This window comes from Neoarius graeffei, chromosome 4 (assembly GCF_027579695.1).
Source record: "Neoarius graeffei isolate fNeoGra1 chromosome 4, fNeoGra1.pri, whole genome shotgun sequence".
NCBI classification, from domain to species: Eukaryota; Metazoa; Chordata; class Actinopteri; order Siluriformes; family Ariidae; genus Neoarius; species Neoarius graeffei.
The window spans coordinates 67,692,056-67,803,612 of NC_083572.1; the positions used below are offsets into that span (position 1 = coordinate 67,692,056).

General features: G+C 41.8%; 1 protein-coding gene across 1 annotated transcript; it reads left to right on the plus strand.

The window, feature by feature from the left end:
- Positions 1–3,782: 3,782 nt before the first annotated feature.
- LOC132885172 (potassium voltage-gated channel subfamily B member 1-like) lies at positions 3,783–98,343 on the plus strand. Its single transcript, XM_060919527.1, has 2 exons — positions 3,783–4,337; positions 96,442–98,343. Exons 1-2 carry the CDS (start codon positions 3,783–3,785, stop codon positions 98,341–98,343), a joined length of 2,457 nt encoding a protein of 818 aa, XP_060775510.1.
- Positions 98,344–111,557: the final 13,214 nt, after the last annotated feature.

A 111,557-nucleotide genomic window follows, 5' to 3' on the forward strand; every position in this document is an offset into this window, starting at 1 on the left:
TTGAACCCAAAACCTACTTCCTGGAAGACAATATTGCTAAGCACTGCACCACAGTGCAACCATGTACACTGTCAGAATAGGGGTACAGTAGGAGTCCATTTGTGCCCTGCAAGGTACAATCTACACTAATGTACCCCCAAGGGCTCTTTATTGGACCTCAAGGTAACTACCGTATGTGTACCTTTTTAGGGCTAAAAAGGTACATATGTGTTCCCTCGCAGTATATAAAGGGTAAAAATAAGTACCTTATAGGGTACTGCCCCAGTGACATGCCGTTGTTCCCCCAAAGATACAATAATGTACTTTACTTTCTGAGAGTGTATGTTATATTGTTTTTAAAAATAAACAGATACTTATGAAGAAATACCATTGATGGTACCACCCTTGCAACAAGAATAGCAGCAAGTATAGTTTGGCTCCTTTATTTCAAAGTGTACTTTCAAGCACCACTGTGTGTGTGTGTGTGTGTGTGTCTGTCTGTCTATCTATCTATCTATCTATCTATCTATATAAAATGCACATACACACACACATACAGTGGTGCTTGAAAGTTTGTGAATCCTTTAGAATTTTCTATATTTCTGCATAAAATGACCGAAAACATCATCAGATTTTCACACAAGTCCTAAAAGTAGATAAAGAGAACCCAGTTAAACAAATGAGACAAAAATATTATACTTGGTCATTTATTTATTGAGGAAAATGATCCAATATTACATATCTGTGAGTGGTAAAAGTATGTGAACCTTTGGTTCAGTATTTGGTGTGACCCCCTTGTGCAGCAATAACTGCAACTAAACGTTTCCGGTAACTGTTGATCAGTCCTGCACACCGGCTTGGAGGAATTTTAGCCCATTCCTCCGTACAGAACAGCTTCAACTCTGGGATGTTGGTGGGTTTCCTCACATGAACTGCTCGCTTCAGGTCCTTCAACAACATTTCGATTGGATTAAGATCAGGACTTTGACTTGGCCATTCCAAAACATTAACTTTATTCTTCTTTAACCATTCTTTGGTAGAATGGCTTGTGTGCTTAGGGTCGTTGTCTTGCTGCATGACCCACCTTCTCTTGAGATTCAGTTCATGGACAGATGTCCTGACATTTTCCTTTAGAATTTGCTGGTATAATTCAGAATTCATTGTTCTATCAATGATCGCAAGCCGTCCTGGCCCAGATGCAGCAAAACAGGCCCAAACCATGATACGACTACCACCACCATGTTTCACAGATGAGATAAGGTTCTTCTGCTGGAATGCAGTGTTTTCCTTTCTCCAAACATAACACTTCTCATTTAAACCAAAAAATTCTATTTTGGTCTCATCTGTCCACAAAACATTTTTGCAATAGCCTTCTGGCTTGTCCACGTGATCTTTAGCAAACTGCAGATGAGCAGCAATGGTTTTTTTTGGAGAGCAGTGACTTTCTCCTTGCAACCCTGCCATGCACACCATTGTTGTTCAGTGTTCTCCTGATGGTGGACTCATGAACATTAACATTAGCCAATGTGAGAGAGGCCTTCAGTTGCTTAGAAGTTACCCTGGGGTCCTTTGTGACCTCACTGACTATTACACGCCTTGCTGTTGGAGTGATCTTTGTTGGTCGATCACTCCTGGGGAGGGTAACAATGGTCTTGAATTTCCTCCATTTGTACACAATCTGTCTGACTGTGGATTGCTGGAGTCCAAACTCTTTAGAGATGGTTTTGTAACCTTTTCCAGCTTGATGAGCATCAACAACGCTTTTTCTGAGGTCCTCAGAAATCTCCTTTGTTTGTGCCATGATACACTTCCACAAACATGTGTTGTGAAGATCAGACTTTGATAGATCCCTGTTCTTTAAATAGAACAGGGTGCCCACTCACACCTGATTGTCATCCCATTGATTGAAAACACCTGACTCTAATTTCACCTTCAAATTAACTGCTAATCCTAGAGGTTCACATACTTTTGCCACTCACAGATATGTAATATTGGGTCATTTTCCTCAATAAATAAATGACCAAGTATAATATTTTTTGTCTCATTTGTTTAATTGGGTTCTCTTTATCTACTTTTAGGACTTGTGTGAAAATCTGATGATGTTTTAGGTCATTTTATGCAGAAATATAGAAAATTCTAAAGGATTCACAAACTTGCAAGCACCACTGTGTGTGTGTGTGTGTGTGTGTGTGTGTGTGTGTGTGTGTGTAAAGATGGTGAGAAGGTGGTGATTAATTCTTAAGGCCCAATATATGACTCTATCAAGGAACCCCAAATTCCTCCTTGCATTGCATCCCAGTGGTGTGGCACAAAAAACAGCCAGAGGAAGAGGAAAATGAGGGAAAGAAAGAAGAGCAGAGAGAGAGAGAGAGAGAGAGAGAGAGAGAGAGAGAGAGAGAGAGAGAGAGAGTGCTGTGTTGCTGTAGCCCTCCGCCCCTCTGCAGATGTAACGGAGCGGAAGCTGCTGCCGTCACACGCTCGCAGTCTTGGTTAGCAGGTGGGAAAAGAAAAGAACTCTCGCAAATGGGTTCGCAAACTACTTGTTGATGATCAGCGTTTTATGAGAATCAAGTCAGAATGGAGCAGCGAGTCAGAGCCAGCAGTTTATTTGCTCGAGCATGCCGTGGAGGAGGCGATGCTCCGGAAACCAAGGGAAAAGCAGAGGAATAGCTGAGAGAGAGAGAGAGAGAGAGAGAGAGAGAGAGAGAGAAACCTCCTTCTCCTGCCTGACGACGAACTGAAGCTTTTCCGCTCCCGCCTTCAATCTGTCCGAGTGAGTCGCACTGGCACTGTCACATCTCACAAGATTATTATTATTATTATTATTATTATTATTATTATTATTATTATACCATTTCCATGTAGATGATATAGCGCTGATCATTTTCGATATCATTTTTTATATTAGGCTACATTTGTACTCATATCAGCATACGAACATATAAATCAATACTTCGTTAAGATAATGGGTGCTCTAATAATCTTGTTTCTGGGATGTTAGAATATTTACAAACTTCATGGCTATTTTAGACCATAAGAATTTTTTATTTATTTACAAAAAGACATATTTGAGAACTTTTGGCAGAAACAAAACGATTTTCTCGCCTAAAACAAATTCTGTTCATCGTGCTTGAATTGGCTTGAAATCTTTTTCACATTTTTAAAAAGACTGTTTTCAGTATTTGCATCCAAACGAGTTTATTAATAATAATAATAATAATAATAATAATAATAATAATCGTTTTATATGAAACGTTTGCCTAGTTTTCCAAAGCAGCGAGCAGCTTTCCGTTTCCAAATCGCCGAGTGGTTAATCTCTGGTGAATTATAAACATAACCTGCTTAGCTGAGCCAGTATAGGGCCATGATCGCTTTAGGGGAGATGAGTAAGACAGAAGAACACCTTTAAATGTCAAGCTGGAACACATTAACGCTGTGTCTGTAGGTCACGTTTCGGCTCGTTTTTAGAAACTGCAAACTATTACCAGTAAAGTGTAGACACGTTGCGGAGAATAAAACGCTTTCTTGGGTTTCAGCACTGGACAGCGATCTATCCAAGGCACGTTCACTGCAGTCCACACAGAGGCGGATTACCATCCTTCTCATTAGCGGATAACGAACATGGCTTGCGAGCTGTTTCTTTTTTCTTCATGTTCATTTCTGAATTTAATTCAGTTTCACATCCCTCCTTTTTTGCAGCTGGAAGAATGAAGGAGAAGAGGAGCAGATTTAGGCGGTAGTTCTCTCAGACACTTCCAACTGTTACTCTTTTGGGTAAGGAGGGATCACTAAGGAGACAGGAAATGATTAAGACCGGGTCACGCTCTACCTCCACTGTGCCACCTGAGCCAGTGGAGATCATCCGGAGTAAAGTGAGCTCACGCCGTGTGCGCCTGAACGTCGGTGGTCTCCTACATGAGGTACTGTGGAGGACGCTGGATCGGCTGCCACGCACACGCCTTGGCAAGCTGCGAGACTGTAACACACATGAGGCCATCATGGAGGTGTGTGATGACTACAGCCTGGAGGAGAATGAATACTTCTTTGACAGGCATCCAGGTGCATTCACGTCTATTCTGAACTTCTACCGCACAGGGAAACTGCACATGATGGAGGAGATGTGTGCACTCTCATTCAGCCAGGAACTTGACTTCTGGGGTATTGATGAGATCTACTTGGAGTCATGTTGCCAAGCACGTTATCACCAGAAGAAGGAGCAGATGAATGAGGAGCTGAAACGTGAAGCTGAGACAATGCGTGAACGTGAGGGTGAGGAGTTTGACAACACATGCTGCACAGAGAAGCGCAAGAAACTTTGGGATCTCTTGGAGAAACCTAACTCTTCTCTCGCAGCAAAGGTATGTGCTGGTGTGGATTTGTCTATGTGGTCTCAATTTGTTCCATGTTTTAGCTGTAAAATGTAGCGGGTTGAGGAAGCTGATGTGCTGCTTGTTGTTTTCTTTCAAGCTGATATTTATTTAGCCCAGGGATTCTCAGCTCCAGTTCAGACACAAAGTGCTACACAGTTTCAAGTTCTGCTTGCACCTACAACCTAAATCTAGTTGATCAACAGCTTGCTTATTATCTGGTGAGCTGTATCAAGTGTTTTCACACAGGGAATATGTGAGAATATACTGTATGTGGGTCATAAGAAGCTGAGAATCTTGGGTTTAGCTAGATTTAGGCTCAGTAGACAATATCATTCATCACCTGAGATTATTGGGGGAAAGCACTATGAATTTGGCCAGAGTCCTGTTGAGTATAGTCAATATCCTTTACTCTTATGTGTGTTCTAAGTAAGTGTTATCATATCATTTTCCACATCAAGCTCATTGCCAAATGGCATGCTGATGAATTCAAAGTAACGTGCCAGAGTATCCCTGAGTGGCCTCTGGAGTCAATCTAATGGAGCTCCAGAAGTGTTCATAGCACTTGCACCACCAAAAGAGATGAGTTTGCTATTGTCAGACAGTACATTCACTTAACGCATTAATGTTTTTAAACTCTTCATTTTTATGAGCTCCTGACAGTGAGTTGAAAATGGAGTAGACACCTGACATTCCTGCAGTCCTGTGATCATGCATTATAAAGTACTGTAGTATCTGCATTACATGATAGTGTTTGATAGTCATTTTTTAATATGGGAAAGATGTGAAAAAAAGATGCTTCTTACTGTAGTAATGCTTTTACTACAAGTGCATAATGCAGGACAACTGTGATGATTTAATAGTGTACTGGAAATGATAGTCAAGTGTAATTAGCAGTACACACTCATGGCAAGTGCTAGCCAGTGAGTAGCACACATGCATCACTTTGCAATTAGCTTAAAAGGGCAATTCGTTTTAAAGCCAATCAGCAAATCTTAGTGTTAGACTATTGCTCTTAAGAACAGTATAATATGGGGAACTGCTGACAGAAGGAGTGGAAGACAAAATGCATGGTTCTTGCTATTACATTTACTTCTGCTGAAGCGCTGAAGTGTTTAAACTGTGTATTTCAGCACAAGACTGCTTTGTTAGCTGAAGAAGTGTCTCTAATCACAGTTCAAGTTGAAGAATATTCTGCTCATACTTATAAGTGGAGTCTTTGGTATGCGAACTAGAGGGCATCTTGTGCTGTGAGCTGTGAGGGTTTTTTCAGCACTCAGGCACATACTTCTCTCAAGTGTTTGTCTCTCAGACAGTTTCCTGGACAGTCTAAGGAACAGAGGAGGAGTTAAAAGAGACTTATTATGTCTGGTGCTTGCTTTTTTGCCCACAACATTAACATTTAACCTGTTTATACCCTGACATCTTTTCTAAAACAAAGACATTAAGCAGTAAATCATTTCAAAGTTTTATGTAGACAGTCAGATTGGGAATGTCAATGCTAAACAAAATACATTGACATTAGGGTGCATCAGTTGCCCTCACTTTCATAAAATCTGATGCATTTTTGTTTGGGTGTTCCTTTTCACCAATAAAGACATCCTGTAAAATTTTTTGACCATATTCAAAAGCCTAATGGTGGCACCATGAGGTTCATTTTTTTGCCAAAAAACGCTTATTTTATGTTTTCGCGTAAGGTTTGAATCACAATGTTGGACTCCATTTATTGATTTCTTGTGACCCAGAGATCATGTTAAGAACCTTTGCAAGGGATTGAGAAGCATTAATGTGATTCATAATACATTTGTATTGTTTAAAAGTAGTTGATCAATGATTCAGTGAACAGCTAAAACTCAAACTGTGCTTGATAATATATTTAGAATATGTACTAAAAATGTGTATCTAAGACATTTGGTATACTCTATAAGGTGCCATAATGTTTCATGAAAAGTGATTGAAATTGTCATAAAAGTCATAAAATAGCAGCTTTTTCCATAACTTTGAGCTCCTGGTGCCACCATTAAACTTTTGAATTTTGTCAAAATATTTCACCCAGTGTGTTTTCTTACCAAAAGGAACATAAAAACAAAAATGCATCATGATTGGAGGAACTTTTCATTTTCAGGGGGCAACTGATGCACCCTAATTGACATCATTTAAGTGTTGCATCTGGGTCATCCAGTAATTGTCTGAAGATTTATATACTGTATTTACAAGGCTAAATTGGGTCCCTTTTCAAACTATTTCAGAAGCTTGGTAGATATTTTACTCTATAGTGCTTGTGTATATAAATCGATGTTATCAATGTTTAAAATTCTAGACCATCTCTAACTGCATCAATAAACTTGATACTATCCATGTTTCTACATTAATGGTCTATGCCATCAAACAAGCCGGTCCAAGCAAATCTTGTGTGACAAATGTGATCCTGCTGGATATTCTCACCTCCATTTGCTATCATACTCCAGAGTGAAACATGACTTCTATGGGATCCTCTTGGCACCTCGCTTTCTCATAGCAAATGAGTACAAGGCATAAAGCACACAAAGCAGATTTCACTGGATAGAAAACAATAATTGCACAGATATCATAGTAAAAAAAATGCATGAAATGAACTTATTTGGTGCCTTTGTTTACTTTAACAGAAAATTACTTTAACCCTATCCATATTGCTGTATATCTAAAGCTCTGGTTTATTTTTTCAAGGTACAAATCCATATAACTGATTAAACAGAATTACAGTGCAAGTATGTCTGTGTCTATGCATGTGAAAGAGAGAAGGTGAGAGCTTGGTGCCAGAGTGATGCCATTGATTTCAATGCTTATGTTGACAAACAAGCCCTGGTCTCATGCTCGCCTGTCAGCATAGTGGACATGGAGCAATAAAAGTGTCAGCAGCAGGTTTAATAGCACCAGAACCACAGCTTGCTTGTTCCCCTGTGCTTAATTGCAGGCCAGCAAGACTGAAACTGCTCTTTGCCCCATGCACAGATTCCTCTGCATTCATTTTTCACTGGAGATGAATATTTAATGGTACATTAATTAAGCTTGACTTTGCGCCGAGGCCAGGGAAGGTGCAATATGGACTATCCATAACCCTCACTGTCAACCTTTTGGCATTATTGTAGAGTTATCACCTCCCAAAAATACATACAGGAGACAATTCTTTACGGGTGTGATTTTTCACCATCAAAAAGGTGATATGAGCCCTGTGCTTTGGAGCATATTATTTCCAATTTACACCAATTTCTGCGAATACAGGGCATCTTATTCAGTGATGCAGAAAGAAACTTATCTCAAACATATGTGAGATTATTTATGCATATAATATGAATGGGTTGATGTATAATGTGTAGTATGCCTGTGTTCTGAGCAACGCTGGAAAGCACACAGTGAATGAGCACTGTAAAGTCATATTTTAACTGCTGTGCTTCAGTGGTTGACAGTCATTTATATGGGATGTAACCCCACATAAGGCAGGACTTTTGATTGCATGTCCAAAACTGAGTCCAACACCAGACACTGCATGTGGATGGTGTGCATATGTACAGAGAATATAAGAAGTAAAAAGGTCAGGACAGTCCCATGGATGATCCTTTTGTATCTTAAATATCGTGAACTGAGACCCAACAAAAACATGAAAGGTCATATTTATTCCAATTCCAAGGTTTTTGTGGATTATAAATGATTTCTCTCTCTCTCTCTCTCTCACACACACACACACACACACACACACACACACACACCTGTAAAAACCGACACAAACAGATATGACTCAGCAGGAACACTTATTTTGTTTAGAAATGTGTCCATTAAAGGTTTTGATTTCACCCACAGTCAACTCTTTCATAGTTTTTAAAACCAAGTGCCATCTTATCCCACAGACGACCTACACTTTTCCACTCATGGACTGGTAGAAGACGGGCTCACTCTGTCCTCTAAAAGTCAAATACTGGAACCTAAAACCACTGCAATGCTCACTTGAGGAAAAGAAGCATTTACAGACTCAATGAAAGCTGATTCTTTGAGTTATGCACCTCGCCTTGGTACATTAATAGAAATTAGATTTCAGATTTGGACATTTGATATTTGAAAACTGAGCAGAGTTTGAAAAACTCAGTGCCCTTTTCCATTAAACAATGAATTATGCTTCAGTATAGAAAAATGTGGAGCTCAAAATATTGAAAACTTACATCCTGACTCCAAACATTACTAGTGTTATTGGGGAAGCTTCTATGTGTAATATAGATATTTAGGCACTGCCTAAAAGTGGAGCTCATGATAAGTGTTTGAGCAAAGTATTTACAAGGGCACAAAATCAACCTGAATAGAATAGTAATATTATAGCATACAGTATCTTGCAAAAGTATTCATCCCCCTTTGTGTTTGTACTGTTTTGTCACATTACAAGCTGGAATTAAAATAGATTTTTGGAGGGTTAGCACCATTTGATTTACACAACATGCCTACCACTTTAAAGGTGCCAATTGTTGTTTTATTGTGACACAAAAAATAATTAAGATAAAAAACCAGAAATCTGTAGTGTGCATAGGTATTCATCCCCCCAAATTCAATACTTTGTAGATTCACCTTTTGCTGCGGTTACAGCTGCAAGTCTCTTGGGGGTATGTCTCTAGATTAGATTAGATTAGATTAGATTAGATTAGATTAGATTAGATTAGATTAGATTAGATTAGATTAGATTAGATTAGATTAGATTAGATTAGATTAGATTAGATTAGATAAAACTTTATTGCTGCCTTTGGGCGGGTTCCCTCAGGGAAATTAAGTTTGTGTGTTAACTTAACACATCTAGCCACTGGGATTTTTGCCCATTCCTCCAGGTAAAACTGATCCAACTCCTTCAAGTTAGATGGGTTGCATTGGTGTACAGCAATCTTCAAGTTATGCCACAGGTTCTCAATTGGATTGAGGTCTGGGCTTTGATTAGGCCGTTCCAAGACATTTAAATGTTTCCCTTTAAATCACTCCAGTGTAGCTTTAGCAGTATATTTAGGGTCATTGTCCTGCTGGAATGTGAACCTTTGTCCCAGTCTCAAATCTCTGGCTGACTCAAACAGTTTTTCCTCCAGAATTGCCCTGTATTTAGTGCCATCCATCTTTCCTTCAGTCCTGACCAGTTTTCCTGTCCCTGCAGATGAAAAATATCCCCACATCATGATGGTGCCACCACCATGCTTCACTGTAGGAATGGTGTTCTCAGGGTGTTGGGTTTGTGCCACACATGGCATTTCCCATGATGGCTAAGTTCAATTTTAGTCTCATTTGACCAGAGAATCTTCTTCCATGTTTTTGGGGAGTCTGCCACATGCTGTTAGGCAAACTGCAAACGTGTTTTCTTATGCAGTGACTTTTTTCTGGCCACTCTTCCATAAAGCCCCGGTCTGTGGAGTGTATGGCTTAAAGTGGTCCTATGGACAGATGCTCCCATCTCCGCTGTGGAGCTTTGCAGCTCCTTCAGTGTTATCTTTGGTGTCTTTGTTGCATTTCTGATTAATGCCCTCCTTGCCCAGTCTGTGAGTTTTGGTGGGCGGCCTTCTCTTGTCAGGTTTGTAGTGGTGCCATATTCTTTCCATTTTCCTATAATGGATTTAATGGAGCTCCGTGGGATATTCAAAGTTTGGGATTTTTTTTATAACACAACCCTGATCTATACTTCTCCACAACTTTGTCTCTGACCTGTTTGGAGGCTCCTTGGTTTTCATGTTTCTTGCTTAGTAATGTTGCAGAGTCAGGGTCCTTCCAGAACAGGTTGATTTATCCAGACATCATGTGACAGATCATGTGACACTTTGATTGCACACAGGTGGATCTTAATCAACTAATTATGTGACTTATGAAGTGAACTGTTTGGACCAGCTCTTATTTAGGGGGTTCATATGAAAGGGGGTGAATACCTATACATACTCCAGATTTCTTTTTTTTTCATCTTAATTATTGTTTGTGTCACAATAAGACAACAATTTGCACCTTTAAAGTGGTAGACATGGTGTGTAAATCAAATGGTTCTAACCCCCCAAAAAATCCATTTTAATTCCAGCTTGTAATGTAACAAACCAGGACAAACACCAAGGGGATTAATACTTTTGCAAGACACTGTATGAACCGTTGAATTGTGTAGTGCGTTTCGTGTCAAAAAACTGCTGCCTTGTGACAGTGAAACCAATAATGAGATACGCATCACAGTTACGAACACATTTATTCCTTTCTTTGATACCGCATGCCATGTGCCAGAAACGACACCACAACATTGATTATGGTGTGACTCTGCTGGGTGCCTGGTGGACAGCAGTGACCCAGCGTTTTCACTTTTTATCATTACTATATAGTTATGATTGAATATCAAACTTGGTATGTCAAACAGTTGTCTGGTTACATCTGTCTCGTCCACCTGCTTTTGGAGTTCAGAGCGCGCAGCCGCAGATTGCAAAGTGGACACACACCATTCGGACTAATTAGTATGCACCTGTTCCTGATTAGAGCTCAGTCACAGCACATACATACAAGGAGTCTCAGTAACACACAGACTTTGCGAAAGCCTTGTATTTGGTATCGCTTTTCTGGTTTGGACCCTGCTTGTGGTTTTGGACTGTGAGTATTTGTATTACCTCTGATATCCAGTCTGTGCTTCACTCGACCACTGCCTGTTTTTCAAATCTGCCTTTGTCTATGTTTTGGATCTGTTTGCTAGCGTACTTTCAGTAAAACTCTTCCTGTGATTACATCCATCTGTCACACTTACATGACAGAAACTATCAATTATCCAACAAGCTAGTGGACTAATAAAACTTGTAACTAATTTTATATGAAACTTTTGTGAATATTTTCTGTAAAATGTGTTAGTAAATAATCCCACATTATTTTTTAAAAAGCGAATTAAAAATAAGCGCTAGATAAAAGCCCATCTATCTTATATAAATAAAGATACAAATTTCGTTGTCCAGTGGCCAAGTGTTTATGAAATACGTTGCCTTGCACTTACAGGGTTCCCTGTGGTGGTACACATTTTTATGTATGTACATATGTACGTACGTCGTGCAGTCAAGCCATCAAAAAATCAGGTCAATGCATTACCATATTCTCTTAAGTATGGGGCTCCACTCCAAGGACTCGGCTATTAATCCCTTATACTCTCAAGACCCATTGGTAGGTCTAGACTTCTCCACAATTCTTATAACACAAATTTCCTATTTGTTTCACTGTAGTTACTGAATAATTTATAATAATTACTGAGAATCTGTATTAAAGGTAGACTGCCTTTCAGATTTTTCAAGTTTAGGTCATAAAAAGAATTTTCCTTGACACCCAACGATTTTTGTTAAGTGAACCGAAAGCTACTGAACCCGAATCATATGCCTCAAAATTTATCACCTTTTTTGTTTTTAATAACAATTAATGAATTTAGGGGCACGTGCCTCTAAATTCTCTGCCATTCCTGTCTGCTTCGACATGACTCATTTTAAAAAACTACATCATATATCACATGGTGGGCTTTTCCCATTTTGTACAAAGCATTGAGGGATAGAAATTTGAAACAGAAGAGCAAAATGGTGGACGTGAGTGTGCAAGAGAAACGTGGAAGACTGACTACAGTAATGGAAAGTGAGAAGAAAAGACGTTATGTTGATAAAGAAAGGAAACACAGGACCAAACTAATAAATATTGGTGGTCAGCGAGCACCTCGGTGTGATCAGCTGTTCATTTAGTGACAAAATAATGTAACTGTGTCAGTGCACGGTCAAAGGTAAACCTGTGCATGAGCACACGGACTTCCTCTGTCTGCTTGACTTTGCGAAGCAAGCGATTTCATGCACATTACTTGCTCGGGAATCCCCTCAAATTAAATAACTTCCCAGCCACAGAATGGCCTGATATTTTGTGAGATACAATGGTGCTTGAAAGTTTGTGAACCCTTTAGAATTTTCTACATTTCTGCATAAATATGACCTAAAACATCATCAGATTTTCACACAAGTCCTAAAAGTAGATAAAGAGAACCCAGTTAAACAAATGAGACAAAAATATTATACTTGGTCATTTATTTATTGAGGAAAATGATCCAATATTACATGTCTGTGAGTGGCAAAAGTATGTGAAGCTTTGCTTTCAGTATCTGGTGTGACCCCCTTGTGCAGCAATAACTGCAACTAAACGTTTCCGGTAACTGTTGATCAGTGCTGCACACCGGCTTGGAGGAATTTTAGCCCATTCCTCCATACAGAACAGCTTCAACTCTGGGATGTTGGTGGGTTTCCTCACATGAACTGCTCGCTTCAGGTCCTTCCACAACATTTCGATTGGATTAAGGTCAGGACTTTGACTTGGCCATTCCAAAACATTAACTTTATTCTTCTTTAACCATTCTTTGGTAGAATGGCTTGTGTGCTTAGGGTCGTTGTCTTGCTGCATGACCCACCTTCTCTTGAGATTCAGTTCATGGACAGATGTCCTGACATTTTCCTTTAGAATTCGCTGGTATAATTCAGTGATGGCAAGCTGTCCTGGCCCAGATGCAGCAAAACAGGCCCAAACCATGATACTACCACCACCATGTTTCACAGATGGGATAAGGGTCTTATGCTGGAATGCAGTGTTTTCCTTTCTCCAAACATAATGCTTCTCATTTAAACCAAAAAGTTCTATTTTGGTCTCATCTGTCCACAGAACATTTTTCCAATAGCCTTCTGGCTTGTCCACGTGATCTTTAGCAAACTGCAGATGAGCAGCAATGTTCTTTTTGGAGAGCAGTGGCTTTCTTCTTGCAACCCTGCCATGCGCACCATTGTTGTTCAGTGTTCTCCTGATGGTGTACTCATGAACATTAACATTAGCCAGTGTGAGAGAGGCCTTCAGTTGCTTAGAAGTTACCCTGGGGTCCTTTATGACCTCGCCGACTATTACACGCCTTGCTCTTGGAGTGATCTTTGTTGGTCGACCACTCCTGGGGAGGGTAACAATGGTCTTAAATTTCCTCCATTTGTACACAATCTGTCTGACTGTGGATTGGTGGAGTCCAAACTCTTTAGAGATGGTTTTGTAACCTTTTCCAGCCTGATGAGCATCAACAACGCTTTTTCTGAGGTCCTCAGAAATCTCCTTTGTTCGTGCCATGATATACTTCCACAAACATGTGTTGTGAAGATCAGACTTTGATAGATCCCTGTTCTTTAAATAAAACAGGGTGCCCACTCACACCTGATTGTCATCCCATTGATTGAAAACACCTGACTCTAATTTCACCTTCAAATTAACTGCTAATCCTAGAGGTTCACATCCTTTTGCCACTCACAGATATGTAATATTGGATCATTTTCCTCAATAAATAAATGACCAAGTATAATATTTTTGTCTCATTTGTTTAACTGGGTTCTCTTTATCTACTTTTAGGACTTGTGTGAAAATCTGATGATGTTTTAGGTCATTTTATGCAGAAATATAGAAAATTCTAAAGGGTTCACAAACTTTCAAGCACCACTGTATTACAGAAATAAACATATATCACAATGACCAAATTTCAGAGGGAACTAAATTTCACCAATTTTATGAAATCAAAAGGCCGTCTTGCTTTAAGATGAAGTACATATTAAGCTGAGAGTTTAAAGTACATATTCTGGACCAATTTCGTTTTTTTTTTTTATATGAAAGTATGTCCCTTTACACACTCATCCAGAAGGGTAATTTTGCACAAGGCCATCTGTCTACAGCAGAAAAAAATAAAATAACAAAACGCGTCTGGAAAAATCCCAAGGGAGTCTGGAGCCAGATTCGTGACGTCACCTGCGGAAGCGCTAGCAGGCTGCGAGAACTTGCACAGTTTCAGTGCACAGCCTGTATAGATGAAGCACTCCCATTTCTCTCTCATTGTCCAGTCTTTTGGAAAACGATGAGTACTAATCCCATCAAGATTAGTGTTGCTACACCCTCCTACGATACATCTGTTAACCATTTTAATAATTACGTGATAACGTTGAAGAAATTTGCAGAAAACCACCAGGTCATTTTCTCATAAACAAACCAGCACTGACGTAGGATTCAGAGGGAGGCGTCCCGCACGTGACGTCACGAAAATCAATGTTTGCCGGGAAATCCAAATGCCAAGTTTTTTCAGAGGCGGATCAATTCGCCTCAAGTGGCTTGATTTCAACTGAATTTTTCTGGTATTGCGCAAGGTAAAAAAATTGCACAAAATGCAAAATGTGACAGATATTTGACCAAAGTTTAATATAAAATAGGAGAATTACATTGATCTTGCTCCTGAATTTACCCGTGATATGCACTTTAAGGGATTAAGCAGAGCTGGACTGAGAAGGAAAAGGCCATAATCAGTAGCTTGAAGTCTGGAGCGCATCAAATACACACAAACACACAGATACTCACATACTTGAAAGATTAACAGATGGCATTACATGGGTGAGGCAGTTTAAAAGATTGGTGAGAGGAATAATTGTGTGTGTGTGTGTGTGTGTGTGTGTGTGTGTGTGTGTGTGTGTGTGTGTGTGTGTGTGTGTGTGTGAGAGAGAGAGAAAGAGAGAGAGAGAGAGAGAGAGAGAGAGAGAGTTCTTACCACATGCACACTGTAAATCTATAGGACAGCCTGTCTACCGCCCCACTAATTCATTCTCCATATATCACCTTATGGAAAGACATGAAGACACAAAGTCAGCAGAGAGAGTTCATTTCCTTTCTCTTCCAGACATTTACCCAAAACATGAACACTCAGAGATTATGCTGTTTGTGTCGTAGTGTAATATGTGACCCACACATATAGTGCATCATTTTAGTGATGGGTTGCTTTATTTTGGTTAATATTCACGATCAGATATGATTCCCACATCCGGCAACAGCAAGGCTCCTCTAACAGGCTTTCTAATGATCCATCTTAATCCTCTGAACTTGTGTGGAAGAAGGCTATTTTTATCTCACCCCATAAATTTGGAACACAATACCAGACAAGATCAGCATGGAAAGACGAGGCATAGTTTTCACCAACAAACAAATTAGTATTGCTAAAGACTGACATCTGTTAGATCAATGACTGGCGTCCCATAGTTACAGATGGGCAATGAGCAGGTTAACAAACCTAACAATGCACAAGAACTGCTACTCAGTAGTGTGAACTGCTGCATCAGCTGGAGTCTACAATTAGGTTTTGATGGTTGATGAAGCAGCTTGTGTTTATTTCACATGCCTTATTAAGTAAGCCCATATACCAATTTTTAAACATGCACAGAGCCAATTACAGTGAAGGATACTTTGTGGTAGATTCCATAAACAATACAGATTGTATGGTTGTGATGTTATGACTTGTGATGGCTTATTGCTTTAGCTTCAAATAATACATGAATTGGCTTGTGAGGCACTTTTACAATTACATTTAATATGTTTCATCAATCAGAGTTGACCTGGTGGTGTAGTGGTTAGCACTGTTGCCTCACAGCAAGAAAGTCATGGGTTCGAGCCCAGCGGCTGGCGAGGGCCTTTCTGTGTGGAGTCTGCATGTTCTCCCCGTGTCTGTGTGGGTTTCCTCCAGGTGCTCCGGTTTCCCTCACAGTCCAAAGACATGCAGGTTAGGCTAATTAGTGGCTCTAAATTGACCGTAGGTGTGAATGTGAGTGTGAATGGTTGTTTGTCTCTATGTGTCAGCACTGCGATGACCTGGCGACTTGTCCAGGGTGTACCCCACCTCTCACCCATAGTCAGCTGGGATAGGCTCCAGCTTGCCTGCGACCCTGCACAGGATAAGCGGTTACAGATAATGGATGGAGTTGATCTGTGAATATTCAGGTGGTTTTTGGTTTGTGTGGTCTACAGATTACTTTCTTAACTGACAATGGAGCTTGATTACAAAACATTGTGGTTTCTGAGAAGAAGAGCACAGAAGTAAAAAGAGTACAAGCATTTAAGAAATTCTCAACTGGACCATCTTCATCAATTAGCTTTTTACTTTTGCCTCTGACTCTAAACTTTCTAAAACTGATTATTGTTGACGAGTGATTTATGTCGACACCTAAAAGTCAGATTACAATTATTGGTGTTTTGAGAGTCTATGCTGAGAGAGGCAGTTTGGTGCAATTAACACATTTGACTTCCTGCAAGGGTGCTCTACTATTACAATATTAGTTCAGGTTGCCAGGTAGATATAACCTTTATTAGCATTTTGAGTAAAGACACTCCCTCTCTTATGAGATTTTCATCAAATGTGGACATACGTATGTATATGAGGGTGATTCAAATGAAAACTTTTATTTTTATTTTGCATTGTTTACTGCAAATAGGAGTGTGATCATTTTTGTGTATAATCTCCATTTTGTTCAATACTTACAAGTGCTCCAGTACTTAATAAGTTTCCAGATTCCTTTAGAAAATATTCTACTCAATTCTAATTTATGTTGCATTTACGTCACAAGGTTTTCATTTGACTCACTCTCACACGTATACATGGACATAAGTATGTTCAGAGCTGAATAACATGCTGAAATATATTATATGGCAAAATGTTTGTGGACACCTGATCATACAGTATGTGCTTTTTGAACATCCCTTTCCAGATTTAGTCCTCCACTCCTCTGGGAAGGCTTTCCGCTAGATTTTGGAGTGTGGCTGTGAAGATTTGCCCATTTAGCCACAAGAGCATTAGTGAGGTCAGGCACTGATGTTACTGTAGACAAGGAGGTTTGGGGAGCAGTCACCATTCCAGTTCATCCCAAAAGTGTTCAGTAGGGTTGAGGTCAGGACTCTGTGCAGGCCACTCGAGTTCTTCCACTCCAACCTTGACATGCCATGTCTTCATGTACCTCACTTTGGACACAGGGACATTGTCATGCTGGAACAAGTTTGGGCCCCTAGTTCCAGTGAAGGGAAATTCTCAATGCTACAGCATACAAAGACATTCTTTATAATTCTTTGCTTCCAACTTTGTAACAGCAGTTTGGGGAAAGCCCACATACAGGTGTGATGGTCAGGTGTCCACAAACTTTGGGCCATTTAGTGTATTTGAAGACATATCATATAGCTAGTACATTGTTCTGTCAGTTATATTTTGTCTGTAACAGGAGGGATTTATTTCTGTCAGTTAAACAGCAGACATGCAGTACAGTATCTTCCCTGACCTCAGACCATTTCTCTTCGTAATTGAAATAGAGGTTATGTGGAAAGCTTGTAGATGCTTGACAGTGGAAAGTAACTAGCCATTCATTTTAGCATTAAAGACTGCTCCCAGGCCAGCACTTAATGTAGAGAAACATACTGTACAGCAAAGAAATGCCTGATGAGAGAAAAGCCTCTGAACATGGCCCTGTGAGAGGTCAAGCATGATGGTCTCTGGACTTCATTCATTATTTACAATGGAACTGTCAAACATAACTGTAATCATCAGTCAACTGTGGGGAAATAAGGGCGGTAACACTGGAACGGAACAGGAGAGCAAAGGGGCTGCGGTAAGAAAAACTGCAGAAATTAAAAGAAACACAGAGAAAAGAAGAAACAATACAACAACAAACACTATTTTTGTCGCATTTTGAACCACATGTACTCATCTAGTACATTTGTGATTTTTTGATTATACATAACTGTCTCGTGGGTTCACATTGAAAAATACAAAAAAAAAAAATTGCCAAACCAAGCAGGACCAGAAAGGCCAAAGCAATGTACTATATTAACAATCAACAGCAATGAGCATCTGTGGTGACACCTTTGTGTTCATTGCTGTTGATTGTTAATATACATTGCTTTACATTAAAAAGAAAAATACACCCAGTATTGTTGATTAAGTTAGCTAGCTAGTCAGGGAGTCAGAGATGGGAGTAAGTCCCATACATGCAAGTCTCAAGTAAGTCACAAGTCTTAGCCCTCAAGTCTCAAGTAAGTCCAAGTCATCTCTATAGGAGGATCAAGTAAGTCAAGTCCAAGCAGAGCTTAAGTCAAGCAAGTCAAGTCAAGTCACGAGTCAAGTCATTAGTTTTTCAAATGTCTGTATTCACCAAACCAAAACCATCTTTTTTATGCACACTAACGAGTTAATGAATCAGCTGAAAATGAATGAATCTAAAACAGATTTTTATTACTTACACCACATGAAATAATCTCATTACTGTATGTGAAATTAAACAATGTATGATAATACATTAATAATAATATGAAAATCTGTTATCCTGAGTCAGAAGACAACAGTTGTTTTTCCCTCTGTGTGTGTGTGTGTGTGTGTGTGTGTGTGTGTGTGTGTGTGTGTGTGTGTGTGTGTGTGTGTGTGAATGAGTGAAGCACTGTAGCTAAATGTGCACACACTGAAATACTGGATTGCTCATTTTGTGGTCGGGTATCTGTGGCAATTATCACATACTGTATATAAAAAGAAACATAGGAACAGTTGAAGAACAATGTGCTTAATTCAACAAGTGTGTGGGTGTGTGTGTGTGAGAGAGTGTGTGTGTGTGAGATAGAGAGAGAGAGAGAGAGAGAGAGCAATGTGAAAAACAATGTGAGCCTACAGTAACAAAGCATCAGAATATCTTGAGTTGTGAGCCATTACCAGTGGCCATTACACTTGCAAAAAACCAAACTAGTTAAAACCCTTGCACTGAGTTGCGACCGATGGGGTCTCATGATCACACCACCATGGCTAAACACACGTTCAACCGGGGCACTGGATGCAGGGATATGCAACAGTCTTACCACAACCTTGAAGAGAGAAGGAAGGGTGTGCCTGTTCAGTGCCCAGAAGTGGAGACAGTCCTGTCCACTACAAATATCCAGGAAGTGTGTGAGCTGCATATGAGGTGTTGACGCAGAGTCCTTCTTTTGTCTCTTGTTCTGGTAGGATGCAAAGAGGCTTGACTGCGGCTCTGTCGCCTGGGCCTCTTCTATGCGTGGGTTCGTTGGAGTGACTTTCACTGCTTCTTCCAGAATCAAGTCTTGAGCAAAAGCAAAAACAATATCACTCAATCACCAAGTAATATGATAATGTATATACCACAATATTTTTTATATATGGATTAACTTGATATGTATTTACAATAAAGCTGTAACATACCTTTGATCATCTTTGACACCTCCTCCTTAGTGTTGTCAGGGACCAAAACATCATGTATGACCCACATGCTGCCAGACGAAGGATCCAGCATGGCTGCCTTCAGATACAGTGGGTCAGAGAAGGGCAATGGCTGGCAATCAGATGATGAGTTTTCTGCCATCTTCACATTTACGAAAATCCCCTTGAACCTCCTTTGAAGAGATGTCTGTAAGGTTTTGATGAAGGCCCCCAAGTAGCACATAGTGCCTTTTAAGTTTTCCAGATGGTGGTTGAGGGAGAGGACACAGGGGACCACTGCACTTATGGTTACCACTTTTTCACCTTGAGTGAGGTCAGTGGCTTCGACAAAAGGCTCAAGCACATGCACCAACTCTTGGATTTGACTCCATTCTCTTGATGTGAATGCTATCTCTTTGTGGCCAGACTCTTGTAGAATGGCGGTGAGCTTTGTGGCGTCACATTTCAGTACCGCTTTCAACTGCGTAAGTGTTGAGTTCCAACGCGTGACAACAGAGGAAGGGATGCCAGATTGCCCAAACTCTCTCTCAAAAATGTCCTTGAAGGAAGTGCTGCTGTGGAGTAAATTGCTCAGCTTGCAGGCCTTTGCAAGAGCTGCATTAGCTATTTTTGTGTCTTTTAAGCCATCCCCGACAACTAACTGCAACGTGTGGGCAAAACACTGCTGTCTTGTCTGAGATTTATCTTGGAGAAAACCATCCACCCTCTCTTGGTCTTCGACTGGCAAGTCAGTCCACAAGTTGTTGTCCTCAACTCCTTCATCTTCGTCATCCTCTTCATCTCCATGTTGTGGAAAACAAGTGCTGAATGCTTTTCTCATATTTGCAGCATTATCGCATATGATGTGCAATAGCTTCCTTTTGATTTGGTACTCGTCACAAATTTGCTCAAATTCCTCACATATTCTTTCCCCTGTATGGGAACCGCTGAACCTATTACAAGCCAGCAAAGCAGATTTCAGGACTAGTCCACCTTCTCCAATAACCAACCAGTGAGCAGTAACTCCTAGGAAGCCCCGCATTTTCCGATCTGACCATATGTCAACTGTGACTGACAGATTTTCAGCATTTGCAAGACTGTTCTTTAGTTTTGTCTGCTTTTCCAGCACTACATCATCCAGTTTTGAAGTAAGAGTTCTTCGGCTTACAGGGTTGTACCTTGTGTCAACAATAGACATGAAGCGCCGGAAACTTGGGTGTTCTATGATGGACAATGGTAAGTTGCAATCAATAACCAGGTCTGAAAGTATTGAACGTGTGATGGCGTTCTGCTGGGGATGGCTAGAAGTGTAGTGTTGCTTGTTACTTGTGATGAACTGGGAGATTGGTGGCTGACTTGAGTCTGTCGTTGGAGCTGCTTTTGAGCGAAGGTACTCTTCATATCTAAACATTTTGTCAGGATGGAACATAGGAACGTAACACATTGCAGTTCCAATTTACTTAACATCATTAGTTACTGAAGTACCATACAGTCGTTACTCGTTACATTTGAGCAGTGTGTGAAATCCTCTGGGTTTGCTGATAAAACGAAATCATTTGTCTGAACAAGAAGTGCGCAACTGCGTGCTGGGCTGTTTTTTTTTTTTTCACCCTGAAAGAGCTCGCAGGTTTCCAACTGGAGAAATGCAAGCGCGCGTGTGCACGCCAGTGCTCCCTGTGCAAAGGACTACATTCATGACTAGCCAGTTTTGGTGTTTAAGCTCAGGGATGCAAATCAAAGTCCAACCGTCTCTGTGCAAATGCATCGTTCAAATTTTGTTTGCAGTTGTTTTTCTTCCCCTCTTGTCCTTACGTTATGTTAAATTTAATCTCGTGCCTCAACTAGCTCTTTCTTTGACCATACGTGTTTACATTAATGAGCTTAATCACCAAACTGCCAAATTTTAATATTAGCTAAAAAACACAAAGTAGTAGACTAAATAGTTGCAAACAGCGCTAACGTTAGTGCTAACTAAGTTAGCTGTAACACCAGAACATTGTTTTCAGACGCTGCTAGCACTAACCGTTAGTCATAACGTTAGCACTGCTTGCAGCTATTTCGCATTCTACGGTACGTTTTGTTTTTTTAGCTAATATTAAAATATTAACGTATCAAGCCACTATAGCCTAGTAGTCTCTGTTGTAGAAGTCTCAGATGTTAGCAGCCAAGCAGCAAAAGTCACATCGTTACTCACCTTTCTCTATGAGCTGTCCTGAAATGTCTGATGAAATTTGATGTAGTGCTTGCAGTATCAGAAACTTTAGCATCGCAGATGTTGCATGTCGCTCCTCTTTTATTTTGTGTTGTCCAATAGTCTTTGAATCCATAATGTATAATTTTCGGGATGGTGTTGGTCGAAGAGCTCGCCATCTCTCCATCTGATCGCTCATGCCTGCACGTTGCGTTGGGAGGAAGTGGGGTTGCCAGGTTTGCTGATATGCAGCAGGCCAGGAACACCCGCGCACAATTAAGCAATATCGATCTAATAATTTATTTGTTTTGTTTTTTTTAACAAGGCATGTTTTAACCAGACAGGTTTTTGTAATGTGACTTGTCAAGTCACATGACAAAAGTCAAGTCAAGTCGCAGGTCAGGAAAAGCAAGTCAAAGTCAAGTCAAGTCTTTTCTTAATATTGATCAAGTAAGTCACAAGTCACAAATCTGGCGACTCGAGTCGGACTCGAGTCAAGTCATGGACTCGAGTCCCCCCATCTCTGCAGGGAGTACTGTAATCATCTACAATTACACTCAACATAGTCCTTAATATTTCATTTTAAACCACTTAAATGTATATTTGTGGAATAACAAATTATTGAATATGTCCTTTCTAAATGCCCAATAATCATGTCTACTCTTTTACCTTCATTAAAATTGTCAGGATCTTTCAAAATCCAAACATGTGAATAATTAGGAATATCCTTGTGTCCCCCTGATCTCTTAAATAGCCTAATACTACAATGAGCTAAGCTAAATTCTAATAAACCAGCACGCATTTAACGCAGGTAACTATGAATAGGATTTCAGTGTCCGAGTTTATCTAACTACCTCAATATCTAACTAGCCATAGTTAGCTGAACAAGCAGCTTCTGCAGGTTGTACAGCTTAGATTTGTTTAAAGCCATAACGCTCATATAGTAGCATTATTAATTGAGCTAAAATGGTCACACCTCAGATACATTCTTTATAAAAGTACTGAAAAATCTCTGTAGTATCTTTAAAAGCAACTCAACAGATGCAATCACATAGTGACATCATTGTTAACCAGCACTCTTTTTCTTTTTTCTTCATGCATTTTTCATGCTACACAAAACAGAAGACCTGGAATCAAAGACCAAGTGTAGCAGAGCATATGCAGAACTTATCAACCATCCAATATGCCCTGAAGAGGTTGATTTGTATTGAACATTCACTAGCTCTCCCAAACCAATAACAGCACTTAACAGGAAGGTAGCCTGGGGCACTGGGCTCGCAGAATGCACCAGCATTAAATCTGAATCACTGCAGTGACCAAGACTTCCACTGCTATCTTCTGATGAATCAGTGTTCTAAACACACACAGGATTAATCAGATTTTCATCAGCTCATGTCACTGGAACAACAGGAAAGCAGAGGCATTACTAATAGACACCTCAACAGGGTAAAATTAAGAGCGATCTTTTAATATGCATCCTACTGTGTTGTGTTCTGGGACACCTGGCTCTATATGAAAAGACTTCATTTAACTACTTTATTAAGATTTTCACACTTACCGTGTAATATTTTCTCTCTCTATATATATATATATATATATTACACGGTGGGGCGGCACGGTGGTGTAGTGGTTAGTGCTGTCGCCTCACAGCAAGAAGGCCCGGGTTCGAGTCCCATGGCCGGCGAGGGCCTTTCTGTGTGGAGTTTGCATGTTCTCCCCGTGTCCGCATGGGTTTCCTCCGGGTGCTCCGGTTTCCCCCACAGTCCAAAGACATGCAGGTTAGGTTAACTGGTGACTCTAAATTGACCGTAGGTGTGAGTGTGAATGGTTGTCTGTGTCTATCGCTACGTTCACACTGCAAGGCTTAATGCTCAATTCCGATTTTTTTGTGAAATCCGATTTTTTTGTGAGGTCGTTCACATTAACAAATATATGCGACTTGTATGTGATCCTCAGTATGAACGAAAAGCGACCTAAAAGTGTTCCACATGCGCATTGCAGGATACGACGACGTCACACGCAGTGAGCATGGCCAGTGTTTACGGAAGTAAAACCGCCCGGTTGCGGTATGACCCATCCAATCTAGCTTGAATAGCTGCATCCCCCCAAATGGAAATCAGCTCCCTAACCTCTGCGTCCTTCCATTGAGAAGATTCAGAACCTTCACAGCCCGAAGCGTCCCTCGCACTGATGTCATGCGCAGGGGTGCAGATACGTTTTTTGAACTGGGGGGGACAAAAAACTGAGGGGGACAAAGCTGCCAGCAAACCAACCCCAACCCCGATATGCCTGTCAAACTTGTTGTGGGTTACCATAGCAACCAAGCTCGAGCTCGCAACCTGTGCAGTCTGCGCAGCTCAACCAACCGAATATCAGTCTTTGTTTTGTTTTATGTGAGTTGTTGCAACTATGTATACACTGCTGTGCACCTCAATAAACCGAATGGTAATTAGTCTTTTGATTTTTCCGTGAGGTTTGCCTTATGCAAAGAAAGACAGCATAGACATTTTTTCCTCCCTACACTGTAAAAAAAATCTTGTCAAATTTACAGTGAAAAACTGGCAGCTGTGGTTGCCATTTTTTCACCGTAAAAAATACAGTGACAGTGTATATGGCTTTACGGTAAGGTATATCAACACTTGTAAAAACAACAGTTTGAAAATGTTCAATTTTACAAGTATTCAATGTATAATAATCAATACATAACTGTTAATTTTACGGATATTCATTGTACAATAAACAACGATGGTTACAAGCAATGATCTACTAGACAGATATACTTTTTTTTTAGAATTTTTTTACCTTTATTGGATAGGACAGTGCAGAGACAGGAAATGAGCTGGAGAGAGAGACGGGGAGGGATCTGGAAATGACCTCAGGTCAGAATCGAACCCGGGTCCCCGGATTCATGGCATGACGCCTTAGTCAACTGAGCCACAACGATGGGCATGTTTTTATTTTTTTAACAGGGCAATGATGTAATTTTAACTATCACATTCTGTTTTAGTATTACAGTTTGTCTGTGTTTAAACTACAACAATTTGTAAATTCTACAAAAAAATATGATCAATTCAACATATTCTTACTGTTAAATTAACAGTGGTATTTGGTGAGGAGTTTTACAGTATATTGATGTAAATTACACACTGCTTCATTGTTTTTGTATTTACAGTTTTTTTATGTCATGATTTTACATAAATTCACTGTTAATTCTACGGACATTTTTTACAGTGTATAAGTGGGAGGGACCGAACGTAGTGAATTTAAATCTGGGTGGGACGAATCCCACCCGTCCCCCCCTCTATCTGCGCCTGTGATTATGCGCCATGTTGTTGTAACTTTTTCTGAGAGACCCACCGCCTACTTCAGCGCAGAATAGTGACGTTTGTGGCTTGTTGATGACGTGTAAGTCGAATGAATGCGACCTGGCGGTTCAGACTGAAGTCGCATATGAAAAGAGCGGATAGGAATCGGAATTAGGACCACATATCCAAACGGCCTGGGTCGGATTTGAAAAAATCGGATCTGTGTCGTTCATATTGTCAATAAAAGATCGGATACAGGTCACATATGGGCGAAAAGATCGGATTTGAGTCACTTCAGCCTGCAGTGTGAACGTAGCCTATGTGTCAGCCCTGTGATGACCTGGCGGCTTGTCCAGGGTGTACCCCGCCTTTCGCCCGTAGTCAGCTGGGATAGGCTCCAGCTTGCCTGCGACCCTGTAGAACAGGATAAAGCGGCTAGAGATAATGAGATGAGATGAGAAATTACACGGTCGTTTGAAGATATGAAGTTTATCTTCAAGTGGTGAACATATTCACGAGTGAGCGAGAATAGTTCCACCATTGATGAAACAATGTATCTTGTGACATCAAAAAAAAAGGATATGGTGTGAGTCAGTCGTGGTATATCCTGGATATACCATGAATAGACGTCACAATTTCAAGTGAGACGGCCGACTCGAGTCACAGCTGTGGCTACATGAGCATTTCTCTGTGTGTTGATCTACGGTATGTATCATGATCATGCTGAATGAGGCAGGTGACAGCATGATACATTGGACATGCGCAGGTTGAAGGTCACGCCGACATAAACAAAACACATGGCTGCCTCCAATGAGTTTATGCTAAGATTCAATCTCATAGACGATGAGGATATGGAGGATTTTCTAATTCTTTGTAGTTAACACTTTTAGTGATGAAGGATATAAATCAAATATACCGTGCACTGAGAGGCTCCAGTAATTATGGATTCTCTTTGGTGACTGGCATAATACTGTTTTCTTCTTTATGCACAACTCATTTATCTGCAATAACTAGAACAGAAGGCTTCCACTAATATGTGAAGTCCACCATAACTTTCCTATCTGCAAATTCAACAGCATTGCTAAGTGTCCCGGTGTGTCTGGCAGATAGTACTACATCAGCTGTCTACATAGTGAAATAGCCTTCCAGTTTAACAAATGCAGTTTTGTGAAGGACAACCAGCAACCTGATCCTGAACTAGCATCCCCTATGTCCAGACTATCCCACACCACAGATGTTAAATTTTACTGGCGATATTTTAACCAAGGCATAGGGCACACTTTGATCTGTAGTGTTTATATGTATAAGTAATTAGGGCATTAATTAGGGCACTCTTTGATTAGTTCTATTAAAAACATAACACTGCACCTCAGACAAATCTCTGCCTCTCAGTAAATTGATGTTGTCAGAATGGCTAAAAGAAACAGCAGTCATACAGTTGATCATTGTGCTTTGCGTAGCTTTGATCAGTCAGCAATTACATGATGCAGGTTTTGAGGCATCCCATTTCTACCTCCTTTCTAACAAAGCAAACCGTCTTAATAATTTAGATATCAACTGGATGAAGGAGTGGAGCCAAGAAACCGAGACATAAACAATGGCCTAGTCATTTCAGAAATTTGTAAGGCCATTATGCAACAAATGAAATCATTTAATCAGAGTTATGGTTGTCCTTGTGTGGAGTGGCATTATCTACTAATGAAGAGTGGGACTGAGGCAAAGGCTGGAAGTCAAACTGCAATGGAAAGCACTGATCCTTTCAGTATTTGGTTAACCAACCATCATAAATATCTTGCTCTAACAAAGAAATGGATTTTGAGCTTGCAATCTATGTAATTGTCAGTAAGTAAGCTATTTGGAAATTTGTTTTCTGGCTTGAAGTTGTTCAAAATCAAAGATAAAACCTCCTGGCAAATTAGTAAAATGGAGATCAGTGTGAGTTGATCCAGAGGAGGGAAGAAATCCAGGGCTCTGCTATATGTGAGATTCTTGTTAAGAAAAGCACGAGGCACTGTCATCAGCAACAGCAGCATCACAGCACACTGTGTACCCAATTACACAACCAGCGCATGGCGTTAGCTTCAGCTCAAACACAGACGAGTGGATGATAAAAAGCCCCTGTTGCTATGCAGATGGGGAAATCCTCTTTGGCTTCAGCTTTGGGCAAAACAAATAGAAAGAGAACCCTCAGCAAACATTTGCTCTATGTTAATATCCCAACCTCATTCACACAGTGAGCACCAGGCATCTAAGATTACAGTGGTAACAATGGCCACAATCACACACCTGAAATGAGATAGCATAGACAAGCAAAAAAATAAATAAATATATTGCATGGTCAGCTCACAGATACAATACAATTCAGTATAGTACAATGGTGCAACCGAAATCGACTGTCTGGAACCTGGGACCTACAGAGAGAGAAGTGAGAAATGTCTGCAGATGAACTGTATAAAATTTCACATCAACCTAGCAGGTGATTTCTTTCTAAAACTTTACAACAGTTACTGACCTATTTCTAGCTTGCCTTTTCTGGACAAGCTACTTTAGTGTGCACTGGCAGCTTAGCTCAAAGTCCACAGAGCCTACAACAACCAGTTTGAGGAGTTTCAGCGTTAGGACAAGCTATAGTACTGAAACTGCACTTACCAGAGTTTTAAGTTGTGGCTAATTGTTGAATATTGAACATACTTGTTCTGCTGGACCTGTTGCTTTTGATATAGTATCCCATGACATATTCTTGCACCAATTTGAAAAAATGTTTGACCTTATTGGTACTGTTCTTTCCTGTTTCGGTCTGGTCTCTCTTACAGACAGCAATTTGTTTTAATTAATAAGTTTCGGTCAGACCTGCCTCTTTCACGGTGTTCCTCAAGGATCAGTCTTTGGCCCACTGTAATTCTTTTTATACACTGTCCCCATTGGCACTATCATCAGGTGGCATGGTCTGCAGTTCCATTGCTATGCTTTTTATTTAGATTTGCATACACACTGACCTCTCACACAGACTGTCATACTAAATCTGAGGCTATATCGATTATTATTGCATGCCCAGTCGCTCTGAAGAAAGCACCACTAACTTACTATCCATGACTTCATTACATCCACCTCAGCTTAGTTTTTAAGCCTAACTTAGACTCCTTTAGACTTTAGGCTCCTTTAGATGTTGCACTGTCATTTGATTCTCATATTAAAACATTATTAAGACAGATTTATTTCACCACAAGGACACTGTCAGACTTCAGACTACTTTTCTCTCTTTGCAACAGAGACCTTTATTATGTATTTATCCTTTCCAGGATCAATATTATTGCAACCTTGTGTGCAGAACTCAGCTGCTAGGGTTCTTACCCACATGAGATCCAGAGAATACATCAGCCTTACGGTTACAAAGCTATACTGGCTTCCTGATTGGTTTAGAATACAGTACAAAATGTTTATTCTTCATTTAAAAACACAACTAATGCTTCATTTTCCTTACCTTGGAAGTGGGAAGTTGGAATTGTCATTTCCAACAATTTCAAGGACGCCTCCATGTTCGACTTTTGTTATCAACAAGCCAGCCAGATAACAGTGATGTGATGAATACAGTATATACCTCCTCCTAAAAAAAAAACCCAAAACAAAAACAGCAAAGAGTATAGTCATTGTTATTAAATTTAGCAATCTGTATTTGTATGTTGATTGATCTAAAGTAAATACAGCATAGGTATATACAGCATAAGTAGGACATCAATTCCCAAACTTTTTGGGCAAATGACCCCAAATGGACATTCTGAATTTTGCAACACCAAGCTTTAACCACTCTATTTTTTAAGTCCAGATTTATAATATATGATTACTAATATTTGAATGCTTCGTTATATCAGTAACATACATGTAACATCAGGGATTTTAAAAAAAACAAAGAAATATTCCTTGCACTGAATTACCAGTCGAATGTTTGTTGTGTTATTAAAGGAAAAATAATCCACCTCTAGGTCATGTCATACATGGCGCATGATTTGATTGTGCACGCAGATCATTGTTCTCATACTCGCTCATATTTTATATCCATCCGGAAGATTTATAGGTACCATTCACTTGATGGCATGTCAGAGCAAAAGCATCCCTGTTGTTTGGGTTTCCAAATCGAACTGTAAAATCCATCCATCCATCCATCCATCCATCCATCCATTATCTGTAGCCGCTTATCTTGTGTAGGGTCGCAGGAGCCTATCCCAGCTGACTATGGGCAAGAGGCGGGGTACACCCTGGACAAGTCACCAGGTTATCGCAGGGCTGACACATAGACAACCATTCACACTCACAGTCAATTTAGAGCCACCAATTAGCCTAACCTGCATGTCTTTAGACTGTGGGGGAAACTGGCACACCCGGAGGAAACCAACACAGACACAGATAGAAGATGCAAACTCTACACAGAAAGGCCTTTGCTGGCCGCTGGGCTCAAACCCAAGACCTTCTTGCTGTGAGGCGACAGTGCTAACTACTACACCACCATGCCACCCTGAACTGTAAAATCTCATCTCATCTCATTATCTCTAGCCGCTTTATCCTGTTCTACAGGGTCGCAGGCAAGCTGGAGCCTATCCCAGCTGACTACGGGCGAAAGGCGGGGTACACCCTGGACAAGTCACCAGGTCATCACAGGGCTGACACATAGACACAGACAACCATTCACACTCACATTCACACCTACGGTCAATTTAGAGTCACCAGTTAACCTAACCTGCATGTCTTTGGACTGTGGGGGAAACTGGAGAACCTGGAGGAAACCCACGCGGACACAGGGAGAACATGCAAACTCTGCACAGAAAGGCCCTCGCCAGCCACGGGGCTTGAACCCAGAACCTTCTTGCTGTGAGGCGACAGCACTAAGCACTACACCACCGTGCCGCCCTGAACTGTAAAATGTTTAGGAATTTCATGTTTAGCGCTCTTCAACACAGTGATGCACTCTGATCCTTTTGAAAACATTACACTGTTGTCATTTTTGTCAAGGTCAGCATCTCAACTCAAACACTTTGATTTCACATTTGCTAGAAAATCCAGAAAATTCTCAAAAATCCAGAAGACTGGTGCACAAAATAGACCCTGCGGTCGGTTTGAAGGCTACATGACATGTTTTTAAAATTCAAATACTAGCTGTAAGAGGAAACTTGGACATTATTAGCACTCAGTAATGCTCTAGAATAGTAAATACTATATGATTTAAGACACAATGCTAGTTTGTTTTGTGGAAGCAGATGGACGGGGAAATTACACTAGTGCTGTGTGTCAGGATAGTGAAAAAGGTTAACATGGATTAACATGCAATTAACATATAGACTAATAATTTAAATGTATCTTATCTGAATGTGAACCTCAGTAACATTTCAAAATACTTGCATGCAAAATCCATATTCACTGTTTCTAAAATCCATCCATTATCTACAACCCCGATTCCAAAAAAGTTGGGACAAAGTACAAATTGTAAATAAAAACGGAATGCAATAATTTACAAATCTCAAAAACTGATATTGTATTCACAATAGAACATAGACAACAGATCAAATGTCGAAAGTGAGACATTTTGAAATTTCATGCCAAATATTGGCTCATTTGAAATTTCATGACAGCAACACATCTCAAAAAAGTTGGGACAGGGGCAATAAGAGGCTGGAAAAGTTAAAGGTACAAAAAAGGAACAGCTGGAGGACCAAATTGCAACTCATTAGGTCAATTGGCAATAGGTCATTAACATGACTGGGTATAAAAAGAGCATCTTGGAGTGGCAGCGGCTCTCAGAAGTAAAGATGGGAAGAGGATCATCAATCCCCCTAATTCTGCGCCGACAAATAGTGGAGCAATATCAGAAAGGAGTTCGACAGTGTAAAATTGCAAAGAGTTTGAACATATCATCATCTACAGTGCATAATATCATCAAAAGATTCAGAGAATCTGGAAGAATCTCTGTGCGTAAGGGTCAAGGCCGGAAAACCATACTGGGTGCCCGTGATCTTCGGGCCCTTAGACGGCACTGCATCACATACAGGCATGCTTCTGTATTGGAAATCACAAAATGGGCTCAGGAATATTTCCAGAGAACATTATCTGTGAACACAATTCACCGTGCCATCCGCCGTTGCCAGCTAAAACTCTATAGTTCAAAGAAGAAGCCATATCTAAACATGATCCAGAAGCGCAGACGTCTCCTCTGGGCCAAGGCTCATTTAAAATGGACTGTGGCAAAGTGGAAAACTGTTCTGTGGTCAGACGAATCAAAATGTGAAGTTCTTTATGGAAATCAGGTATGCCGTGTCATTCGGACTAAAGAGGAGAAGGACGACCCAAGTTGTTATCAGCGCTCAGTTCAGAAGCCTGCATCTCTGATGGTATGGGGTTGCATTAGTGCGTGTGTCATGGGCAGCTTACACATCTGGAAAGACACCATCAATGCTGAAAGGTATATCCAGGTTCTAGAGCAACATATGTTCCCATCCAGACGACATCTCTTTCAGGGAAGACCTTGCATTTTCCAACATGACAATGCCAAACCACATACTGCATCAATTACAGCATCATGGCTGCGTAGAAGAAGGGTCCGGGTACTGAACTGGCCAGCCTGCAGTCCAGATCTTTCACCCATAGAAAACATTTGGTGCATCATAAAACGGAAGATACGACAAAAAAGACCTAAGACAGTTGAGCAACTAGAATCCTACATTAGACAAGAATGGGTTAACATTCCTATCCCTAAACTTGAGCAACTTGTCTCCTCAGTCCCCAGACGTTTACAGACTGTTGTAAAGAGAAAAGGGGATGTCTCACAGTGGTAAACATGGCCTTGTCCCAACTTTTTTGAGATGTGTTGTTGTCATGAAATTTAAAATCACCTAATTTTTCTCTTTAAATGATACATTTTCTCAGTTTAAACATTTGATATGTCATCTATGTTCTATTCTGAATAAAATATGGAATTTTGAAACTTCCACATCATTGCATTCAGTTTTTATTTACAATTTGTACTCTGTCCCAACTTTTCTGGAATTGGGGTTGTATACCGTTTATCCATCAGGGTAATGAGTGAGCTGGAGCCAGTCCCAGCTGAATTTGGATGAATGGTGGGGTACACCTTGCACAGGTCACCAATCTATCACAGGGTTAACACAGATATCAAGAACCATTCACACTCACATTCAAACCTATGGACAATTTTGAGTAGCCAGTTGACCTTATCCACATGTCTTTGCACTGTGGGAGGAAACTGGAGCACAGGATAAAAAAAAACCCAGACATGAGGAGAACATGTAAACTCCAAACAGAAATGCTCCAGTTAGCTATGAGGTTCGAACCCAGAATTCTTGCTGTGAGGCAACAGTGCTAACCACTGTGCCACCCTTGTTACTAAAATTAATTTGTACACTGAATGAAACAAAAGAGGAGTTTCTCTTATAATCCATTTTGCAAATCAGGTGACCCGACATGGGACACACCTTTACTTTATTATTATTATTCGTCACATCACTTATACATTTGTACCAGGGAGTGAAACCCTTACATGCAAGTTCTGCAATACTACACAGTACAAAACGTAAATAAGAGTAAGATTATAGAATATATGCATTATGTAAAAAAATATACTAAATATACAATATTCAATACACAGTACAAAAATAGAAAGTCATTTTGGGCAGAATGAGCATGCACCACTTGTACAGCAGCATGTAATATCAGTGTTTAGTTTGAGTTCTGTCTGGCTAATTAGGATTAATAATGAATTGCTGATTTATTAAAACCTGTTATGTATCTCACAGTGAGAGGTTCATTCCTGGGACAGATGAAATTCAACGAGTGAGTGAGAGAGTGTCTCGTTTTTTTGTGTTGTTTTTAATGTAAAAGTGAAGGGTTTTTTTCACCTTTACAGTGCCTTGCAAAAGTATTCATACCCCTTGGTGTTTGTCCTGTTTTGTCGCATTACAAGCTGGAATTAAAATGGATTTGGGGGGGGGGGGGGGGGGGGTTAGCACCATTTGATTTACACAACATGCCTACCACTTTAAAAAGTGCAAATTGTTGTTTTATTGTGACACAAACAATAATTAAGATGAAAAAACAGAAATCTGGAGTATGCATAGGTATCCCCCCCCCCCCCCCCCCCCCCCCAAAAAAAAAGTCAATACTTTATAGAGCCACCTTTTGCTGCAATTACAGCTGCAAGTCTCTTGGTGTATGTCTCTATTAGCTTAGCACATCAAGCCACTGGGATTTTTGCCCATTCATCAAGGCAAAACTGATCCAACTCCTTCAAGTTAGATGGGTTGCGTTGGTGTCCAGCAATCTTCAAGTTATGCCACAGATTCTCAACTGGATTGAGGTCTGGGCTTTGACTAGACAATTCCAAGACATTTAAATGTTTCCCTTTAAACCACTCCAGTGTAGCTTTAGCAGTATGTTTAGGGTCACTGTCCTGCTGGAATGTGAACCTTCGTCCCAGTCTCAAATCTCTGGCCGACTCAAACAGGTTTTCCTCTAGAATTGCCCTGTATTTAGTGCCATCCATCTTTCCTTTAGCCCTGACCAGCTTTCCTGTCCCTGCAGATGAAAAACTTCACAGCAAGATGCTGCCACCACCATGCTTCATTGTAGGGATGGTGTTCTCAGGGTGTTGGGTTTGTGCCACACATGGCATTTCCCATGATGGGCAAAAGTTCAGTTTTTGTCTCATTTGACCAGAGAAGAATCTTCCATGTGTTTAGGGAGTCTGCCACATGCTGTTGGGCAAACTCCAAACATGATTTTTTTTAAGCAATTACTTTTTCTGGCCACTCTTCCATAAAGCCCCGCTCTGTGGAGTGTATGGCTTAAAGTGGTCCTATGGACAGATACTCCCATCTCTGCTGTGGATCTTTGCAGCTCCTTCAGTGTTATCTTTGGTGTCTTTGTTGCATCTCTGATTAATGCCCTCCTTGCCCGGTCTGTGAGTTTTGGTGGGTAGCCTTCTCTTGTCAGGTTTGTAGTGGTGCCATATTCTTTCCATTTTGCTATAATGGATTTAATGGTGCTCCGTGGGATATTCAAAGTTTGTGATATTTTTTTATAACCCAACCCTGATCTATACTTCTCCACAACTTTGTCTCTGACCTGTTTGGAGTTGCTTGTTTAGTAGTGTTGCAGAGTCAGGGTCCATCCAGAACAGGCTGATTTATACAGACATCATGTGACAGATCATGTGACACTTTGATTGCACACACGTGGATCTTAATCAACTAATTATGTGACTTATGAAGTGAATTGGTTGGACCAGCTCTTATTTACAGGTTTCATATGAAAGGGGGTGAATACCTATGCACACTCCAGATTTCTGTTTTTTCATCTTAATTATTATTTGTGTCACAATAAAACAACAATTTGCACCTTTAAAGTGGTAGGCATGTTGTGTAAATCAAATGGTGCTAACCCTCTAAAAATCCATTTTAATTCCAGCTTGTAATGCAACAAAACAGGACAAACACCAAGGGGAATGAACACTTTTGCAAGGCACTGTATTTTATTGTTTCATGGCATGCCGTGTAATTGTGGCCAAGTGCCAGGAAAATGTACAGCAGGTTTTCTTCAGGTTCAGCATTCTCTGTGTTCCAGATTTCATTTTCTATATGGGGGTACATGAAGCAAAAGTGGCATCCATGTGTGGGTTCTATAGATCAGCCTGCTTGGCAATACCTATGAAGCTCAGAAAAGTACATATTTACTGACTACTAAAGATGATAGCAAGCAGATGCTTGGCTGAGCCGTAGATCAGAAAGGAGTTTCTGAATAAATGCATCCATCCAATAGTGTCATTTGCAGAAAATCAAATATCTAAGGACATTTCACAATGGATTGAACATTGTGAGAACATAGACAATATTCACTTGAACTGAGTGACCTTGGTATTATGGGAAATATCAAAAGCTGGTGTTCTGTTCAGAATCTGGGAGGAAAGAGGTACATGATGTCACTGTAGGTGGAAGTTACTGCGGTTACACCCACATGGCAGAAAGACTAAACTTACTGAATGGCAGCAGGTTTATGGTCATTTCGCACAAAAGTCTTTTCACATGAGTCATTTCGCACAAATCTAAAGTTCTTTCCCACAAGTTCAAAGAACATTTCATGTTTTTATAAAGACCTACTGATCATGTTTAAAGATGTTTGATGGATTTTTTTTATGGAAGTTGCTGAGATTCCGATCGAATACGAGTGATTGTATTTCACCACTCCGTCATGTTTGATGAAGCCCATATGCTAGTCATTAATCCTCCCTCTAAACAAGTTAACACAGTTCACCAGTTCCGCTACAGTCGACTTCCAGGTTTGTAATGTATAATGTAATGTATAAATCAGAGATTTTCTGTAACCATGTGATTTTTACTGGCAACGAAATCCACGAATCAACAGACTTCACTTTTATGAAGTTTAAATCTCACTCAGTTAGATAACACATACACAGTACTGACACAGATACCAGTAAACAATGTCCATCATAGCAGCAATGCAATTCTTGCCATCTAAAAAGGTCGCTTTTCTTAGTGAATATAAACAAACAAAAGCATGTCACGTAAAAATACAAGGGAAAAATCGGGCATTTTCAAGGTCATTTACAACAATTTTGCAAAATGACTTCAGATTTGTGTGAAAAGACTTTTGTGCGAGGGCGGCACAGTGGTGTAGTGGTTAGCGCTGTCGCCTCACAGCAAGAAGGTCCGGGTTCGAGCCCCGTGGCCGGCGAGGGCCTTTCTGTGTGGAGTTTGCATGTTCTCCCAGTGTCCGCGTGGGTTTCCTCTGGGTGCTCCGGTTTCCCCCACAGTCCAAAGACATGCAGGTTAGGTTAACTGGTGACTCTAAATTGACCATAGGTGTGAGTGTGAATGGTTGTCTGTGTCTATGTGTCAGCCCTGTGATGACCTGGCGACTTGTCCAGGGTGTACCCCGCCTTTCGCCCGTAGTCAGCTGGGATAGGCTCCAGCTTGCCTGCGACCCTGTAGAAGGATAAAGCGGCTAGAGATAATGAGGTGAGATGAGATGAGACTTTTGTGCAAAATGACTGGATACCTCAAATGCCATGAAAACACACACACACAAAACATATCTAAAATGGGAAAGAGCTGTTGTGCGATTGTCTGTAGAAATAGATTCAACAAGAAATCAGAGAAATCTTTTTACAGACTGCCGAAAGCTAAAGAAAAGAGAAGCCGATGGACTGCAATTCACAGAAACACAGTGGAAACAAACATGGATTTGCTTCTGCCTTTAGGTATGTTGGACTTTTAGGGGAAATCATGCCTCAAATTATAAACAAATAAAAGTGATGTGCCACAAAATATGGTCTGTTGAAACTTTTCTCCGACAGTTTTGACTATTTCATTAGTTTTTCCACAACCATGAAGTTGGTCTAGATGTGAAAATGTCTCACTTTCCAAGCTTAGACATGAAAACAGTGTGGGGGAATAGCCCCTATTAAGCCAAAAATTATAAACAGATATAGTCCATATAAAATGTAAAGACTAATAGATGACAAGAAGTAGACTTGACACAGAAAACACTGTTGTAAATCCTTGGTTTAGAACAGCAATATAAAGCTTTCACAAACTGGGAAAAGGTTGACTCACTAATTGTGTTTTATCTTCTGGTAAAAATGAAGGTTTAATTCTATGAAATGTGTCACAAATTGCTCCTTTAAATATGAGTTACAGACATACCAGGTAACAGTACACAAGCAACAGCCAGTAACTACAAGCTTTGCTTTGTGTATTTCCCCTGTGTTGAAATCAGGTAAAAAATGATAGCCCTATTAAATTATGTGAACTTATTTCTTCTCTTTAACTCCAATTGTCATGACACGTTTGGGATATTGAACTCAAATTTATAGATTTTCAAAAAAAAAAAAAAAAACTTAAAGTAATCCACTGTCTTGACTACTTGTACATTTTGTCTCTGTTCATTTAACTCATGTCTGCAAGTTATAAGTTGAGTTTACTATGTTTTTAAGGTAGGAGGTGAACTTTTATTTCTAAATTTATCCATCAATTTATAACCGCTTATCCTGAGCAAGGTCACGGGCAAGCTGGAGCCTATCCCAGCTGACTATGGGCGAGAGGCGGGGTACACCCTGGACAAGTCACCAGGTCATCGCAGGGCTGGCACATAGAGACAAACAACCATTCACACTCTCATTCACACCTACAGTTAATTTAGAGCCACCAATTAGCCTAACCTGCATGTCTTTGGGGGAAACCGGAGCACCTGCATGCAGACACAGGGAGAACATGCAAACTCCATGCAGTTTGCATGTTCTATATTGCCACTGGGCTCGAACCCAGAATCTTCTTGCTGTGAGGTGACAGTGCTAACCACTACACCACTGTGCCGCCCATTTCTAAGTTTAACCAACTTGTAATTTTTTACAATGTACATAAATGTCTGGAAACCCAATTCCTGGCCATGTCACCACTGGTACTTTGGAAGATTGTAAGAATCACTGTCAAGACCAACTGCCTTTAATCATTTGCTTTACTCCTGGTTTTGCAGTTTTCCCTCCGAAAGGCAGCCATTTGCAGTATGTTTTGCTACTCGGTGTGACTGAGGTGGGGGGGCATGTTCTGTGGGAAAGTGACATCAGTGCATACTTTCTATAGAGTCAGGTTCAGAGAAAAGTAGTGTAATGGGGGGATAAATTTTTTTTGTGGTGTGGTGATGCTAAGTTAGAAAACAGAAGGGGGAGGAGATGTGGAAGAAATGAAGAGGGAGAAAGTCTGAAGATGACAATACAGCTTGGAAGATGTGGTACCTGTGTGGGCGTCTGGTTCCACAGTGACACATTTTCCCCTCAGACTTCTGAAAATGCCTCATAAAGTAACACATTTGTGTCTCACACTCACACAGCAAATCTGGGGTTGCAATGTAAGTGATTTGTACTGACAGGAGCTGAATCATTTAGTCGCACTGCATCAGGGCACCTCACAATTGACTGATTTCCCAGAGGTAGTTGCTCAGATTAATGGGTATAGCATATGAAAGACACTAGTAGTACTTTAATGTTATACCTCCGAAACCAAGAGAGTCCAGATTCTCAGGAGAGATGGGGGAGAGAGAGTCTGGTATTTTGTTGATTACTGCCACAGCTGTGTTCATGTGTCCATGAGAAATAATACAGGCATGGCACTGGGTCTAATCAGTGTAATAACAAACATTTTTAAAATGGCTATAGCCATTACCACATTTCCTTTTGCTACTGACTATTAGGGTGCATCAGTTGCCCCCTAAAAATGAAAAGTTCCTCCGATCATGATGCATTTTTGTTTTTATGTTCCTTTTGGTAAGAAAACACACTGGGTGAAATATTTTGACAAAATTCAAAAGTTTAATGGTGGCACCAGGAGCTCAAAGTTATGGAAAAAGCTGCTATTTTATGACTTTCATGACAAAATTTCGATCACTTTTCATGAAACATTATGGCACCTTATAGAGTATACCAAATATCTTAGATACACATTTTTAGTACATATTCTAAATATATTATCAAGCACAGTTTGAGTTTTAGCTGTTCATTGAATCATTGTTCAACTACTTTTAAACAATACAAATGTATTATGAATCACATTAATGCTTCTCAATCCCTTGCAAAGGTTCTTAACATGATCTCTGGCTCACAAGAAATCAATAAATGGAGTCCAACATTGTGATTCAAACCTTACGCGAAAACATAAAATAAGCGTTTTTTGGCAAAAAATGAACCTCATGGTGCCACCATTAGACTTTTGAAAATGGTCAAAAAATTTTACAGGAAGGCGGCACGGTGGTGTAGTGGTTAGCACTGTCGTCTCACAGCAAGAAGGTCCGGGTTCGAGCCCCGTGGCCGGCGAGGGCCTTTCTGTGCGGAGTTTGCATGTTCTCCCCGTGTCCGCGTGGGTTTCCTCCGGGTGCTCCGGTTTCCCCCACAGTCCAAAGACATGCAGGTTAGGTTAACTGGTGACTCTAAATTGACCGTAGGTGTGAATGTGAGTGTGAATGGTTGTCTGTGTCTATGTGTCAGCCCTGTGATGACCTGGCGACTTGTCCAGGGTGTACCCCGCCTTTCGCCCATAGTCAGCTGGGATAGGCTCCAGCTTGCCTGCGACCCTGTAGAACAGGATAAAGCGGTGAGAGATAATGAGATGAGAGATGAGATGAATTTTACAGTATGTCTTTATTGGTGAAAAGGAACACCCAAACAAAAATGCATCAGATTTTATGAAAGTGAGGGCAACTGATGCACCCTACTGACTATAGCAAATAATTCAATTTTTGGGTACATTGTTGGGTTTTTTATTCGAGAAAGTGAGGAGCTAAGCTAAGACAGTTCATGACTGCTCTATTTGAGTATCATAACCAACTTCTGGTGAGTTCATTATCAATTATAAAATCTGATGCACTGTGAAGAAACATATTACCAAATTAAAATCTAGAAATAATACAGAAACTATGGTGAATCAAGTTCACCTGTTGAAGTCAATACATTATTATTGGTTATATTGTTTATTATAAGTTCCGGGTGCCATACATGAATGTATGCAAAAACATATATACAGACAATTAATTCTATTAACAGCAGAAATGTGTACATGTGTAAGCGATTATGAGTGTGTGTGTTGTGTATGAACAGCAGATAAGCAGGATGGCTGACATGACAGAGAATGAGGAGATAGAGGGAGAATTTTCTAGGTCAGCACAGGAATGCATTCTATCTAGACTGGTTTCTATTTAAACCCACGCTTACGGATACAAAATTTAGGATACCTGACGAATATTCGTATTTAAAAAAAGATTGAACAGTTTGGAAAAAGATCACGTATTTAGGAGGTCAGATGAATTGAAGAAGCTCATCAGAAGCATCAGCAGGGGCTACTATGGTTTGTATATGATAGTAACACAGAATCATGAAATGCTTATAAATCAGTGTGGCAGCGGGGGCGTGGTCTAGCATCGGTCTGTGACACGAGGGCGGAGTCGGGGAAGTTAAGTGGCAGAATCACTACACCTGTTGTTAATTGATGTGTTTGTGTGTCTTCTCAGTGACCGCGCCCTTCTTAAGGAGAGAGAGTGAGAGCAGAGGGACTCTCTCCACAACCAGACAGCTGATGTGTGTGCGTGTGTCTGAGTGCGTGTTTGCAGCTGAAAAGCTGAATAAAGAGAGTTTTTGTGAACTCAGTTCTGTCCTGCCGTCCTTCTGTGCTCCACCCATTTACATGAACTGCCACAGTGGTGCCGAAACCTGGGAATGAGCACAGAAGACAACAGCCCCATGGAGTCCTCCACCTTCGCCGACCTGATCCACGCCCTCACCACGGCCCAACAGAGCCAGCACCAGGTGCTGCTCGCCCTCCGAAAGGAGCAAGAACAACGGTTCGAGGCCCTGGTGCTGGCGCAACAGGAAGATCGTCGGGCGTTCCGGCACCTCCTCGCGTCGGCGGGGTCCACCAACTCCACCGCCGCGGGCCCTTCCCCCCTCACCCTCACGAAGATGGGCCCGCAGGACGACCCCGAGGCATTCTTCACGCTCTTTGAGCAGGTAGCAGAGACCTCAGGGTGGCCGGTGGAACAGCGCGCGGCGCGCCTCCTCCCCCTGCTAACGGGAGAGGCGCAGCTGGCCGCGCTACAGCTCCCCGCCGACCGCCGGCTGGCCTACGCGGACCTTCGCCGGGCCGTCCTCCAGCGGGTGGGATGCACCCCGGAGCAACATCATCAGCGTTTCCGCGCTCTGCGCTTGGAGGAAGTCGGCCGGCCGTTCGCGTTTGGCCAGCAACTCCGGGACGCCTGCTGGCAGTGGTTGAGGGCCGACAGCTGCGACGCCGAGGGACTCATCGACCAGGTGGTACTGGAACAGTTCGTCGCGCGTCTACCAGCGGGAACCTCAGAGTGGGTCCAGTGCCACCGCCCGGCGTCGCTGGATCAGGCAATCGAGCTGGCGGAGGATCATCTGGCGGCTGTCCCGACGGCAGGACAGCAGACGACCTCTTCTCTTCTCTCCTCTCTCTCTCTCTCCCCTCCTCCTGTGTCTTCTCCTCGCCCCATTCCCCCACCGTGGAGACGGGGGCCGGCGCCACCTCAGCCGGCCTGCCACACCCGCGGTGCCCTTCCGTGTCTCCCTTCTGTGTCTGTCTCTCCCCCCCCTCAGGTGAGTGAGCCCCAGAGCACTAGTGCAGAGAGGAAACCCGGGCCGGTTTGCTGGCGCTGCGGGGAACCGGGCCACCTCCAACAGCAGTGCTCGATAATGGAGGTGGGCGCGGTGGTGCGGATCCCCAACGCGCCAGGAGCCGCCCTCGATCGGGCCGGAGCGTATCGCATACCGGTGAGTATCCAAGGGGATACATATCAGGCGTTGGTGGATTCGGGCTGTAATCAGACCTCAATCCACCAAAACCTAGTGCAAGACGAGGCATTGGGGGGAGCACAATTGGTGAAGGTGTTGTGTGTGCACGGGGATGTTCACAACTACCCTTTGGTGTCGGTCCACATTATTTTCAGAGGGGAAAAATTTATAGTGAAGGCGGCGGTTAATCCTCACCTTACCCACTCTTTAATTTTGGGGACTGATTGGCCGGGATTTCGGGGTTTAATGACACACTTAGTCAAGAGTGGGTCCTGCCATTTGACAGGGGGAGGTCCCGGTGTCTCTTTGGCGGGAGCAGCTGTCACAGAGCCGTCTACGTCATCTCCGCGCCAGAGTGAGGAGCCACCGGCTCCTCCTCTCTCTATTGGGGAATCCCTCGCGGATTTCCCGTTAGAGCAATCGCGAGACGAGACTCTGCGGCATGCTTTTGACCAAGTGAGAGTAATCGATGGTCAAACGCTCCAGCCGAACGCCACCCCGTCCTTCCCCTACTTCGCGATTATGAAGGATAGATTATACCGAGTGACGCAGGACACTCAAACTAAAGAGCGAGTCACGCAGCTTTTAATTCCGAAGAGCCGCCGGGAATTGCTATTCCAGGCGGCTCACTTTAATCCCATGGCTGGACACTTAGGGCAGGATAAAACACTAGCCCGAATAATGGCCCGATTCTACTGGCCGGGGATTCGCGGCGATGTCTGTAGGTGGTGTACGGCATGCCGCGAATGCCAGTTAGTAAATCCAGCGGCCATTCCAAAAGCGCCTTTGCGCCCTCTACCGTTAATCGAGACCCCGTTCGAAAGAATTGGGATGGATCTCGTCGGGCCATTAGATCGGTCAACACGAGGGTACCGCTTTATATTAGTTCTGATGGACTATGCAACGCGATACCCGGAAGCAGTGCCTCTTCGCAATATCTCAGCACGCAGTATTGCGGAGGCGCTCTTCCACGTCATCTCCTGAGTTGGAATCCCGAAAGAGATTCTGACTGATCAAGGCACCTCGTTTATGTCACGAACACTGAATGAACTGTATGGGTTATTAGGTATTAAGCCGATCCGCACCAGCATTTATCACCCACAAACGGACGGCTTAGTGGAACGGTTTAATCGCACCCTTAAAAACATAATTAAGAAATTTGTAAGTGAGGACGTGCGTAACTGGGATAAATGGCTCGAACCCTTGCTCTTTGCAGTGCGAGAGGTCCCCCAAGCCTCCACGGGGTTCTCCCCGTTTTAATTATTATATGGGCGTAAGCCGCGCGGCATTTTAGACATGCTGCGAGAAAATTGGGAGGAGGGACCTTCACCAAGCAAAAATGAAATTCAATACGTTATTGACCTGCGTGCAAAACTCCACACACTCACACAACTAACCCAGGAGAATTTGCGGCAGGCCCAAGAACGGCAAACCCGCCTGGACGACAAGGGTACGCGCCTTAGAGAGTTTGCACCGGGAGAGAAAGTACTCGTACTGTTGCCCACATCGAGCTCTAAATTAGTCGCCAAGTGGCAAGGGCCCTTTGAGGTCACACGGCGAGTCGGGGATGTCGACTATGAGGTGAAGCAAACAGACAGGGGTGGGGCGCTACAGATTTACCACCTCAACCTACTCAAACTCTGGAACGAGGAGGTCCCCGTGGCGTTGGTGTCGGTGGTTCCGGAGAAGGTGGAGCTGGGGCCGGAGGTTCAAAAAGGAACATTAGCATCACGTCCCTCTCCGGTCCCCTGTGGAGACCACCTCTCCCCGACCCAACTTGCGGAGGTTGCCCAGTTGCAGACCGAGTTTTCGGACGTGTTCTCACCCCTGCCCGGCCGCACTAACCTCATAGAGCACCACATTGAGACGCCCCCGGGGGTGGTAGTGCGTAGCCGCCCTTACAGATTACCCGAACACAAGAAAAAGGTGGTTCGGGAAGAACTCGAGGCCATGCTCAAAATGGGCATCGTCGAGGAGTCCCACAGTGACTGGAGCAGCCCGGTGGTCTTGGTACCCAAGGCCGACGGGTCGGTCCGGTTCTGTGTTTACTATAGAAAAGTAAACGCGGTGTCTAAATTCGATGCGTACCCAATGCCTCGTATTGATGAGTTGCTCGATCGGCTAGGCACGGCTCGTTTTTACTCGACACTGGATTTAACAAAGGGTTATTGGCAGATCCCCTTGACTCCATTATCCCGTGAAAAAACAGCCTTTTCCACACCGTTCGGCTTACACCAATTCGTCACACTTCCTTTTGGGCTGTTTGGGGCGCCTGCTACGTTTCAGCGGCTGATGGACAGGGTCCTCCGCCCCCACGCCACCTATGCGGCCACGTACTTAGATGATATCATTATTTATAGTAATGACTGGCCGCGGCACCTACAACACCTGAGGGCCATCCTTAGGTCGCTGAGGTGGGCAGGTCTCACGGCCAACCCGAAGAAATGTGCGATTGGGCGGGTGGAAGTACGGTATCTGGGCTTCCACTTGGGCAACGGGCAGGTGCGTCCCCAAATTAACAAGACTGCAGCGATTGCGGCCTGCCCGAGGCCCAAGACCAAAAAGGGGGTGAGACAGTTCCTGGGGCTGGCTGGCTATTATCGTAGGTTTATACCTAATTATTCGGATGTCACCAGCCCGCTGACTGATCTGACTAAGAAGGGGGCACCAGATCCGGTCCAGTGGACGGAGCAATGCCAGCGGGCTTTTTCTAAGGTTAAGGCTGCACTGTGTGGGGGGCCACTTTTACACTCCCCTGACTTTTCTCTCCCCTTTATGTTGCAGACGGATACGTCGGACAGAGGGCTGGAGGCCGTTTTGTCCCAGCAGGTGGAGGGGGAGGATCGCCCTGTCTTGTACATTAGCCGCAAGCTGTCGGTGCGTGAGGGGCGCTATAGTACCATCGAGAAGGAGTGCCTGGCGATCAAGTGGGCGGTCCTCGCCCTCCGGTACTACCTGCTGGGACGCCCTTTCACCCTCTGTTTGGACCACACGCCCCTCCAGTGGCTCCACCGCATGAAGGATGCCAATGCGCGGATCACCCGTTGGTATCTGGCACTCCAACCCTTTAACTTCAAGGTGATCCACAGGCCGGGGGCGCAGATGGTCGTGGCGGACTTCCTCTCCCGTCGGGGGGGGGGGGGGGGGGGGGGGGGAGTCGGCTGCGGGCCGGATGGCTGCCCGGCCTGAGTCGGGCGGTGGGGGTATGTGGCAGCGGGGGCGTGGTCTAGCATCGGTCTGTGACAGGAGGGCGGAGTCGGGGAAGTTAAGTGGCAGAATCACTACACCTGTTGTTAATTTATGTGTTTGTGTGTCTTCCCAGTGACCGCGCCCTTCTTAAGGAGAGAGAGTGAGAGCAGAGGGACTCTCTCCACAACCAGACAGCTGATGTGTGTGCGTGTGTCTGAGTGTGTGTTTGCAGCTGAAAAGCTGAATAAAGAGAGTTTTTGTGAACTCAGTTCTGTCCTGCCGTCCTTCTGTGCTCCACCCATTTACACGAACTGCCACAATCAGCATGCTCTCTTAGACATTAGTTAGGTCACTGTATACAAATACAATAGCAGTACACAATCTCTAGACTGTCCAGGACGGACACGGACACACACACTTGTTCTGTGGTCAGACGAATCAAAATTTGAAGTTCTTTATGGAAATCAGGGACGCCGTGTCATTCGGACTAAAGGGGAGAAGGACGACCCAAGTTGTTATCGGCGCTCAGTTCAGAAGCCTGCATCTCTGATGGTATGGGGTTGCATTAGTGCGTGCGGCATGGGCAGCTTACACATCTGGAAAGACACCATCAATGCTGAAAGGTATATCCAGGTTCTAGAGCAACATATGCTCCCATCCAAACGATGTCTCTTTCAGGGAAGACCTTGCATTTTCCAACATTACAATGCCAAACCACATACTGCATCAATTACAGCATCATGGCTGCATAGAAGAAGGGTCCGGGTACTGAACTGGCCAGCCTACAGTCCAGATCTTTCACCCATAGAAAACATTTGGTGCATCATAAAATGGAAGATATGACAAAAAAGACCTAAGACAGTTGAGCAGCTAGAATCCTACATTAGACAAGAATGGGTTAACATTCCTATCCCTAAACTTGAGCAACTTGTCTCCTCAGTCCCCAGACGTTTACAGACTGTTGTAAAGAGAAAAGGGGATGTCTCACAGTGGTAAACATGGCCTTGTCCCAACTTTTTTGAGATGTGTTGTTGTCATGAAATTTAAAATCACCTAATTTTCCTCTTTAAATGATACATTTTCTCAGTTTAAACATTTGATATGTCATCTATGTTCTATTCTGAATAAAATATGGAATTTTGAAACGTCCACATCATTGCATTCCGTTTTTATTTACAATTTGTACTTTGTCCCAACTTTTTTGGAATCGGGGTTGTAATTTATCTAGAAGTTTTTCTCTATTTCTTTTCTCTGTTTGTCTGTAATGATGCTGCTAGAATCTTAATTTCCCTGAGGGAACCCTCCCAAAGGGATCAATAAAGTTTTATCTAATCTAATATAATCTTATATATATATATATATATATATATATATATATATATATATATATATATATATATATTCGGATTGGACAAGTGTGGCCGGATGGTCTCAAAGAGAGGCAAGATGATCCGGACTGAGGGGATTGACCTACCAGAGGGCAACATAGGTGATATCCAAGACAGCTACAAGTACCTTGGCACAGTCCCACAGACTAATGGAAACCATGAAGAAGCCACAAGGAAGTCAACCACAGCCAAATACCTCCAGAGAGTAAGGCAGGTCCTGAAAAGTCAGCTGAATGGTAAGAACAAGGTCCAAGCCATCAACATGTACGCACTACCAGTCATCAGATACCCCGCTGGTATCATAAACTGGCCAAAGGAGGAGATAGAAGCCACAGATATCAAGACTAGAAAGCTCCTCACCATGCATGGAGGGTTCCACCCCAAGTCCAGCACCCTGAGACTATACACTAAGCGGAAAGAGGGAGGCCGAGGGCTAGTGAGCATCAAGACCACGGTCCAGGATGAAACATAGAAAATCTGAGAATACATCAGAAAGATGGCCCCAAAGGATGAACTGCTAAGTGAATGTCTCAGGCAGCAGAACCCTGATGAGAGTGCAGAGGAGGAGGAGGAACAGACAACCTGGAGAGACAAACCCCTACATGGCATGTACCACCGTCAGATAGAGGAAGTGGCTGATATCAAGAAATCCTACCAGTGGCTGGATAATGTAGGACTGACAGACAGCACAGAGGCACTAATCATGGCAGCACAAGAACAGGCCATAAGCACAAGAGCCATAGAGGCCAGGATCTACCAGAGTAGATCAGACCCAAGATGCAGACTGTGCAAAGAAGCCCCTGAAACAGTCCAGCACATAGTAGCAGGGTGTAAGATGCTAGCTGGATCAGCGTACATGGAGAGGCACAACCAAGTGGCTGGGATAGTATACAGGAACATCTGCAACCAGTATGGAATAGAAGTACCCAAGTCCCAATGGGCCATACCACAGAAGGTGGCTGAGAACAACAGTGCCAAGGTTCTGTGGGACTTCAGCTTCCAGACTGACAAACAGATCCTGGCTAACCAACCAGACATAGTGGTGGTGGACAAAGAGCAGAAGAGGGTGGTGGTGATAGATGTGGCGATCCCAGCTGACGCCAACATCAGGAAGAAGGAACATGAGAAACTTGAGAAGTATCAAGGGTTGAAAGAGCAGCTGGAACGGATGTGGAAGGTCAAGGGTTGCGTGGTCCCCGTGGTAGTGGGGGCACTTGGGGCAGTAACCCCCAAACTGGGAGAGTGGCTCCAGCAAATCCCAGGAACAACATCTGAAGCCTCAGTCCAGAAGAGCACAGTCCTAGGAACATCGAAGATATTGCGCAGAACCCTCAAACTCCCAGGCCTCTGGTAGAGGACCCGAGCTTGAGGATGACATGGATACCACCACCCCCCGCCGGGGGTGAGAAGGATATATATATATATATATATATCTCATCTCATTATCTCAAGCCGCTTTATCCTTCTACAGGGTCGCAGGCAAGCTGGAGCCTATCCCAGCTGACTACGGGCGAAAGGCGGGGTACACCCTGGACAAGTCGCCAGGTCATCACAGGGCGGACACATAGACACAGACAACCATTCACACTCACATTCACACCTACGGTCAATTTTAGAGTCACTAGTTAACCTAACCTGCATGTCTTTGGACTGTGGGGGAAACCGGAGCACCCGGAGGAAACCCACGCGGACACGGGGAGAACATGCAAACTCCACACAGAAAGGCCCTCGCCGGCCCCGGGGCTCGAACCCAGGACCTTCTTGCTGTGAGGCGACAGCGCTAACCACTACACCACCGTGCCGCCCATATATATATATATATATATATATATATATATATATATATCTTCTGTTACTTCCTTTTGAGTCTGGGTGGTTTCTTCAGAATGGCTTCTTTATGCTGACTGTACATGTCTTAACATTAGTGAGTCCCAATGGGCTGCTGTTCCCTCAGGTACACAAATACACGCCTTCTTCTGGGTTTCTGGTGCAGCATTTTCCCACAACCTTCTAAAACATTTAGAAAGTGGGCAGAGACGTTTCAGAATGTTGCCTTTAGTCATTGTTAAGTGGGCCAGCATTACCACAATTGTCACACAGAGGTTGTACAAAGTTAGGCACCCTCTCTAGAGAGAAAAGAGGGGTATAATGAGAAAGGCAGAGCAAAGAGGCACTGCCTGTAGCCAGAGGCACAAGTCTACATCCACATGCAGCAGGTGAACTCCCATCACTGCTGCACTGTTTCAAGCTCTACCCTTCTTTTTTTTTTGAACATTTTGTCCTTTACGTCCTACACATTTTCTTCTAGCCAGTGTCCAACTCATCTCACCATGTTTCTCTATCTCAAGGTTTTACATTGTATGGTTTTAGAATGATAATGCTGTTGCAGATTTAAAAAATGGTGGAAGAATTCCTTGATTGTGTGTTAAAAATTGTGGTCTTAGATGATTAATTCTGACCAGTGATCGTTGACAAACTAATTCTGACTGGAATGTAAATGCTGCTGTAATGTGCATCTAAAAGGTCACCAATATGAGCAATATTTCATCATAGGATTATCATGAGAGAATCTTAATTGCATAACCCAACGTATAGCACATGTATACATCACTGTTATCACGCAGAATTTGCTATTACATTTAACCAAGGTTTTTATTGGCATCATCTTACACAGTGTTACATGCAATGCATTTATAAAACAACAGTTGTTGCACTTAAGCTCTATTAACTAAAGACATTTTTTCTTGTGATTAATTCGTACGTTGATATATAATGTGTGAATTAATATAACTGTATCATGTCTGCTCCTGTTCAGAGTTCATAGCAGCCTCCAAATGTGGCTGCCACGGACTACAACAACCATCTGCACCACACTGCACTCAGTCTCCAGAATTCTAATCATTCACACCTGTTCATGATCACAGCCACATTACCGCTGTGTATTTAAAGACTCGCAGTTCTCAAACACAATCCCTGTGTCCAAAATTGCTTCCTACTCACTACATAGGGCACTATATAGTGAGGACGCCATTTTGTAGTGCTGTCCGAAATGATAGTGACGATTATTATACCCTATATAGTGCACTCAAAGTATCCCACAATGCATCACGAAAAGTAGTGTACAACCGATGGTCATTAACCAAGCAATATATCCCATCATGCATTGCGGTCGTGCTGAAAGAAATCAAATTAAAAGTCTCAAATTTGATTTAATAAAAGGCAGCGGCAACAAAGAAAGTATTCAGCCTTGATTTAAAAGAACTGAAAGATGCAGGTACTTTGTATTTATTAATGTGGGAAATACGCTCAGTATAATATGTATTTATCACAAAAATACATACATGTATTTATGATTTTGAAAACCTACCATGGGTTTCCTCCGGGTGCTCCGGTTTCCCCCACAGTCCAAAGACATGCAAGTTAGGTTAACTGGTGACTCTAAATTGACCGTAGGTGTGAATGTGAGTATGAATTGTTGTCTGTGTCTATGTGTCAGCCCTGTGATGACCTGGCGACTTGTCCAGGGTGTACCCCGCCTTTCGCCCGTAGTCAGCTGGGATAGGCTCCAGCTTGCCTGCGACCATGTAGAAGGATAAAGCAGCTAGAGATAATGAGATGAGATGAGAAAACCTACCATTCGACTGATCTGGCACGTTTTAATTGTGCGACGGTAATGACGTAAATACCAGCGTGACAGACTAGTGTCAGAAAGTGTTTTTTCATTTTACCAATGAGCTCACTATATAGTCCTCTATATAGTAATTCCCTATATAGTGAGTAAGGAGTAGTGAACGAGTGAGCGATTTCAGACACGGATTGGCTGTGTCCAAAATCATTCACTCATTCACTACTCCCTACTCACTATCTAGGGAATTCTATATAGAGGACTATATAGTGAGCTCATTGGTAAAATAACTTTTTTTTCGGACACTACTCTGCCACACCGTTATTTATGTCATTACTGTCGCACAATTAAAACGTGCCAGATCAGTCGAATGGTGGGTTTTCAAAATCATACGTAAATATATGCATTATTTTTGTGATAAATACATATTATACTGATCGTATTTCCCACATTAATAAATACAAAGTACTTTGTGTCTGCTGCATCTTTCAGTTCTTTTAAATCAAGGCTGAATACTTTCTTCGTTGCTGCTGCCTTTTATTAAATCAAATTTGAGGCTTTTGATTAATTCCTCGCTCTGCACTGTAACTTTTATTCTTGTATTTTATCTGTCTAATTCTATTTTAGCTTATTTTCTATTCTCTTACTATTTTTAAATGTCCTTGAATGTCCGTTATAATGTGTTTCTTCCTCCGTCCATTCACCCCAGCACACTTTTTTTTTCTTTCAGTGCGACCGCAATGCATGATGGTATATATGGCTTGGTTAGTGACCATCGATTGTACACTACTTTTCACGGTGCATTGTGGGATACTATAAGTCCACTATATAGGGTGTAATAATTCTCACTATACATTCAGACAGCACTCCAAAATGGCGAACTCACTATAAAGTCCACTATATAATGAGTAGTGAGTGATTTCAGATACAGGGATTGTGAAGTAACACTCAGTGTTTTAATGCCTGATGTACCAAGCCGTTAATGTTTGTGCTGATTATTTGATTATTGACCCAGTTTGTATTTTGATTACCGCCTATAGTCTCTGCCTCTGGCATTCTGTTTGTGCCTCGTCTGACCATTGCCTGTTTACTGATACTGCCTTTGCCTAACAATTTGGATTTGTCTGCTAGTTTGCCTTCATTAAACTCTATACTACTTTTACATCTTTCTGTCTCCTGCTTACCTGACAAACTGTTGTTTTTGCCATGAGTACTTTCACACAAAATGTGAATATTATGCAGTGAAAAAGCACCATATTTTTCGCAGCAAGTTCAAATTTTCTGAGCTTTTGCACCGCAAATAAGTGCACCAACCAAATATGTTGTGTGGACAGAAATGACAGCTGGCAAAGCAGCCTCAAATGTAGCAGTGAGTCTCTGCTATGTGACAGCATCACTGACGTTGGAGAACCTATGAACCCACAATACCACGAGTGCTACTTTCTTTCTTGTTGCCCAAAATCCATCTCTCAGCTTCAGCTCTTGAAAGAGATTATGAAACTCCCCCCGTTGTTGTCTCTGTTCCAACAACGTGTCCACACAAAACCTCTCTTTCTTGAGAGCATATGTATAATTATTGTCTTCATCACTACTAGATGACTCCATCATTCACTCAGCACACTAATAAGACCCATGGCGTGAAATCAGTGTAAAATGAGCATGAAATAGAACTCAGAGTTCCTAACAATCTCTTGTGTCATCAGTAATAGCTCCTCAAAGAAGTATTGTAATCATCCCCAATTAGAGATCACGAAGATGATAGCTCTGTGCTATAAACAACCTTGGACTCCTGTGGCAGCTATTCAAACCTTCAAAATGGTCATGACCATGTGCCTTGAAAAGAAAATATTTCACTGTGCTTTGAGTAATTCAACATTCAATCAATCTTGATTGTATTGCAATCAACTGTTTAATTGAATTATAATAACATAGATTTTTATCACTTTACCCAGTGGGTTAAAGAAAGTGATTTTATATCAGTGCCTTAAAAACTATTCACCTTATGGTGTCTGAACAATGGCTGGTCCATACTTTGGGGTAGCCCATCTTAGATATGAATATAAAACAGATTATATTCATATACAACCCCGATTCCAAAAAAGTTGGGACAAAGTACAAATTGTAAATAAAAATGGAATGCAATAATTTACAAGTCTCAAAAACTGATATTGTATTCACAATAGAACATAGACAACATATCAAATGTCGAAAGTGAGACATTTAGAAATTTCATGCCAAATATTGGCTCATTTGAAATTTCATGACAGCAACACATCTCAAAAAAGTTGGGACAGGGGCAATAAGAGGCTGGAAAAGTTAAAGGTACAAAAAAGGAACAGCTGGAGGACCAAATTGCAACTCATTAAGTCAATTGGCAATAGGTCATTAACATGACTGGGTATAAAAAGAGTATCTTGGAGTGGCAGCGGCTCTCAGAAGTAAAGATGGGAAGAGGATCACCAATCCCCCTAATTCTGTGCCGACAAATAGTGGAGCAATATCAGAAAGGAGTTTGACAGTGTAAAATTGCAAAGAGTTTGAACATATCATCTACAGTGCATAATATCATCAAAAGATTCAGAGAATCTGGAAGAATCTCTGTGCGTAAGGGTCAAGGCCGGAAAACCATACTGGGTGCCCGTGATCTTCGGGCCCTTAGACGGCACTGCATCACAAACAGGCATGCTTCTGTATTGGAAATCACAAAATGGGCACAGGAATATTTCCAGAGAACATTATCTGTGAACACAATTCACCGTGCCATCCACCGTTGCCAGCTAAAACTCTATAGTTCAAAGAAGAAGCCATATCTAAACATGATCCAGAAGTGCAGACGTCTTCTCTGGGCCAAGGCTCATTTAAAATGGACTGTGGCAAAGTGGAAAACTGTTCTGTGGTCAGACGAATCAAAATTTGAAGTTCTTTATGGAAATCAGGGACGCCGTGTCATTCGGACTAAAGAGGAGAGGGACGACCCAAGTTGTTATCAGCGCTCAGTTCAGAAGCCTGCATCTCTGATGGTGTGGGGTTGCATTAGTGCATGTGGCATGGGCAGCTTACACATCTGGAAAGACACCATCAATGCTGAAAGGTATATCCGGGTTCTAGAGCAACATATGCTCCCATCCAGACGACGTCTCTTTCAGGGAAGACCTTGCATTTTCCAACATGACAATGCCAAACCACATACTGCATCAATTACAGCATCATGGCTGCGTAGAAGAAGGGTCCGGGTACTGAACTGGCCAGCTTTCATGCATAGAAAACATTTGGCGCATCATAAAACGGAAGATATGACAAAAAAGACCTAAGACAGTTGAGCAACTAGAATCCTACATTAGACAAGAATGGGTTAACATTCCTATCCCTAAACTTGAGCAACTTGTCTCCTCAGTCCCCAGACGTTTACAGACTGTTGTAAAGAGAAAAGGAGATGTCTCACAGTGGTAAACATGGCCTTGTCCCAACTTTTTTGAGATGTGTTGTTGTCATGAAATTTAAAAATCACCTCATTTTTCTTTTTAAATGATACATTTTCTCAGTTTAAACATTTGATATGTCATCTATGTTCTATGGGGCAGCACGGTGGTGTAGTGGTTAGCGCTGTCGCCTCACAGCAAGAAGGTCCGGGTTCGAGCCCCGGGGCCGGCGAAGGCCTTTCTGTGCGGAGTTTGCATGTTCTCCCCGTGTCCGCGTGGGTTTCCTCCGGGTGCTCCAGTTTCCCCCACAGTCCAAAGACATGCAGGTTAGGTTAACTGGTGACTCTAAATTGACCGTAGGTGTGAATGTGAGTGTGAATGGTTGTCTGTGTCTATGTGTCAGCCCTGTGATGACCTGGCGACTTGTCCAGGGTGTACCCTGCCTTTCGCCCGTAGTCAGCTGGGATAGGCTCCAGCTTGCCTGCGACCCTGTAGAAGGATAAAGCGGCTAGAGATAATGAGATGAGATCTATGTTCTATTCTGAATAAAATATGGAATTTTGAAACTTCCACATCATTGCATTCAGTTTTTATTTACAATTTGTACTTTGTCCCAACTTTTTTGGAATTGGGGTTGTACAAACAGGTGGCCACACATCAGTGCTGACTGTACATTAGCATTTCCCAGTTCCTCCATTTCCCAGTTCATTCAGGGAACCTCATTCAACAGAGGATTAAACTTTATAAGAGCCACTGATTCAGAGGTTTAGCATCAGTTATTTTGGCCCAACAGGCTATGATTTATGTTGCTGCTTGCTACAGTAGCATTAGATTTTGCAATGCTGTACAAGCCTGTTGTAGAAAGCAGGTCAGAGACAATTGCAGTTGCTGAACTGATTTAGAGGAAGAAAGCTGGTCCTATAATCATCTCAGCAGAATGTACTCTCTTTTTTGGTAATCAGGGATCTGTGCAACAAATATGGTAGATCAGGATTAATCCTTACATTGACATTAAAACACACCCTCTAATCTTGATCAGGTCTTGAACTCTGTGTTCTTCTCATGGCAAGATACTGTACAATCAAAGGAAAGCCATGTTCTGTTTCTTAATATAAAACAGTTTAGGAAATGAATGGTCTGAATAGGGCAGAGCTGAATAAATGTATACAGCAAAGGACTGATTTAAAAAATCTCTTATTTACAAAGTATTTCCTATCACCAATTTCATCTGCTGATTTCTTTATAATGCAGAGAAAGTAATAATTACTCTTGTGGCACTGACAGAACATGCACACACATATTCATATGTGCACAGGAGGAAGAACACCATGGACATTTGATGCATATAAGATGCAACCGCACATCTTTTCAAAGGTATTCGCCACAGGAAAAACACTACATCCATCACCTCCACAGCAAAAACAGACTTCTATCCCAGTGAGTCTGTATCATCTAAGAGAGGAGGGCAGTAACAGCACAGCTATGGAGAAACACACTCTCCATGTATGGCAGAGCCTGGCTGATCCAGCATGCCGAACTGAGTGTGTGTTTACACTGTGTTAAATGGATGTGGGCAGCGTGCTGTGTGTCACCCCCACACACTGACGTCTGTTTGACGAGTAAAACTGTGCATGTGTGTATGTGGGGTGGGCTTTTAGTAAACTATTAGGGACCATATGGGATGTACTTTTTTTGTGTTCTCTGAACCTTTCTGCCACGTACAGTATGTGTTTATAATATGATGGGTTCTTTAGAATTTCATTACTGTTTATTTATTTATTTAAAATTAATTTACATTTTTAGGGAAAAAACAACCATGGGCTTGTAATGCAGTGTTTCTATGAATGAATAAACATTCTGAAAGAACATGCTTTCTTGACTGAGTACAAAGACTATGCTCTGGCTGCTAGACGCACCACACATACCCTGCTCCAATTTACAGTTTTCTTCCACTTGCAAATCAGTGCCGATGTTTGCTTCTCTTTATACAATAATGACAACATGCTACTGGAAAAAGCCAGACTCAGAAACAAATTTGAAGAAAGGTTAGAGAACTGGAAAACAGTTATAAACACCACCCACAAACAAGTCCCACACATTTAGCAAAGTTATAATTACAGTTAAGCACGAATACTGTTTCACTTCCCAACACAACTTTACTAATGGTGTAAAAGTCTTCAGTGATTGTACTATGTAGTTCTAGAAAGAAACCGGTGGAGAAGGAAAGAGAAACTCCAACAGCCAGAGTAAAGCAAACAGCAGAGAAAGATGGAGTGTGAGCAGAAGGAAAGGAAAAAAAAGACATGCTTCTGTATGATGGGTCCACAGGGTCCTGCTCAGCTTCAGGTTTTTTTTTTTTCTCTTACGCCTAGAATTAATTATTCACTCCAGAGCACAGCCTCAAGATGAGACTCAAAATCGTCCTGGAGTTGTCCTTTTTTAGGCCTCATTCTACGGCACCTCTCTTGAGAACAGAAGGACTTCCTTCACTTCCTGCAAAGGGTCTCCTGATAAAGTCTCACAGCTCCATATTTGCAATCTTGTGGTACATGTGGCACTGTGTTGCTATAAGTCCATTTTTGTAGTCTCATTCATCTCATCTCATTATCTGTAGCCGCTTTATCCTGTTCTACAGGGTCGCAGGCAAGCTGGAGCCTATCCCAGCTGACTCCGGGCGAAAGGCGGGGTACACCCTGGACAAGTCGCCAGGTCATCACAGGGCTGACACATAGACACAGACAACCATTCACACTCACATTCACACCTACGGTCAATTTAGAGTCACCAGTTAACCTAACCTGCATGTCTTTGGACTGTGGGGGAAACCGGAGCACCCGGAGGAAACCCACGCGGACATGGGGAGAACATGCAAACTCCGCACAGAAAGGCCCTCGCCGGCCACGGGGCTCGAACCCGGACCTTCTTACTGTGAGGCGACAGCGCTAACCACTACACCACCGTGCCGCCCCACTTTTGTAGTTTCTGTGAAAATGTGAAACATTTTGCTTTAGTGGAGCGGGTGTACGGTTTAACTGGAAAACAAAAACAAGGTCCTTGTATAATAAATTGTAAAGCCTGCCAAGTCAATCAGTTTATTAAAATGTGTTATTTACCTTTATACCACAGTGCTGCTGAATTTTCAGTTCTGGTCAGATGGTGATTCATTTTCTATAACAGCAGCTTTCACAATAGTGCCAGCTAGAATTCAATATAAAGGTTTATATTAATGCACTTGTTCTAATATCATTTCTGTAACAAGTCGTCACTCACAGCAAGTCACTCACAGGAACTAATAATAATAATGTTATTGATATTTCACAAAAAATGTACAGTACCAGTCACACATTTGGACACACCTTCTAATTCAAGGTTTTTCTTTATTTTTATTCATTAAAAGACACTTCATGTCTTAAAGTAATGATTGATGTCGTTTCTCTTTACTTAGTTGAGTGGTTCTTGACATAATATGGATTATTACAGTTGTGAAATAGGGCTATTTACTCTATTTATTATTTATTATGTCCTTTGTCAAAAAATTCCTGTGTAGGGATTGGCCAAGGATGACTCAAGTGACATAAAATAGTTCCACCGTTGATTAAGCGATGTATCTCGTGATGTCAAAAAAAAAAAAATGGATATGGTGTGAGTCAGTCATGGTATATCCTGGATATACCATGAACTGACATTACAATTTCAAGCTATATGGCTGACTTGAGTCTTTTTTTTTTTAAAACAATAAAGGCAGACTAAAATAGAAGTCATTAATACAATTGAAACAAAAACATTAACAATTCAGCCAGAGGGATTTTCAACTGGACACATAAAAATATCCACACAAATCAATAGTTATAACTGCTTTCTGATTTTGTGAGTCAGTAATTGTTTATATGCACTGATTGGTCTCTTTTTCAAAAACCAAAAATAACAGCTTAGTAACCGACTTGAGTCATAGTTGTGGCTCCGTGAGCATTTCTGTGTGTACAGATCTATGTATCATGATCCTGCCTGGCGAGGCAGGCGATAGCATGGTAAAAAATAAATTTAACAAATAAAATACAATACAATAAATCAATAAAAATGTAAAAAAAACAAAAAACAAAACAATAGCATGGTACTGTACATTGCACATGCGCAGGTTGAAGGTCGCGCCAGTGTAAACAACAAACATGGCTGCCTTCAGTGAGTTTATGCCGAGATTCAATCTCATAGATGAAAGTTAAAAGTTAACACTTTTAGTTTGGAATTTTTTGATGAGGGATATCAATCAAATATACCATGCACTGAGAGCCTCTCAGTGCATGGTATATTTGATTACTATTTACTGTTTGATCTCAAACACAAGAAGGCAAGAAATAGCACTAATTAACTTTTGACGAGGCACATCTGTTAATTGAAAAGCATTCCAGGTGACTCCCTCATGAAGCTGGTTAAGATAATGCCAATAGTGGGCAAAGCGTCATCAAGGTAAACGCTGGCTACTTTGAAGAATCTAAAATATCAAACATATTTTCTTTTTTAACACTTTTTTGTTTACTGCATAATTCCATACATGCTCCGTATGTTATTTCATAGTTTTGATGTCTTCTGTATTATTTTACAATGTAGAAAATAGTCAAAATACACAAAAACCTAGAATGAGTAGGGGTGTCCAAACTTTTGAGTGGCACTGTATAGTTGTTAATATCGTGAAGATTTCTTAAATTAAAAAAAGAAATAAAAACATACATTTATTTACCATTTTATGGAAGGGGTCTCCATTGTCAGTGCTTTGTAAAAGTCAGTAAGTTTTCTCCCAAGTTTCCTGCTCTCCATCTTCAGGATAAAGGCCTTTGCACTTTTTGGTTTCCTGGTAACATGACAAGCTGCATTTTTTCTGTTTCATAAACTTCAAGAAAGAGGAAAAATAGAGAGTGGTAATGAAACTATGTTCATAGCTGTCATAATGTAGGCTTGTGAATGTTCTACAACATTAAATGCAACTATAAACAGTTAAAAAGCATGATGAGTCATTCATTCATAAATTAACTATTGTACTAGTTTGCAAATTGATGTGTTATAAGAAGTATTAATCACTTTCGGACATGCCATTATTCAAAATTAATTAACTTTGGGATGCTAACAGAGTGGTACCATATCACACCAACCTCAGCATTGATTATTTTCCCAAAGTGTTTTATTCCTTAATTATTTATAGAGCACCTTCCATTTCCCAAAATCTATTATTCTAATATTTGAATTGAAAATTCAAATCGTTTTGTGGAATTTGTTTTGTACAACAGTTTTTGCTCATTCTGATGAAGGGTACAAAGCTGGTGATCACTTTAAAGTGCATATCACGGGTAAATTCAGGAGCAAGATCAATGTAATTCTCCTATTTTATATTAACCTTTGGTCAAATATCTGTCACATTTTGCATTCTCTGCAATTTTTTTAACTTCCGCAATACCAAAAATATTCAGTTGAAATCAAGCCATTTGAGGCGACTTGGTCCGCCTCTGAAAAAACTTTGCATTTGAATTTCCCAGGAAACATTGATTTTCATGACATCACGTGCGGGACGCCTCCTTCTGAATCCTACGTCAGCGCTGGTTTGTTTATGAGAAAACGACCTGGTGGTTTTCTGCGATTCAACGTTATTGTATAATTATTAAAATGGTTAACAGATGTATCGTAGGAGGGTGTAGCAACACCAATCATGATGGGATTAGCCCTCATCGTTTCCCAAAAGACCGGACAATGAGAGAGAAATGGGAGCGCTTCATCTACACAGGCTGTGCACTGAAACCGTGCAAAGCTCTTGCAGCCTGCTCACGCTTCCGCAGATAACGTCACGATTCTGGCTCCAGACTCCCTTGGGATTTTTCCAGACGCGTTTTGTTATTTTATTTTTTTCTGCTGTAGACAGATGGCCTTGTGCAAAATTACCCTTCTGGATGAGTGTGTAAAGGGACATACTTTCATATTAAAAAACCCGAAATTGGTCCAGAATATGCATTTTAAGTGCCAGTGAGCGTCAGTGAGAGAGTAAGAGAAAGTCAAGGCTTACAGTATGTTGAACAATGATTTATCCAGTCAGACTTTTCAAATCATGGGTTTCGCTGCCTTTGCCCTCCTTTTACATGTTTTTGTTTTCGTCTCTGCAAACGGTCTATGATCATTACCATGACAACCATCAACTTCACTATGAGATCTGTTCTGTATTTCTAAGGAGCAGAGCATTCTCATTAAAGCACATACTTGGGTTTATTCCTATAATCCTCTAGCTTAATTATCAAATGATATGTTGTCATATGAATCATTTTTATATCATTGATCAGTTTATGCTTTGTGATGGTTTTGTATTCATCTTTTTATAGCTCTGAATCACTAAAGCAGCCCAGTGCACATGTCTGTTACTCAAAATGTCCTTTTCTAGCACACCCCAGGGAGTGCATTCATTATGTAGATTGGTTCTGGAATATTCAAGAAGATTGTTGCCACAGAAATATATTGCATCATATTAAGCATTTACTGTACGTATACACGGCATTACTAGGTCTGTGAGGCTCATCATGAAAATCTGGTTAATAATGAAAAGAGCTAAGCAACTAGGATTACTGTTTAGGATATTTACTTAAAGCTGCAGGATGTGAGATTTTGAAATTTCATCCTCTCTGGTGATAAAATGCTATTGTGAGCTACATGAAGTATTCTTCTTCACCATGCAGATTAATTTGATGGCTGCAAATAATGCATATTCAGTGAAAATTCAGGGCTGCATCGCAAAAAGCAGTCTATACACTTCATATGATGGTTAAATAGCAAAGACACCATTGGTGATCTAGCATACTATGTAGTATGTAGGACTATGTAGTTGTTTGGTACATGCACCAATTACTCATGACTCTGGGGATATTATTTGCTGTTATTGTGGTTCTCTATTGTTTACAGAAGTGTTATGAAAATAGAAGCTTCACAGTTTTTTTTTAAATTATTCAATTAACTGGCCTGGTATAACTGAGGGTGAAACACTGGCGGCTCGTTAATAGGGGCGATTTGGGCGACGCACTCCCAAACAGGGAGGGAGGTTTTTTTTTTTATCTACTCCTACTACCAACAGTAATGTCATTGTCCAATCAGGCTAAGGTCGCGCCTGGTGTAGCCACGCCCTTTTGGGGCGATTTCTGTCAGGTTCAGATTTGCCCCAAAATCTCCCATTGACACTAATGGTACGTACGTTTTTTTCGAAAATCCTGCTCCCAATGCATTTTCTATTAGGTTTTATGTGCTCGCACAAGCAGCGTGCTTACGTCATACGCCTGTTGCGCCATGCAAGTGTTGCCAGATTGGTTTTAAGTGTATTTTGGCGGGTTTTGAACATAATTTTGGGCTGGAAAACGCAACTTGCGCGGGAAATGTGTGAACATTCTATGAAGATGGCGGCGAGTGTTGAGTGCAACAATACGATAGCGTCTCTGAAAGAAGTTCCCTTTAGTCGTCGTACCAATGAGGAGAAAACGGCAATCAAACAGCTACTGTCTACGAAGGGGGAGAAGACCTACTCAAGAGGTTTTAACAAGAACTGGTACCACCGGAAAACTTGGCTAGCTGGCTGTGATGTAGTCAATGCTCTTTTTTTGCTACCCTTGCGCTCTCTTCCACCCTGGAAGTAGCACAGCAGACGGTACAGTGATATCTGATATTTGAATTTACTAGGCAAAAGTTGTTTGTGTGTGTTACCAATGGCAGTTTAACATTGCCATGTTTTTGTTTTACCAATGGCAGTTTAACATTGCCATGCTTGGAATATTTCAGTAGCCTCAAGTTCTCTCTGACTTGGTGTAAATTAAGCATATTTTCAGTTTTTATATATTGTACAGTATGTGTTCATTGGAGCCAGCAGCACCTTACCTTTTTTCCAACTTGTTAAGCCAAGCACTGACTACAAAACCTTGTGTAACCTTGTGTGTATATAGCTAAATAACTAAAGCCTTTTGTGTTCATTGACATGCTTGTAATACTTTAAATTTCCTTTTAAGGCATGGCTTTCTGTAGGAATTCTTGGGGAAAAAAACTGCAGAATTTATTTAGAATTATTTGTTGTTAAAATGGTGCAATTCCATATAAAAAAACCACATAATTAAGCTGCACACGTTTGTTTGATGGTTATGCTTTTCATCTTTTTCAAAACTTAAATAAACACTTGTTTTGGATTTATATCCTGCCACTTTAATTGCATTCTTTAGAATTGAAGAAATTAGAATATGTTTATAATTAAGAATGTGTCTACTTATTATAGAATACTGGAATAATATGAGAAAATAAATGAGTAATGTAATATTAATTGATTGTGATGTTTTGCTTTGAAGGCTTCACAATGAATCTTCCTTAGTTTTAGCCTGGCAAGCCAGACTAAATGTGAATATTTGCCACTCGTAGGCAAAAATATTTTTGGCCGCTAGGCAGGTGGGTCTAGTTTACTAGGCTACATTAGTTTGCCACCTTTAACTTGTTCAGTGTTGCCACCTAGTGGAGAGAAGAGATATTGTCTATATTGATATCTGAATTTACCAGGCAAAAACAAGTTCGGCCAATTGATTTGCTACCTAGGTCAATTTACTTCAGTCCTGTGGACATTTACGGTCCGTGTAGACATAACGGGGGAAAATTGCCCCCCCTGAAAAAAAATTCAGGAGCTGCCACTGGGGTGAAATACATGAAGCTAGGGTTACTACAACTCCGGGGCGTCAGAAGCATTTTTAACGTGGGGGACACACTGTCAGGGGGTCCTCCCCCAGAAAATTTTAAATTAATTAGATGCCATTTCCTGCATTCTGGTGTATTTTTAACAGGTTGTTAAACACCTAATTTTGCCTACAAAAGTCACTTAATTCAATGACTATTTTAGAGACTCAACAATAAGTCCTCATTCAACTAGTCCATATATTCATCAGCCTGTTTTAAACCCACTGCTACGCCTAAGATAATGAGATGAATGTGACACAGTTTATCACCAACAATGACTTTATGGGTGCATTTTACTTTTTTTGTGTTTCCTTTTTTATTTAGTTTTAGATGTAACACAACATGCCACTGTGCCAAGCAACAGTGACACTCAACTGTATGTTTAAAAATAAGAATATTCATAATTTCACACAATGAACAGGCATGACATGGCATCATGCAAACTTCATAACACAAAATCACACAACGGTGACACATAAATAACTTCACACAATGAACAGGTGCAATTTTGTTAACCACCAACAGTGACTTTAATCAGTGCATTTTACTTTTCTCTGATTTAGTGATACTCATAACAAAAATGACGTGGCATCATGCAGTCTTCATAACACAAAATTACACGGTGTCAAGCAACGACACATAAAAGAGAACTTCACACAATGAACAAGTGCAGTTTTGTCGACCTACATGCAATGGTGGTACTACAGTAGCATTTACAGATTAGTATAACAAATAGGTTTATAGATATAACTCCTTCTTACATTGGTGCCACCACAATTTCTACCACTTCATAACTTTTATCCCCCTTTCCTTCACAATCCACCTGGAATAACATCCATCTCTCTCCATTGCTTTCCTTTCTACTATTCCTTCCCCATACACTGATTTCCCGTGTTACTTTCCAGAAAACTGGCAAAGACCAGACAAAACAAGTTCTTCAAATCACAACAGGGAATCAATAAATATCATCAGAGCAGACTTGACCTCATTCTTGGCATTACAGTAAGGCAGGCCTACTGGGTTTGAATTAAATGATAGCTAACATTAAGCTAGCTGATACATCTCCTAACATTGACTAGCCAGCTAATTTTCCGCTTCTTTGTAAAGGATTCCTTATGTCCATTGTGTCTGGGGAGGGAGCAAATACTGCAAACAATTCATTGTCAACCAAGAATACCCCATTAGGCTAAGCTTATTTGATTGTTTAGTTGAACATTAATTTAACGTGGCCTAGGGTTAATTTTGAGGGCATATAACAAAAGAATAAGGTTTTAGCAAAAGCTAGCCATTGTGAGGTGGCAATGGGGCTGACGTCACCTCCTCCACTCTCGAGCAGCTGCAACAAAATGTCTGCTCGCGCTGAGATTCACTCGCGTGCGGTGAGTTGTTGTAGGTAACACCCGGAAACCCCGGAGTGGATTTTCAGTGGTCTGTGTATTCTCTTATCGATCAAGTGTAATGGATTCTTTTATGAAGCATTAGAAACGGCACTGGGTGAACTAATAGTTTATGTTAAATCTGGGGGGGGTCCAAACGAAAAATTATGAAATGTGAAGGGGACACGTCCCCTTCACATTCAATGGTGGTGCCGCCCATGCTACAACTCCTCTCTGGGGAGGGTGTAACAGAAGGACAGAGGACAGGAAGGAGAAGAAAGAAGAAGAAACTTTTATTTGTCACATGCACACTTCAAGCACAGTGAAATTCATCCTCTGCATTTAACCCATCTGAAGCAGTGAACACACGCACACACACTCAGAGCAGTGGGCAGCCACACTACAGCGCCCAGGGAGCAGTCAGGGGTTTGGTACCTTGCTCAAGGGCACTTCGGCCCAAGGCCGCCCCATGTTAACCTAACTGCATGTCTTTGGACTGTGGGGGAAACTGGAGCACCCGGAGGAAACCCACGCAGACACAGGGAGAACATGCAAACTCCACACAGAAAGACCCTCACCATGTTCGCAGTAGCCTAGCCTGACAAAAAGCAATACTGGACAATGTGCAATACCTGTCCTGCTGGACTTTTTTCATATATTTTTTTTAATATATATATTTGTATATGTAAATACTTAATTTATCTAGAAGTTTTCTCTATTTTCTATTCTCTGTTTATCCTGTAATGATGCTGCTGGAATTTTTAATTTCCCTGAGGGAACCCTCCCAAAGGGATCAATAAAGTTCTATCTAATCTAATCTAATCTAATCTAATCTAATCTAATCTAATCTAATCTAATCTAATCTAATCTAATCTAATCTAATCTAATCTACACCTGCTATAAAGCAAGCTGTAGCCAGGACTGATACATTTTCATATAATATACAGTGGTGCTTGAAAGTTTGTGAACCCTTTAGAATTTTCTATATTTCTGCATAAATATGACCTAAAACATCATCAGATTTTCACACGTCCTAAAAGTAGATAAGGAGAACCCATCTTTATGGAAATCGGATGATGTTTTAGGTCATATTTATGCAGAAATATAGAAAATTCTAAAGGGTTCACAAACTTTCAAGCACCACTGTAAATGTTAAATGCATAAAGTACAGAAAAACACATATCAGATGGTTTAACCTACCTATACTTGTAGGTCTGGCAACCACATAATTTCCATCTGTACACGAATTGCTAGATGGTACAGCACACAGTTTGTACCTTCGGCAAAAGTAAAGCAGACAGATATCACTATAACCAGCTCTGCTGTGTCTTTCTCTAAAAAAAAAAGAAGAGGAAAAGCAGGCATGATAACCAGCTCTGTACAGTGAAAGATGTCTGGAGTAAATTTAAATAATTAATTATGCTGTGGTGATTAATAAGGCTATTATAATTTGTTCTTGCAGGTTATACTGTGATGTATTTTATAAACTGTTTTCTATTTCATTTGCATAATTTTTCAAAAGTCAACATTCAATCTACTCCAATTAAGAACAAAATCATCACATGATTTAGTTAAAAAAAAATCCCTGTATGTGATGTGAATCTGATTGATGTCAAGCTGTTTGAACAGATTGGCTGTTTTGAGTGAATTAATTCATCTTGTAAGGTGTGAGTTGGTCCCAGCAGCTGCTATTATAAGTGTCCACAGAAGCTTTTTCATGCAGGCAGTGAACTAAACAACACGACACGAACATATATGCTAGATCTAAACCTTAAAAGCTGTACACAGCCACTGAGATTTGAAAAAAGCATGCTTTATGCTCGTATTATCCAAACAAAGAAAACTATGGAAATTATGTAAAGGTCATAGGTCAAACACCCAGTGCGTGCCCAGTATTCCCCTCAGTCTCAAGTTTCATTGTGTCCAGGAAATGTTTGGGAAAGACAGCGTAAATGTTAGTGTGGCTAAAATATATAAATGGCTTTAAAAATAAGCCATGTTAGTGTGAACCAAGCCTAAAACATTTAAATAAGCGCATGATTTCATGCTCAAGAAAATATGAAAACACAACGAAAGTAACACACAGTGATGTGTACAAATGACACAGCAGGCTGTATACATTTTAGCTACAACAGTCACTTATCAGAATATAAAGAAGCCAGCCAGTGTACGTCAACAAGTCACAATGATAGTGGTTGCTACACACCCACAAGAAACAAACTGCAAACAATCTCAGTGACTTGCTTCCTGCTAGTATGAACAGAGACATACTGTAGTCACAAGAAAGATGAGGTGCAATGTACTATGCAATGGCTTGTAGAATACTGAACAGATTGTAATGTAAAAAAATAAAACCAACAACATACCAGTCTCACAGGCATCATGAATTTCTGTGTCTGGTTGTTTTGATCCTTATCTGACTGACTAGTTTGCCTGAGAGAAGGACTTTTAATAGGCAGTGACTGGCATGCGAGGATTCAGCAGGGATTTTCTTGGCTCGCCTTCTGGTTCTGGTGTTAAACAGGTCAAGAAGAGTGGGTGGATTAATACTTTTCTGCAGACCTTATAATGTGCTGTAACTTGTGCATGTCATGTTCAGTATGAGAGCACCACAAGGTTTTTATGGAGCTAGTATTTATCTATTTTTTACAAAAATAGTCTCATCTTTGGCGCTTTCAACATATTCAGATCCTAATTCTTGTAACTACACCAGAGGACCAAATTCAACTTACCATCTGTACACAGGCCGGCATGGTGGTGTCGTGGTTAGCACTGTCGCCTCACAGCAAGAAGGTCCTGGGTTCGAGCCCAGTGGCCAGCGAGGGCTTTTCTGTGTGGAGTTTGCATGTTCTCCCCGTGTCTGTGTGGGTTTCCTCCGGGTGCTCCGGTTTCCCCCACAGTCCAAAGACATGCAGGTTAGGCTAATTGGTGGCTCTAAATTGACTGTTGGTGTGAGTGTGAACGGTTGTTTGTCTCTATGTGTCAGCCCTGCGATGACCTGGCGACTTGTCCAGGGTGTACCCCACCTCTCACCCATAGTCAGCTGGGATAGGCTCCAGCTTGCCCGCGACCTTGCTCAGGATAAGCAGTTATAGATAATGGACAGATGGATGGATCTGTACACAGGTTTTCCACCTTCCTGAATGAAACTTTTGACAGTTGTATTGTGCAAGTCTTTAACAAAGGGGTTCTTGGACTCATTTTTTACTGAATGCCTTTATCTTCTGCCCAAACCTGCTCAAGCTGTCTGCGGTAAAATAATAGCTGCAAATGCTTACCTGATTGAGATTTTCAGACACTATGTCATTTTTTCAAAATAAAATCGACCTACTTCTGTTGTAACACTGGATCTGGTACAACCCCGATTCCAAAAAAGTTGGGACAAAGTACAAATTGTAAATAAAAACAGAATGCAATGATGTGGAAGTTTCAAAATTCCATATTTTATTCAGAATAGAACATAGATGACATATCAAATGTTTAAACTGAGAAAATGTATAATTTAAAGAGAAAAAATAGGTGATTTTAAATTTCATGACAACAACACATCTCAAAAAAGTTGGGACAAGGCCATGTTTACCACTGTGAGACATCCCCTTTTCTCTTTACAACAGTCTGTAAATGTCTGGGGACTGAGGAGACAAGTTGCTCAAGTTTAGGGATAGGAATGTTAACCCATTCTTGTCTAATGTAGGATTCTAGTTGCTCAACTGTCTTAGGTCTTTTTTGTCATATTTTCCGTTTTATGATGCGCCAAATGTTTTCTATGGGTGAAAGATCTGGACTGCAGGCTGGCCAGTTCAGTACCCGGACCCTTCTTCTACGCAGCCATGATGCTGTAATTGATGCAGTTTGGCATTGTCATGTTGGAAAATGCAAGGTCTTCCCTGAAAGAGACGTCGTCTGGATGGGAGCATATGTTGCTCTAGAACCTGGATATACCTTTCAGCATTGATGGTGTCTTTCCAGATGTGTAAGCTGCCCATGCCACACGCACTAATGCAACCCCATACCATCAGAGACGCAGGCATCTGAACTGAGCGCTGATAACAACTTGGGTCGTCCTTCTCCTCTTTAGTCCGAATGACACGGTGTCCCTGATTTCCATAAAGAACTTCAAATTTTGATTCGTCTGACCACAGAACAGTTTTACACTTTGCCACAGTCCATTTTAAATGAGCCTTGGCCCAGAGAAGACGTCTGTGCTTCTGGATCATGTTTAGATATGGCTTCTTCTTTGAACAATAGAGTTTTAGCTGGCAACGGTGGATGGCATGGTGAATTGTGTTCACAAATAATGCTCTCTGGAAATATTCCTGAGCCCATTTTGTGATTTCCAATACAGAAGCATGCCTGTATGTGATGCAGTGCCGTCTAAGGGCCCGAAGATCACGGGCACCCAGTATGGTTTTCCGGCCTTGACCCTTACACACAGAGATTCTTCCAGATTCTCTGAATCTTTTGATGATATTATGCACTGTAGATGATGATATGTTCAAACTCTTTGCAATTTTACACTGTCGAACTCCTTTCTGATATTGCTCCACTATTTGTCGGCGCAGAATTAGGGGGATTGGTGATCCTCTTCCCATCTTTACTTCTGAGAGCTGCTGCCACTCCAAGATGCTCTTTTTATACCCAGTCATGTTAATGACCTATTGCCAATTGACCTAATGAGTTGCAATTTGGTCCTCCAGCTGTTCCTTTTTTGTACCTTTAACTTTTCCAGCCTCTTATTGCCCTGTCCCAACTTTTTTGAGATGTGTTGCTATCATGAAATTTCAAATGAGCCAATATTTGGCATGAGATTTCAAAATGTCTCACTTTCGACATTTGATATGTTGTCTATGTTCTATAGTGAATACAATATCAGTTTTGGAGATTTGTAAATTATTGCATTCCGTTTTTATTTACAATTTGTACTTTGTCCCAACTTTTTTGGAATCGGGGTTGTATGTTGACAAGTTCAGCTTCCTGCTTTGCGATTGAGGAAATGTTTACCCTTGCAATCTTGCATTGGGAGATTGAATCTGATTGGTTCTTATATTTGTAGGTCTGTGATGCAGTAACACTTGCCTGTTACATGGTGATGTATTTCAGTATATATTGTTGAGCTATTTCATGTTTCTTAACAGAATGCCTTAACCATGACCTTTTTCCACACTTTGAGCAAATTAATTCCCCAAAGGATCTCATCTCATCTCATCTCATTATCTCTAGCCGCTTTATCCTGTTCTACAGGGTCGCAGGCAAGCTGAAGCCTATCCCAGCTGACTACGGGCGAAAGGCGGGGTACACCCTGGACAAGTCGCCAGGTCATCACAGGGCTGACACATAGACACAGACAACCATTCACACTCACATTCACACCTACGGTCAATTTAGAGTCACCAGTTAACCTAACCTGCATGTCTTTGGACTGTGGGGGAAACCGGAGCACCCGGAGGAAACCCACGCAGACACGGGGAGAACATGCAAACTCCGCACAGAAAGGCCCTCGCCGGCCACGGGGCTCAAACCCGGACCCTCTTGCTGTGAGGCGACAGCACTAACCACTACACCACCGTGCCGCCCCTCCCCAAAGGATATAATGATTAAAATTTGTTATTAGTAACAGGGTGACTTTAAACAGTATGCTCAGTCATTTTCTTGGACAAATGTAGCTAATTACAGATGTGCAGAAGCTCAGAATTGTTTAACCGAACTTGAGACATGCAATGTTTTTTAAGAGATGTAGGTGCACCTGTCACATCAGCACCTGCTCACACTCAAGACTCCACTTCCCAGAGTTCACAGCAGCCTCCAAACATGGCCAACACAGACTACGATAACCAAACTGCACCACACCGCCCTCTATCTCCAGAATACTGATAACACCTGTTCCCAGTCTCCCCGAATCACTGCTGTGTATATAAGGACTCTCAGTACACACATACAATGTGAAGTAAATACTCAGTGTTCCCGTGCCTGACTTGACCAAGCCTTTATACTTATGCTGACTTCCTGGTTATAGATATGGTTCTGTATTTTTATTGACACTCTTTGTCCCTAAAGTCTACAAAGCACTGATTTCTAAATTTACTTTTATTTTGATTTGTATTTAATTGCAGACAGTATGAACCCAAGATATTTCATGTTTTGTCTGGTAACTCCATTTCATTTGTTAACATTCATCCATTCCTAACAGGGTCTGTCATGGTATGGGGTTGTATCAGTGCCTTTGGCAAAGGTAACTTACATTTCTGTGATGGCAGTATTAATTCAGCAAAGTACATTGAGATTTGGGAGCAACATATTCTACTTTCAAGATGACATCTTCTGTAGGGATATTTCAACAAGACAATGCAAAACCAAATTCTGCACACATTACAAAGACATGGCTGTGGAAGAAGAGGGTATCTGTCCCCTCGGTCCCCAATAGAGAATGTGGGGCGGATTTTGAAATGAAAAGATGTGATGATGACGACTCCGTACTGTTGAACACCTTAAGACCTGTTTGCAGGAAGAATGGGACAAAATAACACCTGAAATGCTTCATCACTTGGTGTGTTCAGTCCCTAAACATCTGTTAAGTGTTGTGAGAAGGAATGGTAACATTACAAAGTGGTCAATGCTTTACTGACCTAACTTTTTTAGAAATGTGTTGCAAGAATCAAAATTGAAGTGTTTATTTTGAATTAAAAAAAATCACGAGATAAAACATCATGGGGGTGGCACGGTGGTGTGGTGTAGTGGTAAGCGCCGTCACCTCACAGCAAGAAGGTCTGGGTTCGAGCCCCGTGGCCGGCGAGGGCCTTTCTGTGCGGGGTTTGCATGTTCTCCCCGTGTCTGCGTGGGTTTCCTCCGGGTGCTCCGGTTTCCCCCACAGTCCAAAGACATGCAGGTTAGGTTAACTGGTGACTCTAAATTGACCATAGGTGTGAATGTGAGTGTGAATGGTTGTCTGTGTCTATGTGTCAGCCCTGTGATGACCTGGCGACTTGTCCAGGGTGTACCCCGCCTTTCGCCCGTAGTCAGCTGGGATAGGCTCCAGCTTGCCTGCGACCCTGTAGAACAGGATAAAGCAGCTAGAGATGATGAGATGAGATAAAACATCATGTAAAGTGGTGTTGTGTTGTTTTGCATGCAATACAGGTCAAAGACTATTTACAAATTATTGTTTTCAGTTTTAATTTCAATTTCAGCATACCATCGCAACTTTTTCTGATTTGGGGTAACCAATACACAAAGTTTCAAATGTTCCTTCCTCTTCTTGTGCTTTGACATTTGACTATGTACAGCCCAGACACAAATATCACAAAATATCTCAATAATTTCAAATAAAGCATCAACAATGCCCTTTCTGCGAATCAGCTGTGCTTAATCTCGCCAGTATGCATGACTATCCCTGAAATCATATCTGTCTGCAACTTCCAAGCCCTTGCAAACAGATGAAAGATAAATACCAATATGGAGGGATCAATCTGACCTCAAATAAGCCTTTCTCTATTTCCGCCTCTAGCAGGACACAGTGCTATAGATCTCCAACTTGCTGTAATCTACTGTACATCAATTATTGAGCTCAGGAGATGGTGGTACATTGGTGGAGTATATAACATCAAGGGAATCATTGTCATTGGAGTATGTGTGTACATTCATGTGTCATGTATCTGTATTTGAATCTTTATGTATTAAACTCGTATGAATTTGTGTCAAAATTCATGTGCCTTCTGCCCATACTGGTGTGGTGTATTCCTGTATATATTGTTTGGTGCTGCACATTTCTGTGTTTTCTAGACAGTTGGTATGTTGTGATCACCTGAGATTTTGCCTAACATCTCATTATCACTGTAAGACTACGTGAAAAACAGATGAGGAAATTTTAATTTGACCCTGTATCCAGAGGATTGTTTCCACTGAAGGCGTAAGGTGGCAGCAGTAATGCGGCTAATTCAGTGTTGTTGTTGTTGTTTTAGTTACTTGTACTCAAACTACACCCTCAAACAAAATTAGTTACAACCTAGTACAGTTTTCTACATAGTGTCCCACCAAAGTGTTTTTTGGAGATCTGGCACTGGAGATGCTCTTCCTGTGTAGACTGCCAGGTGAGCTGTTTGTGACTCAGTAGTGTAGCTGCTTCTTGTTTATTATTCTATATTTAATCCCCATCTGTTTTACATCATTCAGCTCAAATAAGTGCATAAGAAAGAACAAGTTAGAAAAGGATACACTGCAAATAACAACTAGAAACCATAAATAGATGCACTTGGACTGGAGACTTCAAGTCATATATGGGGATCGATGATTCATCTTGTGCTATGATTCATATGTTCAGAGGTGTAAGCTTTCAAGCTACCATATAAAACTTTTTCTTTCATGCGCTATAGGAACAATACTGTCAGTGAGCTCAGAAATAAGACCAACAGCTCCTGAGATCAAACGTATGCTATCTCCTTTCCTGCACTGAGCAGACGTAATTGCACTGAGGACTGTTTTCCTTAATTGCATCAAGGACTGCTGCCCTTAATTGCACTGAGGACTGTTGTTTCTTCATGGCTATGCTTCATCAAGTGATTTCCTGAATGCGAAACTCATCAGTGCCCACGGATCAGGCAGTGTCTGCCTCTGATCTGGGCTTTAATCATTGTATTGACAGCAAAATTGACTATAAACGATCACTGACTATAAAAGCAGACTTAAGAGAGGAAAGAGATGGGAAATCTTAGGCCGGGAAAGAAAAGCAGGCACGAGAGGAGAAGAGGACTTACTTTCCGACATTTAAGTGGTTGTGATGTGTAGGAGAATGGCTCGCGAATAAAGATTAGGAGTAATGAATCAAGCTAAAAAAAGACTGAAAAGATAAAAAGTGATATATATACAAAGAAGTCAAACTAGCCAATGACGAAGAAAGACTGTATATAACGAGTATAGGAGACAGCAGTCTGGGGAAACAGTGGAAGAAACAAGCAGGTAGTGTAAGTGCCAGGTTAGTGGCAAATGAGCATTCCCCGTCATCATAACCTGGTGAGCTGTGAGCGGGTTGTCATGGAGATGGTAGGCGGGACGGTGTGATCTTTTTGTGGCAGTGTGTTCACACACTCTTGTGCCAACAAGGGAACCCTGTACTGTGTTTGCCAGAGCTGGAGCAGTCTCAAAATCCACAGACAGACATACAGTTACAGGACACAAAAATGTGCCGAGACAAATACAAAAACTTTTCTGAAAAATCCAATCAGCATCACATTGAAGGAACACATCTGATGCAGGGATCATTTTATATGGAGGTAATATGGGGGAAAAGCCATAATAATAATAATAATAATAATAATAATAATAATAATAAGGGCCCTACAGCGTAATCAAAGATATGCAGAAATACCTTGTGCTATGCCACCTGACTGCGTTTTAGTGGCAGTGATAAGAGCACAAACACAAGAGCCAGTCACTTGATCCTGTATGTAGTAGAATGGAAGCATATACACTACCCTAGTTGGATTTTGCACCCATTTTGGATTATAGGAAAAGGCCAGACATTTTTGTATCCTTTTGACTCCCCCCAACAAAAAAAATTAGAACATGTATATTAATATATTTCAGTCGGGTCCTCGTGTAGTGATACCACTTCCAACTGGGGAGCCATGGCCCGTAAATTAACAGTATTTGGTCTAAAGTATTTAAATAATCAAAAACTGATTTTGGAGTAATCATGAGTCAGTTTGGCCATTGAATGAAGTAAGAAAGAAACAATAATATACAATCGTATGAGCACAATAATCGACCAATAGCCACAGATGGGAATTATATTTGTGGTAACGTTATTGGTCTTCACTGACAAGGAATATAAATTAAGGACTATTAAATATAACACTTGGAATAGGAATAAAGCATTATAAGTCAAATACCTTAAACAAGAATACGATACAGTATTAGTATATACAGTGTACTACAATATTATAGTATTGAATTATACAGGATTAGCAGCTTCTACGGCAAGCAGCATTTTCATGCTCAGCAACCTAGTACAGAAAAGAACTGAAATTAGGTCCGTCCATCCACTTCTATACCACTTATCTGCCAAGGTCACGGGGAAAGCTGGCGTCAATCCCAGCTGATTTCAGACAAGAGGCAGGGTACACCCTGGTCACCAATCTATCACACACAATCAGTGCGTTTACATGCACATCCAAATTGAGCTACTGTCGGTAATCAAGCTAAGGGTCCCAGCAGGGGTGCCAGAGAAATCCAATCCTACATGCACACAAGGAAATCGAGCTATTGCGTGAGGTACATCGTGCACCCGAGCCACAGGTGGCGCTACATGCCCCATCGTGTTGGTACACTTCCGGTTGTCGTCATGAAGAAGAGCTATTCAAGAGTATAAACAAAGTTCTCCTTGTTCCTCCTGACCTCTTCTGCTGCTCGCTACTACTACTGTTGTCATGCCGACCGAGGCTGTTGTGTTTCCCGCTTGTGGTCTCGTCACTCGTCACTTCCGGAAGGGGCAGTGCTGAAGTAAGTAGCTCGACTACGTAGCTCGATAGGGTTTACATGCACTAAGTAGCCCGGCTACAATCGCATAATCTAGGTTGCGTAGCTCGATTACGAGAAATCCAGTTCGGTTCGATTTCAGCCGAGCTAAGGTGTTTCCATGGCATTTAGAACTTCGATTTCAGTCGAGCTATGGCAGAAATTCGATTTTCTCTATGTGCATGTAAACGCACTGAGTGATGAACAACTATTCACATTCACTTTAGAGTAGCCAGTTGACCTAAGCTGCATGTCTTTGGAGAGCACCTGGAGGAAACCCACACAGTCACAGGGAGAACATGCAAACTCCACACTGAAAGGCCCCAGTCAGCCATGAGGTTTGAACCCAGAATCTTCTTGCTGTGAGGCAACAGTAACCACTGCACCATCATGCCACCCAGCTGAAATTAGGTTTCCAGGCTAAATACTAGGCTTTAATAGGAAGTTACATGAGAATTCGATGAACATTTTAAAATCCAAATCCCCCTAGTCAGTTTGCTGCCTTCCCCCTTATTTGCTCTGCTCTTATTATGTATTTCCAGGTCCACCTAACCACCTACTACGCACAACCTCAGCTCATTGTATGCCCACTCATCCCTACATCTGTGGTGTGTTTACTTGCAATCCTTGTGTCTGGAGAAAAGCCTCTTAGTTTGTTCAGGCTTCCCACCAGTTCTCAGCACAGCTCGTGTGCTATTGAGTTCTCATCCTGTTTGTTTGAACTACTGTCTGAGTGAACAGGTGCACTGAGTCATTTTACTGTGGGCTATCAGATGAACAGATGTCTTTGAGTTCCACTGTATCTCAGTTGAAATGTGTACCTTGTGTGCAGTAATCAAATTATTCACTGAGATAACAGTCATCTACTGATCTCCTTTTAAGGTAACTGGGGTTTAACAATCCTTATCATTGTGCATTGTGTGAGAACCAGGGTCATATTCGTGATTAAGGTATTCACCAACAACAGGGGCGTAGCTGGGGAGGGGATCCTGGGGTGCCCGTGACCCCCCCCCCCCCTTTGTCGGACCGTACATTTTTTCAATAGCCGCATAAGAATATTAGAAAACCGCCCACTGTAATTTTTCTAACATTTTTTTTAACTAGATTGTCACCTCAGCCTCATTAGGGTTTCTATAACCTTGTATGGACTTCCTGTGGTTTGGGCGCGAAAACCCAGTTCTGTGCAAGCGCAACACGATCGCACTAGAAAGCATGGTCAAGCTGCCAGTGTAGCTGCAGTCTTTTAAGTTGCAAATTACAAGTATTTCCTCTTGTGTTAATAATTCACCATGCCAAAACAAGCAAAACTTTCCTCCTTCTTTCAACATGAAGAGAGGTAAGCAATTTATTATATTTTTTTTCCATCAAAGTTGCATTTTGTGGCTTTGAAGCTAAGTTTTAGTGCGCCATTTCTAGAACACATCATCAAGAAAACGTGGAAGAAACAGCAATAATGAAAGAGCCGGTTTCTAAGCTACCTAAAACTAGCAATGGTAATTACTTTTTGTTACATATTTTTCATAGTCAGGACTGGCGATGATGAACATACACTATGGCAGAGTGATCGACATTGACAAGATCGTTGACATCTTTGCCATTCGTCATCCACGATGCCTTTTATTTAGAAACATTTTGGCCGATGAGCAGTAAGACAACAAGAACAGAGAGATCTGCATCGGTTGACTAGGGTAAGATGTCGAGCCGCTATCCATACACTGCTGGATAAAGCTGATTTGGCCTAAACATTGTCCGACATCTCAACAGCTCGCAACATGAGATGAAAGAATGATGCAAAGACCGCGTTATTTTCTCAAATGTATTCAATGTATTTTTTCATTTACAAACCTGCGGGTATGTACTCAGGTTGCCAGTCAGTGTGTGACCCCCCCTTTGAAAAATCCTAGCTATGCCCCTGAACTAGAACAACTCTCGTCTCAACTTCAGATACTCCACTCTGGATGCAGAACATCTGATAGTTTTTGTACTCTTTTCGAGCCATAATCTTCAGGATCTTGAAGATTGCAATTGAATTGACAGGCTGTACTTTTGTGCACCAGATTTCAGTGGGAGATCAAATATTTCAACAACATAACACAACAGGTTTGTGATTGCAAGATAATAAATAGGCACTACTTAGCCACATTTATTGACAAAACATACTCTATTCTCTAGCAAACTAGAAGTCCTACTTGAAAGCACTTTAACCTTGAAGAAAGGAAAGAGAGCGAGAGGAGGAAGTGGCACTAAATCTGTGCCCTAGTATATTTCTGTGGAAAAATGTGTAAAATTAGAGCCCCTATTAGTATCACCACAGATTTTGTCACAGGCCATGAGAGGTGTAGAGCAGCCTTTCTCAACCAGGGTGCTGCGTGCCGTCTGGCTTCGTTAGGGGTGCCATCAAAAAATTATATATTCTAACATTGAAATAAATAAAATGAATGAAAATTCCAAAAAACGATAGTTACAGTAATGAAGATCATTGCCGCCTCATGCATCATCAAAATTTGTCTCACGGCCCCCTTTCCCATGTCACAACGTCACTGCTGGGGTCAGCGTATGGTCAGCGTATTTTATATAGGGGTGCCTTGAGAATTTGCATACTTCCGAAGGGTGCCGTGACTGAAAAAAGGTTGAGAAACGCTGGTGTAGAGCAATAATGAGAGAGGGATAAAAATACACGCACCAAGCGCCCACTATGGTGCTCAACTCTTCATGTACCTGCTAATGAGAGCATGCAGATGCTTAGGAGGTTTCAGGTCTTCCAAATCATTAAGTTACCAACAGACCAACTTCACACACACACACTCTCTCTCTCTCTCTCTCTCTCTCACGTATTATTCATTTATTTATTCATTCATCAGTTCATGCATTCATCTTTAGCAACTTTTTTATCCTGGGTAGAGTTGCAGGAACACTGGGTATTAGGCAAGAATACACCCTGCATATCCCAGGACACCATATACACACATTCAGACACTCATTCCCATCTAGGGACAATATGGTGTAGCCAGTCCACCGACCATCATGATTTATGCTGGCCTTACAGCAAGCAACTTTTCAAGTGATTTTACTGTCGCAGACATATTTCCAGTGTTGGAATAAAATCATGAGAGTTTTGCTAGAGTTGTGGCGCACTCCCATCATTTTGGTCGTTTGGTGTAATGTGATCAGGATAGCTATCTTGTGTCAGTCTTTTACTCATCTTGCTGTTCTGACAAAATCAACCAAGTTTAATATTATCGTAAGCTTTTGGTTTTGGCTCGTGCAAATCGTGACATGGACACCATCAGCCAATAGGTGATCTCTCTCCAGCACCAAACAGGAAGCAGCAAAGTGGGTTCAGGAACATCTTTCAAAAGGAATCTAGGAATCTGCAGCCTTGTAAATAGTGACACTGCAAGATCCCCAGTCTTTGCAAAAGCATAGTCTGTGATGAATGACACATTGTCTTTAGATGTGAGCGGGTGTCAGACTTTAGTCTTTTCTGAGTCTTTTCAAAGTCTTCTAGTGCAGGGGTTCCCAAACTTTTCCATGCCAAGGCCTCCCAAACAACATTAGCTTCTGGCCGGGGACCCCCTTTGCAAACCCACAGACAAAGCTACAAAATATGTAAAGAAACATCAACTTTTAGAATGTTTTCTCTTACTTTTATTCAATAGTCAATAATTGTTACATTTGTTTAGCATAAGAATATTATTAACTAACATGTTTTCAACACAAATATTTTCGCACTGAACAATAAACTGTATAACCTCCTGTAGTACCTGATTCAACTCGTTATCCATCCTTTTTGCGACCAGTGCCTCGCGATGGAGCATGCAGTGTGTGGCCACTACATGCGGGGCCTTCTGCTTAATGAGAGCGGTCACTCCATTGATCTTCCCGGTCATTGCTGCGGCTCTGTCTGAACACAACGGGTCCAGTCCAATCCGTTAGACTCGATGCAATCGTCCAAAACTTGAAATGTCTTTCCCAGTAGTTCAAGTGCTTTACAAAATAGTATTTCCTCCACAAATCTTTCCTGTGAAATAAATCTGATGTACACAAGCAGTTGGGCCTCATTGGATAAATCTGTGCTCTCATCCAGCTGAAATGCAAAGTATTCGCTGGCTCTCACCTGCTCCAACAGCTGAGCAGATACGTCTTGAGCCATGTCACCAATCCGTCGGCTCACGGTGTTATCAGAGAGTGGGACAGCATCGATTTTTTTGGCAGCATCCTCACCAAGCAATTCTCGGACAATGTCTTTGGTGGCTGGTAAAATCAAATCTTCTCCAATTGAGTGAGGTTTTTTAGCACGAGCAATGTGGTACGAGGCTAAAAATGATGCCTTCAGGGCCCACTCGGGGACAGTAGTTTGCTGGGTGAATGCAGCAGATTGCCTGACCAAATGCTCTTCTTTGCGTCTGAAGAAATCTACTGTTTTTTCGGCATCTGTCGGATGTTTTTGTATCAAGTGACGCTGAAGTTTCGAAGGTTTTAAGCACTCGTTTGACAGGGTCTCCAGACAGAGGACGCATTTCGAGCAATCATGGCCATTTTTCTGTATGGCTGTAAAGCCATACTTAATGTATGCTGCCTCATATTTTCGTATTTTAGTTGGCCAGGACTTCTTAGTTTTTTTCGCAGCAGTGTCCTCCACAGCAGGGCTGTTGGTTTGTTCCTTCGGTCTCTTCTTCAAAAACCTGTCCATTTTGCGCTAGCAATACGCTAGCTTGAGGAGCAAAGCAGCTTGATAAATGGCACAAACCACAACGTCACAGATAATCGGAGAGATGAGCATGGCAAACAATGTTTCGATCTGATGTATTATTATTAATAATTATATTTTATAATAATGATTAAAAACTAATTACAATATATTTAATAATTATTATTTTTAAAAAGTATATATTTTTTTCGCGGGGCGGCACGGTGGTGTAGTGGTTAGCGCTGTCGCCTCACAGCAAGAAGGTCCTGGGTTCGAGCCCCGGGGCCGGCGAGGGCCTTTCTGTGTGGAGTTTGCATGTTCTCCCCGTGTCTGCGTGGGTTTCCTCCGGGTACTCCGGTTTCCCCCACAGTCCAAAGACATGCAGGTTAGGTTAACTGGTGACTCTAAATTGACCGTAGGTGTGAATGTGAGTGTGAATGGTTGTCTGTGTCTATGTGTCAGCCCTGTGATGACCTGGCGACTTGTCCAGGGTGTACCCCGCCTTTCACCCGTAGTCAGCTGGGATAGGCTCCAGCTTGCCTGCGACCCTGTAGAAGGATAAAGCGGCTAGAGATAATGAGATGAGATGAGATATTTTTTTCGCAATTTTTTTGTTATCGTCCCTCCAACTTTCTGAGGCCCCCCTAGCGCCCCCTGGCGGGCCCCCACTTTGAAAACCACTGTTCTAGTGTATGGTTAGAATTAAGGAATGATGGTTGGAAATCAGAGAACCCAGAAGAAAGCCAGATGGTGAAGTTGAGAACATGCATACACAGTACCAGTCAAAAGTTTGGACACACTGACTCATTCAGAGGTTTTTCTGTATTTTGACTATTTTATACATTGTAGAATGATACTGAAGACGTCAAAACTATGAAATAACATATGGAAGATATATGGAATTATGTGGTAAACCAAAACATTTCATGTTTTAGATTCTTCAAAGTAGCCAGCGTTGATCTTGATGACGCTTTGCACACTATTAGCATTATCTTAACCAGCTTCATGAGGTAGTCATCTGGAATGCATTTCAGTTAACAGATGAGCCTCATCAAAAGTTAATTGGTGCAATTTCTTGCCTTCTTAATGTGTTTGAGATCAAACAGTAAATAGTAAATAATAAAATACAGTAAATAGCCCTATTCCACAGCAGTAGTAATCCATGTTATGTCAAGAACCACTCAACTAAGTAAAGAGAAACAACATGAAGTGTCTTAATTAATAAAAATAAAGAAAAACCATTGAATTAGAAGGTGTGTCCAAACTTTTGACTGGTACTGTACAAATACATAATAGTTTTACAGCACTTTTAGGGTTCAAAAAAATAAGAAAACACATCCATACATACTACTACCAATAATAATAATAATAATAATAATAATAATAATAATAATAATAATAATAAATTGCTGCACTGTCAAAACTTGAAGAAAAATGGATAGAAAAACCATGACATAGGCAATTTCCACAGAGAAGGCAGAAACCAGATGTAGATATTTGAAGGACACATGAATGCCTAAGAAGCTCAAAATTAAAATCAGAAACAGAGGGATTTATTGTAGCAGCGCAGGATCAAAGCCTGCCAATGTGTGTTTACCACCACCACATCGTAAATGATGGCGCAGATCCTATGTGCAGAGTATGTGGATCTTTTCAAGAGACAGTCGATCATATTATTTCAGGATGTCCAGTGTTGGCTAAAACTGAGTACATAACTAGGCATAATAATGTTGCTGCCTATATCCATCAAAATATCCTCAAACACAACAGTACTGAAACTAACGAAAGCTGGTATGAACATCAACCAAAAACAGTGGAAGAAAAAAACATGGTCACGATTCTTTGGGACATGCCAATCATGACTGACAGAGCCTTAAGCAACAACAGGCCTGATATCACCATCAAAGACCATAGCACCAAACAATATACCCTGATTGATATCACTATTACATTGGACGGAAATGTGTCAACGAAATAATTTGAAAAGTTAGCAAAATACAAAGATCTAGAAATCGAAGTGTCTAGAATGTGGGGTATGAAGACTAAAATGATCCCAGTCATAATTGGAGCGCTTGGGGTTATAAAAAAGGGAGTGAGTGAGTACCTTGGGAAAACACCAGGAGGTAGTGAGATCAACCAAATTCAGAAAATAACGTTGTTGGGAACTGCACATATCCTACGGAAAGTGCTTTCTATTACATGATCGACAGTTATATTCCCCAGGTGTATGGTATATACCCGGATATAACTTGTATAGAAATGAAACCAATGAACCCTATAATAATAATAATAATAATAATAATAATAATAATAATAATAATTCTCCCATTATTTCATCCACATATTCTGCAAGTACACAACATGAACTGTACTGTACACACAGCTGGCTATGGGAATGCTACTTGTGTAGCATTGTCACACTTTCACACCTTTAAAGGAATTATGCTGCTTGTGGGAACATATTCACCACTGAGTGCCTCCATTGAAATGGAAGGTGTGTGTATGTATGTGTGTGTGTGACGGCAGTAATGGTCCATTAGGGCAGGACACCTGCAATGATTGTGGTGCTAACAATCCCATCAACCTCATCAACTGTGGCCAGCTGGTGGACATTGGTGTGTGAAGCAGGCAAGAGGACACATTACAGCGAGTGCACGACAGGCAATGCATGTGTGAATTACACAAGAGTTACCACAGGTCTGCTGTAGCAGGGTTCTATTGTGTCAAAGCTTTATATAGACCAGGTATAACTAACAGGCTTTCTAATCTTATCCTACTAAATAGACAGTGTCACCAAATAAGCAACAAGGCTTCATCATCAAGGCCACTCCTGTCATATCACCAGTAATTACTGTAAATCAAGCAGAGACCTAGACTGGCCTTCGATGTAGCAGATAAATAAATAATGAATAAAGCAATTTAAAAGTGAATTGCTTTCCACGCTAGGTCAAGTCCACAGAAACCCAACCCTGTTGTGCCTTATTTATTTCGAAGGTTTGAAGTGGACAAGGACAGCCTTCTTCCTTGGTGGTATTATTACAGTGTCTCATAGTGATGCAGAACAACTGTTTACTCTCTGTGTGGTTACTTCTTTCTCACTAATGAAAGCATTGCAGTGGGATCCTCCTTTGCACCAAAGCACATTTCTGTCTGTCAGCGTGTAAATCTTTCTCTCCCTCTGTCTGAAAAAAAAAGATAGCTAGGCCATTTGTGAGTGCTGATGCCTGTTGTACAATGGAGGCAAGAAAGAATATTGATTAAAAGGATGAGGGGAAAAGAAAAGAAGTGTGAAAATAAAACTGCTCTCCCTTGATTATGTGTGTGTTTATTGCTTCACTTGGGATCCTTGATGAATAAAATATGTATTAAAGTACATATGAGAGTATTTTTTAGAACATTAAGCCATATTTAAAATTTACAACACTGTTTCTAGAGAAGGAGCAGGACAGAGATAAAAATGCATAGGGTACCATTAAGTAGACAACAAGTGAAGCATAAGTAACAGGATTAGAGCCTTCCATCTGTGATTCTTTAAAAACTAAACAGCATGAGGAGGTCATAGAGAGGAAAGAGAATTCCCTACTCACACCCTGCTGACAAGAAGGCTGTGAAGGTGAGAGGAACATAGAGGAACACACTGTACAGTGGTGCTTGAAAGTTTGTGAACCCTTTAGAATTTTCTATATTTCTGCATAAATGTGACCTAAAACATCATCAGATTTTCACACAAGTCCTAAAAGTAGATAAAGAGAACCCAGTTAAACAAATTAGACAAAAATATTATACTTGGTCATTTATTTATTGAGGAAAATGATCCAATATTACATATCTGTGAGTGGCAAAAGTATGTGAACCTTTGCTTTCAGTATCTGGTGTGACCCCCTTGTGCAGCAATAACTGCAACTAAACGTTTCCGGTAACTGTTGATCAGTCCTGCACACCGGCTTGGAGGAATTTTAGCCCATTCCTCCGTACGAACAGCTTCAAGTCTGGGATGTTGGTGGGTTTCCTCACATGAACTGCTCGCTTCAGGTCCTTCCACAACATTTCGACTGGATTAAGGTCAGGACTTTGACTTGGCCATTCCAAAACATTAACTTTATTCTTCTTTAACCATTCTTTGGTAGAACGACTTGTGTGCTTCGGGTTGTTGTCTTGCTGCATGACCCACCTTCTCTTGAGATTCAGTTCATGCACTGAAAAAAGTAACCTATAGAATTTGCCCAACAAATCTGAGGTAACAATTTGCATTGACTTGTTTGGGGTAGATTTAATTCCATATATTGAGTATAAAATAACTGAAATAAAAAGCTATGAAATACTTAAATAAATTGGGTAAAATTTACCTCACATTTATGTATCTATTCAACAGCTACTTTCTCATTGAAATTGGGTAAAATTACCCAAGTATCTAGTAGGTAATACCTGATAATTACTAATCAAAGGTAATTAATATCACTTAGTAGCCATTACTTATTCGGAGAACGTAAGATGTACCCCCCCAAAAAAGACTTTCAGATGGTTCATCATCTCAATGTTTTTAATCCATAAAATCATCAAAAAAAACCCCCACAGAATAAAGTTCAGTACAACAGCTTCACACAACATTTCAAGTAATGAACCTGTTTTATAACTCGCTAACTAACAGCTTCAAATGTTGTTTCTGGACTGACCAAATCTGCAGTCCAGGTGCATTTATACAACAAATAACTGAACTGCCTTGTTTATACAGTATGCAGCAATGATGCACCAAATGATCAAAAAACACAAAATAAAGTGCAGTACAACAGCTTCACACAACATTTCAAGTAATGAACTTGTTTTATAACTCACTAAACTAACAGCCGGAGAGAGGAAGATGGCAGTCCGAGAGTTCCCTGTCCCGCTCACTCAAACGCACGGTCTGACGCATGTGCAATTTGGAGCACAGGACTCATGGCTTTGGGGTATTTCTTACCGTATTTTTCCATGTAACGGTTGTTACTGTTAACGAATAGGTAGCATATGTATAATTTACCCATTACTTTATAATTCCTTGGCTGACTGCAATAATCGAGTAAATTTTATCTGGTTTGCATAGATTATATTTACCACTCTCCAAAATCACTTCTTACAGTGTGGACAGATGTCCTGACATTTTCCTTTAGAATTCGCTGGCATAATTCAGAATTCATTGTTCCATCAATGATCGCAAGCCGTCCTGGCCCAGATGCACCAAAACAGGCCCAAACCATGATACTACCACCACCATGTTTCACAGATGGGATAAGGTTCTTATGCTGGAATGCAGTGTTTTCCTTTCTCCAAACATAACGCTTCTCATTTAAACCAAAAAGTTCTATTTTGGTCTCATCCATCCCCAAAACATTTTTCCAATAGCCTTCTGGCTTGTCCACGTGATCTTTAGCAAACTGCAGATGAGCAGCAATGTTCTTTTTGGAGAGCAGTGGCTTTCTTCTTGCAACCCTGCCATGCACACTATTGTTGTTCAGTGTTCTCCTGATGGTGGACTCATGAACATTAGCCAATGTGAGGGAGGCCTTCAGTTGCTTAGAAGTTACCCTGGGGTCCTTCGTGACCTCGCCGACTATTACACGCCTTGCTTTTGGAGTGATCTTTGTTGGTCGACCACTCCTGGGGAGGGTAACAGTGTTCTTGAATTTCCTCCATTTGTACACAATCTGTCTGACTGTGGATTGGTGGAGTCCAAACTCTTTAGAGATGGTTTTGTAACCTTTTCCAGTCTGATGAGCATCAACAACGCTTTTTCTGAGGTCCTCAGAAATCTCCTTTGTTCGTGCCATGATACACTTCCACAAACATGTGTTGTGAAGATCAGGCTTTGATAGATCCCTGTTCTTTAAATAAAACAGGGTGCCCGCTCACACCTGATTATCATCCCATTGATTGAAAACACCTGACTCTAATTTCACCTTCAAATTAACTGCTAATCCTAGAGGTTCACACTGCAAAAACCCGGCTTACAAAAACAAGAAAAAAAAGTAATAAAATGAGGAATATTTTACTTAAAATAAGCAAAATTATCTGCCAACAGAACAAGAAAATTTGACTTGGCAAGATTTTTAAAAACAAGTAAATATATCTAGCTTTTGAAACCCCACAGATGTCTTAAAACTAGTGTATTTATACTAAAAGCAAGTAGATTTGTACTATTCACTTTAACATGCTAGATACTTTGTCCCCCAACCAACAGTTTGACTATTTCATCTGGGCATACTGGTGTGCAGGGCTGTAACTACCATTGAGGACACCGAGGTCATGTCCTTGGCATTTTTTTCCCACGGTATTTTTTTTTTCACTCAGAAATGTGAAATTAATATATGATGAAAATCGTTCTGACTTTGATCGGTGGAAAATTCTAAATTCAGCTTGCATCCCCCTGTTCTCATTTGTTTGTCTAAAAATAAAGTCCACAATCATTTTTAAATGAAGCTGAAATATCCGACATTGGAAACATTTCATATCCGGCAGCCTCGCGATAGTCAGCTAAGCACCACGGGATATACAAGAGCTGAGAAGTGTTCTCATCAAGGTCCGACTCCGCAGCCAGGCAGTTTGTCAATTAGTCGTGGAATCTGAAAATTGACATAAGATGAAGACGTCTACTACACTAAAACAAAACAAACTCAGCTTTGGAAAGTCAACAAGTGAGAGAAAAAGAAAGAGGGAAGAAGTTGAGTTAATTTTGCCAGTCCAGAATGCTTATGATCATTAACAGTGCAATTTTAATTAGCATTTCAAGCAACAACAGTCGAAGCCACTTAGCTAGATAGGATTTTCGTTTTCCAGGCGGCACAAACTCTTTTATTCTCTCTCTCGATTTGATTTGGTGCGTTTCAGATCAGAAAAGGCTGGACAGTCGTGACCTGTTGTTTATGAAGTTATTGGGTACTGACGAGACTTGAGCTATTTTGCTAACTTACCAGACTATAGGCTAACGTGAACACAAGACACTATTGTTTTGATCACTGGTTGTATTTTCGAACGGAAATGAAAACGGGTAGCAAACTTATTATGTTCACATTTTATTTACAACATGATGTACCACCTCTGACTGCTTTCTGTCAATCATGAAGAGCCCAGCCGCGTTCACAGCTCCTCCTCCAATCACCAGCTGGAGATGAGCCTCCTCTCGGGAAGTCTTGTCCCGCCCCTCTTATTGACTCCCATCTCCAGTGAGGCTCAGTCTCCCAATGTGGCGTTTTAGTCGGTTTTGTACAATAACCGTCTAGTATTTTGCTATTGAAAAGGGCAGATATTTTTTAAAAAGCAATTGAAGTCCATTCAGGCTTGGCTAGATTGCGTTGTCACTCACTCACTCACTCACTCACTCACTCACTCACTCACTCACTCACACTCATCACTCAAACTCTCACTCACTCACTCAAACTCTCACTCACTCACTCACTCACTCACTCCATCACTCACACTCTCACTCACTCACTCTCTCACTCACTCACTCAAACTCTCACTCACTCACACTCATCACTCAAACTCTCACTCACTCACTCACTCACTCAATCACTCAAACTCTCACTCACTCACACTCATCACTCAAACTCTCACTCACTCACTCACTCACTCACTCACTCACTCACACACTCATCACTCAAACTCTCACTCACTCACTCACTCAAACTCTCACTCACTCACACTCATCACTCAAACTCTCACTCACTCACTCACTCCATCACTCAAACTCTCACTCACTCACACTCATCACTCAAACTCTCACTCACTCACTCACTCACTCACTCACTCACTCACTCACTCACACTCATCACTCAAACTCTCACTCACTCACTCACTCACTCACTCACTCAAACTCTCACTCACTCTCACTCACTCACTCACTCACTCACTCACTCACTCACTCACACTCATCACTCAAACTCTCACTCACTCACTCACTCACTCACTCAAACTCTCACTCACTCACACTCATCACTCAAACACTCACTCACTCACTCACTCACTCACTCACTCACTCACTCACTCACTCACTCACACTCATCACTCAAACTCTCACTCACTCACTCACTCACTCAAACTCTCACTCACTCACACTCATCACTCAAACACTCACTCACTCACTCACTCACTCACACTCATCACTCAAACTCTCACTCACTCACTCACTCACTCACTCACTCACTCACTCACTCACTCACTCACTCACTCACACTCCATCACTCACACTCTCACTAACTCATTCTCACTCACACTAAATCACTCATTCTCACTCACTCACACTAACTCACTCACTCACACTCCATCACTCACTCAAACTCTCACTCACTCACTCGCGCGCACACACACACACAAAATACTTTTGTGATCGTGCAATTTTGAAATTGTTAAAATAAACATGTTCACCTACATGTTCATCTTGTTGGGCTTGTGATTTTGACTCGTTTCCAAAATGTATGAAAAGTCACCATATTAGGACATTTTTTTTTGGCAAATAAGATGTATCGCAATGTTTGACTTCAGTATTTGAAAAATCCTGGTTACGGCCCTGCTGGTGTGCTCTGTTTAAGTAAGTGTTTATACCAACTGAGACCGCCAAATAAATCAAAATCAAAACAACAAACCAATCCATTTTGTAGCCTATTTTTGTTGCCAGATTGACAATACAACAATTCATTTCATTTAGTTATCTGTTTTGTGTTAAGAGATTAAAAGAAAGGATAAGATGCTTGAAATAAGAAATTCTGATTTTGACAAACTTGTCATGGTTAATATAACACCGATGAAATTATGGTAATTCTCATTTTAAGACAGAACTACTCATAACCAGTAATAAAATCTCAATAACAAGTTATAATACCTTATTAAGATAATTGAGGGAAAAATGCTTAAAGTAAGTGAAATACTCTTACACAAAACCTGCCTGGAAAGGAGAATTATCTTGGCAGACAAATAACAAGCATATTTTCTCTTGATTTAAGATATTTAATCTTGGTTAGATTTTACTTTTTGCAGTGACATACTTTTGCCACTCACAGATATGTAAAATTGGATCATTTTCCTCAATAAATAAATGACCAAGTATAATATTTTTGTCTAATTTATTTAACTGGGTTCTCTTTATCTACTTTTAGGACTCGTGTGAAAATCTGATGATGTTTTAGGTCATATTTATGCAGAAATATAGAAAATTCTAAAGGGTTCACAAACTTTTAAGCACCACTGTACACACACACACACACACACACACACACACACACACACACACACACACACACACACAGGAAAAATACATCCTATACTCAGTAACTGAGGCTCAGGGACAGCAGTGTCCTCTGAGGAAATTTCTTGTCCAAGACGGCTTTAAATAGTAATGCAATCCTCTTATATTTATCCTCTGTCATCCTTTGCCCTAGGTAGCCATGATGTTTCCACTCATTTATTACTACCTCCATCATTCTCTTTCCCGCACCAACTATCCCATAGTATCTCTGTCTTCACATGGCTCCTTGCTTCCCCTCATGTCTGGCAAAACCTTCAAAAGAAGAAATGCATTTCTTTATCTGTCCTTTATCTCTCTCTTGCTGTTTCTAGGCTACAGACATTTTTGCTACTGATTCTAATCACACAAGTACTCCACATCTGCCCCCTTGCATTGACAGCGTATTAGCCTTACTAGCAATACAGTATGAGACACCATCCTATCTGTTAGACATTTTGATTTGACTTATTCATCCAGTACGAAATTATATGACAAAGATTCTTCGACAGATGTAGACAGCTCTCTGGGACTCACATATGCAAACACCACTTCTGCTTCTATAGCGCTGATAATCCCAGAGACATTCAGTCAACGTTTGTTGACACCCTTCATGAAAAAGAGTACATGCAATGAGTTATCACGTAAGCTTGGACATATGGGCATTTCTGGTTTGATGCCCGTAACACAATGTTTTTCAAATACCTAAATGTAAATATTGGTGCAAAGATACTGTAATAAAAATGACTGGTCACACATGACCAGAAAATAAAATGCCAATGCAGCTCCAGTGATGGTGGAAAGGTTCAGGAAGTGATTTTTATGAGTTGCTCTCAGGAAGAGCTTTTTACATGCAACCTTTTATACGGCTTGTTCATATGGAGATGGATCTAATAGTTGATTTTGAAACTCTACAACACTGAAAAAAACTCATCTATCTATCTATCTATCTATCTATCTATCTATCTATCTATCTATCTATCTATCTATCCATCCATCCATCCATCCATCCATCCATCCATCCATCCATCCATCCATCCATCCATCCATCCAGCCATCCATCCATCCATCCATCCATCTTCCAGACTGTTGAAATCCAGGTTGACTGTGCTTTGGAACCACTTGTGTATTTTCATCCATTAACATTCTTTTGCTGTTTTGAATGCTCTTTTTCCACATGATGATTGATGACAAAGTAATTTGGTGGAAATCATTTAGTGATGTACTTCAGGAAATGGAATCAGACACACACATGGCAGACACAACATCAAACTGGATTTGCAGGGTGTTTTCTGAGAGAGGGTGAAAGGGTTCTCTCTGAGTCAGTGTAGTAGGTCACTAGAATATGCAGGAGTGCTGTTGAGTATGAACGGATATTTCTGTGGCACTTACTGGATTCCATCTGTAGAACAAGGACTATGCTATACAGTTACACACACACACAAAGTGTAGAAGCTTCTTGAGCAAATGAAATATTCAGGTGTGGGGGTGTGGTATTGCTAGTAGGTTTTGTGTGTGTGTGTGTGTGTGTGTGTGTGTGTGTGTGTGTGTGTGTGTGTGTGTGTGTGTGTGTGTGTAAAACTATATAGCATAGTCCTTGTTCTACAGATGGGATCCAGTAAGTGCCACAGAAATATCTGTTCATACTCAACAGCACTCCTGCGTATTCTAGTGACCTACTACACTGACTCAGAGAGAACCCTTTCACCCTCTCTCAGAAAACACCCTGCAAATCCAGTTTGATGTTGTGTTTGCCATGTGTGTGTCTGATTCCATTTCCTGAAGTACATCACTAAATGATTTCCACCAAGGATTGTGCCCCTATGACCTGTGTACAATTCAAGTATCAGATTGGCTACAACTGCCATGTCACATCTGTGTGTCATACCAGATTACCACATGATTTTATTATAGTGAGACAATATCTTCATGTTCTGTGTAATGTAGAACAAATTAGATCAAATGCATGCAAAAGTGAACTGAATCCAGCTGTCATAATATATCAAAGACCATGATGTTCCTTTAAATGAATGTTGTGTGCAAAAGGGGGAAGAGTTCAGAGGGCAACCCCCCCCCCATAAAAAAAAAAAAACTTACCATGACTAAGAACACAAAGGCTAGCATTTAAAATGAATATTTAAACTATTGCATAATTTTTTTTCTTTACATACTGAAATAAACAATCATTGACTTAATTGGTAATGAGGACTACATGCTGTGACTGATATATACAGTGATGAGGCACCTAGACAGCTAATCCTAAACCTAAAAATATTTCCTTACAATCATCCTATGGTGTTCATAGTGTTGATATAAAATCTTAGAGTTTTCTATTAGGATATTAATAAGATATTCAAGACATGCTATAAAATTTTAAACTCAAACAATCACATTACTTTTTCATTTATCAGAGTCTCCAGTGGGGGCAGCATGGTGGTGTAATGGTTAGCGCCATCGCCTCACAGCAAGAAGGTCCGGGTTCGAGCCCCGCGGCCGACGAGGGCCTTTCTGTGTGGAGTTTGCATGTTCTCCCCGTGTCCGTGTGGGTTTCCTCCGGGTGCTCCGGTTTCCCCCACAGTCCAAAGACATGCAGGTTAGGTTAACTGGTGACTCTAAATTGACCGTAGGTGTGAATGTGAGTGTGAATGGTTGTCTGTGTCTATGTGTCAGCCCTGTGATGACCTGGCGACTTGTCCAGGGTGTACCCCGCCTTTCGCCTGTAGTCAGCTGGGATAGGCTCCAGCTTGCCTGCGACCCTGTAGAACAGGATAAAGCGGCTAGAGATAATGAGATGAGATGAGATGAGATGAGAGTCTCTAGTGGCATTGGTCTTAATAAAATCTTAAACCATCATTCTTTCCATTTACCATCATATGGAGGCTCTCGAGCAGAAGATGTACTGACTTTTCACGGAGTTGTTATTCTCTCTGTGCTGTCAAAACAGATCTAAGTTAGTGAGTGATGACTCATGTCAGAATTATCCTGTACATTGTATGTGACTCTCTGTTCTAGCACAAAAAGACACAATTGCATGCATCAAACATAATAGTGCCTACCCTGAGCTCAAGCATTAGCTATGCTAACATTTCTGTGAAGCCATCTTCACCAAAGCCTAGCAAAGCAAGTTGTCTCTGACTACAAAAAAAAGTGAAAAAAAAGAGTGGGAGCATGGCATATGTAAAAGAAAAGAAAAGAGTGAAAAGTGTAGAAAGAGAACCATGTCAAACAGGGAGAAGAAAGAGAGGAACAGAGATGTATCACAGACCAGATCTGAAGAGACAGTGCCTCTCAACAATCACAGCTGCTGTTGTCATCACAAACAAGTTCATTCTCCCTCATTCAATCATCCCAGTGCCACATCCAAAGCTCTGCACTCTCTCTCTCTCTCTCTCTCACACACACACACACACACACACACACACACACACACACACACACACACACACACACACCAGGGCTGGTTACCAAGGAAACAACATGTCAGAATTTGCAAGCTTTGGATTTCTTTTATAAGACTCTTTTTAAACAGGGTTTTCATTGGCAGTGAATTTTTGCCACTCTGACTGGTCATCTGCACGTGTATGACAATGGCTTCAAGTAAAATCAATGTTTTCGAACACTACATGAAGTCTGATTGTATGATGAAAGGTTGGTGTACTTCAGTAGGTACTGTACTGCAGGGTCGGACTGGGAACAAATTTCGGCCCTGGCATTTTTCCTCTGGACCAGCCCACTATTGGCCCGACGAAACCACCCCCAAACACGCACTCACACATCCACCCACCCGTCCACACCGAACCCCCAATGAACAAATACCACACACCTAACACCATGAAAACACACTTTCACTGTCATTTCAATTTCACCTTGAACATATTACAAAACAGAAGCACAAGCACACAAGCTTTTGTGTCTCCAAAATGTGTGTGTGTTACCGTAGGTGATGAGAAGGCGTTTCATTAGGCTACTCTTTTCTGCCACCATGTCAACAATTGTGTCTGTGTCCAAGGACATCAAAATGTCTTTTTCACTTGACATGAGCATGAATGCCTCCAGGTGCTCCTGGGCTGTAGTGCTCCGTAACCGGAAGTGCTAGCATGAATTTGAGCATGATGAACAAGTTCGGGTTCTGTAATCTCCTGTGCGTCCTTTCCCTCGACCTGCTCACTGGCCACGGAATCCTCCGAGTCCGACCCAACATACACATCACTTGGCTTTGAGCCTGTACTGACCTCTCCAGTAACGTTGTCCTTATTTTCGCCCGTTGAACTTGTAGTAGGGACGTCGGGAACACTAGCAGCAACGCTATTAGTAGCACTACTGGCCACAGCAAACAAATTATCTATTTTAAAACACTTGGAAGCGTCAGCTTGAATAGCTTTCTGCTTTTTGTCGTGAATCTTCTCAGCTCCCCCTTTTTCTCTTTTTGCCACCTCTTTCCATTATTTATTCAGTGAATATATGCACAACACACATCCGTGTTCCCATGAACCTGCGCAACTCATAACATCAAACGGTAGACGACAGCCGTTAGATTCCTACCCCATCATGCACCGCTACACATTTTTGCAAAATCTTCGAACAGAAATCCACCAAATACAAAAGGAACATCGTAGTTTGGCTTCAACGAAGTTTTTAGTTTAGTTTTTAGTTTAGTTTGTTTTAGTTTGTTGTAAGGATTTTACAGTTAAAAGAAGAAAAATAAAAAGTTACGCCACATGCCCACCTAGGGTTGCCAACTTTCTCATATCCAAATGAGGGACACTTTGTTCCGGGTGTGGACAAGTACCGGTACAGGCCCTGTACGCGCACCCCAGCGCCCCAAAATAGTTACCGAATTGCCTTTAGGTGAGGGTTTCAAATGTAGGCCACTACAAATTCATTTCTAAAATAGAGCTTTTAAAAATTAATAGACCAATTAATGGATATTTTTAAGTAACTTAACCTCCTAGGGCTTAGCGGTCACATGTGTGGACAGCACTTTTTAGAAATTCGGAACAAGAATCCACATATGTGGACATACTTTTTCTCTAAAAGTACATCTTATCAAAAGATGATGCTTAGTTTTTATTCTAATCAGGTTCTAATAAGCCCAAATAGCAAAGAGAAATAAAAAATGCATGTAAAAAAACAGCTTGGGCCTTAGGAGGTTAATGCAAAATAACAAACAATTCTAATATTATTGTCTCATTTTCCTCTTTTAAACTTTGGCCAAATAATTAATCAGGCCATATTTATGAAGGCAATCACCTGCGTAAAGTATACCCCCGCAGCCCCCGCCAGGCGGGGGGGGCCGACCGCTGGGGGGGGGCCCGTCGCCCGATGTGATTCAATGCATGAAAAAGTCCGATGAAACATGAAAATAATAAACACAACACAACAATGAAGCGTACCAGAGAAAAAAGTGGTGCTCAAAAGCGGCAAATCAAAAAGAAAAAAGAAGAATTTACATCCACACTGCCCAAAATTTCATCCGTTTTTGGGAGAGTTAGGCCTTATCCTCCAGTTCATGATGCGCTGGACTAGTGCAGTTAAAACGAGGCAGATGCTCGTGCATTAGCCATGCATAGACGAGCTGAGCATAAGCTAAGTATAAAGTTGCTCAATCAAGCATCAAAGAGCTCAATAGCCTATGGCAATTAAACAAAGAGAAAGATCACTTAAATAAAAAAAAGGTCTGGTTGTTTCTGTCAATTAAAACGCTGTAGGGACCTACACTGTGGTTAGGGATTTCGCTCCTAGGTGCGCTAGAAGGAGTGCCCATCTGCGCATCCAAAGTTGTAAATGCTCTGTTTGGTCAAAGGTGGAAAAAGTAGGCGTACAGAAAAATTCTAGGCTAATGAGTGAAAAAGTACCTGATTTAAAATGGGATTTGAATAAAAATTGCTTTTTATTATCTTTCTTCTCAGTAATTCAATGTTTCTTTTTCTTGAATATTGTTCTCCATGACCACCAGCCATCATCCAACACACTGATCATCCAAGATAGGTTGGTTATGTAAAATAGTTTAAAAAAAAAAACTGCACACAAGGTAGCGTAATTTTCTTTAATTTCCGCCAGATTGTTTTATTATTGTGCTGCATTTCATTTTTACTCAGTAGGCCTTTTCAGGCCTGGTTCCATTGTAATTGAATAAGATACCTAGGTCAAAATTTACTTGAGTAAAATTAAAATTACTCATTTTTATATTATTCATAAAACTTCTCATAACAGTAACGTGAGTAAATGTTAGTTGCTTGCACCCCTGTGTTTGACAGATTTATTCTTTATGCAAACTTTTACTTAAACTTATGATGTATTTTATTTAACCATACTCTGGTTTTTAAAACAGTTTCATTTTTATTTTCCTAAACCTTATTGAACCTTATGTAATTATCATTATTAATGTTACTGTTATCGTTACTGCTTACTGAGCTGTATGAACTGTGAGCTTTGTCACGTCATACACCATTTTTTTTGTTGGATTTATTTGTAATAAATGGATAGCCTACTCTGCTGGTGTACTGAATATGAATGAATTAACAAAACATCTAGGCCTATGGGTTAAGCAGTCCTATACGTGTTTAAATGGGCCTGGGCTGTCAGGGGCTGAGCCCTGGCACTTTTTTCACACTTTTCAGCAATCAGAAGAGATATATACAGAGAGAGTGTGAGAAGGAGAGAGAGAGAGGAGGCCGTGGCAGGGTGGCCTGGGGGGGGGGGGGGGGGGGGGGGGCACACTTTTAGTAGCTGCAGGGGGGCCCCAAGTATTTGCGTTACGCCAGTGAAGGCAATGTCATAACCTGAAAAAGTATTTGCTGTAGCTGTAAAACCCTGATATTTGCTTAATTGTCCATTTGAAAACCCTAAGAACCTTCTGCAATGCTTCATAGCAGAAGAAGAGAGAAAGACATCACAAAGGCAGGAGTGAGGCAGAAAAGCTCCCCTTCGAAAGGCTGAGGTCTATCCTGTTTCGGAAGGTTTTTTTTAAGCTATCTGCTATCCTTATCGAACAGTTAGGCTGTAGCCACTGGCTGCACCATCTGCTTTAGTTTAATTTGATGAATATTTTGTCAGTATAGCTTAAAAATTCAGGATATGGCAGCCTTTGACAGTGAATGATTTTAAATCGCAGATGACCGCGACTCGCAGTAATAGCGCTTCTCACAGCAATAACGCGATTTACACCACAGCATTGGATGAGGGGCAGGATCTGTCCCTGACGGGACAAATTAAAATTACCCAAAAAACGGGATGTCCCGCCCAATACGGGACGGTTGGCAACCCTATGCCCACCATGACAAAGATGTGTATCAAAAGTAAGGGTATATAAACTGCATGCTCCCCCCATAAATCATGATGTGCTTAGTCGAAAACGTAATAGCGGATTTTCTATTGCTTAGTAGTCACTTGTAATTGCTATGTAGAGAACAGGGCCGGTGTTAACTTGTGAGGGCCGGCCCAAAGCACGTCTGAGGTACAGCGGCCCAGCGGGATAATGCCCAAAATCACAGATTACCAGTCTGAGCCTGCTGTACTGTTACACTATGTGACAAAGTATATGGACACCTGACCATAACACCTCTATGTGGGTCTTCCCCAAACTGTTGCCTGAAAGTTGATAAGAAATAACTGTCTAGAATTTGGCTCGACCCAAACCTGTACCAGCATGAAAGTGCCCTGTGCACAAAGTGAGGTCCATAAAGACATGGTTTACCAAGGCTGGTGTGGAAGAACTCAGGTGGCCTCCACAGAACCCTGATTTCAACCCCACTGAACACTTTTGGGATGAACTGGAACAACAACATTGTGCCAGGCCTTCTCACCTTGTATTAGTCTCCAGACCCAAATTTCCACACAGCCGCATTCCACAAAATATTGTGGAAAGCCTTCTCAGAAGAGTGGAAGCTGTTATAGCAGCAAAGCGTGGGCCAGTTTCTGTGGTTTTGGAATGGGATATTCAGCTATTTGGTGTCTACATACAGTACTTTTTGCAATATAGTGTAGAATGTGGTATTACCTAGATTTCTGTGTGTGTGTGTGTGTGTGTGTGTGGGGGGGGGGGGGGGGGGGGGGTTAATGGTTTTTATGTGTATTCCACATGCATAGTATAAATTTTCTGGATTGCCATAGCTCTACACAAAAAAAGAAAAGAATAATAGGCTCAATAAGAGAATTATCTCATCTCATCTCATTATCTCTAGCCGCTTTATCCTGTTCTACAGGGTCGCAGGCAAGCTGGAGCCTATCCCAGCTGACTACGGGCGAAAGGCGGGGTACACCCTGGACAAGTCGCCAGGTCATCACAGGGCTGACACATAGACACAGACAACCATTCACACTCACATTCACACCTACGGTCAATTTAGAGTCACCAGTTAACCTAACCTGCATGTCTTTGGACTGTGGGGGAAACCGGAGCACCCGGAGGAAACCCACGCGGACACGGGGAGAACATGCAAACTCCGCACAGAAAGGCCCTCGCCGGCCACGGGGCTCGAACCTGGACCTTCTTGCTGTGAGGCGACAGCGCTAACCACTACACCACCGTGCCGCCCTAAGAGAATTATGAATAAGTAATATGTTCCAAACATCAGCCTCAGAAAAAGACTCCTATTGTTAATTAATTCAATGCTGATTTGAAAGGAAATTTTACATCACCACTGGAGCAGAAGCAATGAAACACTGAGGGCCGTACTTGTTCCAGTCACCATGCTAGACTGCAAATTTTAAGATCCTATTGGCCATTTTTTAAAATCCTAGTTGATTCTTTGAAATCATTTTTATATGCAATGCTGCATTTGCTTATGTTTATTTTACAGATACTTTTGCCAAAGTGATTTACAGCTGGGGTATGATCCAGTCTAAGCATGTAGATAAGCAACTGAATGTTATGGGCCTTGCTCTGGATTTAAACAATTACTAACAATCACTCAGAACTTTAACTGCTGTGTCACTTTTCATAGTCTTTTATATTACTTCATAGTTTGTTTTTATAAGACTAACAGGTTCTGGATTTGTTTGTGTTTTCACAGGTTTTGGCCATCATCTCAATCCTGTTTATTGTTCTCTCAACCATCGCTTTGTCTCTCAACACCCTCCCAGAGCTTCAGGACATAGACGAGTTTGGGCAAGCTACTGACAACCCTCAGTTAGCCCATGTAGAAGCAATCTGTATTGCATGGTTTACCATGGAGTATCTTCTTCGCTTCCTCTCCTCACCCAGTAAATGGAAGTTTTTCAAAGGCCCATTGAATATCATTGACCTGCTAGCCATTCTTCCATATTATGTTACCATCTTCCTGACTGAGTCCAACAAGAGTGTACTACAGTTCCAGAATGTACGTCGAGTGGTGCAGATCTTTCGAATTATGCGAATTTTGAGAATCCTCAAACTGGCTCGCCACTCGACTGGGCTACAGTCACTAGGCTTCACATTACGCCGCAGTTACAACGAACTGGGTCTGTTAATTCTCTTCTTAGCCATGGGCATCATGATATTCTCTAGTTTGGTCTTCTTTGCAGAAAAAGATGAAGAAGACACAAAGTTCAAGAGCATCCCAGCTTCCTTCTGGTGGGCCACCATTACCATGACAACTGTGGGCTATGGAGATATTTACCCCAAGACTTTGTTAGGAAAGATTGTTGGGGGACTTTGTTGCATTGCAGGAGTGCTAGTCATTGCCCTACCTATTCCTATAATTGTAAACAACTTCTCTGAGTTCTATAAGGAACAGAAAAGACAAGAGAAAGCCATCAAAAGGCGTGAGGCTCTGGAAAGAGCCAAGAGAAATGGCAGTATAGTATCTATGAATATAAAGGATGCTTTTGTTCGAAATGCAGAGCTAATGGATGTAGTGGTGATGGAGAAGACAGAAGAAAACATCGCAAAGACAGACAAAGTGCAGGACAACTGTCACATGTCACCCACCCGCTGGAAATGGACACCTAAGCATACCATCTCGGAAACCAGTTCCAATAAGTCATTCACTGAGAAGGAACAAGACTCTCCAGTTAGAGCCACCAGTCCTATCAGTCCACAACATCTTAATGTCCAGAAGCTGGAGGAGATGTACAGCAAAATGGCCAAGACCCAGTCTCAACCCAACCTGAATAGTAAGGAACAAGGTAATTTATCAAAACTGGCAAAGAGAAGAGATGAATTTGAAATGAGAAGCATTCCTGTTAATCAGACACCCACCACAACAGAAGGTGTGATGGATATGAGAAGCATGTCAAGTATTGACAGCTTCATCAGTTGTGCTACAGACTTTCTGGAAAGCTCAAGATTTTCACATAGTCCCATCTCAACTCAACCTAGCCGAGTCAGCGTCAATCCCGGACTTGAGACTACCCTTGAACATGAGACCATTAAGAAACACGTTGGTCCACCCAAGCCTGGACGAACATTATTCTCTGACAGTCCTCGTGGTCTTCGCATCAGCAATCCTCTGAAAACAAGGTCTCTCAAGGTCAACTTCTTCTCAGGAGAAATCACAGGTCCTACTGCAGCCTCAGCTCAGGGGGCAGGCACTGCTGCTCTCTCAGAAAGTTCTGATCGATCCACTATGAGTCCAGAACTGTCTGTCTATACCACTGCCAGCAGCAAGACTCCACCCAAAACTCCTGAGACACTTGTACCAACTGTTTTCACATTTCATGATGCCTCAATCAGCAAGTACATTGATGCAGATACAGATGATGATGATCACCTTCATGATGCACAAGGTTCTAGTCCTTCTGAATGTCTGTTAGGTAATACAAGCCCCAAGCTCAGCAACAGTTCTTACCAAAGAGGAACAAACCACCTTGATTTGTCTCAGAGAATGCTGGGCCAAAACAGTCTGTTCTCCTTGGAGGGACATTCAAAGGGACAAGAGAATCATATGATTTCAGGAGACAGAGGACACTCTAAAACAATAAGTGAAAATAATTAAAACAGGGAATGTAGCCTATAATAACTGGAAGTATAGAAAGCTTATGACTATAAATTAACGAACATTATTCTAAATCTACACAAACCGTAAGAGTTGCCATGCTTTACATGGACAGAATAAATACTGAGTAAATGCGATAGGAAAAACTTTTAGCTCACTTTGCTGCTCAAGCCAGCAAGCAGTTGGAATTGCAGAAACATCCAGCCAAAATGTAGTTCAAGGATTGTTGACTGATATGGCTGATAGTTGAAATTTCCAACCCCAATAGCCTCCAAAAACAAATTATAGAATTAAACATGTACGAAAGCCATTTAGGGCAAAGAGCCATTTTTCTAAACATTATTCTCCCTCAAAACTGGCCTTAGTTTTATGTACCAACAATAGGATTTGTATGTGTTGTACTACCAGTACATGTTGCAGGTACGTATGTTTAAGTGTTGTACTACCAGTACATGTTGCAGGTACGTGTGTTTAACAAAAATGGGTTTGCATGGATATGAAAGTGTAAGAGAAACCAAAATGATAAAGGAATATGTAAACAACTGACCACATGTAACAGACATACCGTCTTGTGTAAACAGATCCGTTGTTTTCTCATCTCTTTAACCCAACCTTTCATAAATATTCCTCTGAGGAGATATGCAAGCAGAGTGATTTCAGAGGATATGGGCACTGTGATTTGCTGTCTTTGGTCAAATCATGTTATAACCAACTCTACAGAGAAAGTAATGTCTTGTCTGTTTTACTTATTTAATTATGCATACAGTTCAATTTTTTAATGAATGTATAAATATGATTGTGGAATTTGTCCTCAAATGCTTATAAAACACAAAGGCAACATCTACAGCATTTGTTGAAGCCATGCTCTTCAGTTGATTGACTGATAGTTCTCAACATGGAGCACAAACCAATGTTTCTGGAACTGACGGGACAACACTGAAAACACTTTTTACAGCATTTAGGAATGACAACAGAATGTTGATGTGCATAAAAGGACAATGCTGGGAGTCATACTCTCTTCGAAACGATAGTTCGATATTTCAGCAGTTGTGGATTACAATAGACTTTGGTGTGGGCGGGGTGAAGAATTGTAAAATGTATATTTTTAAAATACTTTCTAGAGAAAGGAAGTAGAGAATGGAATACATTATGCGAATCTCTTAGTTTTGCATAGTATAAAATATTTATTTTAAAGGGATTGTATTTACTAAATAATTTAGTGAGGAAACCTCTTTGTATTGTTTGCTACTGTCTCCTATATGTCTATGTATATGTTGTGAAATACTTCTGTCCTTTTGTTCACTTATCCTTTGTATGATAAATTAAGCCAAAGACATGTACACGAATGAGGTTGACACACACTATCCCCACACTCTCTGGTAATGTCTCTCTGGACAGGTCTAAAATTCTGGAGCACCTTAATGCAGTGGAACCGATTTGTTTCATCGACTATATTTTAGGGAGATTTTTTGATACTGTTTACCTTATATATTGAACAACTAACTGCCACAAATAAGGAACTCTTCAGTTGAGCCTATTTGTCAAGCATAATTCATGAAATATTCAATAAACAGGACTAGAGAGCTTTAAAAGCTTAGAATTACAGCACATTAACACTTCTTTCAAATCAGATCTGCAGAAAATTCTGCCTTGCCTTAAATCATCAAAGATTTCTCAAAACTAAATGTTCAACATACTGTATTTACCAATAATAGAGAAGGGCATTTGCTGCCTTAGAAGCCATAATACACAGAAATGCACCAACAGGTAAATCAACACTGCAGTGAGACACAGTGTATACAGTTAGAAGCACACAAGCAACCACAGAACTGTCATACACACAAGCTTCATCAACTTCAACACACACTAGGGAAAGACTCTTTTTGAGACTGACTTAGTGTCCCTCCTGCCCCTGTGTCTGACAGATTCAGGTCACATCCATTTCATCTAATGGATCCAACTCTTTTCTGCTCCCCATCACATGAAAGATTTACTGCCAGTCATAGTAAAACCATTAGCACAGGTGCTAATTGCAAACCGTGTTAATTTAGAGCCTGACTTCAGAGTGGTGCATGACCAATGGTGTGGCTGATTACTTTCTTTTCTTTTCTTTTTTTTTTTAATGATTTTGCCCAAGCAGTATCTATGTCAAGAAGTGGAAGGCGTTTGACTGAGAATTCATTACGAAAACTCCACATCTAAATTTCTGTGCATGAGGCAGACTAAAAATCATTCCGAATCTGAAAGAAATTGAGAACTCATTTACATGACATTGTCTTGTTTTCCTCTCTGGCTGTTAAGATTTTTACATTAAAAGAGGTGGATACTTTGTCCTTTTGTCTATGTTTACCTGAAGATATAAAGTCTAAATAAACCATAAATAAGTACAGGAAGCAATAATAACAATAACAACAACAACAAAAAAAAATCAGGCGAGAAGCATTTTGTGGTGAAACCACAAAGATCTGACAATATTCACATCAATTAACATCTGCACCAAATCAGTCTGGCACTGAAAAACTGTCTGGGTTATTGATGATGGAATGTGAGTACTGTATGTTAAAATCCACATTTTTATCCCTCATGAACCACACACATTACTGCTTTATTCTAGCATTACTGTTTGCCCACAAAATCAATGTAAAGACTGGAAATAAAGATGTTTTGTCTGACCTCCTGTGCAGTGCAAAATAACCCCTTTGCTCAAGGTGTATCATCCAAATATGATAAGAGCTTGAAAGCCTGATAAATGAGTTATAAGTTACTGACATTTTTTATATTGAAATGGTAGAAAGGAAGAAAGAATAAAAGAGCCATCAGAAATGGATTTAACACTTTTTCCATTAGCATAGCTTTCAGGAACAAAAGAATCTAGTGATACACTGATGTAAGGGTAAGATTACTCGGAATCATGGCAGGATAAAATGGCAGGATAAAAAAAAAATCATTTGGGGTTAATGCAAATTCAAATGCTTATATGATTGTAGATTGCAATCTGTGCTGATTCAGCAGGGCTGCTTACAGGACTGGAGAGATCCGTCTTTCCTTCTTCTTCTTAAACACACACACACACATACACACAGAGAGGGAGAGAGAGAGAGAGAGAGGTACCAGAGCACAAGTGAAACTTCATGAAAAGTGTGCTCATCAAGGCTTGTATTTGGGTGACTTACAAATAAGTTTGTTTTGGATCCAGCACTTGTGCAAGTCTAAAAACATCAGTCATAGCTTAGCATACAGATACAGTCTCTGCCACTTGGAAAGTTTAGGATTAGCATCGTCCTTCTTGTGGACCACCAGCACTAAGACAAATGTCTATTATTAATAGCATTGTTATATTTGATAAATAAGGTAATCCAGCCACTGGGGGTGCATAAGCGTACTCTTGGTGCCGGTCCCAAGCCCGGATAAATTGGAGGGTTGCGTCAAGAAGGGCATCCGGCGTAAAGCTGTGCCAAATCTAACATGCGGAATGAAAAGAGAAATACCATACCGGATCGGTCTGGGCCCGGGTTAACAATGACCGCCTCTGGTACTGTTGGTCAACAGGGTGCCGGTAGAAAGTGTGCTACTGTTGCGCCAAAACGGAGAAGGAGAAAGAGAGGGGGGAGGCATGTTAGGAGAGAGCGTGAAAGATGGAAGGGAAGGAGCTTAGAATTGAGGGTAGGAACACTGAATGTGGGAACATTGACTGGCAGAGCAAGAGAGTTAGCAGATATGATGGAAAGAAGGAAGTTGGACATTTTGTGTGTGCAGGAGACGAGGTGAAAAGGAAGCAAGGCCAAGAACACTGGAGATGGATGCAAGTTGTTTTATTATGGAGTCGATGGAAAGAGAAATGGTGTTGGTATTGTTTTGAGAGGAGAGTTGGTCAACAGTGTGATTGATGTGAAGAGGGTGTCAGATAGAGTGATAGGCATGAAGTTGGAGATTCAAGGAGTGGTAATCAATGTTGTGTGTGCGTATGCCCCACAGGTTGGATGTGAGAATGAAGAGAAAGAGTCTTTCTGGGAAAAGATGGATGAAGTGGTAGAAAGTATACCAAGGGAGGAGTGCGTGCTGATAGGAGCAGATTTCAATGGACATGTTGGCGAGGGAAACAGAGGAGATGAGGATGTGATGGGCAGATATGGTGTAAGAGAGAGAAATGTGGAAGGGCAAATAGTGGTTGATTTTTCAAAGAGGGTGAATTTGGCAATAGTCAATACATACTTTGAGAAGAAAGAGCAGCACAGGATGACGTTTAAGAGTGGAGGAAGATCTACACAGGTGGACTACATACTCTGCAGAAGGGGTAACCTGAAGGAGATTGGAGACTGTAAAGTGATGGCAGGGGAGAGTGTAGCTAGACAACATCAAGTGGTCGTGTGCAGGACGAGCTTGAAAGTGAAAAAGAGGAAGCGTGAAATAGTGGAGCCGAAGATTAAGTGGTGGAAACTAAAAGAGGTTGAACATCAGAAGGAGTTTAGGGAAGAAATGAGACAAGCACTGAGTGGTCATGGAAGTCTGCCAGAAGATTGGAATACTACTGCTGTACTAGTAAGAGAGGCAGCAAGGAAGGTGCTAGGGTGGTCATCGGGAAGGAAGAAGGAAGACAAGGAGACATGGTGGCGGAACAAAGAAGTGCAGGAAATTATAAAAGAGAAGAGGCTAGCAAAGAAGAATTGGGACGATCAGAGAGACGAGGAAAGCAGGCGGTTATACAGAGAGACGAGACAGAAGGCAAAAAGAGCGGTAGTGAAGGCAAAAGCATACCAGGAGTTGTATGAAAGACTGGAGACCAAAGAAGGAGAGAAAGACCTGTACAGACTAGCTAGGCAGAGAAACAGGGAAGCAAGGGATGTACAGCAGGTAAGAGTGATGAAAGATGGAAATGGAAATGTGCTGACAAACAGAGTGTATTAAGAAGGTGGAAAGAGTACTTTGAGGATTTATTAAATGAGGAGAATCCAAAAGAGAAAAGGTCAGATTCATTGGAGACAGCAAATCAGGAAGCAGAGTTGGTTAGTAAGGATGAGGTGAGGGCAGCCATGAAAAGAATGAAGACTGGGAAAGCAGTCGGACCAGATGGTATCCCGATTGAGGCTTGGAGATGTTTGGGTGAGACGGCTGTGGAGTTCCTAACGAAATTGATAAGATCCTAGAGAATGAGAAAATGCCAAATGAATGGAGAGAGTGTGCTAGTCCCAATATACAAGAATAAGGGAGATGTACAGAGCTGCAGTAATTACAGAAGAATAAAATTGATGAGCCACACCATGAAGCTATGGGAAAGGGCATTGGAGGCAAGATTGAGAAGAGGGCAGCACGGTGGTGTAGTGGTTAGCGCTGTTGCCTCACAGCAAGAAGGTCCGGGTTCGAGCCCCGTGGCCGGCGAGGGCCTTTCTGTGCGGAGTTTGCATGTTCTCCCCGTGTCCGCGTGGGTTTCCTCCGGGTGCTCCGGTTTCCCCCACAGTCCAAAGACATGCAGGTTAGGTTAACTGGCGACTCTAAATTGACCGTAGGTGTGAATGTGAGTGTGAATGGTTGTCTGTGTCTATGTGTCAGCCCTGTGATGACCTGGCGACTTGTCCAGGGTGTACCCCGCCTTTCGCCCGTAGTCAGCTGGGATAGGCTCCAGCTTGCCTGCGACCCTGTAGAACAGGTTAAAGTGGCTAGAGATAATGAGATGAGATGAGATTGAGAAGAGAGGTAGCAATCTGTGAACAGCAGTATGGGTTTATGCCAAGGAAGAGCACGTCGGATGCAATTTTTGCTTTAAGAATGTTAATGGAGAAGTACAGAGAAGGCCAGCGAAAGCTACATTGTGTGTTTGTAGACCTGGAGAAGGCATACGATAGAGTGCCGAGAGATGAGTTATGGTATTGTATGAGAAAGAGTGGCCGTGAATGAGAAGTATATTAGAGTGGTGCAAGACAGTATGAGAACAGTGAAACAGCAGTGAGGTGTGCAGTTGGAACGACTGAATGGTTCAAGGTGAAGGTGGGACTCCATCAAGGATCTGCTTTGAGTCCTTTTTTGTTTGCCATAGTGATGGATAGCTTGACGGATGAAGTGAGGCGAGAGTCACCATGGAACATGATGTTTGCGGATGATATTGTGATATGTGGTGAAAGTAGAAAGGAGGTTGAGTTGGGTTTGGAGAGATGGAGGTATGCATTGGAACGAAGAGGAATGAAGGTGAGCAGGAGCAAAACAGAATACATGTGCAACAATGAGAATAGGGATGAGAGTAATAGTGAAGATGCAAGGAGTAGACGTAAAGAAAGTTGGTGAATTCAAGTACCTGGGGTCAACTGTGCAGGAAAATGGGGGCTGCGATAGTGAGGTGAGAAAGAGAGTGCAGGCAGGGTGGAGCAGTTGGAGAAGGATTTTGGGAGTCATTTGTGATAGGAAAGTCCCAGCAAAAGTGAAAGGTAAGATGTATAAGACCGTAGTGAGACCAGCTGTGATGTATGGATTGGAGACCGTACCCTTAACGAAGAGACAGGAGGCGGAGTTGAGGATGTTAAGGTTTGCGATGAGAGTGATGAGGTTGGACAGGATAAGGAACGAGCACATCAGAGGGACAACACATGTGGAGAGCTTGGGAATTAAGCTAAGAGAGATGAGACTGAGATGGTACGGGCACATCCTGAGAAGAGATGCAGAGCATGTGGGAAGGAGAACGTTGAGGATGGAGCTGCCAGGCAAACGAAAACGAGGAAGGCCAAAGAGGAGATACATGGATGTGGTGAGAGAGGATATGAAAGTGGCAGGTGTGGTAGAGAAGGATGCGGAAGACAGGGAGCAATGGAGACGAAAGATCTGCTGTGGCGACCCCTAATCGGGAGCAGCCAAAAGAAGAAGAAGAAGCGGATATTTGATAAATAAGGTGATTTGTGATTAATCATAACTTTCAATCCATAAATGATTTAACAGAGTTATTCTCTGAGATAAATCGGCAAAAAGTGAACATAATTCAATACCTACTGAAAAAGTACATTATACAAAATGATTGAAATACAAAACTGACATTACTGACAGACTGGGTTACTCTCCCAAGTTTGAAACACAACTCTAGTCTGCCCTCGTGTGGTGGCCAAGTGAAAACAGATCCTACCACAAATAACATTTCTGAAACTGTTGTACTTACAGTAGAGTGGAGTTAGTATAGATAGAAAGAAGAAGAAGAAGTGGCAGAAGAAGGATTTTTGTCACATGCACACTCAAACACACACACACACACACACAATGAGCACGCACACATACCCGGAGCAGTGGGCAGCTATGCTACAACACCCAGGGAGCAGTTGGGGGTTAGGTGCCTTGCTCAAGGGCACTTCAGCCCAAGGCCGCCCGCATGTTAACCTAACCGCATGTCTTTGGACTGTGGGGGAAACCGGAGCACCCGGAGGAAACCCACGCAGACACGGGGAGAACATGCAAACTCCACACAGAAAGGCCCCTGTCGGCCACTGGGCTCAAACCCAAAACCTTCTTGTTGTGAGGTGGCAGTGCTAACCACTACACCACTGTGCTGCCCCGATAGCAGTAGGATATTATAACAGGAAACAGAAAATATAGCACAGAAGCATAAATGAAGTAAATAAGATGGTTATATATTTTACCTGAGGTGGAAATTGTTGAGATGGTGGAACTGCATTAGCGGGCTGAGTAAGAGTATGTAAGTATGTAACATGTATGTGATTTACATCAAAATTTACCAAGACCCTAAAAAGCTTTTAGTTAAAGACCCAATACCTCATTAGCACTGGCACAGGATGACAGTGGAGATTCAAATGATCATGCGTTTGTAGTCCTGAATAATCTAAACAAAAAAAGATGAAAGGAGGGCTTTTCAAATAACTCAATTTTGGAAGATGCCATGCGGAGAATAAAACATGACATACCAAGTGATTGAACAACATACTGTGCATTTTAAGCATCAAAATAAACCCTACAAACACGAACTACCAAAATATAAACGGTTTATTAAATGCCCGACCAGAGAGGAGAATATTTTGAATCACTGCTACACTACAGTCAACAATGCCCATCATGCCGTTCCCCACGCTGCACTGGGCCACTCTGACCACGTCATGGTCCACCTGATTCCTGCATACAGGCAGAAATTAAAGCTGAGAAAACCTGTAATGAGAACATCGAAGATGTGGAGCAATGAGGCTGCGGAGAACCTTCACAGGTGCTTGGACTGTACAAACTGGGATGTGTTCTGGACCGCTCCCAATCATCTGGATGAGTACACAGAGGCTGTGCCATCCTACATCAGCTTTTGTGAGGACTGCTACATCTTCAACCTCAGCCTGCAGCTGGGGAGAGTGCCAACCCTCTGGAAGACACCATGTATCATTCCAGTTCCCAAAAAGAATCGGCCCAGCGAGCTGAACGACTTCCGACCGGTGGCGCTCACTTCACATCTGATGAAGACGTTGGAGCGGCTCTTCCTCAGCCTCCTCAGACCCCAGGTACAACATGCCCAGGACTGTCTGCAGTTTGCATACCGGGCAGGTGTTGGTGTGGAAGACGCCATCCTCTACCTGCTACACTGAGCCCACTCGCATCTGGATAAGGGAAATGGCACAGTGAGGATCCTCTTCTTGGACTTCTTGAGTGCCTTCAACACCATCCAGCCCCTACTGCTTCAGGACAAACTGAACAGGATGCGAGTGGACCCCTGCCTGGTCACCTGGATCTCCAGCTACCTCACTGACAGGCCGCAGTACGTCAGGCTGAAGGACATCACATCTGACACTGTAATTAGCAGCACCGGAGCACCCCAGAGCACGGTGCTGGCCCCTCTTCTCTTCACCCTGTACACCGCGGACTTCTGCTACAACTCGGAGCTGTGTCACATTCAGAAGTTTGCCGATGACACAGCCATCATTGGGTGTATCAGTGATGACAGAGAGTAGGAGTATAGGAGCCTGGTGAGGGACTTTGCTGTGTGGTGCAACAGGAACCATCTGCAGCTCAACACCTCGAAGACCAAAGAGCTGGTCATTGATTCTGGGAGGTCCAGACCAAGGTCACGACCAGTTCTGATTGAGGGAGTCGAGGTGGAGGCTGTGGATTCCTACAAGTACCTCGGGCTGTGGCTGGACAGCAAGCTGGACTGGACTTGCAACACCAATCACTTATACAGGAAGGGACAGAACAGGCTATACTTCCTTAGGAGGCTGCAGTCCTTTAACATCTGCAGGAAACTCCTGTGGATGTTCTAACAGTCTGTGGTCACCAGTGTTCTGTTTTACACCGTGGTGTGCTGGGGGGGGGCAGCACATCCAAGGACACATCCAGGCTGGACAAACTGATCTGGCGGGCCGGCTCTGTGGTGCCGGTGGCAGAGAAGAGGTCTCTGGTGATGGTGGCAGAGAAGAGGTCTATGGACAAACTATTGAACATCATGGACGATGCCAGTCACCCTCTGCACACCGTCATCAGCAACCAGAGGAGCCTGTTCAGACAGAATGCTCCTTTCCAAGTGCAGGACGAACAGACTCAAAAACTCTTTTGTCCCTCATGCCATCAGACTGTACAACTCCTCTCTGGGGGGGGTTAACAGGAGGACGGAGGACCGGAGGGAGCAGTAGCCTAGCCTAACAATAAGCAATACCAGACAATGTGCAATATAATGTGCAATATAAAGTGCAATATCTTTCCTGCTTCCCCCCCCACACACACTTATGCCGCTTTTCCACTACAAACGCAGCTGAGTCGGGCTGAGCCGTGCCGTGCTGAGTTGGGCTGAGTCGAGCTGAGCGGGGCTGTTGGAGTTGCATTTCGACTACAACCGCGCTGAACCGTGCTGGCTGGAAGTGGGTGGACACATTGGGTGGAGTTAGCGAAAGTGGGTGGATGTCACGTGATGTCGTTAAGCAGCGCAAACAGTGACATCAGTGAGCTTTTAAGCGGTAGTCTCATGACCCGAATAGTAAACAATAAACATGGAGTCGTTAGTGTTGCTGGTCTTGGTGCTGTGGCTTGTTGTCACCGACAACGCCAACAGATACTGGCAAGAGCATATAGATGAGGCGAGGCGCATAAGGCTTCAGAAATTCTCGTAATTCGTAATTCTTCTTCCGGGTTTACGGTGTTTACAGATCCCAGCGTGCTCGCGGGGCGTGTGTGGGAGTGTGAGGACACTCCTCCTCACCAATCAGTGCACAGGGGAGTGTCTGCTCACGCCCCCAGCCTCACTCGGCTCGCTTTGGCTCGCTTCAGCCCCACTCCAAAATGGTGCGAGTTTTAGGGGCTAAGCAGGGCTGAAGCGAGCCGAGTCGTGCTGTTCTTTGGTAGTCGAAACGCGAGCCGTGTCGGGCTGAAGTGAGCTGAAGCGGGCTGAAAAAGGGTAGTGGAAAAGGGCCATAACCCTAACCTCACTTCTCCCCCTCCCCCCTTCCTCTCTTCCCCATATCTTATTCTTTTATATTTGTATATGTAAATAATTTATTTTAATTTATCTAGAAGTTTTTCTCTATTTCTTTTCTCTGTTTATCGGTAATGATGCTGCTGGAATATTAATTTCTGAGGGAACCTTCCCAAAGGGATCAATAAAGTTTTATCTAATCTAATCTAATCTAATCTAATCTAATTCCATCGCAAACCAGGGTGAGTTACAATAACGACAAACCCTGATTCACAGATAAGCTCCGACAGCTAAGGTTGCAAAAGGAAGAAGCATTCAAATGTGGGGACAGGAACAGGTTTAAAGAGTCTAGGAACAGGTTTAGCAAGGCAGTGAGAGAAGCTAAATGACTGTACTGGAGAAACTCCAACACTAGTTCTCAGCCAATGACTCTGGAATGGGCTTGGACAGATCACTAACTACAAACCTTCAGCCCCCCCCACTCTGTTAACGACTTGCACCTGGCCAACCAACTGAATGAGTTCTACTGTTGCTTTGAAAGACAATGGGACTGTCCTGATAACATCCCCTGTGACTCCACACTCCAGCTCCAACCCACCACCCCCACCTCTACTGCTGCGGGGGCCTCTCTACCACCTCTCACCCTGGAGGCCCATCCACCCACCCACCACCACAGTCTCAACTCCATTCTGGAGAGGGACATCAGATCTTTATAAGATCATAAGATAAGATCATAAGATCTTATCTTATGATCTTTATAAGATCACAAGATTTTTAAGAAGTTGAACTCCTGCAAAGCAGCAGGTCCTGCCTCAGTCTCACCATTTACCCTGAAGCACTGTGCTGATCAGCTGTCTCCGGTGTTCACAGACATCTTCAACACCTCACTGGAGACGTGCCATGTACCAGCCTGCTTCAAGACCTCCACCATTATTCCTGTCCCCAAAAAGCCAAGGATCACAGGACTAAATGACTACAGACCCATCGCCCTGACTTTTGTGGTTATGAAATCCTTTGAACGCTTTGTGCTTTACCACCTTAAAGCCATCACTGACCTACTTCTGGACCCAATGCAGTTTGCCTACAGACCTGCAGATGATGCTGTCAGCATGGCTCTTCGTTTCGTCCTCCAATACTTGGACTCCCCAGGAACCTATGCTAGGATCCCGTTTGTGGATTTCAGTTCCGCCTTCAACACTATCATTCCAGCTCTTCTGCAGGACAAGCTCTCCCAGCTGAGCATGCCTGACTCCACCTGCAGGTGGATCACTGACTTCCTGTCTGACAGGAAGCAGCACATGAAGCTGGGGAAAGACATCTCTGACTCACGAACCATCAGCACCAGATCCCCCCTGACTGCATTCTTTCTCCTCTACTCTTCTCCCTGTACATCAACAGCTGCACCTCCAGTCATCAGTCTGTCAAGCTCCTAAAGTTCACAGACAACACCACCCTCACTGGACTCATCTTTGATGAGGAGGAGTCTACCAGCAGGTGGGAGATTGACCGTCCAGATTTTTGTCACCAGTATAAAGTTCAAAAATCAGCATCTGTGACGGTATGGAGGTGTGTTAATGCCCATGGCATGGGTAACATGCACATCTGTGAAGGCACCATTAATGCTGAAAGGTATATACAAGTTTTGTAGCAGTATACGCTGCCATGCAGATGACATCTTTTTCAGGGACGTCCGTGCTTATTCCAGCAAGACAATGCCAAACCACATTCTGCACATATTACAACAGTGTTGCTTTGTCGTAAAAGAGTGTGGGTGCTAAACTGTTAAAAGAAAAGGTGATATAACACAGTGGTAAAAATGCCCTGTCACAACTTTTTTGGAATTTGTTGCAAACAGCAAATTCAGAATGAGTGTATATTGACAAAAACAATAAAGTTTTTCAGTTTGAATATTAAATATCTTGTCTTTGTATTATATTAAAATGAATATACAGTACCAGTCACAAGCTTGGACATACCTTCTAATTCAATGTATTTTCTTTATTTTTATTAATTAAAAGACGCATCATGTCTTAAAGTAATGATGGATGCTGTTTGTCTTTACTTAGGTGGGGTTTACATTAGACCGTATCAGCGGATCATCAGATTAACGTTTTTAAAAACGATTAGCGTGCACACAGCAACGCCAATACACGATTCGCGTGCACACAGCAACGCCAATACACGGATACGCTAATCACAATTCGGCACGTAAGTTGAAATGTGTCAGTGCGGCTCATCGCTTCCTCCTCAGCGGCTGCGCTCCAAATCACTCCGCCCTGAACAGCGAGTGCCCTCTGGAGGGTGCGCACTCCGGCCCTGCGCAGCTCACAGAGCGCGCGAGTGTAGTGCACGAGCAGTGATTCGGGACTGAGCCGCTGTGCGCAAGTCACTCACCACTTGCAAGTGGAAGGATGGCAAGCCTAAAGACCATCATAACTACACAATGGGCAGTATTTGCATCAGTATTTGCAGTATTTTCATACTTTTATACTCTTTAATGAAAGGTGATACAAGGCAGAAGTCCACGCCGTTTTTCAGCAGTCGCGTCACATGACCAACGCCAGCGAATCAGGAAGGTGGATGTCACAGTGACGTTGTCCAATGACGACGCCAGCTAGAGCTCAGCACAGCGTATCCGCGTATCCTCAATGTTTACACAGCACCGGATCAGACACGATCTGGATTGAATACGTGGACCCTGGCGGATTCCCGTTTCCCGGCGTTTCCAGGCGTTTTAATGTAAACGGACAGTGCATCCGCGAAGAAAACGAGACAGATACGGTCTAATGTAAACTTGGCCTTAGTTACTTAGGTTCTTGACATAATATGGATTACTACAGTTGTG

What these genes read in the sequence shown, in the direction of transcription:
- LOC132885172 (XM_060919527.1), top strand. Translation starts at nt 3,783, where the DNA reads ATGATTAAGACCGGGTCACGCTCTACCTCCACTGTGCCACCTGAGCCA. An exon ending in ACTCTTCTCTCGCAGCAAAG is followed by an intron (nt 4,338 to 96,441) that starts GTATGTGCTGGT and finishes GTGTTTTCACAG; the next exon opens with GTTTTGGCCATCATCTCAAT.